At 43.1% G+C, this 136,994-nt stretch overlaps 10 protein-coding genes, 1 long non-coding RNA gene and 31 other non-coding genes across 50 annotated transcripts in view; 4 read left to right on the top strand and 38 right to left on the bottom strand.

The window, feature by feature from the left end:
* Positions 1-5,723, top strand: part of c1qtnf4 (C1q and TNF related 4) — a 23,090-nt gene extending 17,367 nt beyond the window's left edge. The window contains exons 2-3 of the mRNA XM_052063234.1: positions 1,896-2,259; positions 3,911-5,723. Coding sequence (XP_051919194.1) covers positions 1,896-2,259; positions 3,911-4,708 — 1,162 coding nt within the window. The 3' untranslated portion in view covers positions 4,709-5,723. The remainder of the gene's footprint in view (positions 1-1,895; positions 2,260-3,910) is intronic.
* A 5,590-nt stretch (positions 5,724-11,313) lies between these two features.
* hp (haptoglobin) lies at positions 11,314-16,773 on the bottom strand. Of its 2 annotated transcripts, none has more exons than XM_052063314.1 (3): positions 16,338-16,773; positions 14,128-14,444; positions 11,314-12,052 (listed from the first exon to the last, which is right to left on the bottom strand). In XM_052063314.1, exons 1-3 carry the CDS (start codon positions 16,396-16,398, stop codon positions 11,498-11,500), a joined length of 933 nt encoding a protein of 310 aa, XP_051919274.1. In that variant the 5' UTR covers positions 16,399-16,773; the 3' UTR covers positions 11,314-11,497. The 2 variants fall into 2 exon arrangements, with proteins under 2 accessions (XP_051919274.1, XP_051919275.1); XM_052063315.1 differs by having other exon boundaries at positions 14,128-14,411; positions 16,338-16,762.
* Positions 16,774-18,725: 1,952 nt separating this feature from the next.
* On the top strand, positions 18,726-41,255 carry pkd1l3 (polycystic kidney disease 1-like 3). 2 transcript variants are annotated; one of them, XM_052063060.1, is made up of 23 exons: positions 18,726-19,366; positions 25,956-26,069; positions 26,175-26,200; positions 26,278-26,299; positions 26,393-26,454; positions 26,550-26,612; positions 26,870-27,028; positions 27,212-27,324; positions 27,398-27,521; positions 27,603-27,725; positions 28,797-29,016; positions 29,217-29,398; positions 29,699-29,929; positions 30,087-30,188; positions 31,692-31,870; positions 32,704-32,850; positions 32,937-33,139; positions 36,772-36,959; positions 38,119-38,251; positions 38,335-38,530; positions 38,647-38,863; positions 40,036-40,120; positions 41,119-41,255. In XM_052063060.1, exons 1-23 carry the CDS (start codon positions 19,042-19,044, stop codon positions 41,160-41,162), a joined length of 3,258 nt encoding a protein of 1,085 aa, XP_051919020.1. In that variant the 5' UTR covers positions 18,726-19,041; the 3' UTR covers positions 41,163-41,255. The 2 variants fall into 2 exon arrangements, with proteins under 2 accessions (XP_051919020.1, XP_051919019.1); XM_052063059.1 differs by having other exon boundaries at positions 27,398-27,725.
* A 524-nt stretch (positions 41,256-41,779) lies between these two features.
* ist1 (IST1 factor associated with ESCRT-III) lies at positions 41,780-49,334 on the bottom strand. 3 transcript variants are annotated; one of them, XM_052063291.1, is made up of 10 exons: positions 49,169-49,334; positions 47,028-47,131; positions 46,750-46,930; positions 46,592-46,679; positions 46,431-46,514; positions 46,184-46,294; positions 45,922-46,110; positions 43,776-43,877; positions 43,267-43,306; positions 41,780-43,192 (listed from the first exon to the last, which is right to left on the bottom strand). In XM_052063291.1, the coding sequence occupies exons 2-10, from the start codon at positions 47,113-47,115 to the stop codon at positions 43,032-43,034; spliced, it is 1,044 nt and encodes a 347-aa protein (XP_051919251.1). In that variant the 5' UTR covers positions 47,116-47,131; positions 49,169-49,334; the 3' UTR covers positions 41,780-43,031. The 3 variants fall into 3 exon arrangements, with proteins under 3 accessions (XP_051919251.1, XP_051919252.1, XP_051919253.1); XM_052063292.1 differs by lacking the exon at positions 43,776-43,877; XM_052063293.1 differs by lacking the exon at positions 47,028-47,131 and having other exon boundaries at positions 49,169-49,280.
* A 2,084-nt stretch (positions 49,335-51,418) lies between these two features.
* On the bottom strand, positions 51,419-60,138 carry mphosph10 (M-phase phosphoprotein 10 (U3 small nucleolar ribonucleoprotein)). Of its 2 annotated transcripts, XM_052063136.1 has the most exons (11): positions 59,994-60,138; positions 58,711-59,368; positions 58,465-58,631; positions 58,199-58,364; positions 57,454-57,595; positions 53,578-53,645; positions 53,343-53,480; positions 53,145-53,255; positions 52,253-52,360; positions 51,930-52,160; positions 51,419-51,682 (listed from the first exon to the last, which is right to left on the bottom strand). In XM_052063136.1, the coding sequence occupies exons 1-11, from the start codon at positions 60,077-60,079 to the stop codon at positions 51,536-51,538; spliced, it is 2,022 nt and encodes a 673-aa protein (XP_051919096.1). In that variant the 5' UTR covers positions 60,080-60,138; the 3' UTR covers positions 51,419-51,535. The 2 variants fall into 2 exon arrangements, with proteins under 2 accessions (XP_051919096.1, XP_051919095.1); XM_052063135.1 differs by lacking the exon at positions 59,994-60,138 and having other exon boundaries at positions 58,711-59,412.
* mcee (methylmalonyl CoA epimerase) lies at positions 60,093-62,149 on the top strand. The gene is made up of 3 exons (XM_052063378.1): positions 60,093-60,202; positions 60,860-61,200; positions 61,436-62,149. Exons 1-3 carry the CDS (start codon positions 60,175-60,177, stop codon positions 61,586-61,588), a joined length of 522 nt encoding a protein of 173 aa, XP_051919338.1. The 5' UTR covers positions 60,093-60,174; the 3' UTR covers positions 61,589-62,149.
* A 1,617-nt stretch (positions 62,150-63,766) lies between these two features.
* Positions 63,767-66,167, bottom strand: LOC127599408 (ferritin, heavy subunit). The gene is made up of 5 exons (XM_052063375.1): positions 65,895-66,167; positions 65,263-65,368; positions 64,695-64,841; positions 64,311-64,436; positions 63,767-64,159 (listed from the first exon to the last, which is right to left on the bottom strand). The coding sequence occupies exons 2-5, from the start codon at positions 65,362-65,364 to the stop codon at positions 64,001-64,003; spliced, it is 534 nt and encodes a 177-aa protein (XP_051919335.1). The 5' UTR covers positions 65,365-65,368; positions 65,895-66,167; the 3' UTR covers positions 63,767-64,000.
* Positions 66,168-68,609: 2,442 nt separating this feature from the next.
* trnaw-cca (transfer RNA tryptophan (anticodon CCA)) lies at positions 68,610-68,681 on the bottom strand. Its single transcript has one exon. It is a non-coding gene; the product is annotated as a tRNA-Trp (tRNA).
* Positions 68,682-69,644: 963 nt separating this feature from the next.
* trnaw-cca (transfer RNA tryptophan (anticodon CCA)) lies at positions 69,645-69,716 on the bottom strand. Its single transcript has one exon. It is a non-coding gene; the product is annotated as a tRNA-Trp (tRNA).
* Positions 69,717-70,661: 945 nt separating this feature from the next.
* trnaw-cca (transfer RNA tryptophan (anticodon CCA)) lies at positions 70,662-70,733 on the bottom strand. The gene has a single exon. It is a non-coding gene; the product is annotated as a tRNA-Trp (tRNA).
* A 945-nt stretch (positions 70,734-71,678) lies between these two features.
* Positions 71,679-71,750, bottom strand: trnaw-cca (transfer RNA tryptophan (anticodon CCA)). Its single transcript has one exon. It is a non-coding gene; the product is annotated as a tRNA-Trp (tRNA).
* A 945-nt stretch (positions 71,751-72,695) lies between these two features.
* trnaw-cca (transfer RNA tryptophan (anticodon CCA)) lies at positions 72,696-72,767 on the bottom strand. The gene has a single exon. It is a non-coding gene; the product is annotated as a tRNA-Trp (tRNA).
* A 933-nt stretch (positions 72,768-73,700) lies between these two features.
* On the bottom strand, positions 73,701-73,772 carry trnaw-cca (transfer RNA tryptophan (anticodon CCA)). Its single transcript has one exon. It is a non-coding gene; the product is annotated as a tRNA-Trp (tRNA).
* A 933-nt stretch (positions 73,773-74,705) lies between these two features.
* Positions 74,706-74,777, bottom strand: trnaw-cca (transfer RNA tryptophan (anticodon CCA)). The gene has a single exon. It is a non-coding gene; the product is annotated as a tRNA-Trp (tRNA).
* Positions 74,778-75,710: 933 nt separating this feature from the next.
* Positions 75,711-75,782, bottom strand: trnaw-cca (transfer RNA tryptophan (anticodon CCA)). Its single transcript has one exon. It is a non-coding gene; the product is annotated as a tRNA-Trp (tRNA).
* Positions 75,783-76,715: 933 nt separating this feature from the next.
* Positions 76,716-76,786, bottom strand: trnaw-cca (transfer RNA tryptophan (anticodon CCA)). Its single transcript has one exon. It is a non-coding gene; the product is annotated as a tRNA-Trp (tRNA).
* A 541-nt stretch (positions 76,787-77,327) lies between these two features.
* Positions 77,328-77,399, bottom strand: trnaw-cca (transfer RNA tryptophan (anticodon CCA)). Its single transcript has one exon. It is a non-coding gene; the product is annotated as a tRNA-Trp (tRNA).
* A 933-nt stretch (positions 77,400-78,332) lies between these two features.
* trnaw-cca (transfer RNA tryptophan (anticodon CCA)) lies at positions 78,333-78,404 on the bottom strand. Its single transcript has one exon. It is a non-coding gene; the product is annotated as a tRNA-Trp (tRNA).
* A 933-nt stretch (positions 78,405-79,337) lies between these two features.
* Positions 79,338-79,409, bottom strand: trnaw-cca (transfer RNA tryptophan (anticodon CCA)). The gene has a single exon. It is a non-coding gene; the product is annotated as a tRNA-Trp (tRNA).
* A 932-nt stretch (positions 79,410-80,341) lies between these two features.
* On the bottom strand, positions 80,342-80,413 carry trnaw-cca (transfer RNA tryptophan (anticodon CCA)). The gene has a single exon. It is a non-coding gene; the product is annotated as a tRNA-Trp (tRNA).
* Positions 80,414-81,351: 938 nt separating this feature from the next.
* trnaw-cca (transfer RNA tryptophan (anticodon CCA)) lies at positions 81,352-81,423 on the bottom strand. Its single transcript has one exon. It is a non-coding gene; the product is annotated as a tRNA-Trp (tRNA).
* Positions 81,424-82,356: 933 nt separating this feature from the next.
* trnaw-cca (transfer RNA tryptophan (anticodon CCA)) lies at positions 82,357-82,428 on the bottom strand. The gene has a single exon. It is a non-coding gene; the product is annotated as a tRNA-Trp (tRNA).
* Positions 82,429-83,366: 938 nt separating this feature from the next.
* trnaw-cca (transfer RNA tryptophan (anticodon CCA)) lies at positions 83,367-83,438 on the bottom strand. The gene has a single exon. It is a non-coding gene; the product is annotated as a tRNA-Trp (tRNA).
* Positions 83,439-84,371: 933 nt separating this feature from the next.
* trnaw-cca (transfer RNA tryptophan (anticodon CCA)) lies at positions 84,372-84,443 on the bottom strand. Its single transcript has one exon. It is a non-coding gene; the product is annotated as a tRNA-Trp (tRNA).
* Positions 84,444-85,376: 933 nt separating this feature from the next.
* Positions 85,377-85,447, bottom strand: trnaw-cca (transfer RNA tryptophan (anticodon CCA)). The gene has a single exon. It is a non-coding gene; the product is annotated as a tRNA-Trp (tRNA).
* A 541-nt stretch (positions 85,448-85,988) lies between these two features.
* trnaw-cca (transfer RNA tryptophan (anticodon CCA)) lies at positions 85,989-86,060 on the bottom strand. The gene has a single exon. It is a non-coding gene; the product is annotated as a tRNA-Trp (tRNA).
* Positions 86,061-86,993: 933 nt separating this feature from the next.
* trnaw-cca (transfer RNA tryptophan (anticodon CCA)) lies at positions 86,994-87,065 on the bottom strand. The gene has a single exon. It is a non-coding gene; the product is annotated as a tRNA-Trp (tRNA).
* Positions 87,066-87,998: 933 nt separating this feature from the next.
* Positions 87,999-88,070, bottom strand: trnaw-cca (transfer RNA tryptophan (anticodon CCA)). The gene has a single exon. It is a non-coding gene; the product is annotated as a tRNA-Trp (tRNA).
* Positions 88,071-89,002: 932 nt separating this feature from the next.
* Positions 89,003-89,074, bottom strand: trnaw-cca (transfer RNA tryptophan (anticodon CCA)). Its single transcript has one exon. It is a non-coding gene; the product is annotated as a tRNA-Trp (tRNA).
* A 938-nt stretch (positions 89,075-90,012) lies between these two features.
* Positions 90,013-90,084, bottom strand: trnaw-cca (transfer RNA tryptophan (anticodon CCA)). Its single transcript has one exon. It is a non-coding gene; the product is annotated as a tRNA-Trp (tRNA).
* Positions 90,085-91,017: 933 nt separating this feature from the next.
* On the bottom strand, positions 91,018-91,089 carry trnaw-cca (transfer RNA tryptophan (anticodon CCA)). Its single transcript has one exon. It is a non-coding gene; the product is annotated as a tRNA-Trp (tRNA).
* A 927-nt stretch (positions 91,090-92,016) lies between these two features.
* trnaw-cca (transfer RNA tryptophan (anticodon CCA)) lies at positions 92,017-92,087 on the bottom strand. Its single transcript has one exon. It is a non-coding gene; the product is annotated as a tRNA-Trp (tRNA).
* A 541-nt stretch (positions 92,088-92,628) lies between these two features.
* On the bottom strand, positions 92,629-92,700 carry trnaw-cca (transfer RNA tryptophan (anticodon CCA)). Its single transcript has one exon. It is a non-coding gene; the product is annotated as a tRNA-Trp (tRNA).
* A 933-nt stretch (positions 92,701-93,633) lies between these two features.
* On the bottom strand, positions 93,634-93,705 carry trnaw-cca (transfer RNA tryptophan (anticodon CCA)). The gene has a single exon. It is a non-coding gene; the product is annotated as a tRNA-Trp (tRNA).
* A 4,570-nt stretch (positions 93,706-98,275) lies between these two features.
* trnaw-cca (transfer RNA tryptophan (anticodon CCA)) lies at positions 98,276-98,347 on the bottom strand. The gene has a single exon. It is a non-coding gene; the product is annotated as a tRNA-Trp (tRNA).
* Positions 98,348-99,292: 945 nt separating this feature from the next.
* On the bottom strand, positions 99,293-99,364 carry trnaw-cca (transfer RNA tryptophan (anticodon CCA)). The gene has a single exon. It is a non-coding gene; the product is annotated as a tRNA-Trp (tRNA).
* A 951-nt stretch (positions 99,365-100,315) lies between these two features.
* trnaw-cca (transfer RNA tryptophan (anticodon CCA)) lies at positions 100,316-100,387 on the bottom strand. The gene has a single exon. It is a non-coding gene; the product is annotated as a tRNA-Trp (tRNA).
* A 774-nt stretch (positions 100,388-101,161) lies between these two features.
* On the bottom strand, positions 101,162-101,233 carry trnaw-cca (transfer RNA tryptophan (anticodon CCA)). Its single transcript has one exon. It is a non-coding gene; the product is annotated as a tRNA-Trp (tRNA).
* A 2,424-nt stretch (positions 101,234-103,657) lies between these two features.
* On the bottom strand, positions 103,658-106,810 carry LOC127599418 (60S acidic ribosomal protein P2-like). Of its 2 annotated transcripts, XM_052063389.1 has the most exons (5): positions 106,710-106,810; positions 105,280-105,403; positions 105,149-105,197; positions 103,929-104,024; positions 103,658-103,776 (listed from the first exon to the last, which is right to left on the bottom strand). In XM_052063389.1, the coding sequence occupies exons 2-5, from the start codon at positions 105,400-105,402 to the stop codon at positions 103,697-103,699; spliced, it is 348 nt and encodes a 115-aa protein (XP_051919349.1). In that variant the 5' UTR covers position 105,403; positions 106,710-106,810; the 3' UTR covers positions 103,658-103,696. The 2 variants fall into 2 exon arrangements, with proteins under 2 accessions (XP_051919349.1, XP_051919348.1); XM_052063388.1 differs by lacking the exon at positions 106,710-106,810 and having other exon boundaries at positions 105,280-105,453.
* A 1,693-nt stretch (positions 106,811-108,503) lies between these two features.
* On the bottom strand, positions 108,504-118,181 carry lin7c (lin-7 homolog C (C. elegans)). The gene is made up of 5 exons (XM_052063371.1): positions 117,968-118,181; positions 116,858-116,976; positions 114,910-114,981; positions 114,633-114,842; positions 108,504-110,994 (listed from the first exon to the last, which is right to left on the bottom strand). Exons 1-5 carry the CDS (start codon positions 118,002-118,004, stop codon positions 110,827-110,829), a joined length of 606 nt encoding a protein of 201 aa, XP_051919331.1. The 5' UTR covers positions 118,005-118,181; the 3' UTR covers positions 108,504-110,826.
* LOC127599442 (uncharacterized) lies at positions 117,457-118,072 on the top strand. Its single transcript, XR_007962111.1, has 2 exons — positions 117,457-117,587; positions 117,620-118,072. It is a non-coding gene; the product is annotated as an uncharacterized LOC127599442 (long non-coding RNA).
* A 2,916-nt stretch (positions 118,182-121,097) lies between the features above and the next one.
* bdnf (brain-derived neurotrophic factor) lies at positions 121,098-133,194 on the bottom strand. 3 transcript variants are annotated; one of them, XM_052063336.1, is made up of 2 exons: positions 132,627-133,194; positions 121,098-122,163 (listed from the first exon to the last, which is right to left on the bottom strand). In XM_052063336.1, exon 2 carries the CDS (start codon positions 122,140-122,142, stop codon positions 121,324-121,326), a length of 819 nt encoding a protein of 272 aa, XP_051919296.1. In that variant the 5' UTR covers positions 122,143-122,163; positions 132,627-133,194; the 3' UTR covers positions 121,098-121,323. The 3 variants fall into 3 exon arrangements, with proteins under 3 accessions (XP_051919296.1, XP_051919295.1, XP_051919294.1); XM_052063335.1 differs by lacking the exon at positions 132,627-133,194 and adding an exon at positions 132,324-132,620; XM_052063334.1 differs by lacking the exon at positions 132,627-133,194 and adding an exon at positions 126,857-129,237.
* Positions 133,195-136,994: the final 3,800 nt, after the last annotated feature.

The following is a 136,994-nucleotide window of genomic DNA, read 5'->3' as shown; positions in this document are numbered from 1 at the left end:
GTTTTTCCTTTGGGGTTAGTAAGGGGACGTCGGTTCAGATTTGTCAACTATGGGAATGTGAATTGTGAAGACCTTTGAGGAGAGTCTTTTGTGATTAAGGGCTATTTAACTAACATTTGATTTGACTAGACAGGTACAAATCTCAAGTCAAAATGCATTCTGGTCATTCTACACTGAGTATACGCTACTAACTCTCCAACTTTCCAGCTTCATGACAGAAAGATTGCTCACACTATACTGTCCTGCACTAAATTGTATAGTGACATTTTTTGAACAAAAATTAAAACCTGCAACCAGAACTAAGTGCATTAATATTAATCTACTTGGGGTGCTTGAATTGCTCCCATCTGATTTTGAACCAGGTTTTGGTTGCCTGGCAACAGACATATTGCAGTCTATAGTTCACAGCTTTCACACTTATTGCATTGTAAACAGCAGCAACTGAGCTATATTAAGGGTCGCATGCCACATTTTTTTCCCATCATCTTTGATGTCCTTTTGCAAGATAATTTGGGTTGGAAATGCCCGCAGGGCCCTTTTTCAAGTTAGTTTTGTGGCTCTTAAATACCTGGTATGTAAGACAGTTGAATTTCGCATTTATATTCAATATGTAAATAAGCTTTGTTCTGATTGGGTTAATGTTCTCCCTAATTTGGGGTGGAAAACAGCTTGAAGTTGCCGATACTGTATGTCGCCATCTTGTGGCCACCATGCTTCTTCGTTATTTTGGCGCCATTGAAATTCAGAGGGTCGTCTACGAAATTGTGGCTGGCCATAGTGCACTCTTAGGGGCCACGGCACCGTGAGGCCTGAGCCAAATGTGTTCTCTTTTTTGTTTTTTAATTTGTCCTCCTTCATGGTGACGACTGCCAACGTTGTGGCAAACCACAGAGCACTTTTAGGCGGATTGACCAATATGTGTGTCCGTGTGGCTGTGTCACTTCTAATCTGAAGTGTGAAAGCTGACAAAGCCACTCAACATGAAATGTGCCAAGCACAGCACAAATCTTGTTCCGAAATGCTGAGGATGTTCTCCCACAACAAACTGAAGAACTCCTCTGAGGTTGGCAGCTGATGCAAAGCTAGCTTTGCACAAGAAGCAGGCGTGTTGGGTTTTTTTCCTGAGTTGGGTGGTTGTATAGCAGCAATGAAGTCGCCAGGCAGGTACTTGAATACTGAGTGTCGAATATTTATCACAGCGGTGCTGAATTCAAATTTGCTCGTTTTGCAAATAACGAGCAATAGCCTTTAAAGAAATTAATTTTTCTTTAAAAGGCTATTGCATTCAAACTGCATGAATATCAAACCATTTTCAGACTAATTTTTACCGATGTTACTGTTATGTATAAATCATCCATGCATCCATCCATTTTGTAATCTGTTTATTCTCACAAGGGTGGCGCGAGCTGGAGCCTATCCCAGCCGTCTTCGGGCAGTAGGCGGGGTACACGTCAAGTGGTTGCCAGCCAAAAAAAACCCACAGACGAACAACCATCCGCGCTCACACTCACACCTAAGGACAATTTAGAGTGTTCCAGTAACCTGCCATGCATGTTTTTGGAATGTGGGAGGAAACCCACACAGAGCTGGAATCTAACCTTGCACCTTTGCACTGTGAGGCCGACGTGCTAACCTGTCAACCACCGTGTTGCCATGTATAAAACAGTGATTTTTTTTGCCTTATGGCAAGAGACCTTTAAAAGCCACTGTCAAACGAGCCTGTACTGGGTTAGCGAGCATGAAGCGCCAATCAATCAAGCTGTAAAATTTTGAGTTATCTTGGTTGTTTTGTTTTGTTTTGCTGGCACAGTCAATATTAACATAACTACAATCTTAGTGTCAACTGAATTACTGTCTATTATCATTATACTTATTATAAATTTCCCTCTCTCCAGAGGTAAGATGCTGCTCCCAACAAGCATGCTAATTGGCCTGCTGTGCCTGAGCCACGCAGGCGCTGCGATGAGTTTCGCTTGGCTGCCGGACAACGATGAACTACGGTCAGCTTTCTCGGTGGCTCGGACCAACAGCATGGAAGGTGGACCCAAGATGACGGTGACCTTTGACACGGTCTATGTCAACATTGGTGGGGATTTTGACCCAAAGATTGGCTTGTTTCGCTGCCGCATCCCCGGGGCCTACTACTTCTCCTTCACAGTGGGAAAGTTCCCTCATAAAGACTTGTCCGTCATGCTGATGAAGAATAGAAATGAGGTCCAAGCCATTGTGTATGAAGAGAATGCTGGAGAGGAGAGGAAGGTAGGTCAGAGCTCTCTTATTAAGATATCCTTTATTTGTCCCGCAATGGGGACATTTACAGTCAGAGTTATTGCAGCAGTACTAAGCAGCGCATAAAAGCACACCACTGCATTGGGGAGAAATGGCAAATCCTGCCAAGTGGAAGGCAGATGAATGGCGTATGCCCACATGAAGAGCATGAGAAGGTGGATTTCACGCGTGTATTTTTAAACATCTTTCTTTCCTTCAGCAGCTTTAGGACAGAAAATATATTTTGTTGTTGCAGTTATAATCGACCGAAAAGTTTCTCTCATAAATCAATCGATTGATTATACAAATCAAAACTACTTTTTTTTTTTTTAACAAGCACATCGCCTTTCAGCATTTTGTCATTTAATTCTGTGCAGACTGTAACTGCACCTACAATTTTACAGTCCATTAGCCCTCCCAACTACAAGTACTTTTAGCTTGGGAGCATCAGAGGATCACGTTGCTTTATGAATAACCTTTATCGTGACTAAGCTCTGTTTCTCAATGTCTCACAAAAAAGGTCATTCTTTGCCAAATCAACCCAGAAATCTGAACATTAAAATACCAGTAACGTAAAATAATTTCCCCTTGAAATTCTTCTTCTTTCCGAACCACTTGATCCTCACGGGGGGTGCTGTAGCCTATCCCAGCCGTCTTCGGGCAGTAGGCGGGGGACACCCTGAATCAGTTGCCAGCCAATCGCAGGGCACACAGAGACGAACAACCATCCACGCCCACACTCACACCGAGGGACAATTTAGAGCGCCTAATCAGCCTGCCATGTATGTTTTTGGAATGTGGGAGGAAACCGGAGCACCCGGAGAAAACCCACGCTGGCCCGGGGAGAAAATGCAAACTCCACACAGGGAGGCCGGAGCTGGAATCGAACCCGGTACCTCTGCACTGTGAAGCCGACGTGCTAACCACTGGACTACCGGGCCGCCCCCCCTTGAAATTGACCTTGTGAATTATGTGACCCTAACAACTTTTTTTTTCATGAAATGTGATCTCGCACGTGTTCTTTAAAACACAAATACAATATTCATCATATTGAAAGGTGAATATTAAGTATTTATGAATTGAAGTTGAATACTCATTTAAAGTTTCAGATTTAATAAACATAAATAAAAGGTATGGATACTTTGACCCCTTATTAACACAAAAGAACCCCCCCCCCCCCCTCCACAACTCGGAAACCGTTATGTTTTAGAGAACATATAACATTTTGTTCAGGTCACGTGATCCACAAGCTCAATTTCAAGGTCAAATTATAGGTCAAAAGGTCAAGCAAAAAAAACTCAATCTTCTCAATGATTGCAGCTTTGTAATCCTTATTGAGTTGCCTTTCTAACAATATCTTTTTTTTAGATTGACACAGTAGTTCCTGAGCCAAAGGATGAAAATGAAGACCTTTTTGTCAAAAATTCTGCACGCCATAGCTACCAAACTGCTGTTCCGATAGACGTAAAATTTGAGAGTTAGTGTTTTGCCATCCCTATCAAGTACACCAAGTTTAATCAAAATCAAAATCTGCTTGGTGAAACTGAGTGGGTGATTTGGCATGGAATGACCCAAAAATCTCTGAACTGTGTTAAGATCTGTAAAGGAGACTTCCCATGCAAAGTGTGCTTCGATCCTTAAGGTACAGAGCCAGAGTGTCATGCTGCAGCTGGAGTTTGGTGACACCATCTGGCTCCGCCTCCACGGCGATCCTCGCTATGCCCTCTATAGCAACACTGGACACTACACCACCTTCAATGGCTTCCTCATCTACGCAGACACCTACGACTACCAGACAAACCAGCCGCAGCAGCAGCGCCCTGCACACAGCTCCCAGAAGCTTCAACAGGACAACGTGCCAATGTGGAATAGTAACCAGGCCACAGTGGACATTGGGTCTGATCTGAAGAACGCGGTGGGAGAGAAGGAGACACAACAGGATGACGAGGAGGAGCAGGAAGAGGAGGAAGATCCACGATCTGCTTTCTCAGTGGGTCGCACTCGGAGTATAATAGGAGTGAATCAGGCAGGCATGCCGCATCACCAGCCGGTCAGCTTTGACACAGCGTTCGTCAACATCGGGGAGGACTTCAACGTGACGGAGGGGATTTTCATGTGTCGCGTTCCCGGTACATACTATTTCTCCTTCAACGTGGGCAAGCTTCCTCAGAAGACTCTCTCTGTCAAGCTAATGAAGAACCACCTGGAGGTGCAGGCAATGATCTATGACGACAGCCACGGAGAAAAAGCTCTGCAGAGTCAGAGCTTGATGCTCTCGCTCAAACCCGGCGACACAGTTTGGCTCTACTCTCACCAGAGAGATGGCTTTGGAGCCTACAGCAACCACGCCAAATACATCACCTTCACGGGCTTCCTGGTGTACCCGCACTTAGCCGCCATCAATGCCACTGGTCAGTCACATGCAGATAAGAATCCCTAGCTGCAGCTTGGCTACAAACTAAATGTTGAGGTTGGAATTCATGTAAATTGGTGCGCATGAGTGATTCTTCACAGCTCTTCCATACTTCCTCTTCCTGTGAATTCATTCGTTGTGCTATCGAGAACTTGGATTGAGAGCAGATCTTGAATATGAGGATCTGCTGAACCTGCCACAAAAGGCCACCCAAAAGGAGACTTATTTACAACGCACCTCCCCCGTATTTGAGACCTTGATTGCTGATGAAAGGCTGAATATGTCACGATCACTGTCCAAACGACAGCACAGCTGAATTCACCCTCAAACTGTAGTTTAATGTCATTGAATGGTGTGGCACAAGTCCTGAAACTTCACTTTGGGCCATTGGGCATGTGCAATTGAAACAAATGTGAGGCAACTTCTTAAAGGGGAAGTCAAGTCAACAAGTTTCTTGACACTAGTGTGTTCCAAGCACCTCCAGTAGTCCAAACATGGTATTCTGGGGAATATTGCAGGATTCATTTCATTTTGTGGATTATGAATTAAACAGAAAACTCTACCTGTTTTTATCCATGTCAGGCGACTGCCATTTTGCCTCGTAGTGCCATTTGCTGTCACCTGAAATTGACATCAAAGTGCCTAAGAGCTCAGGTAACGACGCTAACAGCTCATCTGTATTCTGGGTCGGGTCATGTTACATTCGCAGTGATGGGATGAGATAAGACAGATACAAGCAGGTGGGGGTTTTCCTGCTTAAGTTATATTCCTCAAACACAAAATTAATTGGAATTCTGTGTTTAGACGAGTGGGGCCACAGAAAACAAATTGTGAAGACAATTTCTGATTTGACTTCTCCTTCAAGTTCTGAAACTGGTATTCAACACAAAGAAGGACAACATTTTTCTTCTACCTGAAAGAATTCCATTCTGACTCGTGTTTCTGCTTGTAAGTATTCTTTCTCATTGACCAAATTGTTAAAAACAAATACATGAACTGTTTTGGGGGATTTTTTAACATATTTGATCATTCTCATTTTAAATAATAAATAATCTCGCGCCACCTTACCTCTCTGAGCTCATCCGCCCCTACACACCTGCCCGGCGCCTCAGGTCTGTGGACCAGTCTTTGTTAGAAGTACCAAGAGCTAAACTGAGGCTCAGAGGGGATGGAGCCTTTTCTGTTGCTGGTCCCTCTCTCTGGAATGACTTCCCACTGAACATTCGGAAAGCCTCCTCGCTGCCCATCTTTAAAGCCCTCCTCAAAACCCACTTGTATTCTTTGGCGTTCGACTCAGCATGATTTTCCTGCTTGGTGCTTTCTACCGCCTTTATTACCATTTCGTCTTACTGTTTATTGTGTATGTTAAATCGCTCCATGTACAGCACTTTGTATGCAGCGATGGCTGTTTGAAAGTGCTCTATAAATACTGTTGACTTGACTTAAAGCATCACTCACACTGAAAAAGAGCCACAAGGGCAGCCGAGGACAAAACTTCGGAAAAACTTCGCTTTTGGAATCAGTACAAACTTCATATCTTCCCATATGTGCTGTTGACCACATGCCATCTTCTGTGCCTGCGGGAGTGGGCAGCATAATTTGATTTCTAATTTTGGCAGAGTGTAATTTATTTCTGATGATGAAGACCACTAAGGGGAAAATTACATTTACTCTTCAAGGCCACTTTCATATGCGTGTCAGTTTCATTTTACGCTGCGGCGAGAAACATGATGTGGTTGGAAATTGTGATTAACCCAGACATTATGAAATTGTACAGAGTATGCTGCCTGAGAAACGCAATCATCTTTTTGATTGATTTTTCCAATTTGTATCACAGGTAACAGGATTATGATAGGCGCCGCTTTTATCTGAGCTCTGGTTTTGTGGGGGTGTGTTGAATGACAAAAGTATCAAAAGTTACCAGTTGGAATAAAATATTGAAAGTGTAGCCATAAAAACAATATTACTAAACAAAAATGAAAACAAAATATTTATTTTCAAACTATTTCTAAATAATAAATTAAAGCACCTATACAAAGTAAAAATCATTTACTATATCAGAAGTCTCAGCAATTGACATGGTTTTGCCGGCTATAATTCGAAAAGCAAGATTCCATTATTAAGCAACATGAGGGGAAATTGGAATTCTGCATGATAATTTTCAGCAAATTATAACAAAATGGCTGTTTTATAAAAATGTATCTTCACCTCTTTAGGCTCTGAAGGTATTTATCCAAAATTTGGCAAAACAGCCCCATGACAAATAGAATAGAATACAAAGCAACATTCTAATCAAAGCATTTGTACTGCAATTAGTGAACAAAACACTGAGGAATGTATTTTTTTTTCTTTTTCATGAAACGCAAAACAAAAAAAATGACTGTACTATTGAATTTGTTTAGGGATTAATATCCTTGTGGCGTCATACACACAACTCACAAAAATTTAGGGATACTTGGCCTTCGGGTGAAATTTATGGGAAATGCAAAAAGTTCACGCTACAGTGATATCATGTCATGAAAGTAGGGCATTTAAGTAGAATGATGCACTGGTGATTTCCTCATCTCAAACAATTAATTGAAAGAAAAGTTAACAACAATGGTAGGGACACCACAACAAAAAATTTCGACATCTCAACGACTCGTCATGTGCCCTTGAGCGTCACTTTCAGCTTGACAACGATGTCTCATGCTCTTCACAAGTGGACTTATTGTCTGCTGAGGCATGGCATCCCACTCTTCTTAAAGGGCAGCCCTCAGGTCATTGAGGATCTGAGGTGCAGAGTATCGAGCCTTTACACAGCGATCCCTTAGTGGTGTTGTTTTCTAAAGGTTACTTTTACTCAAAGTACACTTTAAGCTTCAGCTCATTCCACTCGTTTCTGTGTTCTGTTTTTCTTTTCACTTTTTCCACCCCAAACACACAGAAACCCCCATTCACAGTGGATCTTTGTGAAACTCTCGATCACTCCCCAAACATGCTACTTGTTACATATTATGAAAAATTCTAATTAATCTGTGGTGCGTGAAGTAACTTGACCATTCTCATCTGAAACTTCCAGAAGCATGTGATGCATGCATGTAACTGAAAATTGCTTCAAGTGGAAAAAAAGAACACAGGCCTAGTCCATACCTGTGTATTATTATTATTATTCAAAATTAATGTATCTGTACAGTTCCTGCAACGTGCCATTGGTCTGTGTTTCCAAATATAATTGTTTACAATTTCTTAAGCTGACATTGATCCAAAAATACACAAAAAATAATTTTGAGACAAGAGTGCCCACTGCGTTCTATCGATTTGAACTGTTACTTAAAAAAAATCACAAAATACAAGTTGAACTTTGTCTTATTTTGATCAATCTGGCTTTTCTTGTAAGTGTCGAAAAGTTTGAAAATGAATTCACCAATTTTACCATTGAACAAAATAAAACGATTTAAAGGGTGTACTGGTTGTATGTGATTTTATGGAGAAAACAAAACAGATGGAACCAGTGACCTGTTCCAAATGATGCTGCGGCGCTATCTGCTGGACAGTTGCAGCAACAGCAAAAATATTTGGACGGGTGCTGAGAGTTGACATAACGTTCTAATTAGCTCTTTTTAGGCTTTTACCAGCACAGTTGTTTTCCTGACAGAATCCGAGTTTCTAGAGACTTTGCCATGCAGGGTTAGGACACTATTAGTCCAGTGCGCGTACCCCGCGAATTTTACAGATCTTGCGTGTTTTATAACACACTAGAAAAGTGTAAAAATCACGCAGTGCAAAAGTTTACACGTAATATTTTTACGTCTTATAGTACAGGCCCTTTTCCCTAAAAATGGTTACATCCACCTCACCCCTCCCACCTCTGCTTCGGAGCTCCGAAATGGCGAGCCGTCCAAAAATCTATCAGACTTTTTTTTTTTTTCACAGATCCGTGTTAAGGCATAAAAAAAGATATGATAAACCCCACACAGAACTGATACATTTCCACAACACTGACCCTAATGCCACAAAGTAAACTATAACCGATCTTTAGTTGTCATTGTCATTTTGTTGACTGATGCTACTCAGAGAAGAAATAATAATAAGACTACGACTACGACTGCTACTACTATTAATTTAAAGAAACAAAACAAAACAAACTCACGAAACAGGCCTTGACCCTAGATATAAATAAATGTATACAGTGCACTCCGCTTAATAGAACACCGGTTAATAGAGTAATCCGCTTAATAGAGCAAAAGGCTCTGGAACAGATTTGCCTAATGCAATTTCCTATAAAGATACTCCGCTTAGTAGAACAGGCCGTAAGCAATGAACATTGTAAACTAGTGGTTTTCGAAGTGTAGCTATCGCGATACTGTACCACTATCGCGAGAAAACGCGGTAGTTCTAGCCGTATACAGTAACAGGTAGCACGCGTCACTCCACACATAGACACACGCACGTCACAATGGCTTCAACTTCATTCAAGAGACGAGGGCTATCACCTGCGGATAAGAAGGACATACTCAGACGATACGATGCATTGCCGGATTCTCAGAAGGTACGCCCGCGGTTTCCAGCGCATTGAGAGGGAAGTCAACCGCAAAATTACGGACTCCTGTTTCCAGACAAAAGTAACGAAATTTTTCTCGTGATTTGAGATGTTTGACTGAAGTTGATTAAAGTTGTTGTTTGATTAAAGATATGGACGTCCACAGTCGAAATATCTCTTCTAACTCGTCAGCAGGGGGTTTTCTGCGTGCATAACTTTGTCGTCGACGTGTCTGAAGGTGTACCTAATAAAGTGTCTCCGGTTAATAGAAACCCCGCTTAGTAGAACAGAAGCGCTTCGGCCCAATGGTGTTCTATTAAGCAGAGTGCACTGTACTGTAATGGTAACGTTATCGAAATATTTTGTTGTACAACCTTTTGAAGCAATAACTGCTTTCAAACGATTTTGGTAACTTTAATGACACTTCTGCACCACTCAGAAGTTATTTTGTCCCACTCGTCATGAGCAAACTGCTCCAGTTGAACCAGGTTTGAAGGTTGCTTTGTGCAGACAGCATATTTCAGGTCCTTCCGCAGATTTAGATCAGGGTTCATCGAAAGGCCACGACGGAAAAGGCCATGGTTTTGCTCTCAGCCATTGTTGGGTGTTTTTAGCTGTGTGCTTTTGGATCATTATCGTCTCTCGTGACCTGAGACTGAGATCAAATCTTCTGATGCAGGACAGCACATTTGTCTACCATAGGGGTCCCCAACCACCGATATCGGGCCTTGGCCCCTTTGGGACCGGGCCGCACAGAGACGGACTTGCGAGCAAATTTGCTTCATCAGACGTGATGGAAATGTGAGCGACTCCAGCCAATCGGAGGGCCCATTCTAAACTTGGTTTGCTATCGTTGAAATAAACAGACACATCAATAAATGAAAGAAGAAGCAGTAAACAGAAAGTAAGAGTAACAAATTGACTAAACGTACATCGAAACATGGAGCTGCTGGGCAGCCACGACTTCAGCAAATGAAGCTATTTTGACAAGTTTGAGAAGTTCTTCCCCTGGCGGTATGGCCAGGGCGATGAGGAGAAGGAAGCTGTTGTGCACGCTATGTTGTCAAAAACAAGGCAATATAAGAACCCCGTTGAATCATTTCAACAAGTAGCAAAAAATGCAAGCAGAGTTTGATCAGCCTGCCCACGTAAACATGAGCAGTTTAGTCGCTAATAACTAGCCAGCGGATGGAAGCAGCAATCTGTAAAATTGTGTTTTCTTGGACTAAAATAAAGACTAAAATGCTCGACTTAGAGTCGACTTTAAACCTGACTAAATAAGAATGGGATGAAGATGACTAAATATGATTAAAAAAAATAATATCTCATGATCAAATAAAATAAGTAAAATGGTCCATCTATCCATTTTCCGATCTGCTTCATCCTCACAAGTGTCACGGGGGTTGCTGAGGCCTATCCCAGCTGTCTTCAGGCAGTTGGCGAGTGACACCCTGAAGCGGTTGCCAGCCAATCGCAGGGCACACACAGATGAATAACCATCTGCACTCACACGCACACCAAGGGACAATTTCGAGTGTTCCATTAACCTGCCACCCATGTTTTTCGAATGTGGGAGGAAACCGGAGTACCCGGAGAAAACCCACGCAGGCACGGGGAGAACATACATGGCCGAAGCCGGAATCGAACCCTGCACCTCTGCATTGTGAGACCAACGCGCTAACCACAGGACCGTGGGACTACCCTCAATAAAAGGGGAATGCATAATAATACAAACTCGATACATTTGACTGGATTACAGTGATGTTCTTTTTATTTTCCGTGTGTGTGGTTACTTGGTGCTCAAACTGACTTTTTCCATGTAACACCGGTCTGGGCTGGTAGCAGTCATCCATCATAAGTCAAGTTCAATGAACTGGCCGGCATCATTGAAACCTTTTCAAAGTAGTTCTGAACGTCTTGTAATTTTATCAAATTTCCTCGGCGGCTCAAGCAAGCGTCATGGGATGTTTCTTTTGACTAAGTGAATACAGATGGAAAATAAAGTACTTCTTGTTCTGTTGTTGGTGGAAAAACATCACGAAGATATTCTTGCAACCCAAACATTTTTGATTGCTATTGCTGAAAAAGGACGGCTCCAACTTTGAGAGGGTTGAGTCAACAAAATTGTCATTTATTCAAATTCAGCCTATTCAAATGATTTCAAAACATCCATGACCAGTCAAGAAATAAATAGAAACTGGTCGTATTTTTTACTTGCTTGTAAATTTCCCCAGTGTGGGACGAATAAAGGATTATCTTATCTTATCTTATCTTTCCCCGGAATGCTTGGAAATTCATGCCTGCCACGAGTACAACTTGGTCATTGCAATCTTGCGCAGAGCAGATGATTCTTGTTTATCCCCCCTAATGACCGAATTGATCCAGGGCATAAATTTGGAAAGTTCCATGTAGACACCATACTTGCGCTGTCCACAGGACCTATCATAAGAGAGTATTCCCACTGCCACAACATCTCTACTTTTAGGATCTTTGACAACCAGAGCACCCCCTGCATCACCCATGCACACATTTTCTCCATAAATGGTTGGTCCTGTGCACAACATGTTTTCATCCACAGTTGGCATGTACTGACTATTCTCATATTCAGCTTTACAATCGGCGCGGGGCACGAAAGGGAGCACCAGGTGTTTGAGCGATTCAGCGTATGTGAAGTAAATGCCGTAGCCCCATCCAGTGATCACTCCTGAAACTCCCGTGATGGCATGCTTGCTTTCCGGCAGAGGGATGGGGATCACCTTCGACCCCATAACCACGGGATGCTTCAGCTGTATCAATGCTAGATCATTGTCCCAGTCCGACTGGCTTTGGAAATTTGGGTGGAGAACAACCTGCGCAAGAAAACGATACGAGTTAGCTGGTTAGACAACAAAGTGTATGCAGAAAAGTGGTGAAGATTGCACGACTGTTTGTGTCCTGTGTGCTGTGTTGTGTTATTTTTGTTATTTTGACTTCAAAATGGCGCCACATGAGTGGCTGCCTTTCCAGCAGCTCCTATATTTTGTTGTTCTACTTCTCCCTCTCATAACTTTGCTGCTGTGAATTGGGAATTTCCCCAATGCGAGACTAATAAAGGGTTTCTTATCTTATCTTATCTTATAATATCTTAAAGGATGACCATCCGAGTCTGCTGCCTCCAAAACGGCGAACCTTGCCCTTCCCTCTGATGAGCACCTTTCTAATCCGATCCAGCCTGATCATTCTTTGAGAAAAATTCAACATTTTGATTTCCACCACCTCTGCTTGCTGCTGCCTCTTGAGCATTACCGTCTCTAATCCTTACATCACAGCCAGCCTCATTGAGCCTTCATTCTGGAAGAGACTTCGCCGTCACATAACTCGCCTGTCACATTCCTCCACTAATTCCAAACTGCTTCGATGCATTTTTTTTACACCTCGCTACCAGACTCACCATTGTTCCGCATTGTTGACCTTTAAGGCTTCTTTAATTCAACCCATGCAGGCAGCCCCCACAAATCTGTTGCAGTTTCACTCCAAGTCGGAGGGTGTCTCTAAGACTGGTATTGGCTAAGTCCATTTCTCAGGAATCTACTCTATAGCCACCTGTCCTTGGTGCTTTCATACCTCCGCAGTTATCAGGACCAACTAGAGGTAAGATCTTAAGGCCAAGCCTGAACCCAACCCGACCCGACCCGAAATTCGGGTCGTGCCTAAAATGTCAATCATTGCTTCGAGTCGGGTCAGGTCGGGCTTCTCTCTCGCTGACTTTTTTAAAATAAATATACAGTATGTTTAGAAAAATGAATTGTTTTGGCCATGAGAGAACACGGTTCGCAAAAAAACAGAAGTCTCCTCATCACAACACGTACTAAACTCTTGCAATGACAATTCAATCCTGTCTCTGTCTATTATCCACCCGTCATTGTTCTTCTTTGTCTCTCTGCTTCTCTCTCTTAAAGTGCCTTGCTAGAGTCTGCTGCTGTGGTTTATGGCCCAATTTTCAACCCGTCAAATGACTGATGGCCTTAAATTTTTCCCGTCAACTCTTAAAAAAAAATCGTCAATGATGGGAAATTGTCGGTTAATGTACACTCTGCAGAAACAGAAATATAAAAGATGTAAATGTTTATACAGTCTTGTTTAACTTAGATTTCGTTACAAAAGACGGGCTTTAATTAGTTATCATAAATCACCCCTCCTCCTCCTGAGTCCTCACAAATAAAATATGAAATTTCGGGTTTGCTTCGGGCTCGGGCCTGCAAATCAAGTCAATTGGTCGGGCTCGGGCCGGGTCGGGCTTTAATACCCGCGGCAGGGTCGGGTCGAGGTTGGATTTTTTAGGCCCGATCTTACCTCTAGGACCAACCACCTTTACATTGTTCATCCTCTTAAGTGCCTTTGTAACTTTTCCCTTACTGATCACTGCTACTTCCTGGTCCACCATAATTGCCTTTTCTATTCTCTCCTCTCTCATTTTTCTCATTCATCATCTCTTAAAAGTGTTCCTTCCATTGAAAGAGCACACAGGTGGCACCGCACAATTCGATTGCTAACATTAATCACCCTATTGTGAAGCAGGGTTTCCAAAAATGATGACACTCTCATTTGTCTCATCACATTATATCGAATCACTCTGAGAATCTGCATCAATGTGGTCTGCTTCTCTCTATGTTATAAAGCAAAATTATGCAGCGGAGTGGAAACTGAATAGAAATACAAATACAAATTTGTACACCATTAAAAATTGAAATTGAGTTTGTCTTTTTTCATTGGTGATGTAGAAATGTGTCTGTTGAGTTTGCCCCAACTTTTTGGGCGAGCAAATTTAAGAGAGATAAATAAGAAAATAAAAAAGTACCGGTACATGAAACCGAAGATACAAATGTACTTCCCTGAAGTAGTTTTGTCTTTAACATCCATTGCACTAAATATTTTTGATGCTCACCCTCTCAACAGCAACCTCCTTGGACGGCGTGGCTTCTGATCGATTTGAAATTCCCAGATACACTTTGGGAATGATGGGATCCTTTCTGTGAGTGCCCTGCCGCGTCTTATTGACAAACAGATTCCTGCCTGTTGTCAAAACCCACTGGCTGGATATCAGCGCGCCGCCAGCATAGCCTCCGTCCAGCAAACTGTCATTCAGGTAGACCATGGCTTGCCATGGGACATGAGGGGACCGAGTGCCACCGATCATCCGTCTTGATCGCACGCTGGGAAACTTTGAAGCTGGAAAATAAGCAGGGCAGTACGCAGTTAGGTCTGAAACAATGTGAAAAACATGACATAAGTATAAATTACAAAAATATCAACCACGTAGATGTGCACGAAGATGACAACTACAGTTTCCTGTACATGTGGACATTTAGGGCCATTTTCTCCAATGTGCATAAGTCAGAAAAGGTGTGCAGCCAGGCCCTTTTTCTAGTTGGTATGCATTCTGTCATCCACACAAATCTGTTGTTTATGCACACTCTTACGGGGTACGCGGTCCGAGTGGGGCAATCGCTAAAATGTGGGTGTTCCCTGACCAACTCGGCCCTGCGCACATTCTCCTGTATCCTCTTTCAAACTACCGAGGCTGCAGTAAGTCCAACACCCTGTTGAGGTGGAATATCATATTGCATGTTTTGAGCTGGAGCGTTATAAAAAAAGATTTATAAATGAAAATCAAGATTTTGATAGTAGGCTAATATACTCTAGCTCAAATAGATATAGATACATGTTGCAGGTCCGAAAAAGGAGATCTGTTGTGTTGGTTTTTAAAAAGTACACTTTATTTATCCTTTTAACAGTCTCGACAAAGACAGACACATCTGCGTCCAACTCGAGAGGCATTCAAAGACAGCCTCCAAAAAACGGAAATTAATGATTACTTCACTGACACTAAGAAAAGTGAAAATTATACACAAAAATCAAGCGAGGAAATTACAAAATAAATTCTATGGGGGCGTTTGTGAACACACAACAAAGGAATGAATAACATAAAGAATTCTGAGACAGTCCAGTCTCCTACATACTGTACATACAGCATGTGTTTCCTTCATTTTAAATTTTATAGAAGGCTTTTATTTTTTTGCGTCTCCAGACATATTTGGTTTTTTTTGTTCTATATGGCTCTTTCAACATTTTGGGTTGCCAACCCCTGCACTAACCAGATGACCCCCCCTCCCCCCTGCCCCCCTGCTACAACTAGTGAATGATAAATGAATAGCAAAGCACTAACGGCAAATGGAGAAAATGCTTGGAAATTGATTACAACATGAACACTTTAGAGTTACTTTTAACACACATAGAGGTGAACCTATTGCAACAGGTTCACCTTTAGCAACCTTGTAACAACTTTTTCTTGCTCTGGCCTCCTATTGGTGGCCTCCAAACCGCTTGGGCCTTTTCACACAATACTTAGCACAGCGCTGCGCGCCACCGATCGATAGCGTGTGTGTGCTGCAACGGTGCAGCGGAGTCTCTGCAAGAGGTGGGTGCTTAACACAAGGTCGACGCCATGAAAATCAGGTGTTTGTATTTCATTTGGTTGGGTCAACGTGTGTTTACCGAGAGCCGTCGACATGTGACTGCTACACAGACAAGTCTGTGGCTCGGGATGCTACTGCGAGTACAAATGGAAATCATTGCAATGTTTGTATAACTGTTGCTATAGCAATTTTCATGACTATCTCTTCATTCGGCTTAATATTTTTGCCATCCTATTTTGTGGCTTAGTCATGTTACAATACAATACAATACAATACATGCTGATTTATATAGCGCTTTCACAACAGCGGCAGCTGTAACAAAGCGCTTTACAAAACAGTTAACATAAAGTAAAATAATAAACACAACACATGTTGTGAAACAATGTTGGTTTCCAAAGGATACATCCACATAATTTTGTCAATGACTTGAACAGGACCTTATGGAGAACAAAAACAATGTTCGTTTCAAGATTAAAGATGTGTGGATTTTGCATTGGCATATTATTTTTTTATTTGTTTGTTCGTTTTTTAATAAACGATAATGGATCTTGCTGCTCGCATGACCTTACAATTAATTTTAAACCTAGAAACTGTTGACGTGGAGAGAACAGTATGAGTGTGCGCGTGCGTGTGTGTGTGTGAGTGAGTGTGTGTGTGTGTGCATGCGTGCGTGTGTTACCTGACAACGACGGTTTTATCCTTTCCTCGGTGTGCTTCACATCGACCAAATAAATACACATAGAAGAGAGGAGCGCAGCCAGAGAAAACCTTCAAACAATCCCATCGGGAACAAACATTCAATATCCCCTATAGCTAAAACAAGAGAATCATTCAAGAGTTTAAAAATAAGTGTTAATTAGTTTTGATTCTTTTCATTAGCGGATTGATCTCAATGGAAATCAGAAAGGGTGTTCAAGTGAATTTATATTCAGGTGAATGCATTTTAGCTTACCGCATTTTGTTGCAAATATTTCTCTTTTCCCGTCTGATGTCTACAGTCACTTGTTTACATTTGTGTGACGAGGGGCACGGCTTTATAGCATGCAGAGGCCACACACTCGGTCAACGTCAGCCATTTCTGGCACTCAACTATGACACTTTGATTCCTGACATCATAAGTAAATAGTTGCAAAATCGCAACTATTGCATCAGGAGACAGTCCGTCGTATGGCCTTTGGGGACAGAACATTTGACTTCAATCAATGACATTTCTATTTACACCGTATGTCCTCTTGCAACTATGATCTCAAACCATAACGGGAAACCATTTCACAAGTGAATGTTTTTTGTAGACATATTGTCCAAAGTCCCAACTTTTCAAGTTGATGAAATTTAAAGAAACAACAAATCATCAGCGACCTCAAACTTATTGATACGGATTTATACTCGGTGTGCATCTCCCATAAAATATAAAAATTTAAAAAATACACGGTTTGATGCATATCTCCACACACAGGTTGTGACACGATTCAAGGAGAGTACATTTTGAAATGTGATGATTTAATTTGGTTTGATTGAATCCAAACCAATTTTCCGATTCAAAACATTTTTCATTGCACCCCAATGGATAGTTTTATGGACTGAAGGGTTAACATTTTCCAAATTGATGGAAAGGCTAAAGTGTTGAAAAACAAAGGATCTTCTCATGATTCCCAACATACAGGGTCAGGCAAAATGATCTGACACATTTGAAGGTTAAATAAAAGGCAAATAAAATAAACAAAAGAGTGTTTTTATTTTCGTAGTACCGTACATATAATGCTATTTTGCATTGTTTCTTGATAATGCCATTGTTTGTCATTTCTTTTTCAGTTGCTGCAATGAATCGGACGAGACAATTGCGCTTTCATTGTGGAAACGTTTATCAAAACAAACAAATCTGTAACTTCAACACAACGATCGTTCCGTTTGCACTTCAATCTTGGTAGACATGATCCCGTACCAGCTCAAGACACGGTCTTGTTATAGGTTAACAACTTCAGACCTACTGGATTTGCATTGAAAGAAAATCTACCGGGCGACCTCGCGCCGCCAGAACTCCACTTAATTTTTAAAACATCATGACATTATATGTACCGGTACTTTTCGAAAACGAAAACACTTTTTGTTTCTTTACTTTATTTGCCTTTTATTTAAACTACCGGTACAAATGTGTCAGATCATTTTGCCTGACCCTGTACAAGCTCATCTGTTAACCTCGCAGGTAACACAACGTTACGTTCCTCTGTATGGTTCAATCGTCTTTTTTGATGAGCACATTCATTGCACTCGGAGTGGCGTTTTTGTTGTTGCATTTTTTTTTCCTTATAGAGAATAGTTATAAATGTATTCCTAAAATTAAAAAAAATATTTTTTAAAAATTGTACTCCCGACTTTTTTGTCGTTTAGTTTCTTCCTTTTCAATGTAAGGCACAAAATATATACATATGGTCACAAAATAATTGAGGACAGGGAGAAGCACTGATCTGGCTCTATGGATCCTATAGCTGTTGGTGGTGTTTAGGTCGCTCCTTCACACCAACTAGTGATGCTTACCTGGTTGCCATGTTGGCAGGAAAAAAAAAAAGGCCCTCTTTTTTTCTTTCTTTCAAGGTAACACTGTGAATCTTCATCTCCATTCGATCAGTTTGTTATTTTGCCATTTCGACGTCACAACTAACCAAAGCGTCAACATTATCTTTGAGCACGCAGCCAGAGAGAAAGTTAGGCAACATGTCCACTCTCTCGAGCATTGTCACTAGTATGTCATTTTGTTGGCACTCCATCATGAGACACAACTTCGCCCAGAAATTCCAAATGAAGCCTGGTGATACGACAGCATTGCACCTGTTAGCCACGTTAGCGTGTTGGCAGAGTATTCGTTGCTCTTGGGATACTTGTGACACCTCGTCATTCTTTAAATTAAATGTTGTTTCTGGAAATATTTGTCCATCTTTGCAATGCTACGTTTTAGCCACAGTTAATCACTGATGTTGATAGAGAGGCCAAATTAATGATTGAGAACATCTGCGAGGTAGACTCATATGGAAATGTAAAACATCCCGCTCCTGGAGTGGCTCTTCTACAATCCAATTGCTTGGTGAGATCCTAGCTTCTCAGTCCGTTAGGGTTGGCCGAAGACGTTGACTAAAAGCTGATCAAAGCCAGATATCCATCCATCAATCCGCTTATCCTGCTCGGAGTGTAAGTAAACTTTAGTTTTGCATCTTGTTTGGGTGTTTGAAGTGATTTTCCTAAAGTATTGACAACACATGCAGCATTTTCCTGGAGAAAGCGCTCTGCTTTACATGTGTCGACAGAAGTAACCCTGACCAGTTGCTGTTCCAGCCTGTCTTCCCGCACGATTGTGTGCCCGAGTTAACTAACATCTAAACAGAGCAAACATGTTCATTAAACTTGCTGTCTTTTCATGGGTTGCTTCTGGATATTTAACCGAACCAACGGAACTCTGTCAACCTGACAGAAGACCTCCACCCTGTGAACATGTTTTCCAACATATTTGTTATGAGATTTGGGCAGAATCTAAATCCTGGACACAAGCAAGGAGCAGCTGCGCACAGAGAGGAGGACGCCTCCTGAGAGAGTTTAATGATGCCATCAAAATGATTCTGAATGACTTCACCAGACAGAGAAACATCGGTAACCTCACCTGGTGGCTGGGGCAGAGAGATCGTGAGGACAACCTGGAAGCCCTGTTGGGTGACTACGGTACATTTCTGTTCTTTTGTCAGTCAATGAATTTTGCACAATAATTTCAACATGCATTCCTCCTTTTATTTCCTCCCTAACTGTGCAAAGGCAATCACTCGGTGTATTGTTTCAGAGATGTGACAATGCCATCCTCTGTGTCGTTGTGATTCAGTCAAAACACACACAAAGGAAATTTAAGAGTATCAACATGATAGCGGTTCATTTCGGATACACAAGAATAAGACTAATGAATTTTCGGATGAGGATTGATAAACTAAAAATTATTTTTTAATTACTAAATTAATAATTACTAAAAATAAATACATAAAGTGATTACATTGTTAAATATTTAAAGTACACCCAAACTCAGTTTTGCTTAGACTGCCTTTTTAAAAACATATGCTGTCATGTATGCATGCCACCGTATTTTTTAAATTAGCGTACGTTTTACCATGCCTGCGTCATACAATGTGTCTTGTGTATGTGTCCAACACAGAAATAGCATAGTTGAAATTTATTTAACATATCTTTTACAAAACATTTCATGAAGAACCTTAGATTTCCTTAGACATATGTGCAATTTACTTTTATCATTCACATTGATGCATTGCAACTGATCCCACTGATTGTAGAAAGGCACAAAACTTAAACAAGTATTGGTATTGAAAAATATAGTTTTGCACTTTAAGATTAAACAAGATTTATAAAGAAAGGAATTTTTAAACCATTTACATATCTGCATACAAAATGTATATTTAATCCCTGCCAACACCTTACAAACTAAGGAGAGTGCTAAGTGTAAAGAATAAAGTACCGGTACCCGTATTCACATTGTCACTTTGTGCCCGAAGCGATGGAATAATTGCTTCGTGCACAACAAAATAAGGAAGTGGTAGTGGATCCCCGAAATAGCAGACACAGAAAAGGTTTGTCAGAAAACAAAGAGGTTTAATACAAAAACACAAAATACCCGTCCGGGAGAAACAACAAAAAGCGCTGGTCAAAAATAAGGACCAGGAATGAATTAAGGAGGTAATAGAAAACGCTTGCGGGAAAAATAGCAAGGAGAATGAATTGGCAACTATGGAATTTCACACGAGCGGATAAGACTGCACGCTATAGCAGTCAATTGACTTTAAGATAATTTATTTGAGAAGGACTCGGCGAGAGTAATGGCACGGCGTGGAATACTCCGGCAGTAAGTCAACTGCCAGAGCACCCAAATAAAGCCTGTGTAATTAGTCCCCAATGGGTGACAGGTGTGCAGGTGGCAAACAGGGCCTGCCCCCTGCTGGCAAACACGGGACGTGACAGTACCCCCCCCTCAACGGACGCCTCCCGGCGGCCTACCCGGTTTGGTTGGATGAGCTGCGTGGAAGTCGTGCAGAAGGGACGGATCAAGGATCCAGGAGCGGGGCACCCATTGCCGATCCTCAGGCCCGTAGCCCTCCCAGTCGACCAGATACTGGAACCCCTTTTCCCTGCGCCGAGAGTCCAGGATGGCCCGAACCGTGTACACCGGGTCACCGTTGACGACCCGCGGAGGAGGGGGCGGAGTGGGAGACGGAGCCAAGGGACTGGAAGCCACCGGTTTGAGCAGGGAGACGTGGAACACGGGGTGAACCTTCATGGTGGCCGGTAGCCGGAGCTTGACCGTGACGGGGCTGACGATGGACTCGACCACGAACGGTCCGGGGAACGGCCCCAGTTTCGCGGATGTGCCGGCCAGGCGGAGGTCCTTCGTTGCCAGCCACACCTCCTGCCCCACCACGTAAGTAGGTGCCGGGCGACGGTCCGCGATCTGCCGGTTCCGGGTCGCCGTGCGGGACAATGCAGCTCCGGCCTCCTTCCACACGCGGTGGGCTCGCTTGAGGTGATGCTGCACAGACGGGACCTCCACCTGTCCCTCCTGGGACGGGAACAGCGGTGGTTGATACCCGTAGGCCGACATGAAGGGGGACCTACCAGTGGCTGAAGAGACGAGGGTGTTGTGCGCATACTCCACCCAAGGTAGGTGGTCGACCCAGGAGGAGGGACTGTGTAGACATACACAGCGGAGGGCCGCCCCCAGATCCTGGTTGGCACACTCGGCTTGTCCATTGGACTGTGGGTGGTATCCCGAAGTCAGACTGGCCGTGGCCCCGAGGGATCGGCAGAACCGCTTCCATACGCGGGACACGAACTGGGGCCCCCGGTCCGAGACGATGTCCATCGGGATGCCATGGAGACGGAAGACGTGTTGGACGAGGAGGTCGGCGGTCTCCAGTGCAGACGGCAACTTGGACAGAGGAACAAAATGGGCAGCCTTAGAGAATCGGTCCACGATTGTGAGGACAACTGACCGCCCACGGGATGGAGGAAGACCCGTGACGAAATCCAGGGCGATGTGGGACCAAGGTCGAGGAGGGATGGGCAATGGCTGGAGCAATCCCGCCAGAGGCCGACGTGAGGTCTTGCCGCAGGCGCAGGGGGAGCAGGCATTGATGTAGTCCACCACATCCCTCCGAAGCTCCGGCCACCAGAACCGCTGGGTGATGAGATGCGCAGTCCGGTTCACCCCAGGATGGCAGGCCACCTTGGACCCGCACAAACAGCTTCCCTGCGGGGCGTCCAGCCGGAACCTGGACTCCATCCAGAGCTTCCTGTATCTTCTGCTCGATCTCCCACCCCAACGCCCCCACGATGCACTGGGCCGGGAGAATGGCCTCTGGCGTCCGGTCCCTTTCCACGGGGTCGTGGAGACGGGAAAGGGCGTCGGGCTTGGTGTTCTTGGAACCTGGAGAGTATGTGAGGACGAAGTTGAACCGGGTCAATAATAGGGCCCACCGGGCCTGACGGGGGTTGAGTCTTTTGGCGGAGCGGAGATATTCCAGGTTCTTGAGGTCTGTGTAGACAGTGAATGGCTCCTTAGCCCCCTCGAGCCAGTGGCGCCATTCTTGTAAGGCGGCGATTACAGCCAGCAGTTAGCGATTGCCCACGTCATAGTTCGACTCGGCTGCACTGAGTCGACGAGAGAAAAAGGCGCAGGGGTGTAGCTTCTGATCGACCGGGGAACGCTGGGACAGCACCGCCCCCACCCCCAAATCCAAGACGTCCACTTCTACGACGAACGGGAAGTCAGGGTTAGGATGTTGCAACACTGGAGGATTAGTGAATGCTGCTTTTAAGCTTGCAAACGCCGAGTCCGCAGCCGAGTCCCATTTGAATGGGACTTTAGTGGACGTCAGTCGGGTCAACGGGAGTGCCTTTTGGCTGTAGCCGCGAATAAAACGACCGCAGAAGTTAGCGAACCCCAAGAAGCGCTGTAACTCCTTCCGGTTAGCCGGCGTTGGCCAGTTCGTCACCGCCTCCGTCTTGGTGGGGTCTGCTCTCAGTTTGCCCTGCTCAATAATAGACCCCAGAAAAGAGATGACGGGTACATGAAATTCACACTTCTCTGCTTTGACGAAGAGCCTGTTCTCTAATAAACGCTGTAACACCAGTCTGACGTGTTGCTTGTGTTCTTGTAACGACCGGGAGAAAATCAAAATATCGTCAAGATAGACGAAGCAGAAGATGTTCAGCATGTCCCTTAATACGTCGTTGATCAGGCTTTGGAATACTGCGGGAGCATTTGTCAACCCGAAGGGCATGACTAAATATTCAAAATGACCCAGCGGGGTCTTAAAAGCAGTCTTCCATTCGTCGCCTTCCCGGATGCGAACCAAATGGTAAGCACTGCGTAAGTCTAACTTCGAGAATATTATGGCTGTTTGCAAAGGAGCGAAAGCGGAGTCCAACAATGGCGGCGGATATTTATTTTTGATTGTGATGTCATTCAAACCACGATAATCCACACACGGTCGCAGGGTCTTGTCTTTCTTCCCCACAAAGAAAAATCCCGCACCTAACGGTGATCGCGATGGTCTAATTAGACCTGCAGCTAGCGAGCTGTTTATGTACTCTGTTAGTGCCTCTCGTTCGGGTTGGGACACCTGATATAGCCGTGAATTCGGCAACGGAGCGCCCACCTGCAGGTCTATGGCGCAGTCGTAGGGACGGTGCGGGGGCCTAGAGCGTGCGCGCTCCTTGCTGAACACTTGTCGTAGGTCATGATAGCAATCTGGCACTCGATCAAGGCAGATAGTTTCGGGGGAGTCGTCACCGGCAGGTTCGTGCTCCCCTACGGCTGATCCTAAACAATGCTCGTAACAGTGCCGGATCCAACTCTCTATTGCCGGGCGCTCCCAGGAAATCACGGGGTTGTGAGTCTTGAGCCAGGGCAAACCGAGAACAACCGGAGCGGCTCGAGACCGCATTAAATAAAACCGTCGATGCTCGACATAGTTTCCGGATAATTGGAGCCTTAGTGGTTCTGTTCTTTGCGTTACGACCGCCAGGAGGCGCCCATCGAGATCAAAAACCCGCTTCTAATCGGCCAACTTCTCGACATAACAACCTAAGTCAGAGGCGAAGTCGGTGTCCATAAAAGAACCATCAGCCCCCCGAGTCTATCAGAGCCCTAACCCGATGCGACCGGGACCCCCCCCCCCCCCCCCCCCATATATCTCGCCTTCGAGTTCCAGTCTCCTGGGGTGTCCCGGCCGGGAGTCGGCTCGCCGAGGCACGGGAGGCTCTGCGCGGGGTCGTGACTCACAACTCTCAGTGAACGAGGATGGTAAAGGTTCCGGCAGCATGAGGTCCTTGTTGACCGCTGTCAGACTGAGGCCGATCGTTGAACCGGCACCTTCTCCACTCCGATCCAGAGCTTTCACCACCCAGCTGCATCGGCTCCTCCTCGGTGGCAACATTCCGGAATCAGGGGTGATCTCCGGGTCCTGCTGCTCGAAGCATCCCACGGTCCTCCCCGCGGTACGTGGCACGCCGGGACGGGAAACGATCACCTCCCCGCTCCTGGTCTCTCTCTCTCAGGCGGTTGTCCAACCGTAGGGAGAGCTCGATTAACTCCTCCAAGTCGGAGCTGTGGTCGCGGGTCGCCAGTTCATCCTTGAGCTGAGTGTTTAATCCGCGGCGAAACAGTCCACACAGCGCCCGGTCATCGTAGCCACTCTGGGCGGCCAAAATCCGGAACTCGATCGAGTAGTCCGCCACCGATCGCCTCCCCTGGTGGAGTTCGAGTAACCGGCCCTCCGCCTCTCTGCCCCGCACGGGATGGTGGAACACCCGGCGAAACGCCGTAACAAAGTCGTGGAACGAAGACCGGAGGCTCAGCTTCGCGTCACTCGTCTCCATCGCCCATGACACCGCCGGACCTGTCAACAAGCTCATAACATATGCCACCTTCGCGGCGTCATTAGCATAGACGGAAGGTTGTTGGTCGAAGACGAGTGAGCACTGGTGGAGAAAGTACCCACACTGCCCGTGCTCACCCCCGTAACGTGGGGGGTGTGGAAGCGACGGCTCCCTCATCATTGTGGGGAATGATGCGGGTGCCTCAGTGGTGGTAGGACGAACTACGGAGGGAGGTGCTCGCCGTTCCTCCAACCGTACAAGACGGGGTTCGAAATCATCGAACCTGTGAGCCAGCATGGAAACCCCGCCGCTGATTTACGTAATGGCTTGGCCCTGCTGACTCAACTGTTGCTCTTGACAGGACAGAGCGGCCAAAATCTTTTCTAAGTCTGCGGGATCCATGGTGGCCGGAGTATTCTGTCACGTTGTGCCCGAAGCGATGGAATAATTGCTTCGTGCACAACAAAATAAGGAAGTGGTAGTGGATCCCCGAAATAGCAGACACAGAAAAGGTTTGTCAGAGAACAAAGAAGTTTAATACAAAAACACAAAATACCCGTCCGGGAGAAACAACAAAAAGCGCTGGTCAAAAATAAGGACCAGGAATGAATTAAGGAGGTAACAGAAAACGCTTGCGGGAAAAATAGCAAGGAGAATGAATTGGCAACTATCGAATTTCACATGAGCGGATAAGACTGCACGCTATCGCAGTCAATTGACTTTAAGATAATAATTTATTCGAGAAGGACTCGGCGAGAGTAATGGCACGGCGTGGAATACTCCGGCAGTAAGTCAACTGCCAGAGCGCCCAAATAAAGCCCATGTAATTAGTCCCCAATGGGTGACAGGTGCGCAGGTGGCAAACAGGGCCTGCCCCCTGCTGGCAAACACGGGACGTGACATACATGTCCTTGATAGATACTCCATGGATTGCACCTTATTAAAAATATTCATTCCATGTCTTTTATGCATTTTTTTACTTTTAAATTATCCTGCGGGCCTGGTAGAACCTTCTTGGGGGCTGGTTCCAGACAGTGGGCCGTATGTTTGACACCACTGCTCTACCCCTTTTAATGTTTCGTGAAAATACGGTCCATTGAACTCATTGAAAGATTTCTCTGTCCGAGCTCACAACTCGACAGACTAGTTGAGCAACTTTGAGAAATATATGAGTTTGTTGAGCCGTCTTCTAAAGCTCGAAAGGAGGCTCAATCGAGATGTGATTGCTCAGGACACAAAGACGAGCCACGGGAGCGATACACCTTTGTCTTAGGTTGGTATCTCCCAAAACTTGTTTTAGTATCGTAGATGAGTAAATGACCTGCCTGCTTGTGCAGTAAGTACTTGTGTGCATCTCTATGCACACATCCCACAGAAAATGTTGTTGCTTCCAAAGATGCGACCAGCTGCACGTACGTGAAGCACAATCCGTTTCAACTTGTTGTGTCATCCGACTGCAACCAGAAACGGGGCTTCCTCTGCACCCACAGTAGGTGTCACGAAACCTTGAGCAACCCGCCTTTGGATTCTACATATAGATGAACCTCCAAATCTCAATGTGTATTGTCTTTTTTTTTTTTAATCATCTGGAAAGGTTTGCAGTCATCACAAAACACACAGGTGAGCCACGCATTTTGCTGACAATAGGAAGCCAAGTCAGAATTTTAATAATGTGGTGCTTTTGCTTGTGGTTACAGGAAAATTTGGCATCTGGATCACGTAAGTGAGGCTACTCCAAAAGTCAAGATTGAAAAGCAAAATTTAAACTGTTTGTTTCTGTTGTGTGACACTGTCAAACACACCCTATTCTAGGGTTCAAAAGGAGTGAACACCCGATGGCTGCCCATATCTATAACATTGTAAACCTTCTTTTGGTATGCCCCCCCCCACTCCCCCATTCAGTGAATTTGACGAAATATAAAGTTGTCTAGAGCACAATGGACTCACATTTATGGTTTATCGGCCAAAGGAAGCTGACAATGAACTCATGCGAATGGAAACGGAGGCAGGAGAGCCAACGGATGGAAGTAGGGTGGGTTACTCGATGCACTGTATGCTGTGATGAACAGATGGTGCTGGGCTCTTGGAAACCTTCTCCAAAAACAGTACTATAAATATTGTGAGACACATATTACTGTCTACACATTTCTATGATCGAATCACTACTCTGTATCAAATACAAAGTGAATTGGAAAAGACCTCTTCTGTCAGTAAGAACAATATTGCTATTCTCTCCTTGCTACCGCTAATGCTTCAGTAACATCATAAGCTCTCTCTCACCCATTTCAGGATGGATTCATTCGGTATTTGTTGAAAGGCACTCAAAATCTGACACCTGAACTTGCCCTCGAAAACATTGACGTCATAAGTCACATCATTGGCTGCAGCATGAGCATCCTTGACATGTCCATGAACAAATGTGACATCCAGGCGAACCCTAACCCTACTGTAAGTTTACACAGAATACATAGAAGCTTTTGACACAAAAAAAGTCATAATAATTAACTCATTCACTCCCAACGACGTTTTTAAACGTCTTTTCAGACTTGGTCTAGAATTAGCTGGTACTGAATGAGTTAACTACTGTTGCTGCTGCAAAATAGTCAGTAACGTACCCCTACGTCCCTGCAGTCCCTATTTGAGGATATATTTGAAATTTTCCGGACCATTTCAGTGCTACTGGGTTCAGCGACATCAGAAAGAATCGTCATCAAGCACTCAACGGGCTCCATCTATCTGAGCAGGTTGGTCCTGACTTTCGTCATGGAACTCAGATGAGAGAAACTTTAAAATTATGATTTCCCCTTTTTCACTCAGTCACAACCCTGAAGACCTGAGCAATGTCATTCTGGGCTCAGTGGAAGATGGTGAGTTCATCATCATGCCCCCATATTCCGTTCTGCAAAGTCACATTGGCCGATACGAAAAAATCATTGCTCAGGTGTGTACGCGCGCCATTGGCCTGTTTATCCGTCTTTGTTGTTGTAAACGGCAATCTTTCAGCAGTTGTTTTGCTTGTCAGATGGCTACATTCTCGGTGAATCCCCATCCAACTGATGACAAGATCTCTGGAACTGTTTGCAGCCTTTTATTGAGTGATGGAGAGTCAGATGTTGAGTTGTCCAACCTCACAGAGATGATCGAGGTACAGCTGTGATAGTCCACAGCACCGGAGTATGCATGCATCTTTCGATTGGCTTTCGAAAAGGAGTGAAAGGAAAGCGACAAAGCTGTGTGATTTATCAAATGAAATGATTTCATTTCATACTATATGCTGTTTATTGTAATGTGAATTCAGTGTCAATTTCATCAATGAGTTTCCTGATGGAGCGAGCCATCTTCATACCAAACATCACATCAATTCCCATAAATTAACCAAATAAAGACATCAAGTAGGTAGATCATTTGGATTTGGTGATTTTAAAGTCGCTTGCATGTTGTTAAAGTGTGGGCAATGCTGCTTTACAAGAAGCAACCGAGGTATCCTTGGTTTAAGCTAGCTGACAACAACAGCATCAGGGTATTCCGTGCTTTCTTGATTTATGTGTACTTTTAATTGAAAAAGTACTTAGGCCATGACTGATGACATTTTGGGAGATCACAAGGACAGACAAGCACGTTTATTGAGAAATGGCCAGAGCCTTCTAAGAGGTGCAGATTGGTGAATCTAAAATCTGGTTGGTAAAAAGAAGAACGGAAAACTCTCAAAACCTGAATTTCCTGTTCTCTTCTTCTTCCAAATTGGCACAGTGTTGAACAATAGTATGCCTCCCCCAGTGGCGGAAAGTGAATTTACATCTCAAAACAATAATACTGAGATATAACCACTTTTTTTTTTACCCACGAAAGAGGAATTGTGAAGTGAGTGTGCATATATGTGGATGTGTTATGTATTTATTGATTTGCTTTGTGTGTTACTTTATGCTTAATTATGGATATTCATTTTTTTATTCTAATCGTACTCATTAAGGTCATGGGTCAGCTAGAAACTTAGTGACACTGACTTTTGAATGAAAGGAACACAACACCCTAGGATGGTCATGTTAAATTCTCTTTCGATTAAATGGATGGATGGATGGATGGATGGATAAATCAAAAGTAAGTGTGCTTCATATGTCAAAGAATCAAAGAATTTTACTTAATCCAAAACAATACGACTGCTATGAAAACACATTCTCCTTGGCAGAGGTAATGGTACCAATTTGTTTCTTCACAGATATTTATGCCTCGCCCAATCGTTTCAACAGTGATTAACCAAACAGTCGTACTTGAAGAAAATGCAAAGGTACTGACGAGAGTCAACGTCTCAGACCCTACGATGTCCGTTTGTGTCAGAGTGGAGCCCAGTGGGAATGTGTCCTTGATTCTTACACTGTCTGAAGGGTCACCTCCCAATTCCAGTTACTTTGCCAACATAACCATCCTAAACCAAATAGGTAACCATTACTTTGGACAATTTTTGAAAAAGAATTCCAATTTGACAACCTTATTGGTTCTTTGGTTCAAAGCAAATGTGCATGTTGCAGTTGCTTGTTAAGCTGAATATTTCACTAAAAAGAGTTGAGCCACTAATTCATTCTTTCATTCATGCACTTTCATATTTTGTTTTTTGTTTTTGTCTCCCTTCTCACCAAAGGAGGCTACCAATGGATCCTAACTCCGGAGATGTTACGGCAGACTCCGGGGGTATGGTACATTAGCAGTGAACTCTTCAACTCCACGTGGGAGCCAGGCATTGCGCTGAGCATCACCACTTTTATGACCAAGTGCATGCACTGGAGCATCGACCAACAAACATGGAGCACAGATGGCTGTCAGGTAAGTTTTATCAGGTAAATCTTTCCAAAATAAACATTGCCTACGCTCTGCATACACAGATCCAATAAAGAGGGCTATTCAAATGATCAAATGTTATTTTTTTTTTTCTGGAGGCAGCTAAGCTCATTTTGTTTGAGTGTTTCTTGTCTTTTTGCTGTCTTCCTTCGTCAGAAAGTTTGTTTTTCTTCAATATCACAGGGCACATAGTTGTCATTTAGGTGGAGGTGGGGGGATAAGGGTCACAAGTTAGAATTTCACACAGCTGCTTAAAATTTCACACAATGTTGTTTTTACCTCTAGGTTGGGAAGCAAAGCACTCCCAGACAAACTCATTGTCTCTGCAACCATCTCACTCTTTTTGGGGGTTCCTTCTTTGTGATGCCTAACTATGTGGACTTAACACGCACGGCGGAGTTGTTTGGCACTGTCTCTCAAAACTATGTGGTGCTCTCACTGCTTTGTGCTTTTTTTAGCCTCTACCTGGTCACTCTCTTGTGGGCGTGCTATGCTGACCGCAGATCACGCTCCAGAGTGAGTTCATTAAACACACGCGCACAAAAAAAATCTGTTTTTGTTTGTCACTGAAGACAGTAAGCTTGTCAATTACTGTATTATAACCTGTCATGTCTCTTCGCTAACAACTTCCTTCCAACACATTTGTATGATTATGGCAATAATCAAATGTCAGAGGAAGATGACTCTGCTGAAGGACAACCACCCGTGTGCGCAGTACAACTACTTGATCGGTGTCCAAACTGGACAGCGCAAGAATGCAGGGACGACTGCCAGCGTAAGTCTTGATAAATGACACACAAAGGGGTGTGAAATTGGATGAATGAAATTGGAATATAGAGTTACATCTTTGGAAAGTGGCTAAAACCTTCTGATTTTGTCTTTATACACCAACACAATGGATTAGAAATTAAACAATAAGAGTTTAGGTGAACAAATTGACTATTGAAGACCTTCAAAAAAATCTGGAATTACTTTGGCATTTGGCTAAATGCTAAAAGAATATAAGTTGATTCACCTCAGAAAACACTTTTAGCTTGACTATTGTTAAAACCTGTCATCTTTCGTGGATGTTGAAATCTGATTTAATGATCATAGGTTGACAAAAATGATTACACGATATCTAGCAAACAAAAGGGCACAAAAGGAAAAGGAACTTGTGTATTTGGTAGTTTCTCCAACAAACTAACTTTTAGGCAGCCGTTTCAAAATCAACACTTTCCCAGTGACACCAAAATACTCTGCTATATCTTGTATTATCCATCCATCCATCCATCCATTTTTTGATCCGCTTTATCCTCACAAGGGTTGCGGGGGTGGTGGAGCCTATCCCAGCTGTCTTCGGGCAGTAGAAGGGGGACACCCCGAACCGGTTGCCAGCCAATCGCAGGGCACACACAGACAAACAATCATCCGCGCTCTCACTCACACCGAGGGACAATTTAGAGTGTGCAATCAGCCTGCCACATGAATGTGGGAGGAAACCGGAGTACCCAGAGAAAACCCACGCGGGCCCGGGGAGAACATGCAAACTCCACACAGGGAGGCCGGAGCTGGAATTGAACCCGGTACCTCTGCACTGTGAGGTCGACCGGCTAACCACTGGCCCACCGGGCCGCCCATCTTGTAATATACAGGGTGTTCCAAAAGTCCTGGGCACATTTTGACATTGAATATCTCAGAAACTATTCAGGATATAAAAACGCATCTGGTAAATTCAGAGGTCTTGTAATCTAAATTTTTACATGAAATGTTCAATGTGAGGACCATTGGTCACACGACACACATCTTGCCAAACGCGTCCCAGCATTGCATTGTCAATGGTTGCAACAGTTTCTGTTCTTCGTGCCTTCAACTTAAAGCACAAGCAACCATCCGTTATGAATTTACCATGCCATCTCACTATGGACTTCCTCTCTGGTGGCTCCTTTCCGAATTTTCTGCGAAATGCACGTTGATCAACAGTCCATGATTCAGTTTTTGCAAATTTAAGCACACAACACGCCTTTTCTGGTTGAGTGAACGCCATTAATGGGTCTGAAAAGAAATTTAGAAAATCAATAGCCTTACAAAAAACTTAATGTAATTAGCTTTAAAATGGCACAACTTTTATCTTACTACCATTCATAGTTAATGAGATATGGGGACTTCAAATGTGCCCAATACTTTAGCAACATGCTGTAACATATAAATCCGAATAATAACTTGATGGTTGTGAAACATCGTCGACATTGTAGGGTCAAGCATGCTAAGTTTCTGAAGATGAATTGTCTCTCTCTAGGTTACAGTGACAATGATTGGCTCAGAGGGACAAAGTGATGCACACCATCTCGCGGATCCTGACAAGCTCGTGTTTGAGAGGGGAGCTGTCGATATGTTTCTGTTGGCCACACCTTTCCCACTGGGCCAAGTGCGAAACATTAGGCTGCAGCACGACAACTCTGGAGGTCACCCATCATGGTACGTAAGAAATCCAGAGCCCAATTTTAGTACCCAGCGCAAGTCTGGCGTATTTGTGCATATGGGAGGACTTTTCTTTCTTTTGGTATTTTCACAGACATTTAGAAAGGGGGGTTTTCGCCATTGAGGGCGTAAACACAGAGGACTGACTTGCTTCGCAGCCAATGGAAGTGGCTGCTCTCATTGCCTTTAAACTCGGCGCAGAAGCAGCGCATGGTCCATATGGCAGAAGCAGAAATTTAAAGCATGAAAATAAAAGAGGATGAGCAGGCTACAGTAGTGCAGACAGAGAGCGCCAGAGTGGGCAAGTGTTACAACAGCGGTAAAGGAGAGGGTGCTAAACCCTTTCACCAGTAAAGGTGTTGAATCCAATACCCCCCACAGGTGTGATGCCCATGGCTGTAGCATAGGACGCTTGCTAACTCTTCAGAGCTTACTGGATAAATAAAATCAATGGTGGGCGATGCATTTGGTATCTGGGCCTTCAGTGAGAAGGCACTTATCTTAGTACACATATAATATAATAATTGACATTGCAATTATAGAAACTATCAATACTGTACAAAAACACAACAGCATGCAATCACTGTAACATGACAAACAGAAGATTCTTAGAAAATCCATCACACTCACCACTGCGGATTAATAAATGCATTCATGTGCGCACACAATCTAATAAAGCAAATCTTTTCAAGAATTTAGGATGTGAATGTTGGTCAGTGCTTCTGTTTGTTGTCGAGGCCAGCAGAGAAGGCATTGCTGGCCCTGACGCCTCACCACTGGATGGCATATACACACTGATGAGTGCTTTAATGAATTGCTCTCGTGTTCAGGTATATCAACAAGGTGACCATACAGGATCTCCAAACTCAACATGTTTGGCACTTCTTTTGTGACTGTTGGATAAGCAGTAACCATGGCGATGGTATGGCGAAGAAAATTTTCAATGCTGCAAAGAGCAATGAGGTTTCCTGCTTCAGGTAAGGCATGCTATGCTGTCTTGAAAGCATGGGAACACGTCACGCAATACTCTGAGTCATGACATACTTTGTCTCTTTATTATCAGGAATATTTTCCAGAGCCGAACATCGACAGGTTTTAGGGATGAACATATATGGATGTCCATTGTGGATCCGCCATGGCGGAGCCCTTTCACTCGGGTTCAGAGGGTTTCTTGCTGTATGAGCCTGCTCCTATGCACCATGGCCATCAATATTGCCTTTTGGAACGTTCCAGAGAATGAGGATTCTCCAGTCGTCTTCTCCATTGGTAGATCAGTTTTTGAATCATTACTGTGCTTGGATTATGCCCATTTGTTCCGCATTTGACTGCCAATGGTTCATAATATCGAATAGAGCCATCTGTATTTATCATGCATACATGTACATGAAATATGACCTTTACATTTGGCCCGCAACAGTGGTGGGCACATTTGGGATGAAAAGAAAATCATGCTCTGGCAATTTATTTGTGGTGCTGATATTGTCAAGCATCGGAATAATCTGATTCTGTGTAAACTCCTGGGTTAAATGTAAAGCTTATTCATTAAAACTGTTTTGCTGGATCTCCGAGTAAAAGAGTCAGTCCTGTGGTTGTGATTGGCTGTTCCCCTAACTCAGCTCGGATAAACTCAACTCAACTTTGACCTCAAGCTTTTGCCTCATGTCAATTTTAAAGCACAATTGATTCCTGATGAGCTAAAAAGGAGATTTAAAAAAAAATATCTACCCCCCCCCTCCCCCGCTGATCAAAATGCCAGGTTTCTGTGATTAGAAAAACTAAACTTGAAACCATGAAACAGTAAATCATTTAAAGCTTTGTCCATCAGTAATGTGACCTCTAAGTTGTGCAGCTAAAATATCTTACAGAAGGAAAGTCTAAATAAACAACTGAGATTGTGTGCTCATCCTCTTAGAACTAGGAATGTGGCTGCGATCAAATTTAACCAATCACAATCCAGATGACAGCAATCCCTATATATTTTTTATATTTACTTTATTTCTGGGTTGTGAGCTAGGGTGTAAAGGCAACAGTCTTTTTTTTTCAACGAAAATAAATACTTCAAATCACACAAATGCATGTAGGAAAAGATACGGTCAGATGAAAACAATGTCGAAGTCCATCCATCCATCCATTTTCAACACCGCTTCTCCTGAACAGGGTAGCAGATGCACATCCCAGCTGAGTTTGGGCAGAAGGCAAACTACACCCTGAATTGTTTGCCAGTCAGTCACAGGGCATACATAGAGACACACGGCCGTTCACAACCACACCCACACCGTCACTGAAGTGGATCCCACGCTGCACACAAGTCATGCAAGTGAATGTGCTTGCTTGATACTGAACACAGCCAAATCTCAAATTATAAGAAGGTGTACATGTGCGGGGCCACAAATCAATTATTCCTTTGAACTTTAGCTCGAAAATATTCCTTTTTTTTTCCAATTGAGTTAAACATGTTGTAGGTCACAATGATGAAAAAATGGTTTGGAAAGCATTTGTCAATGTCTCATTTTTTAGTTCACAGAAACGTGGCAGTTGAGCACAGGTGTAGACTGTTATCATCCATTCTCCCATGCTGTTAAGAGATGTACAGGAGTGCAAGCCGATATCACGCATGACAAACCACAGCTAAAGTGGAGCATATCACTAGCAGAAAGCACAAGGGATGATTGACCAGAGTGAAACTGAAAGTGACACGTGATTGGGCTGAACATTGGCGCTTATAGAACAGGTGGTCTGTATGTAAAAAAAAAAAAAGAGGCCATCACTAAAATTCACTCCCCTGAAAAACGCTGAATTTGGTGATGATTACTTCATTGACATAGATAGACTATATCTTGAAACAGGAAGCACTGGAAACATTTTAATGACATTAATGCACGTTTGTGTTGATATGCTGAGGTGAGAGGAAAGCATACATATGACAAGATCGATCATAAACTTCAGTGTATTGGTTGTGCTGAAGTGTAGGCTTTTTAAAAATAATAATAATATTCATAGACTTTTCCATATGCATTTAAGTCACGTTCCTCCATTTGTGTTCAATGCAGAAATATAAGTCAAATGTTTATTTGCAGCCTATCCCAGCTGATTTGGGTGAGAGACGGGCTCTACACCCTGGACTGGTTAACAACCAAATAGGCAGTTTGTATGTTTGGTTAATTGAAGACTCAAAATTGCCAATAGTTGTGAATGTGAGGATGAACGGTTGTTTGCATGCAGTAAATCGTTGGCCACATATCATAATTGCCCGAATTACTTTTGGACCAAATTTTGGTAACTGCATAACTTTACACTCTTTCCACTGCTGCATCATCCTGCCTTTCTTACGATTTCCTTTCCCAAAAAAACACAATCTGTCAAAGTCATCTGCTTGACTTTGGCAGTTTTGAGTCCACAAACAAAATGCGCAATAAACGAATAAGATAGTGATGAGTGCTTTTGTGCTTGGTAAGACCATCAAAATTTGTGTGTTCTTTTTCGCAAACAGCGGATTCTCACAACAATTCCATTTTACAAAAAAAAAATCATCATCAACATTCTTTCTAGCAAATAAGAGGTAGATCCGGCTTTGAAGTCAAGATGGCGCCCGAGTAGGCAGCCGTCAGCAAGTGCTCTCATGAGCCTTGCTTTTTTTTGTTGTTCTTGTGTTTCTTTTGTCACTTTGTGTTTGTTGTTACGTCGTGTGGACTTGATGTGGACCTTTTTCAGCATTTTTTGGCCACGACATTCATCAAGGAGGAGACTCTGTGCTTGGTGGTTGCGCCTTCTCGGCAGCATGGGTATACCAGCACTGTTTTTGACTGGAGGAATGTCGGCGCCATTTGACTGTCGTTGCTGGACAGTCCCGGGGCGCTTGTGTCTTGCGCCTGTAATGGGCAGCATTTTTCACAGCCCCGCTTTGTTCAGCGGAGAGATCGGTGCTGTTGAACGGTCTGCGGCTGGATGGATGGAGGTCTTGAGGAGCCGACGATGAGAAGAAAGGAGCGTTGGCGCGGAGTGCCGATGCGGATTTGGAGCTGGGAGTCGCGGCTTGGAGTTTGAAGCGGATTATGTGGGACAGGAGAAGTGAACTAATCTCTTTTCGTCAATGGACGCTACAGCTTCGTGTTTGCTTTCAAAACTTTGCTTGTAGCAGACGTGTGCACATTTTTCAGCATGATGTCTCTGATCCACTGGTGAAAGGACACTTTGATCCTCTCCTCTTTCATCTATAACTGCTTCAGACAACAGACAAGTGTATGCAGAAAAGTGGTGAAGATTGCACGACTGTCTCTGTCCTATGTGTTGTCTTGTGTTATTTTTTGTTATTTTGACTTCAAAATGGCGCCGCGAGAGTGGCTGCCTTTCCAGCAGCTCCTATTTTTTTGTTGTTCTACTTCTTCCTTTCATAACTTTGCTGCTGTGAATCTGGAATTTCTCCATTGCGAGACTAATAAAGGTATTCTTAACCCGCTAGAAGAGAAACCATCAAAGATCAAAACATGTATTTCCTTTAGCCAGTAGATGGTGCTCCCACGACAATGAAAAATAAGTTTGTTAACGTTTTTTCAGGCCTTGACGATCATCAAATGTGTGACATTTTGAGACGATAGGATCATCTGGGTCAAATTACACCAGATGTTAATGGTCGGACATTCAGCGACACTAAAGTTTTGTAAGGCTCGATTGGCAGGCAGCCATTAGCCTCCCTCAGCTAACAGGCTAACGCCACTGCAGCTGCCAGCTGTGATAGGCCAGCTCACCCATGATCCTGAACACGATATGGATGCGTGGTTTCAATAAAAGTGAGTTGTGAAGGATGACTATGGGGCAACAGTGGAGTCGACGGCACCCCTTGAATAACTTACTCACTGGCACATCAACTCTACAATATCCTGTCAATGATCCCTGCCCAGGTTCACTGCGAATTACGTGGCAGGACGTCATGGTGGGCGTCGAGAGTGGTCTTCTCATGTTCCCAATCAACATCCTCATTATCACCATATTCCGAAGCATCAAACCACGCATTGTTTCGAAGTCTCCAAAAAACTGCTCAGAGGACAAAGTGAGACCCCAGTTGGTTACCATAACAACCATTCTAAAGGTGGGTTTAAAATTAGGTACGCTTTGTTTCACGTTACATGGCTTCATTACTGACCTTGTAAAATCACTCTGCCAGTGAAAAAGGAGCCCTGTATATCAGTTACTCTCAACTGGGTCATGTGTCGTCATTGTTTTAGTCAGCCGAATATGCATTGGTGACACAACCTCGCGCTGAACATGCTCAAGACTGTAGAGATGATCATGGACTTCAGGAAACATCCTTCTCTACAGTTGCCCCTCACACTATCCAACTGCCCTGTGTCAACCGTCGAGGCCTTCAAGTTCCTGGGAATCAGTCTCCCAGGACATGAAGTGGGAAGTCAACACCATCTCCATCCTGAAACGGGCCCAGCAGAGGATGTACTTCCTGAGGCTGCTGAGGAAGCATGGCCTGCCACAGGAGGTGCCACGTCATTTCTACACGGCAGTCATCGAATCGATCCTGTGTTCTTCCATCACGGTTTGGTTTGGGGCCGCCACAGAAAAGGACAAAATCCAACTTCAACGGACAGTTAGGACGGCGGGAAAAATAATTGGCACCACCCTACCCACTCTTGAGGACTTGCACACTGCAAGAATCAAGACAAGGGCACGGAAAATCCTCCTGGACCCCCCGCAACCTGCCCACCACCTTTTCCAGCTACTCCCCTCAGGCAGGCGCTACAGATCCATGTGCACCAAATACAGCAGACACTTAACTCATTCACTCCCAAAGACGTTTTTAAACGTCTTTTCAGACTTGGTCTAGATTTGGCTGGTACTAAATGAGTTAAACAGCTTCTTCCCTCGAGCCATTAAATCCCTAAACAGTCACTGACGTAGTCACTCTTCATGTACAACAAACAATGATCAATGATTTTCTGCACCAACTGTATAAACTGTCATTGTATTGTATTCTACCACAGATCACTTTAGCTCTGCTTGATACTTTGCACATTGTCTCACAGTTGTCACTGGGTGGTACCACCGCACTACGGTTCACTTACATTAGGAAATGTCCTCGCATACCTATTTGTCATGCCAATGTTTACAATGATACTAATGCAGCGTGTTATACCGGAGACAAATTACTTGTGTGTTCCACATACTTGGCCAATAAAGATGATTCTGATTCTGATTGATATTCTGTAATGTTGCTATTTGTTGTTACTCCTTCCCAGGAAACCGATGAGGTCCTTTCTCTGCTGAGCAGAAGTCTACGGAACAAAATGGCACAGATGTACAGATTGGAGTCCATCACTGATCTCTTTGCAGCCTTGAAAAGAGTGCATGAATTAATCCATCTGATGCAAGGTGCTCTAATTTTCATGCAAAAAAAAAAACGAGACATACGGAGAGATGCTGTAAAATTTTTCTTTGGGTCTTTGTCCGTCAAGGGGAAACTGAGAGCGACCTGCATTGGGTCTACTGCAGCAAGTTCCTCCTCGCCGCCCTTTGTCGTGTGCGTTTGTGTCTAGAAACGTTGGATGGAAAGAACTTCCCGAGTCCACAGGATTACGCACAAGCACTGGACATCACCAATCTGCTGGTTCGCAAGGCCGATATGGTTTTCAGCAGTCACTTAGCTTGCTGGTAGGCTCTTTCCCCGTCACACTCACACAAATACAAGTACCGGTATGTTACATTTAGAGTATTGCGTACATTTGGTGAGAACATGTTGTACTTTTGCTTCCTTGTCTGTGGCCCAGCCCACCTCCCGTGAAAAAGAAGAGTGTGTCATCCGGCTGCTGGTTGCCTTGGTGGTGTGTGTTCATCGGCTGGTTCCTGTTAATTTCTCTCAGTGGCGTGTCCACTTTTTTCACCTTGCTCTATGGCTTTTACTATGGCAAGGCAAAGTCCATTAAGTGGATCATGTCTCTGGGCCTCTCTCTCTTCCAGAGCATTGTCATATTACAGCCTCTCAAGGTGGGTCTGGATGAAAGCTGTCCAAATTCACACAGTCATCCCTAGTATGGGTATTTATTCAAAAGTATTCTCTTCATGCAGTATGTGGTGCCCCACACTTAAGATTGCAGGGCCTTATGCTGATTGTTAGTAATCGTAGTTGGTTCATATTAAATGTTTGCATCACTTTTCCAATTTTTGTTTTGTTAAAGCCTTATTCCAAATTTGATTGATTTTCATTTTCCATCCATCCATCCATCCATCCATCCATCCATTTTATGATCCGCTTATCCTCACAAGGACAGCAGGGCATGCTGAAGCCAATCCCAGCCGTCATCGGGCAGTAGGTGGGGAACACCCTGAACTGGTTGCCAGCCAATCGCAGGACACACAGAGATGAACAACCATCTGCGCTCACACACATACCTCAGGACAATTTAGAGTGGTCCATTAACCTTTGGTGCATGTTTTTGGAATGTGGGAGGAAACCGGAGTACCCGAAGAAAACCCACGCAGGCCCGGGGGAAACATGCAAACTCCACACAGGAAGGCCGTAGCCCGAATCGAACCCTGCACTTCGCAACTGTGAAGCCGACAAGCTAACCAGTCGCCCACCGGGCGGCGTATTGCTGAAGAATTGCCAAATGTGCTTCAACAAAGTCTTGAGCAAAGGCTGCGACTTACGCACATGTCATTTCAGTTTTTTTCCCTCAAGACATCTGTAAACAAAAAAAATATTAGTTGTGCAATTTCGAGGGGAATTATTTTCATTAAGTGGCGTGACAAAATGCAAATAAAAGATTTGCCGTCATAAACTAGAAAGGTTTATGACGACAAATCTTTTCTGAGGTGCCCATTTGCCAAATGCATATGCGAACGAGCCTTTTCAAAATTTGCCCCACTTCGACATCACAGTGAAAGCCTCTAAATTGGGTGAGTTTTCACGAGGCTGGAAAAAAAAGTCCAGTTTAAAGTGAGCTGTAATTTTTGGGGTAGTACCTATATGTAAAATCATTTTTGCTGTTGTTACTGCTATTCTGTCCGTTCATTTCTCCTACTGCTGTCTCCTCGTCCGTCTATCTGACTGACTGACTGATCTACTGCAGCTGTTGTAAAATGAATAAATGTTTCAAATGTCAAGACATATTTTACGGTTCTTGGGTGAAGAGGATTTGTTGTCTTAATTTTTCAAGGTGATTGGAGTTGCTGTCTTTTTCGCCCTGTTGCTTAAACCTGTAGCAGTGGAGGAAATTGAAGAAATTGAACAAGTGCTGTCAGGTAAGGGGTCAAAATGATTTCATATAATGCTCTTTGAGCCCTTGTTGCCTGTGATGACAATATGCTTTGACCTTCATTCGAGTTTTCCAAGCAGCAGTCTGCGGGTTCCAAATTAGTCACACTATGTGATTGTTTAAAAACATACTGAGGGAATTCAAAGAAGTCAGTAGAAATGATGCCGTCATTGAGGGCAGAAAGGTGAGCGTATTTGAACCTTGGCTCAGGTCTGACGGTTGCATATTCTTCCCATAAAGTGTATTTCCAGGATTATAAACACCCATTTGAGCTCACACTCACACCTAGGGACAATTTAAGGGTGTTTCATTTATCTACAGTGCATGTTTTTGGACTGTGGGAGGAAAAACAGAGTACCTAGAGAAAACCCACAGAGGTACGAGGAGAACATGCAAATTCCACACAGGAAGGCTGGAGCTGGGCTTCTGCACTGTTCGACCAGCGTGCTAACCAGTCGAGCACTGTGCCGCCCCAAAAACTTTTTAACAATACAACAGGAATGCTGGGAAGAAAAAAAAATCCAAGTTAAAATGCATCTTATGTTCCTATCTCTGTTCCTTCATTTTAAGGAAAATGTCCTTTGTTTTTGTCAATATGATACATTTCAGAGTTCATTTTCCAGATATTTCAGTATGAAAGACATCCGCACAGAAGGGACGTCAAACAGTTGTTGGAAAATTGCAGTTGACGACTTAATATTGTTTTTTTCTTTGTCTTTCACTGGACAAACTGAAACGAGGACTAAAAGAAAATTACAATGAAGGAATTTTGGGGTGGGGTAAAAGAAAAACTAATAAAAAATGAACAGACCTGCTCTACAAACTTAATTAAAACTGAAGACAAGCTGTTTTGATAATGAATTTGAAAAACAAGCCCTAACGAAACAAAAATATATCCAAAACTATTAGAACCCTAACAGGTACAGAAATTAAGCAAGGTTAAAGTGCCACAAGACTCATGATGCATCTTTTTCCATTTTCCAGAACAACAAGACAAATGCAGGCGTTATTCCAGGGGCGAACGCTGAGGATTCAGCCTCCCTTGCGCCGTCTTTTCCCGAGTCACCCCTTTGACTCCATTGAAATTAAAAAATCCAGATTCTATTCTGGTATTCGCTCCTTCAACCTCCCAACTACCTGGCAGTGGTGATTTTAATGATCTATATCAAATGATTGCTGTTATTTTTAAGTTATTTGCACTTTCTTTGAAGGTTTTATGTCATGAAGATGACTAAAATTAATCTGTCCCTTCAAAACCCTTTAAACTTTAAATTCCCTATCAGCATAATTGTTGATGATTCACAACATTTCTGTTCGAATCTATACTTAGCGCTAATAACCATTAAGTTCCTATTTGTGCAGTGTTAAGATGACTGGTTCGTGTAAAATTTTTAACAACCTGTACTGTATTTTTATGAGCTGTAAATCTAAATTATTTGTGCAAGAGCATTGTTTGCAGCTGCTTCGATGTTGTTCCAAAGAGGTGACAAACTATCATCAACCTGGTTTCGAATTGTGGAATTGAATAAACAGCTCTCATTTCAAACAATGTGTGACATTTAATGCAGTGAATTTTGTTTTTGTTCCACATTGAGTCCATGATAATAGAATGGAATTCAGTGTAACACAAAACATTTCAACTAGCTTCTCAGACTTTTACTAAATTGCCATTTTATTATATTTGATGGGGAAAACACACAATTGTCCAACATGGTGAAACGCAAGAGGGCAGTTCTGCAGTGTCATTATCCAAAGTTTTGTCAGAACCTTTCCAGAAACCGCTGAATCATTCCTTTGAGGCAACTGTCCTTTAGGGCTTAGAGTTAGGTGTGGTTAGGTTGAAGGACATGCGGTATGTGGACAACGACATTCCCGATGCTATCGAAGCATCACCTTCAACCAAATAGTTCGCGGGCAATGTTGACACCTCTACAAAACAAGATTCAGGAAATGGATCCAGTCTTAAGGGATAGCAAGTGCATGATGCGCGCCCCTTGTGCAGACTAGCAAGGCCTCGAGTGAGAGATGCGACAATAAGGCAAATGCAGCAGAGCGCATACAGTGAGAGACACGTGACAATATAAGGAACGATTTAAATTCACTATAGCTCTGTGGGGTGACAATTTACGTGTTAAAATTAAGTTGCGCGGGTCATCTTTTGATACACTGCAGATATTTGGCAGACCTGAAGGGGTTATTCTTTTATTTAGATATATATAAACAAACCCAATGACCACACCCAAGTTTCTTCATAAAACATGCATTCACCAGATGAATGTATAAGATACGGACTGCACGCGCGAAGCGGGTAACAGAAAACAGAAGACAAATGACTTCTAGGTGCCCTGAAACCTATTTAAAATTAACTACAGGAATCGAAACCTCATCCCACAAACCTGTAAACAGGCCGGGCTGGGCAGTCGAACTAGTTTAGCGGGTCTGAGATGAGTCAGAACAAGTCGGTAGGAAAGATTACAGCATCAGAGTGCATGCCAACAATGATGGCATGAACAGTTGGTATAAGACAGTCAGCAAACCTGGGAAAAGAGTATTCAACGATGATACATCTCACAGCAATAAAAGGGAAATTAGACAATTGTGAGGCCAAGCCAGATGAAGTGAAAATGACTCTATGGAGTTAGCTTCAGAACATCCCAGTAAATATAAACCCCCAGTTGACAGCACTCCTAATCAGGGGGAAAAGATAAAAATAAAATCATGACCATGTCCGAGTCAGCAAGCCCGCCCACACTGATGTCCAGATGAGGTCTGGATGAGGAAAGAGTAAAATGTTATCTCTTATATATGGATATAAATGCAGAGCCGTGAACATGTTCTACTTTCTGTTCTCACGTGTACCCAGGCAACAATGCCAGCCCGTGCACTTGTTAAGACACCTAAGTCTTCTTCTTCAGCATCTCAAAGCGTCGCGTGAGGTCATCAAAGTCGATGTCTTCCGAAGTTGTGTTATTCCCGCTGAAGGAGGTTGCCGGGAGCGTGTCCGGGACCGAGGGAAGTTCTGGGAGAGCGTTGTTGTCATATAACTGTGGCGAGGGACCTGCAGCAGAATAGGATGAACCTGTAGCATTAAGGCCAGTACTGTAACCGTATGGAATCGTTGATAGGACTTACCAATGGCCTGAGAAGGAAGAGAGTGTTTTAGGTCATCAATCTGAAAGAGAAGAAGGGTGTTTGTGACAGCATCTCCTCACATTAGAGTCGAGGTTACGTTGTGTTAGTGCTTCAAGTAAGAAAAGAAACAAAGGTCAAATGCTTGTGGGGCTCAATGAGGAAACCACCACCTTTTGTGTGCGTCAAGACTTATGAAGCTTGGGAGTTTCCGCTGCAGCATTCTGCTCAGTCCAATCTAATCACAGGTCAGTTAGTGGGACCACTGAGTTGTTAGTGCGCACAATACGTACAAGCCATGCGTGCTACCTATGTTTGCGCACACAAATGAAAAAAAAATTAAAATAAAATAAAAAAATTTAAGCCAACTTAGGGAAAGGGGCAGAAGTGCAGAGGTAAGAGCAGAAGCTAAGTGAACAACTCTTCCCTGAGTGATGCCCTGCCCTGCCCGTCTGTCTGTCCATCTGCAGGAGCAGGGAGGGGTCATGGATGGGAAGAGTTTGCTCACTTACGGACTCGTATGTGGGGGGAGAAGTGGGCAGTTGAGGGGGCTGCCCTCCGCCCACGGGGTGCGGGAAGCTGTTGTAAGACCCAACGGCTGGATTGAACGGTTCCTGGAGGGAAACATGGAACATCATTTCACTAATGAAAACACACTCCCCTTCCAACCACAACACGCCAAGTTGGGGTCAGAATCCAACCGGCATTATCGTGCCAATTTTCCAGAAGACGACGACAATTTTACAATAATCTTTTTTTTTTAATGTTTTACATTCATAATGATTGAGTATTTGGGGTGGGGGGGTTATAAAAAAACAATGATGATTTACTATCAGATGTGCAACAAAAAAATTTCGAACCTCACTATCATTCACAAATTCATTTCATGTATAAAAATAGCTTGGAAAGTCTTACTTGTTATCCATATAAATGCATTGCAATTATTCTTTTACATTTCAAAATAATTTCAACATAGATGGTGACTTTACCTACCCGATTATGACCTCATGAGAATTAATTACCGTAGGTTAGGTTTAGAAAAAGTGTAATAAAGCAAAAACTTCATCACTCAGTTCATTCAACTAATGCCAATCAGCTCCATTTGTGGCTGTGTCTGAATCCTCTGGGAAAAATAAAGTGATGGCGGCGCGGACACCCGCAGCAGTTCCTCTTGTTGTATGTTGAGAGGGAAGAAATTTCATACAGCACATTTGACAATAAAGTTGTATCCAATCCAATCCATGGTGGTGAAATTAACTTGCCTCGTGGATCTAGAAGTTATCGACGTTGACGTGTGCGTGGCTCATCCTCAGGCTACGGTGAGTGAGTGCATGTCTGTTTTCATAATTCCAATACAAGCAATTTCATCAGAATAGCGTGCTCATAACAGAATGCTTAGGTGGAAAAGTTTCCAAAACTCTAACTCACATCTTATTATAATGACGATGGTATGTAACCGATGCTTCAACTCCAAGCCCCCAATCAGCATGTGTAAAATGCTGGTGCCGGTCTTTTTTTCCCACCATCTAATATTGTAATATGATATAATGTCGGTGTTCAGTCACTGTTGTAATGTAGTAGGGGCACATATGCACTCATTGGGCATTTGGTGAGCGTATATGGGACAGGTGTGCCCCCCGCCCCCCGTCCGCACAAACAAGCCGAGTTGACTGGTGACAGTCATCACTTGCTGTCGACGAGGTGCAATGTGATGATTTGCCTTCGAGAGGCATGAGACATTTACGCAGCCTTCGGAGTTGGAAGACCAAAAGACACTGAGGTTCCTGTTCCTGGGAGAATGCACAACGCACTATGACAGATTTGTCCGTGTCTAGCCATGATGGTGTGTGACAGAGCTCCCCGCACAGCGACACCCCCGACGCGGCATTTTGGCGATTTGAGGCTCGGCCGTCAAGTAAGTGTTCCTGTTGGTGTTGTACATGAAACGGATAAAAGCCCATCTTCTTGACTAAAAGGTCGATTAAAACGCTTAACTAGCCTTCACTACCGAGACTACCATTGCTGACCATTTTAGGGGTTTGGCCCAAGGCTGATAACAAACCTGTTACACCCCCAGAAGGCTCGACCTCACCACCATATCCCTGTGCAGGGTCAAGCAAAGCCGTTGCACCTCCTGGGAGCCTTTAGTTTTTTTTTTTGTTTTTTGGTTTGTTTTTTGGGAGGGTTCGGGGGGTTGCTCCTATTTTTGTTGTACCTTTTATTTCATTTGCCTTTCTTGTTTTAGACTTTGATTTTATATATTTTTTTATTTTAGGTATTGCCATTTACCCGAGACACAGCCTACCCACCTGTCAGCATATCAGAGGCTGTGAGGACCTTCACCGCCGAGGTTGCCACCCGCAAGTCTAAGTGACGGTGCGCAAGTGGCACTTTTAAGTCAATGGGCGCGTCTGCGCAGTAGCCCACGTTTTCTGACTTCAGAGAATATGCCCCTAAGTGTGCAACCATACTTGACAGTCACAGTAGCACTATACGCAGCCATTTCAAATAGCAACTAAAAATTGCAAAAAGGAGTATTTCCCTGTCTTGTCATTTTATGTCACCGTGATGATGCTGTGGTCTGCGAAACACAACAGGACTGAAAATGTCATGCACATGATTTGTATGTAAACAAGGACGTGAAAATAAAAGGCTTACTCCTTTGGGAGTTGGATAGTTGAACGGTGTAGGCATAGGCATGGGCATGGGCATGGGCATTGGCATGGCGGGAGCTGTGAAACCACCTCCTCCTCCTCCTCCACCTCCGCCTCCTCTTCCTCCTCCCCCTCCTGACTTCTTGTCATTGTTCATGTCAATCAGGTCCGCTTCATCGCAACTCACCTCAGGCTGACAGGGGAAAACAATGTAATGACTGAGCAACACGACAACATACTGATTTGCACCTTGTTGTAATTCTTACCCGGACCATGGCGTCAGGTTCATACGGCACATTATAGTTCTTGGCTATCTCAATCAGGTAGCGTTCCACCAAGATCTTGGGGGGAGCCTCCACACTCAGCTTGTGCATCAGCTGCAAAAATAGCATACATTCGATCAGGCGGCAGTGCTGGCATATTTCTTGGCTGAACAGAGTGAGGGGTGTGTATGTGAGTGTATGTGAGTGTGTGTGAGTGTGTGTGGGTGGGTGGGGGTGGGGGGGTGCCAACCCTTTCATTGACTGTTCCAATCTGGTTTGTCCTGCACAACTTGCCATACTCCTTGCTATATTTGACACAGAGCTGTTCTGATACCTGTTAGAATTGAAAACGAATAATATCAAAGCTAAACATTTTTGGTGCCAATAGTGTTTCTTGAAATGAGTACGTACCATTTTTAATTCAACAACCTCTGACTGAAGTCGAGGAGCTGCCCAGATAAGAGTGGACACTGCCTCTTGTAATCCTGGATCCAACTCCCTGAAATGATTTGACACATCAAAACATACGCTTTGATTTGAAAAGTTCCTTGGCTAAATCGGTGCCTTACTTCATCGACTGAATGAGGCCAAATCGTGTCAGCAGCAAGTCACAGTAAAGCTCCAGGATCTCCATGGCTTCAACCATATAGTCCTCTCTGATGATGTGCTCCACACGGATACGCGCCCGCTCATCTTTTCCTGACGACAGGTATTCTGAGATCTCCTTTCGAGCCTTTTGAGCGAGCTCAGCTTCATTTTAAATTGTTGAAGGAAACACAAGCAGAATGTGACATGAGATTAAAGACCAAATTCAACATGCGTGTGGTTCTACTTTGTCAGGACTCACTTTTCTTTTTCTCAAGAAGCTTGAGTCGGTTGATGACAAGCCGAAGGTTGACTCTTAGTCTCTCAGATTTGAAGCCTCCTGGCATCATTGCTGGATTATTTTCTCTGCTGTTAAAAATTCCAAAAGAATATATTTGTGTGTGTCTGCCAAAAATAGGTCAACCCAACGTGCCACACTAATGATCGCGCATTTTGAGTGGCAACGTAACCGCTATTTTTCAATATTTGACTGTGTTTGCATTTTCCACCCTAGCACTCTAAACGATTCCTATTTAGGACACATTTGTACTTTTAACTACGACTTCTAAATTTCTCCAAAAAGGAATCATACAAGTTCTAAGACTTAGACAACATAGCCCAAATTTAGACAGAACTAATCAGTGCTTTTTAACAACAGCAATGAGTCATAAGGCCTGTTAATCTACTAGAACTGTACCTTTGACTAAAATGTGACGTGGGATTCTCTTTAAAGGAAAGTGTTTTAAGACAGACATTGACAGTTATTTGCCAGTGTTTTGTCGTCCTCCTTTGCTGCTAGAGGTAGAGCGTGCATACGCTCACAATTTCTGAATGAAGCAGTTTACAATCCAGCTTGTACTGCCTGCATTGGGCTCCGTTTTTTGGGCCACTCTGAATAACCGAATGGCACATTTGAACAACGTTTTGTGCTTGCCAATGGTCCGAGTGAAGTACAGAGTAAATTTTCAAATGCAACCATGATGAAGGAATGGGTTTTTTGCAGTAATAAATTAGTTTTTTATGTTTTCCGTTTCTTCGCAAGCTTTCCAATGATATTAGTCTTTTGAAATTAGGATAACATTTAAGAAAGCATGAACGGCGGAGTCACAACAAATGGTCACATCTCAAACTCGCTCCACACTGATTTTGCATTATCGCTGAAATCAGAGGAGGGAAATCAGATGACTCCCACTGGGATTGTCCCAATTCCGACCTCAAAGCGTTCGAGGTGAATGCAAACAACCAAAATGGCTGATTCTGAAAAATTGTGTTGTTGTTGTTGTTGTTCATCACAACAGATTTTGATCTACATCATAATTTCTTCCCGTTTATAGAAATAAATGAATTGTATCATCAAAGCATCTCTCTCAGTTCAGCAAATAACTTCATGCAGAGAGATAAGAAAAGAATAAGATATCCTTTTATCCTTTATTCGTACCACACTAGGGAAATTTACAGCCTCCAGCAGCAAGAATGTATGTAGAAAGAAGAAAGGAGAAAGAGAAAAACCTTTATTAGTCTCACAATGGAGAAATTCCCAATTCACAGCAGCTAAGTTATGAAAGGAAAAAGTAAAACAACATGCAACACCAGCAATCAAGAAGCCAGTTGGTAAAGTTGGTGTCTCTTAAAATTTTTTCCCGACTTCGCAACTCGGACCTCCCAGTTCAAAGGAGCGATCCAGTGGGGGGTTTTCCTCGTCAAAGATTATGAAAATTCCAACTTCCGCACCTTCCTCGAACGCAGCATAAATGTTGGCCGGAAATTGGGCCATTTCCACTGGTTTGACGGAATCGTACCTTTATTATTTGTCATAGGACAATAATGCTTATATGAATGGAATTGTCTTCAAAATATCTTTCTCGAAATGCGGCTCTGACGAAACCCTGTCAAACTTATTTTTACACACACAAGAAGTTACCGTCGTCCTCACCCTTCTACCTTTGCCAGTCTGAGTCACTCAATCATGTGACCATGACCAACTCATGGCAACACAACAGAACGCCCAATACAACTGAAAACCCACTCGGTGAAAGAAAAAAAAGCCAAGTTACGTAGGACTACACAAGCCGTTAGCGTTAGCACACACCGTGTCTAAACGACGGCGAGCTTCAACACACCAATACGATTTTGCGCACATTTTAAAAGTATTCCCTTCCTTTTCGAAAGAAATACAATAAAAACAAGTGTGGGTTCAAACAAATTTGGCTATGAGCAAATATTGGTTTGTTAGCAGTCTTCTTGTCTGGTATCTGGCTAGCCGAGCTACCTAGCTCTTGTTCTGTACTAAAGAGAACAGAACAAACTGTCTGGGATACGCTGTGGTGGTATCAAGGACACGAATAAGTCCGAAAGCTGTTAGCGGTTTAGTTAACTTCAAGTAAATCGGTGTCAATGACGTACCTGTAAGTGGCCGTCCAGGACGGGACAACTCCAATAGTGTTTGCGTCGGTGCTCTGCCGCCGACTTGACTTCCGCGTTTAGCTGTTGTGATGTCATGAGGTTTCTATTTGGGGAGGGCACCGTGGAACAACAAACCCGAATGCTGACATCAAACCCACTGAACGAGTATGCGAAGTGGATCATGCTGTTGATGAACGTGACGTAACAGAGTTGGGAAAAACAAAATATACCCTACCTATGACCAAAAGGAAAGCACTTTTCAAATGGGCGGCCAGTAATGGTGATGTAAGTCGCCAGCTTGCGGACTTTACATGCAGAATATTAGCGTAATAAAAAATGAAAAAGTTACAGATACTAATTGTTGTTTTTGTGATGGATCACTGATTGACTTTCATTGATTTTAGGGTTGCCTATCCTCTAATAATATATGAAAATGTGTTTAATGCAGAGGAAGCGTTCGAAAATACAGGTATATTCCATGTGCCAGACGCTTCCCAGACCAGACTAGTACAAATTCATTCCCTAACCCCTTAAACCGAGGGCACCTTTGCCAAAAACGCCTGTGGAAAGGCATGCCCAAAGTAAATTTGTAGCTGTTCTTGGACTATTTGGAGTGTCCGCATAGTTTGGGTCTTTTTTTGAAATATTCAAAATGTTATCATTATTCAATATTTTTCCCATACAATTAGAATCTGTCTCAAGTGCACCTGTCACTGAACTATGGATGTTAGAAAACAGGGGGAAAAAAGCAAATCTAATGTTCGTCTAATTTCTTTTCACACAATCCGCCTTGAAAACTGATTTAGAATGTTGATTAGGACTTGAAAACACTACAGGATCAAAGCTTGAGGTCACCCCAAGTTTCGGTTCAAATTCGACAATTATAACATGTAGGGTACCATTCAAATCTCCAGAAGCTCAGCTTTTAAAAGATGTATAACATGTTAACCCATGTACTCAGCTGACGACGTGCAACAACGATTTCTTTTGACAGATGAGGAGGGCCCTTCGGTGGGCCCTCCTAACTTTTAAGCGTTATCGATCAAGCCATTTTACCGCATCACACATTCTACACTCTTCGTGGCAGGTTAAATCCTGAATGTCTGAGTCTGGGTGTGTATTTGACTACTTTCACAGCCATCTAATTTATGTAATATTATTTGCTTTTAGGAAGGGGGCGGAGTGGCTGCTCCAGTTTCTTCCCACATTCCAAAAGCAATCGTGGCAGGCTGATTGAACATTCTGAATTGTCCCTAGTTGTGAGAGAGTGAGAGCATAGGTGATTGATCGCCTCTGTGTGCCCTGCGACTGGCTGGCAACCGATGGATGGGGACATTTTGAATCGGCTTCCTCGATCGTCTCCATTCACTGGCGTGCGCGTTTCACGTACCTGCTTGATGCATCTCGGCGATTTAATTCGCGCTTTTCCATTTCATCCACGTGTACAAATACTGTCATGTACTGTTGTAAAAAAAAATGTGTAAATGGCCGGTTGGGTCTCGAAACATTAAGCAAGCTTTGTGTGTGTGTGAATGTAAAAGCGGGTGGACCACCCTAGGCGCACTTGCCTCATGTAACAGGAAAATACTTGTACTTTAATATTTGTTTTATTGTTTGTCACACACTCAACCTTTGCGCTTCATTTATGAAAGGCAAATGATCATAAAGGGTGTAACAACTGATGTCACTGCGTCCTGTTATCATGACGTTATTTCGAACTATAGCTTCCCTACCATACACCGAAATATACAGGTGAGATCAAGTGTCATTCTTAGTTTGCTTATAGTCCTCTTGGTGGCAAAACAGCAACTTATTTGTTGAACTTGCCACTCTAGTTCATGAGTCACCAACATTTTTGAAAGTTTAATGAAAAAGGCGACCAGTTTCACATACTTCCATGTCCTTCTAAAACAACACATTTGTTCAAATTATTTGGTGTTAATCATCTCATTGTTGGAGCAATGGTACAGTACTAAAACATAGTTTTGAAATATTGTTTCCAAATGTATACCACAGCAAGTGTTATATAAAAAAAATATCAGAAAAACAGTTAGATGCAGCTCACTGCCCGGCGGGCTACTCTTGTGGTCTTTGGGGGCTACATGGTAGCTACTCACGAGCACTACATGCATGATCTCTGGATTAGATTGTACTAAGAAGTTTCGATATCAAGCACAATGCGTTTTCCGCTTCCTCCATAATAATATGGGGAAGACATGATATTAACAATTGCAAAAGAAAAACAGGCTATTTCAATAGTGTTTCGTTTTAATAAAACAAATAGATCTTAAAGAATTAGAAAATGGCAGTTTAATAATAAACATGGACTCTGTACAATAATTATCCACCAAAACACAGCATCATTCACTATAACTTGAGTTTGCTAGCAGAAACTTCTTTGTGTTTCTTTTTTGTAGGTTGCCCCTTTGCACTTTTGATCTGACTTCTCACTTGATCCTGCAGCTGAGAGAAGAAGGCTTGAGAAGAGCGCAGGGCTTTATCCTTTCCCTCATCCTAAAACAAGAACCAAAATATTATTAGCCATGTAAGTCACACATATGAAGTACCGTCCAATAACTCGCATTGCCATATTGACCACACATAGATACGTCATACACACAATTTATCTGGATGATAAAGTAAATGGAAACAATACATTTTTAAAATGTGCTGGCGATTTTTCTATTGTCATGTTTCATAGTGGAATGCCATTTGTGGGTCTCTTAAATTGTGTTTAAGTAGTCGTGCAAAGGCCACTCACCTTGAGTATAGTAGCTTTGCCTCCTTTAGTGAGTTTCTTCAGGTATTCTTTTGCTTGAGCCTTTGATGGCTTCTTGTTCTTGTCGGCTTTACTGGCTTCTTTGAGCTTCATTTTCTGTTCTTTTGCCTTGATTTTGAAATGTTTCACCTTCTTCTTATGTCGTCTCTCGCGCTTCTTGTCCGTTGACGTCTTCTCAGTGTCACCCACAATATCACCGGCTTTGTTTTTCTCCTTTGGTTGGAAGAGGGTATTCTTACACATTTTTTACCAGCCACGCAATTTTTGCTCAAAACAAAACAAACCAAAAAAAAAGCATTCCACACCTTGATTTCCTCTGGGGCTAGCAGTGTGGCATCACTGGCAGTGACTGGAGCCACTTCTTCCATTGTGATAGACGGCAGGTTAGAAACCACCTTCACCTCAGGCACACACTAGAGGAGCAAAGAAAACATGAGCAAGTGGTCACGCAGCAAACTTTGAGGCCCGCCTCACACTAAGAGTGACGTCTGAAACCAAATGTTCTGTTGCGGAGTGTTTGGGGTCACACTAATATAGTGTCAAGAGAAGCAGAGTGACACACTGTCCTTCTCTGACATTGATGAAAAAAAAAGCATGAACATGATCGCCAGTCATGTTCACGCATTTTTTGGGGGGCCTTTTGTTGAAACTATTGCTATCAATGTTCAACAGCTGTTAACAAGTTTTAACTCAGGAGTTATTCTTCATTTAAAGAGAGTGGGAACCATGTGTGCAGGGTCGTAACGACTTAATAGAGGCGCCCCCACCTCCCTCCATACACACACACACGCACAATATATAAAATCAACTACTAGTTGATGGAAATTCACCTGTTGCGGGGAAACTCTTGATTCTCCAAACCTGATTTATTTATTTATTTATTTTGGATGTGGTGCGTCAGTAGATATGCGGTGTTGTATCACTTGACGTGAAGTGCAGAGTCATTAACTGTAATTTTTTCGTGATGGTCCACTTCAGTTGCGTTCAGCCACCTTGTTTAGCTGCGAGGTGGGCCTAATAGCTATAATGCCTATTACTGTCCTTGTATGTTTAAATCTTATTTATAATTGTGGACATTTTAATCCTAAATTCAATCCTCCTGTCTCATGTTTTAACACTGCTGAGTGTGTCACGGACATAACATTTTTAATCACTCTTGCCTTTTAGTAACTACATCACAACATTACTTCAACTTACGGGTTTAGGTGTAAAGTGAAAATTGGAGAGCGCATCCAATTTTAAGAAGAGTGCGTCCATCAGTTTTTGGATTTCAACATGGGCTGGATTATCCACTTCCTCTGTCTTTGTCTGAAATTATGATGAAGATGTCAGAATTTGAAAGCAAAAAGACAGAAATGTTTATTTGCCAAAGTGAAAATGAGACAAAAGTGTAACCTGTGTCTGCTTGAGGTATTCCTGTTCATAAATTTCTGCTAAACTCAGCTTGCTCTTCTCGTGGTCTAACGTTAGTCTCTTCTTGTACTCAAACACTTCCTCTTTGGGCTTCTCCTTTCGTACCACGTCATCAAACGCCTTGGGAGATAAAAGTCAAAAAGCGCTGCATTAAATAAGGCGAGCACTTAAAATGGTCATGCCGTATAAAATAATTTATTGAGATGTGTACGCAAACCTGGTCTTTAATTCTCTGCTTAATGATGTCTTCCAGATGCAGTGTGGTTTCCTCCGTGATAGCAGGAGCTGACAGAGAAAAGAGCAAAGTTTGTGGTCAGAGTGAGGCATTTAAATTATTTATCAGAACATACAGAGAGGTTTTGTGCAAGAGGATTCACACCCCTTTCTTCTTTTACTTTCTTTTTGCAGTTGGCAAATACGTTTGGTGCAATCCCACCACTGTCTTTAGCATAGCATATGGTACTCATTGATCAGAAATAAAATTGAGGCGGTGAGAACAAGTGAGGGGCAAATGTTTGCAGAAATGAAACGATCGTTACCCGGATAACTTACTGGGGTTTTTTTTGTTTTTTAAACAAGGTGTCGCTTTTTTTAAATAGTTTGTCTGATCATGCGACTTATAATCAAGTACAACTTGCATATATTAAAATTAGAGCTTGGACACCCAATGTCACTGACACCTTATTATGCTGACTTTCTTTTCGAGATGCGATATTTGAAACTGAGACACTGGAGCCCGTGTGTCAGCCGAGTGACACAGACTACTCGGGAACAGTGCATCAAAAGCCCGGATCAAATCAGGGAGACTGACACATGATCAGGGAGATCATGTGCTGTGACGGCATGAGGCTCCATGCAGGCCAATGAAAAACCGGAAATGACTCAAGTGCTCAAAATACTTGCCGCTGTGTCATGCTGTCAACTGCAGAAAGTAGATGCCAATTGCCAAAAAATAATAATAAAATCCCCCATACGCTCGAAGGCAGGGGTGTCCAAAGTCGGTCCTCAACAGCCGCTGTCCAGCCTGTTTTCCAGCTCTCCAAGGAGCAACGCACCTGATTCAAGTCATCAGGATCGTTCTAATGCTGCTTCAGAGCTGGTTGATGAGCTCATCATCTGAAGCAGGTATGTTACAGCTGGGAGAGCTGGAAAACAGGCAGGACAGTGGCCCAGCAGGCCCGGAGCGGGACATGCCTGCTCTAAGGTGACATGGAAGGCTACCCCCCCCCCCAACCCCTCCACCCCTCCGGCCAAAAAATAAGTTTTTGCATTCCCCACAACTGCATTATCTTGCAATGATTGCAAAGGAACACAATTTTTTTTCTTTGTCTGTCACTTCATGGGCTCCTTATCCCCCATGCCCATACTTGAGAGAAAACCAATTTGGTGACATGTTGAAATTTTGTTATCTTGATTCACAGCACACTTGTGTTGCGTCATATCCAAATTGGATTGGATACAACTTTATTGTCAAATGTGCTGTGTAGCATACAGCACTGATGAAATTTCTTCCATCTCAAGACAACATAAAACAAGAGGAGCCGCTGCGGGCATGTTTATTAGAATAACAGGACATGACAGTGAACCATACTACTGGTGTAGTGTCAAAATGTTGCAACACTTACACAAGTGTAAGACTAAGTGCATTGGTATTCCCTGTATGTTGGAATAAAAATCAATTTAGTCAAGTCATTTTGAGGATTGTAGCTGCTAGGACTCCAGCTGATCTGATCTGTTTAATGCACAACATGTTTGTATGTTTGCACTGAGGATTGCGAGGAAAGAAATTTCATCTGTGCTGCATGTTATACATAAAGCTTATTTGAAAATAAAGATGACCTTGACCACCTAATGTCACCGGTGGTCTATTTTATAAGGCTTTGAGGCTTTAAATGATTTTCCAAATTAATCTGGCAAAGGCCAAAAAAGCTTACCGAGGCTTTATCAGCCCATCTTGACTTTTTGGCGGCTGGCATAATACTGTACTAATGGTGCATGACTGCCACCTCCTGGGCAGCCATGATAATGCACCAAAAGTATTTGCCAACCGCAAAAGGAAAGAAAACATTGAAGCAGAAGAAGAACCAGTAGTCATAGCAATGAATCACTGCGGCTCCCTTATGCCATTCAATAACAATGGCATTAACTGCAGCCTGAATGTCCAGATAGGAGTCGCATCGGAGACATATCTGATTCAAATCAACATACGAAAGAGGATTTTGGGGGGGGGGGGGGGGGGGACATCTGAATTGCTCTGATCACATCAGCATGAAAAAAAAGTCAGATACATTTCACTTGGGGGTGAGGCTAAATACAAATATGAATTGACCTGTAGCATGAATCTAGCCTTTAGAGCAGTGGTTCTTAACCTGGGTTCGATCGAACCCCAGAGGTTCAGTGAGTCGGCCTCAGGGGATCGACGGAGCCTCTGCCATTGAGGGTAAGACACATGCGACACAATATGTCAATTAGTTATGACACGCCCGCTTGGCGATCACAGGCTGCAAATGATCACATGACATTGCTTGTCCAATTGATGCTGTGGGATGATACTAGTGCAGCGTGTTATACCGGAGACAAATTCCTTGTGTGTTCTACATACTTGGCCAATAAAGATGATTCTGATTCTGAAATTTTGTTCGCTTCGTAGTCAATGTGTGACTGTCGTAATCGTAAGTTGTACATTTTTTTTAAAAGTATACTTATCTCTTCAAAGTGTATTTACTTTTTTCTGTTTTTAATAAATGCGTTTTTTTAATATCTTGAATTTGTAACAGAAAAGGAAGAGATTCAGACCACGGACGTTAGGACCCGAAAAGCTCCTAACCATGCTTGAAGGGTTCCATCCCAAATCCAGCACCCTGAGACTGTACGCAAGCCGAAAGGAAGGAGGCCGGGGACTAGTGAGTGTGAGAGCCACTGTCCAGGATGAAACATCCAAGCTCCATGAATACATCAAGGAGAAGGCTCCAACGGATGACGTACTCAGAGAATGTCTCAGACAATGGGGAACAGAGGATGAGACGCTGGAAGAGGGACCATCATGGGAGGACAAGCCCCTACACGGGATGTACCACCGGACCATAACTGAAGTGGCCGATCTCAAGAAGTCCTATCAGTGGCTAGAGAGGGCTGGCCTGAAGGACAGCACAGAGGCATTCATCCTGGCTGCTCAGGAGCAGGGCCTGAGCACCAGAGCCATTGAGGCCCAGATATACCACACCAGACAAGACCCAAGGTGTAGGTTGTGCAAAGAGGCACCTGAGACGATCCAACACATAACTGAGGGTGTAAGATGGTGGCAGGGAAAGCCTACATGGAACGCCATAACCAGGTGGCTGGCATAGTCTACCGAAACATCTGTGCGGAGTATGGACTGGAAACCCCAAGGTCAAAATGGGAAACGCCTCCGAAGGTGGTGGAGAATGAACGAGCGAAGATCCTGTGGGACTTCCAGATCCAGACTGACAAGATGGTAATGGCGAACCAACCAGATATCGTGATCATAGATAAAGGGCAGAGGAAAGCCATTGTAGTGGATGTAGCAGTCCCAAGTGATGGAAACATCAGGAAGAAGGAACATGAGAAACTCTGAGAGGAGCTGGAGAGAGCCTGGAAGGTAAAGGTGACAGTCGTGCCTGTGGTGGTCGGAGCACTCGGGACAGTGACCCCCAAACTAGATGAGTGGTTGCAACAGTGCAGTCCAGAAATGTGCAGTGCTGGGAACAGCAAGGATACTGCGCAGAACCCTCAAGCTTCCTGGCCTCTGGTAGAGGACCCGAGCTGAATGAGGGACGGACACCACCCGAGGGGAGGTGAGACGAGGAATTTTACATATATATTTATTTTTCACTCATGAAGGGTTTGGTAAATGTGCATATTAACTGGTTGGGTTCGGTACCTCTAAAAAGGTTCAGAACTGCTGCTTTAGAGTAAACAAATTGGGCAAAGTGCGTATCCAGTCGTAAACAATCCAACCGTTGGCTTCCGGCCAAGAAAATTTATTTTGGTACATCCCTCCAGTACCTGTTCGCATAGCAGATGCAGTTATTCCCATTCCACTCCTGCACCCATGTCTCAGAGTGCTACCTACCCTTCCTCGATGCCTGATCAAAGTCCAAGTCTTCCTCAAGCATGCTGTTCTCTGGGCGGGATTGCGCTGTAACCTCACCGGACAGCTGCCAGGATTTTGCAGCAAGGGAGGCTTTCTCCAACTCCTCAATCTTCTGTGACATCTGCACACAAAACAAGTGAAGAAATCATACAGATAGATCCGAGTTAAAAACAGTGCTGTGTTGAATTGCCTGACTCTGTCTGTTGGACATGGTCACCATACTGCTGAAGGAAATAATCCAATTTTACTTCACTGGCCTGAAAATGATTATTCATTGACTACAAATAATGCATTATTGTTCATCCATCTATGCTAGTGACGTGTAGAAACAGGCAGAACAATCAAATGGTTTTCATTAGATGAATGGTTTTGCGTTCAACTAAACGAGCACAGATTTCATACAAAATAAGTACATTTGGGACATTTTTGCTTGGCGCAATGCTGTGAGATTTATTTAATGTAAAATATGTGCCTTGGCTGAACGACGTTTGGAGAAACATCAGTCGATGAATGCTGGATGATAAACCTATTACAATTGGGCCCTTGAGATTCCATACTGTCATGTACTCATTTGAAATTTGGAAAACTGCAGTTTAAATGACACTAATGTTTAACATTCATTTTAATTGCCGCATAACAAATATAACCATGGTATATCATTTAATACAATAAAAATCATCACAGGGGTTTTTACGGCACTTTTATATATGACGACTACAATTACCTTTTCTTGAATTTTCTCATATGATGACTTAGATTGAGATTTTTTGGAGCTGGGGCTTTTCCCTCCCAAAATGTCCTCAAGGTCTTCCCCTTCACTCTCTTCATCTCCAGAAAGGTTAAAAGTCACCTTTTTGTGAGAGGCTTTTGCCTGGCGTATATGTCCATTCCTTGTAAAAAGCAGATAATAGATACAGTATGTTGTGACAATCTTTTGACACTTTCAATTTTAAACAGCCCAAATTTTTAAAAATGAATTATCAGTCTTACTCATTCTCAAAGTTGTCGCCAGAATCATCATCATCTACTTCTTCCTCTCCATCTTCCTCCTCATGCACACTGTCATCCTCACTATCCAACTGCTCGCCAGTATCAGCGGCAGCCCCTTCGGCAGAACTAAAATAGTCCTCGTACTTTAGGTCTCTGGAGCTCTTCTCCTGTTAATATAAAGCATAATTGAAACATTAATATTTCATGAGATTCTAGATCATAATGTAAAGATGCGACAATACGTACAGTGTTTTTCTTCGGCTTTCTGCTTGACATCATTTCAAGGTTAAAATCGTCATCCTCATCGGAGGGCAGGTCCTGAAAGTAATCCACATCATTCTCATCGTCAGCGTTCTCCTTGCCTTCTTGCTTGTCCATGCCATCAAGAAATGACTCCATCTCGGACAACTTGAAGAAATTATCATCAACTTCCGAGGGAAGGCCCTTCATTTTCGAACGTTTCTCCGTGGGCTCCCACTTTTGTTTCTCTTGCTTCTCCAGAGCATCCACGTCAAAATCGAAATCAGAATCCTCATCTGTGTAATCTTCTGCTTCACGGTCAGCAATTTTCTTAAACCTACTACGTGGATTCTCTTCAACTTCCTCCTCCATATTTTCATCAGGCTCTTCTTCTTCGTCCCCAGTTCCTTCATCCATCTCCTCTTCCTCCTCCAGTACTGCTAACATCACATCAGACACAGCCTCATCAACTGCATTTGTAAAATGTTTTAGCACAGCAGAGTTCTGCAGCTCCAGCTCCTGCCAGATTTGCTCTTCATCAAAGTTTTCCACCACCAACTGAACCAGTGGGCTGCCATTATATTTTGCCGGCTCCTGGGCTTTGTGGAGGTCATAAAGGGTTTTGGTCAAAGATGTAAAGTCTGCTGCCACTGCGTCTTGAAGGCTGCAAAAATAAAAACGGAGCCATTGCATGTTATTAGCAATGAACATTTTTTTGTTCCTCGTCAAGTTAACTTTTGTTCACAGTGTGAATCCTTCAGTGCATGAAAAGTAACACACATACAAACACCAGCACATTGATTCCAACCATCACATTGCTAGATACAAAACACCTACTTATCAGTGATCATGCTAAGAGTAACATTTGCCAGGTACTACAATATATGAGGTATTACACGGTGACGTTCATATCTTGTTAAAATATACACATACATAGCACAGAATGTGTTAAATTGTCTGACTCAATTCCTCCAGTATTTATTTGTTTTTTTATTATTTTTTCGTAATTTAAAGGCATGACCTCTGAATTGTTTTACTCTGCCACAACAACGTAACCGCATCAACAATCACTATCGGGAACTGGCAACTCATTCGTAAAGTTACGTGCTGCGTTGTATTGCTGTATATACTCAATTTACTCGATTTTTGAATCAACAGTTAAGCACACTATGAAGCCATTTACGTAGTTAGTTTAAGCTAAAAGTTAGCGAGATCGCGAGTCCACCAAAATGTAACGTTGAAACACGTTTTCCAATAAAAGTAAAACCATTCGTAGATATAACACTTGCCTCAGAAAACGATCTGGATGTTGTGTGTTGACGTTCAGTTTATTCAAACAGTCTTCCAATGTAATGCATTCGTCAGCTTTCGCCATCGTTGCTCATACATGTGGGAAGCTCCGTGTCGCATAGAAATACGCTCTGTCAGAAACTTTCCGGTTTATTTTTGTTCCGTCGCCGGCGTTGAGACATGGCGTCCGCATTTCTGAAGGTTGCAGGTTGGTTTTTATATGTATGACATATGACAAAGGGGATTTTTAACATTGGTATTTTTTTCTTTTATGTTAGGCCACATATGAACATGTGGTCATGCGATGTTCCGCAATAAACTGTTTGAGCAAAAATGCAATGTGCTGATAACCAATTGGCGAGCTACTGAAAACGTTGACGCTAAGTTTTGTTGTTGTTGAAGTTGTTTGTCGGTCCGAAATAGCACTTTAATCATTTAAACAGTTTTTACCTTGCGGGCCTATACTATTTTGCCATATTGTATTCAACATTTTCAGTAATCGATCATTCGATCATCGTAATTTGTTTTGTGCTAACTTGCAAAGCAATGAAGCCGCTGTCAAGAGAAGTCAATATGTATAAACAGCAGCAACTTTTTTATAGATATATTATTGGCTCGGTCACTTTGATACGGTTTTTGTTGAAACAAGCCCATTCCGCGAGAGTCATCATCCCCACAAATGATCCATGTGCCTCATCATTGACCTTGTTATCTAGGCTTAATGTCGTTATGCAAAATTCCATGACTTTTTCACACAAAAAAATGTAAGCGCTGGCCTGTTAATTTGTCTTTATAATCCTATACATAACAAAGTATACTTTAACTTAAGTATTCGGTTTAGCCTGTTCTCCTTGTCTTCTTTAAGTTTCCAGTCTTTCAAGACATTCTCATCTCGCACTCCGAAGAGCACGTTCGACCTCAGCACCCCTTCATCAGGGTATCCCCGGCTCACTGTGGAACCTGGGCAAGCTGAACCACATTGCCATTGCCGTCCCAGACATGGACAAGGCCACAGCCCTATATCGAGACATCCTCGGTGCCACAGTCAGTGAAAAAGTGCCTCTCCCAGAGCATGGCGTCTACACAGTCTTTGTGGAACTCGGCAACACAAAGCTGGAGCTTCTCCATCCTCTGGGTGACAAAAGCCCCATTTCTGGATTCTTGCAGAAGAACAAAGCTGGCGGAATGCACCACATTTGTATTGAGGTGAGCACAAGAAAAAGTGTGTTTTGTTTTACTTTCTTGTAGCTTAAAGCATGTCATCACTGCAGGACACTCTTGTTTGTATTATTCAAGTCAGACATGCTCATGATGGTGTTGATGAAGTTTACTACTCATTTTGGAATATTTGTGTTTTGTATGATTACTTTATAGATTGACTATTAGTAACCGTGAATCAACCAAAGATCATCATTTATACCATTGGAATAATCTGTTGCAGGTTGACAACATCAATGCTGCGATCAAAGACCTGAAGTTAAAGAACATCCGAACTCTTTCTGCAGAGCCACGAATCGGAGCTCATGGAAAACCAGTAATGTTTCTTCATCCCAAAGACTGTGATGGTGTACTCGTGGAGCTGGAAGAAGCATGAAGTGGATCAAGAACTTTGTATGTTGTTCCTTTAATTCCAGAGATACAAACGTGCATTGGTTATGTAGTTTTATCGTGGTTTGTTATGATACTTTCTTTAAAGTCATGTCGAATTAACTTCCTGTTGTGCGGGAGTACCTTGATATTCGGGATTTTGCATGTTTTTGTCTCTCATATATTGAAGCATTGCTTTCAATTTACTCAATGAACAAATGAATGTTTGCAGCTCTTGAAGAATTGTTGAAGCGGGCTGGGCATTTATTAAATGTGCATGTAAATATCGAGGTGAATTTATCACGATTGTTTTGGTCGTAATTGAAATCACACTTATTTGTAAAAGGTTCCTGGCATGCGTACTCACTGCCGTCACCCTGGCTGTAGCCAAGAAAAATCATGTACCAGCGTCACACAGTCACTGCTCTTGTGTACATTTGCATCTGCTCCCTGAGGTCTGTCCTTATAAATCAAATTGCAGTTACACAACTATTTTGTGAAGCGCTTTGTTACACTTGCGGCTGTTGTGAAAGCACAATATCAATAAAGATTTATTGTATTCTATTAATTATTTGTTTTGTGGGGTAGAAAACAAGATGTTTAAATGTAATAAGTATTAAGACAAACCAAATTCTTTGAAACACTATAAATAGATATATTATCCTTTTGGATCAAACTAAATGTATACAGCAATTTTAAAATTAAAAAGGTGTAAATGTATACATTCAAGAATGTTTTCCTTGTTTAATCCCTTACTTTCTGTACACTTAGAAACTACCAGAGAACTATTGCATCCATCCATGATCTGCTTATCCTCACAAGTGTCGCGGGCATGCTGGAGCTTATCCCAGCTGTCTTGTGACAGTCGGTGGGGTGCACCTCAACTGCTGGCCAGCCAATCGCAGGGCACCCAAAGAACCCCTGGTTGTTACCAATGGTGCGTCATCAGTTGCTAAATGAGGAAATGGTGTGCAGCGCTGTAATTACCAAAGGTAGAAAAAGTGCAATCTAAGTGCCGGCTCATTTAACAACCAAACATTTGCGCTCACAATCACACTTGGGGGCAATTTAGAGTGTTTTTGAGAGGTGGGAGTACCTGGAGAAAACTTACGCAGGCATTGGGGAGAGAACATGCAAACTCCACACAGGAAGGCCGGGCCCTGGAATTGAAACCTGCACTCTGTGGCGGATGTGGGGACGAGTTCCCACCATTCCACAACCATCGAACTATTGTACCATGTTAATACAAATTTCAACAGATCTCAAGTGCAAATTTTCAACTCAATTATCTAGACGTGTGTGTGTCTATATGTGCACAGAGTTCTGTGAAACGGTTTTGTTTTTTTCTCACAAAGGTTTTAGGTCATCAAGACCACCAATAACTTGAATTGATAATTTTGAGTTCTCTCAACACAGACTAAAAGATTGAACTGGAATGTTTTATTCAATGACGGCAGCATGTTGTCTGACTGGTTAGCTCATTCACCTAACAGGAGAGGTCTGGCATTCGAATCCAGGCGCCGCCCTTCCTGTGTGGTGTTTGCATGCTCTCCTCATGAATGCCTGAGTTTTCTCCAGGTACAGTATTACGTTTTACTCCTACATTCCAAAAATATGCATTGTCGGTTAATTGAAAACTAAGGCCGAGTCCTACAAATGAATTTGGACACAGCCACTGTTCCATGCTGTGAATGAATGGTTGCGTGCCCTGCAATTGGCTGGCAACATGTTCGCTGTGCACACTCACTGTCCTAAGACTGCTGTGAGAGGCTGCAGTGCAGCCGCTCGGAAAATTGATTTTATAAATGGGGATAAGTGTTCTTTATTTTCTTGAGCAGGATTTGATGATGCAACTCAAGACGATTCATGAGATGATTACCGGTAAGCAACTTTTGTTGGAACTCTATGAAATGCCAACCATTAAGGTGACAACCTTGATTGCTTCCTTAAAACGCCTATTTATGAAAGTTTAAATGTGGGCAAAACATTAGCATCTCCTTAACTACAGCACATGCAAATTGTTTATAAAGTCTTAGTAGTCTGGAATACTTACCAATTTAGCATCTGGTTTAGACCAATAAAGTGAAATGCTGTACCTGCACACCTCAACTGGCATGGTTTGCTGACCAACATGGATTTGTTCAGAACTTTTTTTTTTTTTTTACAGACAACACAAACTGACAAATCATCTTTCAGGTGGTTTATTTGGTCTGGTTGACAGCGTGTAGTGTTAATACCACAATAGCAAAGCGGGATGCAGATTACAACAAGCACCGTCACGGTGCATTGTTCTGAGAGTACAAGTTCGCTTCAGCAGGTCGAATGCGAGAGGATAAGTTAACATACTGGCTTGTAGCACGAAGATGAATTCACATTTTCAAACACAAAGCAAGATACAAAGAAAGCAATTTGGAGGGATTTAACCGCTTTCCTTGCCCAAAGTATGTTTGTCAAACAGGTACTCTGCCATGCCATTCTGCGGGGCGCCCATGCGACGCAGGTTGGACACCCAGTCTGCCAGCTCTTTGATGGACTTCACCTGTTCATCCAGGTAGTGGGTTTCGATGAAATCACACAACTGCAACATTAAATCATAGTTAGATACAATCGTTTCGCATCTTCAGTAGGACAATTTTGCCTTCTGACAACATCCAAACGAGAGAAATATGCAAGATTTGCAACAACAAGGTAAAATCATTTCGAAAGCGCCCGCTTAGTTTAAAACTCACATGTGGGTCATTGTGATCGGAGCACAGTTTATGCAAGTCCAGAAGGGATTGGTTCACACTTTTTTCAAGCTGCAGGGCAGATTCAAGGGCCTCAACACCACTGCCCCACTCATCCCGTTCAGGCTTCTGCAACAAAGCAGGAGAAGAAAACGAGTTTCATTTTAAAACAGGCCTCTGATCTGAGGCAAACAGCAAGTACGTTAATCTCAAGTTTGCAGTTTACGTCCGCCTCGTGGCTCGTTTGTGACCCTTACAAAAGATAAGCAGCACTGAACACCCACACCCTCAGTATCTTCATTCACACCGTGCTGCACTCCCTATTTGGTCCTTATGATAAGTGTTGAAGTAAAGGAGGGAAAACAAGACCAAAAATTGAGTCAATACCCTGACATCTTGAAGGAAGATCCTCCCACCCCGCTGGTTCTGAAGTTTCATGAGCTTCTCTGCATGCTCGCGCTCTTCGTGCGATTGGTCCCTGAAGAACTTGGCAAAGTTGTGCAAAGCCTGGTCATCCCGGTCAAAGTAGTAACCCTACAAAATAGGAAAATAGAGGTCTGGGTTACTAATTAACTTAAAGTTACACAATTTCCTGGAACAGGGCTGAAATGTTCTTTCGTACCACTATTAAACTAATCTAACAAAATAAGAGTGTAACAAGAGTCTCAAAAGTTAGTTTTACTTTGGAGGATTAATTACATCACATTGTATAGTAACTTCAAGTGATCTTGCCTATATGAAACATCTACTCTTGCCGGTTAGATACTGGCTGTGTTTTGAGGGCAAGCGACAAACACTAACCTTATCTCAATGCACTTCAACCTTTGTGAAACTGCAATGCCCCCCAAAGACCAAGGCCTCAGTTGCACATTCGTTGTGCTGGCAGATACCATGCAAGTTTTTTTTAAATCTCCCAAGAGGGTCCTTGAGGATGGAGAAGCAGCTACACACTCACCATGGACAGATAAACATAGGAAGCATACAGTTCCAGGTTGATCTGCCTGTTGATTGCCGCCTCGCAGTCCTGATGGAAGTTTTGTCTCACCTGGGAACTCATTGTTCTGAAAGACCCCAAAATATATGTATATGAATCCATGTCATTCAAATATACAGTAGCTGTAATACAGGAACTCTGTAGCCCGTGTAAAAGACTGGAATAAGAGACTGCAATATACATAAAGAAACAACTTTCACAATCAAGCCGTTTTTTTTTTGCGCGGGTGTATCTAATGATGTAACCGCGTGTGTTTTATAAGCTACACCGAACATGCGTAAGCCCACGATAAATGTAATGACACGCGGACGCACATGACAATAAAATCTCAAAATATATTCAACATTGTCATTTTGTTGAAAAACACGTTTCTACGATCTTGTTTTAATATTAAATAAGGGGTTCGGATAATTGATGGATTGGATTAAAGAAAAACGTCGTCAACAAGCGGCGGAAGCTATTGAAATATGAGAGCAGCAAGGCCGAAACCACGTCAAGGCCGTACTGACGACATATAAACAATCTCCTTGTCGAAGACGACGGTCGAAAAATTAATACATGCACATTCATTAGACATGTAGAAATGTTCTTACCTAGATTCAGAGCGGCCTTTGTTTGCGAAAAGGTCGAATTGGTTCAAAAGACGTGCGCAGTTAACAACCCGAACAGGTTAGCTTGCGAGAGAAAGCGATTTAGATCAAGTTTAAACACGACCACTGAAGGCTGTTTCTTTCTTTCTAAATCAAATCTTATTCTTTCGGTCTTAGTGACAAAACAGAGACAGTTAAGGTTGCCGTTCAAGCACTGTTGAAGCAGGTAACCTTTACTGTCCGCTACTGAAACGTTACTGAAGCGACTGAGCTTTTGTACTTGAGCGTCATTCAGAAGGGGCGCGAAATATGACGTCACTGTCCCTCCTCTTAAAGGGTGGAACCGAGGCGCAGCTGTGACGTACTGTCTTCCCTCCAAATGTTTTGATGTGATTCAATTTCCTCAACAACTAGTTTATTGACGTTTGTGTTTGCAGCGGGTTCCAAAGACACAGAATTTTCAGAGGTGGCAAACTAAAGTAAGAATTACTACAACAACAAAAGATTGGTAAAATAGGAATGGGAATTTCTCCATTGGGAGACAAATAAAGGTTTTCTTATCTTAAAAGTAGACGTAATGATTAAATTTATTTATTTCAGTAAAATTTATGAAAAAAGAAAGAAAAACATGAAATGTTCTGAATTACAAAAGTAATCCAGAACATTTACCTTTCGGCATTGTGCTTCTCCGAACTGGTTGCTGTCATTGTTAATGCTGCTTGGTTTACCTTCTTTGTTGCTGCATGTCCCTATTTTTCTGAGACCACAAAATCTTAGTGAATCAAGATCTCAGTTATGTCTACTTACTCTGTCTCTATCTACGAAAAGGAAGCAATAAGCCTATTTTGACGAAGTAGTAAATAGAATATTGCAGACAAAAAGCTAAAGTAAAGATACCTGAAAAGGCTACTTTAGTAACAAAGTCCTTGTACTTTAAATGCTGTTCAATGACAGACAGCCACTCATTGCTTCGAAAGTTCATTGGTACCCTTTGTACACTGCAAAGTGGCCAGTGTTAGAAGTCCAGGAAGAGTGTGAAAATGCAGCATCATTTGCTTCCCGAGTCAACATGGCAACGGGGAACAAACATGCCTGCGATTTTCACCCCACTAGAACTAGAAATATGAATATGCTCAGGCAGCGAGTTTGAACACTTTTTCAGGAAGAAGTGCAACATCGCTGCAGCTGCCAAAGAGAAGGAGACAACATGGGAGAACATTGCTGCTCGGGTCAAAGCATAACTTTCAATGTAGTCCTTTGTGATATAAAAGGTGAAAACTGTTGCCTATTAAATTAGGTCTTTTTTTTCAAGGCAAATTTCGCTGTGTTGCCGCCTGTTAAATCCGTTAGTTGGTAGCTAAGAGCTAATAGTAGGTTGTGTTAAAAAAAAAAGTAAAGTTCATAAAAACAAAGATTTTGTGTGATGTGAGACTGGTCCTTCATGCAAAAAGGTTGGGGACTAATCACAATATTTATTCTTGCTCAAGGAAAGTTGGTCTAATTAATTGTATATTGCAACTTAATATCATCAACGTCAGGCGACTAACAATTTGTCACAGTCCAAAACTCTTAAATCAATTGCTTTGTTCACCTTCATGAAGTAAATGTACAGCATTCAATGAGTATTTTTTTCTCAATCTATCAAGGGCGCACCTTAACCAGGTTGTAACTGACAAGGAAAAAAGCTGCACAATGTAGGGAGAACAAAAGAAGGATATACAGTATGCCCAAACCCTACTATTTCCCTCATTCTGTAAGGTGCTACTAAAACCTCATGTTGAAATAAGTCAAAATGAGCTCTCATTAAGTCATTGGATAAATGGTTACAGTTGATGTAAGTTCACAGAAGATGAGGTAAATAATGGACAGAGTTTTGCTGAAGAGGGGTTTACAACACTCGTCGATGTCTCCTGACTCAGCGCCGTGTGTTTTTCCTATGATGTCACAGTGCAGTTTGGCATGAAGAAACAGCATTTATGACTCACTTCCAGCATCTGACTATTTGTTGTTCACACCTCTTAGGAAATACAGTACAGTATGTTCAGTTTCTATCTATAAACAAAGTTTATTTGTGTTGTCCTGATAGCAGGGATGGAAAAACTATTATAAGGGGAAAAAAATAACGCAAATCTGTGGTGAAATGAATTCAATTTACGATCATTGAGGATATGTATGGGTCTACTTTAAAAGCATGAGGATCTGTAAAGGGGAGGGGAAAAAGAAAAAGAAGGAGGTAGTAAGGGAAAATACATGCACTCACATTACTCACTTTACATGCGTTTGGAATGCCTCTTTGCTTCACTTTGCCTTGTGTTAACCAGCAGCCCGGATGAGTTTGACAGCCACCAAAAGTTTGTTTGTAAATGTTATTTAAAATGAATGAATAAATCCTCCAGCGAATATGACTTCCAAACAGGCTTCCGACCTCAACACCGACCACAACAAGTGGCCCTCATCCAAAAATAAGTCAAAACCCGGAATTTACACATTGGTGGCCTCACAAATTGAAAGTATAGTAGACGTAACTGTCAGGGTACCATACTACTTATTTCCCTTTCAAACAAACTGGGCCAGATTGTATGAAATTTCGAGTGGGCCAGTTTTGACCGCAAGTCGTAAATTTGGCGTGTCTGCTAACCCGTCCGCTAAATTGACACAGTTGCATTCTTCAACATGTCGTTCTGCAAGTTTTACTTAGTACGGCCTACAAAATACACCTGACCCTGACGTGATTTGAACACGCAACCTTCTGATCTGGAGTCAGACACGCTACCGATGCGCTACAGAGTCACACAATCGATGGCTGATATGTGTAAGTTATATCGCAATTATTAGTACAAATTTTTGGCTACCGTGAAAATACTGCTCAGGACTCTGGAGGTTTCTTCGTGGATGGAAAGAAAATACAAAACAATCAAATCCATGATTATGATTTGAATAAAAATTATATACAATATATATTTTTTGTCCTCACCACCTCTGCTGTGGCCATAATTTCAATCCCTATCATTGAGGAGTGACAACTGTCATGCAGTTTTGTCTTTGGACGAGGGCCATCAGAATCAGAATCAGAATCAGAATCAGAATCAGAATCAGAATCAGAATCAGAGTCAGAATCATCTTTACTGGCCAAGTATGTCGAACACACAAGGAATTTGTCTCCGGTATAACACGCTGCACTAGTATCATCGTAAACAACAAAATCATTGAACCTTAAATGAACCATTTTAGAGTAACCAGTAGTTTTGTAGTACCATTTTGTGGTGCAAGAAGAGTGACTATGTCAGTGACTGTTTAAGGAGTTAATGGCTAGAGGGAAGAAGCTGTTTAAGTGTCTACTGGATTTGGTGCGCATGGATCTGTAGTGTCTGCCTGAGGGGAGTGGCTGAAAAAGGTGGTGGGCAGGGTGCGGGGGATCCAGGAGGATTTTCTGTGCCCTTGTCTTGATTCTTGCAGTGTGCAAGTACTCAAGAGTCAAGAGTGGCCTTCTTCCAAAAACAAGTCAAAACCTGGAATTTCCACATTGGTGGCCTCACAGTTTGGAAGTGCCGTCCGCTTAACCGTAAGGGTACCATACTACTTATTTCCCTTTCAAACAAACTGGGCCAGACTGGATGAAATTTCGAGTGGGCCAGTTTTGACCGCAAGTCGTACATTTGGCGTGTCTGCTAAACCGTCCGCTAAATTGACACAGTTGCATTCTTCAACATGTCGTTCTGCAAGTTTTACTTAGTACGGACTACAAAATACACTTGACCCTGACGTGATTTGAACACGTAACCTTCTGATCTGGAGTCAGACGCGCTACCGTTGCGCTACAGAGTCACACAATCGATGGCTGATATGTGTAAGTTATATCGCAATTATTAGTCCAAATTTTTGGCTACCGTGAAAATACTGCTCAGGACTCTGGAGGTTTCTTCGTGGATGGAAAGAAAATACAAAACAATCAAATCCATGATTATGATTTGAATAAAAATTATATACAATATATATTTTTTGTCCTCACCACCTCTGCTGTGGCCATAATTTCAATCCCTATCATTGAGGAGTGACAACTGTCATGCAGTTTTGTCTTTGGACGAGGGCCATCAGAATCAGAATCAGAATCAGAATCAGAATCAGAGTCAGAATCATCTTTACTGGCCAAGTATGTCGAACACACAAGGAATTTGTCTCCGGTATAACACGCTGCACTAGTATCATCGTAAACAACAAAATCATTGAACCTTAAATGAACCATTTTAGAGTAACCAGTAGTTTTGTAGTACCATTTTGTGGTGCAAGAAGAGTGACTATGTCAGTGACTGTTTAAGGAGTTAATGGCTAGAGGGAAGAAGCTGTTTAAGTGTCTACTGGATTTGGTGCGCATGGATCTGTAGTGTCTGCCTGAGGGGAGTGGCTGAAAAAGGTGGTGGGCAGGGTGCGGGGGATCCAGGAGGATTTTCTGTGCCCTTGTCTTGATTCTTGCAGTGTGCAAGTACTCAAGAGTCAAGAGTGGCCTTCTTCCAAAAACAAGTCAAAACCTGGAATTTCCACATTGGTGGCCTCACAGTTTGGAAGTGCCGTCCGCTTAACCGTAAGGGTACCATACTACTTATTTCCCTTTCAAACAAACTGGGCCAGACTGGATGAAATTTCGAGTGGGCCAGTTTTGACCGCAAGTCGTACATTTGGCGTGTCTGCTAAACCGTCCGCTAAATTGACACAGTTGCATTCTTCAACATGTCGTTCTGCAAGTTTTACTTAGTACGGACTACAAAATACACTTGACCCTGACGTGATTTGAACACGCAACCTTCTGATCTGGAGTCAGACGCGCTACCGTTGCGCTACAGAGTCACACAATCAATGGCTGATATGTGTAAGTTATATCGCAATTATTAGTCCAAATTTTTGGCTACCGTGAAAATACTGCTCAGGACTCTGGAGGTTTCTTCGTGGATGGAAAGAAAATACAAAACAATCAAATCCATGATTATGATTTGAATAAAAATTATATACAATATATATTTTTTGTACTCACTGCCTCTACTGGGGCCATATTTTCAATCCCTATCATTGAGGAGTGACAACTGTCATGCAGTTTTGTCTTTGGACGAGGGCCATCAGAATCAGAATCAGAATCAGAATCAGAATCAGAATCAGAATCATCTTTACTGGCCAAGTATGTCGAACACACAAGGAATTTGTCTCCGGTATAACACGCTGCACTAGTATCATCGTAAACAACAAAATCATTGAACCTTAAATGAACCATTTTAGAGTAACCAGTAGTTTTGTAGTACCATTTTGTGGTGCAAGAAGAGTGACTATGTCAGTGACTGTTTAAGGAGTTAATGGCTAGAGGGAAGAAGCTGTTTAAGAGTCTACTGGATTTGGTGCGCATGGATCTGTAGCGTCTGCCTGAGGGGAGTGGCTGAAAAAGGTGGTGGGCAGGGTGCGGGGGATCCAGGAGGATTTTCTGTGCCCTTGTCTTGATTCTTGCAGTGTGCAAGTACTCAAGAGTCAAGAGTGGCCTTCTTCCAAAAACAAGTCAAAACCCGGAATTTCCACATTGGTGGCCTCACAGTTTGGAAGTGCCGTCCACTTAACCGTAAGGGTACCATACTACTTATTTCCCTTTCAAACAAACTGGGCCAGACTGGATGAAATTTCGAGTGGGCCAGTTTTGACCGCAAGTCGTACATTTGGCGTGTCTGCTAAACCGTCCGCTAAATTGACACAGTTGCATTCTTCAACATGTCGTTCTGCAAGTTTTACTTAGTACGGCCTACAAAATACACTTGACCCTGACGTGATTTGAACACGCAACCTTCTGATCTGGAGTCAGACACGCTACCATTGCGCTACAGAGTCACACAATCAATGGCTGATATGTGTAAGTTATATCGCAATTATTAGTCCAAATTTTTGGCTACCGTGAAAATACTGCTCAGGACTCTGGAGGTTTCTTCGTGGATGGAAAGAAAATACAAAACATTCAAATCCATGATTATGATTTGAATAAAAATTATATACAATATATATTTTTTGTACCCACTGCCTCTACTGTGGCCATATTTTCAATCCATATCATTGAGGAGTGACAACTGTCATGCAGTTTTGTCTTTGGATGAGGGCCATCAGAATCAGAATCAGAATCAGAATCAGAATCAGAATCAGAATCATCTTTACTGGCCAAGTATGTCGAACACACAAGGAATTTGTCTCCGGTATAACACGCTGCACTAGTATCATCGTAAACAACAAAATCATTGAACCTTAAATGAACCATTTTAGAGTAACCAGTAGTTTTGTAGTACCATTTTGTGGTGCAAGAAGAGTGACTATGTCAGTGACTGTTTAAGGAGTTAATGGCTAGAGGGAAGAAGCTGTTTAAGTGTCTACTGGATTTGGTGCGCATGGATCTGTAGTGTCTGCCTGAGGGGAGTGGCTGAAAAAGGTGGTGGGCAGGGTGCGGGGGATCCAGGAGGATTTTCTGTGCCCTTGTCTTGATTCTTGCAGTGTGCAAGTACTCAAGAGTCAAGAGTGGCCTTCTTCCAAAAACAAGTCAAAACCCGGAATTTCCACATTGGTGGCCTCACAGTTTGGAAGTGCCGTCCGCTTAACCGTAAGGGTACCATACTACTTATTTCCCTTTCAAACAAACTGGGCCAGACTGGATGAAATTTCGAGTGGGCCAGTTTTGACCGCAAGTCGTACATTTGGCGTGTCTGCTAAACCGTCCGCTAAATTGACACAGTTGCATTCTTCAACATGTCGTTCTGCAAGTTTTACTTAGTACGGCCTACAAAATACACTTGACCCTGACGTGATTTGAACACGCAACCTTCTGATCTGGAGTCAGACGCGCTACCGTTGCGCTACAGAGTCACACAATCAATGGCTGATATGTGTAAGTTATATCGCAATTATTAGTCCAAATTTTTGGCTACCGTGAAAATACTGCTCAGGACTCTGGAGGTTTCTTCGTGGATGGAAAGAAAATACAAAACAATCAAATCCATGATTATGATTTGAATAAAAATTATATACAATATATATTTTTTGTCCTCACCACCTCTGCTGTGGCCATAATTTCAATCCCTATCATTGAGGAGTGACAACTGTCATGCAGTTTTGTCTTTGGACGAGGGCCATCAGAATCAGAATCAGAATCAGAATCAGAATCATCTTTACTGGCCAAGTATGTCGAACACACAAGGAATTTGTCTCCGGTATAACACGCTGCACTAGTATCATCGTAAACAACAAAATCATTGAACCTTAAATGAACCATTTTAGAGTAACCAGTAGTTTTGTAGTACCATTTTGTGGTGCAAGAAGAGTGACTATGTCAGTGACTGTTTAAGGAGTTAATGGCTAGAGGGAAGAAGCTGTTTAAGTGTCTACTGGATTTGGTGCGCATGGATCTGTAGCGTCTGCCTGAGGGGAGTGGCTGAAAAAGGTGGTGGGCAGGGTGCGGGGGATCCAGGAGGATTTTCTGTGCCCTTGTCTTGATTCTTGCAGTGTGCAAGTACTCAAGAGTCAAGAGTGGCCTTCTTCCAAAAACAAGTCAAAACCTGGAATTTCCACATTGGTGGCCTCACAGTTTGGAAGTGCCGTCCGCTTAACCGTAAGGGTACCATACTACTTATTTCCCTTTCAAACAAACTGGGCCAGACTGGATGAAATTTCGAGTGGGCCAGTTTTGACCGCAAGTCGTACATTTGGCGTGTCTGCTAAACCGTCCGCTAAATTGACACAGTTGCATTCTTCAACATGTCGTTCTGCAAGTTTTACTTAGTACGGCCTACAAAATACACTTGACCCTGACGTGATTTGAACACGCAACCTTCTGATCTGGAGTCAGACGCGCTACCGTTACGCTATAGAGTCACACAATCAATGGCTGATATGTGTAAGTTATATCGCAATTATTAGTCCAAATTTTTGGCTACCGTGAAAATACTGCTCAGGACTCTGGAGGTTTCTTCGTGGATGGAAAGAAAATACAAAACAATCAAATCCATGATTATGATTTGAATAAAAATTATATACAATATATATTTTTTGTACTCACTGCCTCTACTGTGGCCATATTTTCAATCCCTATCATTGAGGAGTGACAACTGTCATGCAGTTTTGTCTTTGGACGAGGGCCATCAGAATCAGAATCAGAATCAGAATCAGAATCATCTTTACTGGCCAAGTATGTCGAACACACAAGGAATTTGTCTCCGGTATAACACGCTGCACTAGTATCATCGTAAACAACAAAATCATTGAACCTTAAATGAACCATTTTAGAGTAACCAGTAGTTTTGTAGTACCATTTTGTGGTGCAAGAAGAGTGACTATGTCAGTGACTGTTTAAGGAGTTAATGGGTAGAGGGAAGAAGCTGTTTAAGTGTCTACTGGATTTGGTGCGCATGGATCTGTAGTGTCTGCCTGAGGGGAGTGGCTGAAAAAGGTGGTGGGCAGGGTGCGGGGGATCCAGGAGGATTTTCTGTGCCCTTGTCTTGATTCTTGCAGTGTGCAAGTACTCAAGAGTCAAGAGTGGCCTTCTTCCAAAAACAAGTCAAAACCCGGAATTTCCACATTGGTGGCCTCACAGTTTGGAAGTGCCGTCCGCTTAACCGTAAGGGTACCATACTACTTATTTCCCTTTCAAACAAACTGGGCCAGACTGGATGAAATTTCGAGTGGGCCAGTTTTGACCGCAAGTCGTACATTTGGCGTGTCTGCTAAACCGTCCGCTAAATTGACACAGTTGCATTCTTCAACATGTCGTTCTGCAAGTTTTACTTAGTACGGCCTACAAAATACACTTGACCCTGACGTGATTTGAACACGCAACCTTCTGATCTGGAGTCAGACGCGCTACCGTTGCGCTACAGAGTCACACAATCAATGGCTGATATGTGTAAGTTATATCGCAATTATTAGTCCAAATTTTTGGCTACCGTGAAAATACTGCTCAGGACTCTGGAGGTTTCTTCGTGGATGGAAAGAAAATACAAAACAATCAAATCCATGATTATGATTTGAATAAAAATTATATACAATATATATTTTTTGTACTCACTGCCTCTACTGTGGCCATATTTTCAATCCCTATCATTGAGGAGTGACAACTGTCATGCAGTTTTCTCTTTGGACGAGGGCCATCAGAATCAGAATCAGAATCAGAATCAGAATCATCTTTACTGGCCAAGTATGTCGAACACACAAGGAATTTGTCTCCGGTATAACACGCTGCACTAGTATCATCGTAAACAACAAAATCATTGAACCTTAAATGAACCATTTTAGAGTAACCAGTAGTTTTGTAGTCCCATTTTGTGGTGCAAGAAGAGTGACTATGTCAGTGACTGTTTAAGGAGTTAATGGCTAGAGGGAGGAAGCTGTTTAAGTGTCTACTGGATTTGTTGCGCATGGATCTGTAGTGTCTGCCTGAGGGGAGTGGCTGAAAAAGGTGGTGGGCAGGGTGCGGGGGATCCAGGAGGATTTTCTCTGCCCTTGTCTTGATTCTTGCAGTGTGCAAGTACTCAAGAGTCAAGAGTGGCCTTCTTCCAAAAACAAGTCAAAACCCGGAATTTCCACATTGGTGGCCTCACAGTTTGGAAGTGCCGTCCGCTTAACCGTAAGGGTACCATACTACTTATTTCCCTTTCAAACAAACTGGGCCAGACTGGATGAAATTTCGAGTGGGCCAGTTTTGACCGCAAGTCGTACATTTGGCGTGTCTGCTAAACCGTCCGCTAAATTGACACAGTTGCATTCTTCAACATGTCGTTCTGCAAGTTTTACTTAGTACGGCCTACAAAATACACTTGACCCTGACGTGATTTGAACACGCAACCTTCTGATCTGGAGTCAGACGCGCTACCGTTGCGCTACAGAGTCACACAATCAATGGCTGATATGTGTAAGTTATATCGCAATTATTAGTCCAAATTTTTGGCTACCGTGAAAATACTGCTCAGGACTCTGGAGGTTTCTTCGTGGATGGAAAGAAAATACAAAACAATCAAATCCATGATTATGATTTGAATAAAAATTATATACAATATATATTTTTTGTACTCACTGCCTCTACTGTGGCCATATTTTCAATCCCTATCATTGAGGAGTGACAACTGTCATGCAGTTTTGTCTTTGGACGAGGGCCATCAGAATCAGAATCAGAATCAGAATCAGAATCATCTTTACTGGCCAAGTATGTCGAACACACAAGGAATTTGTCTCCGGTATAATACGCTGCACTAGTATCATCGTAAACAACAAAATCATTGAATCTTAAATGAACCATTTTAGAGTAACCAGTAGTTTTGTAGTACCATTTTGTGGTGCAAGAAGAGTGACTATGTCAGTGACTGTTTAAGGAGTTAATGGCTAGAGGGAAGAAGCTGTTTAAGTGTCTACTGGATTTGGTGCGCATGGATCTGTAGCGTCTACCTGAGGGGAGTGGCTGAAAAAGGTGGTGGGCAGGGTGCGGGGGATCCAGGAGGATTTTCCGTGCCCTTGTCTTGATTCTTGCAGTGTGCAAGTGCTCAAGAGTCAAGAGTGGCCTTCTTCCAAAAACAAGTCAAAACCCGGAATTTCCACATTGGTGGGCTCACAGTTTGGAAGTGTCGTCCGCTTAACCGTAAGGGTACCATACTACATATTTCACTTTCAAACAAACTGGGCCGGACTGGATGAAATTTCAAGTGGGACAGTTTTTACCACAAGGAGTAAATTTGGCGTGTCTGCTAACCCGTCCGCTAAATTGACACAGTTGCATTCTTCAACATGTCGTTCTGCAAGTTTTACTTAGTACGGCCTACAAAATACACCTGACCCTGACGTGATTTGAACACGTAACCTTTGATCTGGAGTCAGACGCGCTTCCGTTGCGCCACAGAGTCACACACTCAACAGCCGATATGTGTATGTTATATTGCAATTATTAGTCCAAATTTTTGGCTACCGTGAAAATACTGCTCAGGACTCTGGAGGTTTCTTCGTGGATGGAAAGAAAATACAAAACAATCAAATCCATGATTATGATTTGAATAAAAATTATATACAGTATATATTTTTTGTCCTCACCACCTCTGTTGTGGCCATAATTTCAATCCCTATCATTGAGGAGTGACAACTGTCATGCAGTTTTGTCTTTGGACGAAGGCCACGAGTGGCCTTCTTCCAAAAACAAGTCAAAATCGGAATTTCCACATTGGTGGCCTCACAGTTTGGAAGTGTCGTCCGCTGAGCCATAAGGGTACCATACTACATATTTCACTTTCAAACAAACTGGACCAGACTGGATGAAATTTCGAGTGGGCCAATTTTTACCACAAGGAGTAAATTTGGCGTGTCTGCTAACCCGTCCGCTAAATTGACACAGTTGCAGTCTTCAACATGTCGTTCTGCAAGTTTTACTTAGTACAGCATACAAAATACACCTGACCCTGACGTGATTTGAACACGCAACCTTCTGATCTGGAGTCAGACGCGCTACCGTTGCGCTACAGAGTCACACAATCGATGGCTGATATGTGTAAGTTATATCGCAATTATTAGTCCAGATTTTTGGCTACCGTGAAAATACTGCTCAGGACTCTGGAGGTTTCTTCGTGGATGGAAAGAAAATACAAAAGAATCAAATCCATGATTATGATTTGAATAAAAATTATATACAGTATATATTTTTTGTCCTCACCACCTCTGCTGTGGCCATAATTTCAATCTCTATCATTGAGGAGTGACAACTGTCATGCAGTTTTGTCTTTGGACGAGGGCCATCAGAATCAGAATCAGAATTAGAATCAGAATCATCTTTACTGGCCAAGTATGTCGAACACACAAGGAATTTGTCTCCGGTATAACACGCTGCACTAGTATCATCGTAAACAACAAAATCATTGAACCTTAAATGAACCATTTTAGAGTAACCAGTAGTTTTGTAGTACCATTTTGTGGTGCAAGAAGAGTGACTATGTCAGTGACTGTTTAAGGAGTTAATGGGTAGAGGGAAGAAGCTGTTTAAGTGTCTACTGGATTTGGTGCGCATGGATCTGTAGTGTCTGCCTGAGGGGAGTGGCTGAAAAAGGTGGTGGGCAGGGTGCGGGGGATCCAGGAGGATTTTCTGTGCCCTTGTCTTGATTCTTGCAGTGTGCAAGTACTCAAGAGTCAAGAGTGGCCTTCTTCCAAAAACAAGTCAAAACCCGGAATTTCCACATTGGTGGCCTCACAGTTTGGAAGTGCCGTCCGCTTAACCGTAAGGGTACCATACTACTTATTTCCCTTTCAAACAAACTGGGCCAGACTGGATGAAATTTCGAGTGGGCCAATTTTGACCGCAAGTCGTACATTTGGCGTGTCTGCTAAACCGTCCGCTAAATTGACACAGTTGCATTCTTCAACATGTCGTTCTGCAAGTTTTACTTAGTACGGCCTACAAAATACACTTGACCCTGACGTGATTTGAACACGCAACCTTCTGATCTGGAGTCAGACGCGCTACCGTTACGCTACAGAGTCACACAATCAATGGCTGATATGTGTAAGTTATATCGCAATTATTAGTCCAAATTTTTGGCTACCGTGAAAATACTGCTCAGGACTCTGGAGGTTTCTTCGTGGATGGAAAGAAAATACAAAAGAATCAAATCCATGATTATGATTTGAATAAAAATTATATACAGTATATATTTTTTGTCCTCACCACCTCTGCTGTGGCCATAATTTCAATCTCTATCATTGAGGAGTGACAACTGTCATGCAGTTTTGTCTTTGGACGAGGGCCATCAGAATCAGAATCAGAATTAGAATCAGAATCATCTTTACTGGCCAAGTATGTCGAACACACAAGGAATTTGTCTCCGGTATAACACGCTGCACTAGTATCATCGTAAACAACAAAATCATTGAACCTTAAATGAACCATTTTAGAGTAACCAGTAGTTTTGTAGTACCATTTTGTGGTGCAAGAAGAGTGACTATGTCAGTGACTGTTTAAGGAGTTAATGGGTAGAGGGAAGAAGCTGTTTAAGTGTCTACTGGATTTGGTGCGCATGGATCTGTAGTGTCTGCCTGAGGGGAGTGGCTGAAAAAGGTGGTGGGCAGGGTGCGGGGGATCCAGGAGGATTTTCTGTGCCCTTGTCTTGATTCTTGCAGTGTGCAAGTACTCAAGAGTCAAGAGTGGCCTTCTTCCAAAAACAAGTCAAAACCCGGAATTTCCACATTGGTGGCCTCACAGTTTGGAAGTGTCGTCCGCTGAGCCATAAGGGTACCATACTACATATTTCACTTTCAAACAAACTGGACCAGACTGGATGAAATTTCGAGTGGGCCAGTTTTGACCGCAAGTCGTACATTTGGCGTGTCTGCTAAACCGTCCGCTAAATTGACACAGTTGCATTCTTCAACATGTCGTTCTGCAAGTTTTACTTAGTACGGCCTACAAAATACACTTGACCCTGACGTGATTTGAACACGCAACCTTCTGATCTGGAGTCAGACGCGCTACCGTTACGCTACAGAGTCACACAATCAATGGCTGATATGTGTAAGTTATATCGCAATTATTAGTCCAAATTTTTGGCTACCGTGAAAATACTGCTCAGGACTCTGGAGGTTTCTTCGTGGATGGAAAGAAAATACAAAACAATCAAATCCATGATTATGATTTGAATAAAAATTATATACAATATATATTTTTTGTACTCACTGCCTCTACTGTGGCCATATTTTCAATCCCTATCATTGAGGAGTGACAACTGTCATGCAGTTTTGTCTTTGGACGAGGGCCATCAGAATCAGAATCAGAATCAGAATCAGAATCATCTTTACTGGCCAAGTATGTCGAACACACAAGGAATTTGTCTCCGGTATAACACGCTGCACTAGTATCATCGTAAACAACAAAATCATTGAACCTTAAATGAACCATTTTAGAGTAACCAGTAGTTTTGTAGTACCATTTTGTGGTGCAAGAAGAGTGACTATGTCAGTGACTGTTTAAGGAGTTAATGGGTAGAGGGAAGAAGCTGTTTAAGTGTCTACTGGATTTGGTGCGCATGGATCTGTAGTGTCTGCCTGAGGGGAGTGGCTGAAAAAGGTGGTGGGCAGGGTGCGGGGGATCCAGGAGGATTTTCTGTGCCCTTGTCTTGATTCTTGCAGTGTGCAAGTACTCAAGAGTCAAGAGTGGCCTTCTTCCAAAAACAAGTCAAAACCCGGAATTTCCACATTGGTGGCCTCACAGTTTGGAAGTGCCGTCCGCTTAACCGTAAGGGTACCATACTACTTAATTCCCTTTCAAACAAACTGGGCCAGACTGGATGAAATTTCGAGTGGGCCAGTTTTGACCCAAGTCGTACATTTGGCGTGTCTGCTAAACCGTCCGCTAAATTGACACAGTTGCATTCTTCAACATGTCGTTCTGCAAGTTTTACTTAGTACGGCCTACAAAATACACTTGACCCTGACGTGATTTGAACACGCAACCTTCTGATCTGGAGTCAGACGCGCTACCGTTGCGCTACAGAGTCACACAATCAAAGGCTGATATGTGTAAGTTATATCGCAATTATTAGTCCAAATTTTTGGCTACCGTGAAAATACTGCTCAGGACTCTGGAGGTTTCTTCGTGGATGGAAAGAAAATACAAAACAATCAAATCCATGTTTATGATTTGAATAAAAATTATATACAATATATATTTTTTGTACTCACTGCCTCTACTGTGGCCATATTTTCAATCCCTATCATTGAGGAGTGACAACTGTCATGCAGTTTTGTCTTTGGATGAGGGCCATCAGAATCAGAATCAGAATCAGAATCAGAATCAGAATCATCTTTACTGGCCAAGTATGTCGAACACACAAGGAATTTGTCTCTGGTATAACACGCTGCACTAGTATCATCGTAAACAACAAAATCATTGAACCTCAAATGAACCATTTTAGAGTAACCAGTAGTTTTGTAGTACCATTTTGTGGTGCAAGAAGAGTGACTATGTCAGTGACTGTTTAAGGAGTTAATGGCTAGAGGGAAGAAGCTGTTTAAGTGTCTACTGGATTTGGTGCGCATGGATCTGTAGCGTCTGCCTGAGGGGAGTGGCTGAAAAAGGTGGTGGGCAGGGTGCGGGGGATCCAGGAGGATTTTCTGTGCCCTTGTCTTGATTCTTGCAGTGTGCAAGTACTCAAGACTCAAGAGTGGCCTCTTCCAAAAACAAGTCAAAACCCGGAATTTCCACATTGGTGGCCTCACAGTTTGGAAGTGCCGTCCGCTTAACCGTAAGGGTACCATACTACTTATTTCCCTTTCAAACAAACTGGGCCAGACTGGATGAAATTTCGAGTGGGCCAGTTTTGACCGCAAGTCGTACATTTGGCGTGTCTGCTAAACCGTCCGCTAAATTGACACAGTTGCATTCTTCAACATGTCGTTCTGCAAGTTTTACTTAGTACGGCCTACAAAATACACTTGACCCTGACGTGATTTGAACACGCAACCTTCTGATCTGGAGTCAGACGCGCTACCGTTGCGCTACAGAGTCACACAATCAATGGCTGATATGTGTAAGTTATATCGCAATTATTAGTCCAAATTTTTGGCTACCGTGAAAATACTGCTCAGGACTCTGGAGGTTTCTTCGTGGATGGAAAGAAAATACAAAACAATCAAATCCATGATTATGATTTGAATAAAAATTATATACAATATATATTTTTTGTACTCACTGCCTCTACTGTGGCCATATTTTCAATCCCTATCATTGAGGAGTGACAACTGTCATGCAGTTTTCTCTTTGGACGAGGGCCATCAGAATCAGAATCAGAATCAGAATCAGAATCATCTTTACTGGCCAAGTATGTCGAACACACAAGGAATTTGTCTCCGGTATAACACGCTGCACTAGTATCATCGTAAACAACAAAATCATTGAACCTTAAATGAACCATTTTAGAGTAACCAGTAGTTTTGTAGTCCCATTTTGTGGTGCAAGAAGAGTGACTATGTCAGTGACTGTTTAAGGAGTTAATGGCTAGAGGGAGGAAGCTGTTTAAGTGTCTACTGGATTTGTTGCGCATGGATCTGTAGTGTCTGCCTGAGGGGAGTGGCTGAAAAAGGTGGTGGGCAGGGTGCGGGGGATCCAGGAGGATTTTCTCTGCCCTTGTCTTGATTCTTGCAGTGAGCAAGTACTCAAGAGTCAAGAGTGGCCTTCTTCCAAAAACAAGTCAAAACCCGGAATTTCCACATTGGTGGCCTCACAGTTTGGAAGTGCCGTCCGCTTAACCGTAAGGGTACCATACTACTTATTTCCCTTTCAAACAAACTGGGCCAGACTGGATGAAATTTCGAGTGGGCCAGTTTTGACCGCAAGTCGTACATTTGGCGTGTCTGCTAAACCGTCCGCTAAATTGACACAGTTGCATTCTTCAACATGTCGTTCTGCAAGTTTTACTTAGTACGGCCTACAAAATACACTTGACCCTGACGTGATTTGAACACGCAACCTTCTGATCTGGAGTCAGACGCGCTACCGTTGCGCTACAGAGTCACACAATCAATGGCTGATATGTGTAAGTTATATCGCAATTATTAGTCCAAATTTTTGGCTACCGTGAAAATACTGCTCAGGACTCTGGAGGTTTCTTCGTGGATGGAAAGAAAATACAAAACAATCAAATCCATGTTTATGATTTGAATAAAAATTATATACAATATATATTTTTTGTACTCACTGCCTCTACTGTGGCCATATTTTCAATCCCTATCATTGAGGAGTGACAACTGTCATGCAGTTTTGTCTTTGGATGAGGGCCATCAGAATCAGAATCAGAATCAGAATCAGAATCAGAATCATCTTTACTGGCCAAGTATGTCGAACACACAAGGAATTTGTCTCTGGTATAACACGCTGCACTAGTATCATCGTAAACAACAAAATCATTGAACCTCAAATGAACCATTTTAGAGTAACCAGTAGTTTTGTAGTACCATTTTGTGGTGCAAGAAGAGTGACTATGTCAGTGACTGTTTAAGGAGTTAATGGCTAGAGGGAAGAAGCTGTTTAAGTGTCTACTGGATTTGGTGCGCATGGATCTGTAGCGTCTGCCTGAGGGGAGTGGCTGAAAAAGGTGGTGGGCAGGGTGCGGGGGATCCAGGAGGATTTTCTGTGCCCTTGTCTTGATTCTTGCAGTGTGCAAGTACTCAAGACTCAAGAGTGGCCTCTTCCAAAAACAAGTCAAAACCCGGAATTTCCACATTGGTGGCCTCACAGTTTGGAAGTGCCGTCCGCTTAACCGTAAGGGTACCATACTACTTATTTCCCTTTCAAACAAACTGGGCCAGACTGGATGAAATTTCGAGTGGGCCAGTTTTGACCGCAAGTCGTACATTTGGCGTGTCTGCTAAACCGTCCGCTAAATTGACACAGTTGCATTCTTCAACATGTCGTTCTGCAAGTTTTACTTAGTACGGCCTACAAAATACACTTGACCCTGACGTGATTTGAACACGCAACCTTCTGATCTGGAGTCAGACGCGCTACCGTTGCGCTACAGAGTCACACAATCAATGGCTGATATGTGTAAGTTATATCGCAATTATTAGTCCAAATTTTTGGCTACCGTGAAAATACTGCTCAGGACTCTGGAGGTTTCTTCGTGGATGGAAAGAAAATACAAAACAATCAAATCCATGATTATGATTTGAATAAAAATTATATACAATATATATTTTTTGTACTCACTGCCTCTACTGTGGCCATATTTTCAATCCCTATCATTGAGGAGTGACAACTGTCATGCAGTTTTCTCTTTGGACGAGGGCCATCAGAATCAGAATCAGAATCAGAATCAGAATCATCTTTACTGGCCAAGTATGTCGAACACACAAGGAATTTGTCTCCGGTATAACACGCTGCACTAGTATCATCGTAAACAACAAAATCATTGAACCTTAAATGAACCATTTTAGAGTAACCAGTAGTTTTGTAGTCCCATTTTGTGGTGCAAGAAGAGTGACTATGTCAGTGACTGTTTAAGGAGTTAATGGCTAGAGGGAGGAAGCTGTTTAAGTGTCTACTGGATTTGTTGCGCATGGATCTGTAGTGTCTGCCTGAGGGGAGTGGCTGAAAAAGGTGGTGGGCAGGGTGCGGGGGATCCAGGAGGATTTTCTCTGCCCTTGTCTTGATTCTTGCAGTGTGCAAGTACTCAAGAGTCAAGAGTGGCCTTCTTCCAAAAACAAGTCAAAACCCGGAATTTCCACATTGGTGGCCTCACAGTTTGGAAGTGCCGTCCGCTTAACCGTAAGGGTACCATACTACTTATTTCCCTTTCAAACAAACTGGGCCAGACTGGATGAAATTTCGAGTGGGCCAGTTTTGACCGCAAGTCGTACATTTGGCGTGTCTGCTAAACCGTCCGCTAAATTGACACAGTTGCATTCTTCAACATGTCGTTCTGCAAGTTTTACTTAGTACGGCCTACAAAATACACTTGAACCTGACGTGATTTGAACACGCAACCTTCTGATCTGGAGTCAGACGCGCTACCGTTGCGCTACAGAGTCACACAATCAATGGCTGATATGTGTAAGTTATATCGCAATTATTAGTCCAAATTTTTGGCTACCGTGAAAATACTGCTCAGGACTCTGGAGGTTTCTTCGTGGATGGAAAGAAAATACAAAACAATCAAATCCATGATTATGATTTGAATAAAAATTATATACAATATATATTTTTTGTACTCACTGCCTCTACTGTGGCCATATTTTCAATCCCTATCATTGAGGAGTGACAACTGTCATGCAGTTTTGTCTTTGGACGAGGGCCATCAGAATCAGAATCAGAATCAGAATCAGAATCATCTTTACTGGCCAAGTATGTCGAACACACAAGGAATTTGTCTCCGGTATAATACGCTGCACTAGTATCATCGTAAACAACAAAATCATTGAATCTTAAATGAACCATTTTAGAGTAACCAGTAGTTTTGTAGTACCATTTTGTGGTGCAAGAAGAGTGACTATGTCAGTGACTGTTTAAGGAGTTAATGGCTAGAGGGAAGAAGCTGTTTAAGTGTCTACTGGATTTGGTGCGCATGGATCTGTAGCGTCTACCTGAGGGGAGTGGCTGAAAAAGGTGGTGGGCAGGGTGCGGGGGATCCAGGAGGATTTTCCGTGCCCTTGTCTTGATTCTTGCAGTGTGCAAGTGCTCAAGAGTCAAGAGTGGCCTTCTTCCAAAAACAAGTCAAAACCCGGAATTTCCACATTGGTGGGCTCACAGTTTGGAAGTGTCGTCCGCTTAACCGTAAGGGTACCATACTACATATTTCACTTTCAAACAAACTGGGCCGGACTGGATGAAATTTCAAGTGGGACAGTTTTTACCACAAGGAGTAAATTTGGCGTGTCTGCTAACCCGTCCGCTAAATTGACACAGTTGCATTCTTCAACATGTCGTTCTGCAAGTTTTACTTAGTACGGCCTACAAAATACACCTGACCCTGACGTGATTTGAACACGTAACCTTTGATCTGGAGTCAGACGCGCTTCCGTTGCGCCACAGAGTCACACACTCAACAGCCGATATGTGTATGTTATATTGCAATTATTAGTCCAAATTTTTGGCTACCGTGAAAATACTGCTCAGGACTCTGGAGGTTTCTTCGTGGATGGAAAGAAAATACAAAACAATCAAATCCATGATTATGATTTGAATAAAAATTATATACAGTATATATTTTTTGTCCTCACCACCTCTGTTGTGGCCATAATTTAAATCCCTATCATTGAGGAGTGACAACTGTCATGCAGTTTTGTCTTTGGACGAAGGCCACGAGTGGCCTTCTTCCAAAAACAAGTCAAAATCGGAATTTCCACATTGGTGGCCTCACAGTTTGGAAGTGTCGTCCGCTGAGCCATAAGGGTACCATACTACATATTTCACTTTCAAACAAACTGGACCAGACTGGATGAAATTTCGAGTGGGCCAATTTTTACCACAAGGAGTAAATTTGGCGTGTCTGCTAACCCGTCCGCTAAATTGACACAGTTGCAGTCTTCAACATGTCGTTCTGCAAGTTTTACTTAGTACAGCATACAAAATACACCTGACCCTGACGTGATTTGAACACGCAACCTTCTGATCTGGAGTCAGACGCGCTACCGTTGCGCTACAGAGTCACACAATCGATGGCTGATATGTGTAAGTTATATCGCAATTATTAGTCCAGATTTTTGGCTACCGTGAAAATACTGCTCAGGACTCTGGAGGTTTCTTCGTGGATGGAAAGAAAATACAAAAGAATCAAATCCATGATTATGATTTGAATAAAAATTATATACAGTATATATTTTTTGTCCTCACCACCTCTGCTGTGGCCATAATTTCAATCTCTATCATTGAGGAGTGACAACTGTCATGCAGTTTTGTCTTTGGACGAGGGCCATCAGAATCAGAATCAGAATTAGAATCAGAATCATCTTTACTGGCCAAGTATGTCGAACACACAAGGAATTTGTCTCCGGTATAACACGCTGCACTAGTATCATCGTAAACAACAAAATCATTGAACCTTAAATGAACCATTTTAGAGTAACCAGTAGTTTTGTAGTACCATTTTGTGGTGCAAGAAGAGTGACTATGTCAGTGACTGTTTAAGGAGTTAATGGGTAGAGGGAAGAAGCTGTTTAAGTGTCTACTGGATTTGGTGCGCATGGATCTGTAGTGTCTGCCTGAGGGGAGTGGCTGAAAAAGGTGGTGGGCAGGGTGCGGGGGATCCAGGAGGATTTTCTGTGCCCTTGTCTTGATTCTTGCAGTGTGCAAGTACTCAAGAGTCAAGAGTGGCCTTCTTCCAAAAACAAGTCAAAACCCGGAATTTCCACATTGGTGGCCTCACAGTTTGGAAGTGCCGTCCGCTTAACCGTAAGGGTACCATACTACTTATTTCCCTTTCAAACAAACTGGGCCAGACTGGATGAAATTTCGAGTGGGCCAATTTTGACCGCAAGTCGTACATTTGGCGTGTCTGCTAAACCGTCCGCTAAATTGACACAGTTGCATTCTTCAACATGTCGTTCTGCAAGTTTTACTTAGTACGGCCTACAAAATACACTTGACCCTGACGTGATTTGAACACGCAACCTTCTGATCTGGAGTCAGACGCGCTACCGTTACGCTACAGAGTCACACAATCAATGGCTGATATGTGTAAGTTATATCGCAATTATTAGTCCAAATTTTTGGCTACCGTGAAAATACTGCTCAGGACTCTGGAGGTTTCTTCGTGGATGGAAAGAAAATACAAAAGAATCAAATCCATGATTATGATTTGAATAAAAATTATATACAGTATATATTTTTTGTCCTCACCACCTCTGCTGTGGCCATAATTTCAATCTCTATCATTGAGGAGTGACAACTGTCATGCAGTTTTGTCTTTGGACGAGGGCCATCAGAATCAGAATCAGAATTAGAATCAGAATCATCTTTACTGGCCAAGTATGTCGAACACACAAGGAATTTGTCTCCGGTATAACACGCTGCACTAGTATCATCGTAAACAACAAAATCATTGAACCTTAAATGAACCATTTTAGAGTAACCAGTAGTTTTGTAGTACCATTTTGTGGTGCAAGAAGAGTGACTATGTCAGTGACTGTTTAAGGAGTTAATGGGTAGAGGGAAGAAGCTGTTTAAGTGTCTACTGGATTTGGTGCGCATGGATCTGTAGTGTCTGCCTGAGGGGAGTGGCTGAAAAAGGTGGTGGGCAGGGTGCGGGGGATCCAGGAGGATTTTCTGTGCCCTTGTCTTGATTCTTGCAGTGTGCAAGTACTCAAGAGTCAAGAGTGGCCTTCTTCCAAAAACAAGTCAAAACCCGGAATTTCCACATTGGTGGCCTCACAGTTTGGAAGTGTCGTCCGCTGAGCCATAAGGGTACCATACTACATATTTCACTTTCAAACAAACTGGACCAGACTGGATGAAATTTCGAGTGGGCCAGTTTTGACCGCAAGTCGTACATTTGGCGTGTCTGCTAAACCGTCCGCTAAATTGACACAGTTGCATTCTTCAACATGTCGTTCTGCAAGTTTTACTTAGTACGGCCTACAAAATACACTTGACCCTGACGTGATTTGAACACGCAACCTTCTGATCTGGAGTCAGACGCGCTACCGTTACGCTACAGAGTCACACAATCAATGGCTGATATGTGTAAGTTATATCGCAATTATTAGTCCAAATTTTTGGCTACCGTGAAAATACTGCTCAGGACTCTGGAGGTTTCTTCGTGGATGGAAAGAAAATACAAAACAATCAAATCCATGATTATGATTTGAATAAAAATTATATACAATATATATTTTTTGTACTCACTGCCTCTACTGTGGCCATATTTTCAATCCCTATCATTGAGGAGTGACAACTGTCATGCAGTTTTGTCTTTGGACGAGGGCCATCAGAATCAGAATCAGAATCAGAATCAGAATCATCTTTACTGGCCAAGTATGTCGAACACACAAGGAATTTGTCTCCGGTATAACACGCTGCACTAGTATCATCGTAAACAACAAAATCATTGAACCTTAAATGAACCATTTTAGAGTAACCAGTAGTTTTGTAGTACCATTTTGTGGTGCAAGAAGAGTGACTATGTCAGTGACTGTTTAAGGAGTTAATGGGTAGAGGGAAGAAGCTGTTTAAGTGTCTACTGGATTTGGTGCGCATGGATCTGTAGTGTCTGCCTGAGGGGAGTGGCTGAAAAAGGTGGTGGGCAGGGTGCGGGGGATCCAGGAGGATTTTCTGTGCCCTTGTCTTGATTCTTGCAGTGTGCAAGTACTCAAGAGTCAAGAGTGGCCTTCTTCCAAAAACAAGTCAAAACCCGGAATTTCCACATTGGTGGCCTCACAGTTTGGAAGTGCCGTCCGCTTAACCGTAAGGGTACCATACTACTTAATTCCCTTTCAAACAAACTGGGCCAGACTGGATGAAATTTCGAGTGGGCCAGTTTTGACCCAAGTCGTACATTTGGCGTGTCTGCTAAACCGTCCGCTAAATTGACACAGTTGCATTCTTCAACATGTCGTTCTGCAAGTTTTACTTAGTACGGCCTACAAAATACACTTGACCCTGACGTGATTTGAACACGCAACCTTCTGATCTGGAGTCAGACGCGCTACCGTTGCGCTACAGAGTCACACAATCAAAGGCTGATATGTGTAAGTTATATCGCAATTATTAGTCCAAATTTTTGGCTACCGTGAAAATACTGCTCAGGACTCTGGAGGTTTCTTCGTGGATGGAAAGAAAATACAAAACAATCAAATCCATGTTTATGATTTGAATAAAAATTATATACAATATATATTTTTTGTACTCACTGCCTCTACTGTGGCCATATTTTCAATCCCTATCATTGAGGAGTGACAACTGTCATGCAGTTTTGTCTTTGGATGAGGGCCATCAGAATCAGAATCAGAATCAGAATCAGAATCAGAATCATCTTTACTGGCCAAGTATGTCGAACACACAAGGAATTTGTCTCTGGTATAACACGCTGCACTAGTATCATCGTAAACAACAAAATCATTGAACCTCAAATGAACCATTTTAGAGTAACCAGTAGTTTTGTAGTACCATTTTGTGGTGCAAGAAGAGTGACTATGTCAGTGACTGTTTAAGGAGTTAATGGCTAGAGGGAAGAAGCTGTTTAAGTGTCTACTGGATTTGGTGCGCATGGATCTGTAGCGTCTGCCTGAGGGGAGTGGCTGAAAAAGGTGGTGGGCAGGGTGCGGGGGATCCAGGAGGATTTTCTGTGCCCTTGTCTTGATTCTTGCAGTGTGCAAGTACTCAAGACTCAAGAGTGGCCTCTTCCAAAAACAAGTCAAAACCCGGAATTTCCACATTGGTGGCCTCACAGTTTGGAAGTGCCGTCCGCTTAACCGTAAGGGTACCATACTACTTATTTCCCTTTCAAACAAACTGGGCCAGACTGGATGAAATTTCGAGTGGGCCAGTTTTGACCGCAAGTCGTACATTTGGCGTGTCTGCTAAACCGTCCGCTAAATTGACACAGTTGCATTCTTCAACATGTCGTTCTGCAAGTTTTACTTAGTACGGCCTACAAAATACACTTGACCCTGACGTGATTTGAACACGCAACCTTCTGATCTGGAGTCAGACGCGCTACCGTTGCGCTACAGAGTCACACAATCAATGGCTGATATGTGTAAGTTATATCGCAATTATTAGTCCAAATTTTTGGCTACCGTGAAAATACTGCTCAGGACTCTGGAGGTTTCTTCGTGGATGGAAAGAAAATACAAAACAATCAAATCCATGATTATGATTTGAATAAAAATTATATACAATATATATTTTTTGTACTCACTGCCTCTACTGTGGCCATATTTTCAATCCCTATCATTGAGGAGTGACAACTGTCATGCAGTTTTCTCTTTGGACGAGGGCCATCAGAATCAGAATCAGAATCAGAATCAGAATCATCTTTACTGGCCAAGTATGTCGAACACACAAGGAATTTGTCTCCGGTATAACACGCTGCACTAGTATCATCGTAAACAACAAAATCATTGAACCTTAAATGAACCATTTTAGAGTAACCAGTAGTTTTGTAGTCCCATTTTGTGGTGCAAGAAGAGTGACTATGTCAGTGACTGTTTAAGGAGTTAATGGCTAGAGGGAGGAAGCTGTTTAAGTGTCTACTGGATTTGTTGCGCATGGATCTGTAGTGTCTGCCTGAGGGGAGTGGCTGAAAAAGGTGGTGGGCAGGGTGCGGGGGATCCAGGAGGATTTTCTCTGCCCTTGTCTTGATTCTTGCAGTGTGCAAGTACTCAAGAGTCAAGAGTGGCCTTCTTCCAAAAACAAGTCAAAACCCGGAATTTCCACATTGGTGGCCTCACAGTTTGGAAGTGCCGTCCGCTTAACCGTAAGGGTACCATACTACTTATTTCCCTTTCAAACAAACTGGGCCAGACTGGATGAAATTTCGAGTGGGCCAGTTTTGACCGCAAGTCGTACATTTGGCGTGTCTGCTAAACCGTCCGCTAAATTGACACAGTTGCATTCTTCAACATGTCGTTCTGCAAGTTTTACTTAGTACGGCCTACAAAATACACTTGACCCTGACGTGATTTGAACACGCAACCTTCTGATCTGGAGTCAGACGCGCTACCGTTGCGCTACAGAGTCACACAATCAATGGCTGATATGTGTAAGTTATATCGCAATTATTAGTCCAAATTTTTGGCTACCGTGAAAATACTGCTCAGGACTCTGGAGGTTTCTTCGTGGATGGAAAGAAAATACAAAACAATCAAATCCATGATTATGATTTGAATAAAAATTATATACAATATATATTTTTTGTACTCACTGCCTCTACTGTGGCCATATTTTCAATCCCTATCATTGAGGAGTGACAACTGTCATGCAGTTTTGTCTTTGGACGAGGGCCATCAGAATCAGAATCAGAATCAGAATCATCTTTACTGGCCAAGTATGTCGAACACACAAGGAATTTGTCTCCGGTATAATACGCTGCACTAGTATCATCGTAAACAACAAAATCATTGAATCTTAAATGAACCATTTTAGAGTAACCAGTAGTTTTGTAGTACCATTTTGTGGTGCAAGAAGAGTGACTATGTCAGTGACTGTTTAAGGAGTTAATGGCTAGAGGGAAGAAGCTGTTTAAGTGTCTACTGGATTTGGTGCGCATGGATCTGTAGCGTCTACCTGAGGGGAGTGGCTGAAAAAGGTGGTGGGCAGGGTGCGGGGGATCCAGGAGGATTTTCCGTGCCCTTGTCTTGATTCTTGCAGTGTGCAAGTGCTCAAGAGTCAAGAGTGGCCTTCTTCCAAAAACAAGTCAAAACCCGGAATTTCCACATTGGTGGGCTCACAGTTTGGAAGTGTCGTCCGCTTAACCGTAAGGGTACCATACTACATATTTCACTTTCAAACAAACTGGGCCGGACTGGATGAAATTTCAAGTGGGACAGTTTTTACCACAAGGAGTAAATTTGGCGTGTCTGCTAACCCGTCCGCTAAATTGACACAGTTGCATTCTTCAACATGTCGTTCTGCAAGTTTTACTTAGTACGGCCTACAAAATACACCTGACCCTGACGTGATTTGAACACGTAACCTTTGATCTGGAGTCAGACGCGCTTCCGTTGCGCCACAGAGTCACACACTCAACAGCCGATATGTGTATGTTATATTGCAATTATTAGTCCAAATTTTTGGCTACCGTGAAAATACTGCTCAGGACTCTGGAGGTTTCTTCGTGGATGGAAAGAAAATACAAAACAATCAAATCCATGATTATGATTTGAATAAAAATTATATACAGTATATATTTTTTGTCCTCACCACCTCTGTTGTGGCCATAATTTCAATCCCTATCATTGAGGAGTGACAACTGTCATGCAGTTTTGTCTTTGGACGAAGGCCACGAGTGGCCTTCTTCCAAAAACAAGTCAAAATCGGAATTTCCACATTGGTGGCCTCACAGTTTGGAAGTGTCGTCCGCTGAGCCATAAGGGTACCATACTACATATTTCACTTTCAAACAAACTGGACCAGACTGGATGAAATTTCGAGTGGGCCAATTTTTACCACAAGGAGTAAATTTGGCGTGTCTGCTAACCCGTCCGCTAAATTGACACAGTTGCAGTCTTCAACATGTCGTTCTGCAAGTTTTACTTAGTACAGCATACAAAATACACCTGACCCTGACGTGATTTGAACACGCAACCTTCTAATCTGGAGTCAGACGCGCTACCGTTGCGCTACAGAGTCACACAATCGATGGCTGATATGTGTAAGTTATATCGCAATTATTAGTCCAGATTTTTGGCTACCGTGAAAATACTGCTCAGGACTCTGGAGGTTTCTTCGTGGATGGAAAGAAAATACAAAAGAATCAAATCCATGATTATGATTTGAATAAAAATTATATACAGTATATATTTTTTGTCCTCACCACCTCTGCTGTGGCCATAATTTCAATCTCTATCATTGAGGAGTGACAACTGTCATGCAGTTTTGTCTTTGGACGAGGGCCATCAGAATCAGAATCAGAATTAGAATCAGAATCATCTTTACTGGCCAAGTATGTCGAACACACAAGGAATTTGTCTCCGGTATAACACGCTGCACTAGTATCATCGTAAACAACAAAATCATTGAACCTTAAATGAACCATTTTAGAGTAACCAGTAGTTTTGTAGTACCATTTTGTGGTGCAAGAAGAGTGACTATGTCAGTGACTGTTTAAGGAGTTAATGGGTAGAGGGAAGAAGCTGTTTAAGTGTCTACTGGATTTGGTGCGCAGGGATCTGTAGTGTCTGCCTGAGGGGAGTGGCTGAAAAAGGTGGTGGGCAGGGTGCGGGGGATCCAGGAGGATTTTCTGTGCCCTTGTCTTGATTCTTGCAGTGTGCAAGTACTCAAGAGTCAAGAGTGGCCTTCTTCCAAAAACAAGTCAAAACCCGGAATTTCCACATTGGTGGCCTCACAGTTTGGAAGTGCCGTCCGCTTAACCGTAAGGGTACCATACTACTTATTTCCCTTTCAAACAAACTGGGCCAGACTGGATGAAATTTCGAGTGGGCCAGTTTTGACCGCAAGTCGTACATTTGGCGTGTCTGCTAAACCGTCCGCTAAATTGACACAGTTGCATTCTTCAACATGTCGTTCTGCAAGTTTTACTTAGTACGGCCTACAAAATACACTTGACCCTGACGTGATTTGAACACGCAACCTTCTGATCTGGAGTCAGACGCGCTACCATTGCGCTACAGAGTCACACAATCAATGGCTGATATGTGTAAGTTATATCGCAATTATTAGTCCAAATTTTTGGCTACCGTGAAAATACTGCTCAGGACTCTGGAGGTTTCTTCGTGGATGGAAAGAAAATACAAAACATTCAAATCCATGATTATGATTTGAATAAAAATTATATACAATATATATTTTTTGTACCCACTGCCTCTACTGTGGCCATATTTTCAATCCATATCATTGAGGAGTGACAACTGTCATGCAGTTTTGTCTTTGGATGAGGGCCATCAGAATCAGAATCAGAATCAGAATCAGAATCAGAATCAGAATCATCTTTACTGGCCAAGTATGTCGAACACACAAGGAATTTGTCTCCGGTATAACACGCTGCACTAGTATCATCGTAAACAACAAAATCATTGAACCTTAAATGAATCATTTTAGAGTAACCAGTAGTTTTGTAGTACCATATTGTGGTGCAAGAAGAGTGACTATGTCAGTGACTGTTTAAGGAGTTAATGGCTAGAGGGAAGAAGCTGTTTAAGTGTCTACTGGATTTGGTGCGCATGGATCTGTAGCGTCTGCCTGAGGGGAGTGGCTGAAAAAGGTGGTGGACAGGGTGCGGGGGATCCAGGAGGATTTTCCGTGCCCTTGTCTTGATTCTTCCATCCATCCATCCATCCATCCATCCATCCATCCATCCATCCATCCATCCATCCATCCATCCATCATCTACCGCTTATCCGGGGCCGGGTCGCGGGGGCAACAGCTTTAGCAGGGAAGCCCAGACTTCCCTCTCCCTAGCTACTTCTTCCAGCTCTCCCCGGGGGATCCCGAGTCGTTCCCAGGCAAGCTGGGTGACATAGTCTCTCCAGCGTGTCCTAGGTCTTCCTCGGGGTCTCCTCCCGGTGGGACATGACCGGAACACCTCACCGGGGAGGCGCTCAGGAGGCATCCGAATCAGATGCCCAAGCCACCTCATCTGGCTCCTCTCGATGTGGAGGAGAAGCGGCTCGACTATGAGCCCCTCCCGGATGACTGAGCTTCTCACCTTATCTCTAAGGGAGAGCCCGGACACCCTGCGGAGAAAACTCATTTCAGCCGCTTGTATCCGGGATCTCGTTCTTTCGGTCACGACCCATAGCTCGTGACCATAGGTGAGGGTTGGGATGTAGATCGACCGGTAAATTGAGAGCTTCGCCCTTTGTCTCAGCTCCTTCTTCACCACGACCAATACAACGTCCGCATCACAGCAGACGCTGCACCGATCCGCCTGTCGATCTCCCGCTCCCTCCTACCCCCACTCGTGAACAAGACCCCAAGATACTTGAACTCCTCCACTTGGGGTAAGATCTCCTCCCCGACCCGGAGGGGGCACTCCACCCTTTTCCGACTGAGGACCATGGTTTCAGATTTGGAGGTGCTGATTTTCATCCCAACCGCTTCACACTCGGCTGCGAAACGCTCCAGTGAGAGTTGGAGAGCCCCGTTTGAAGGAGCCAACAGCACCACATCATCTGCAAAAAGCAGGGATGTAATACTGAGGCCCCCAAAACGGACCCCATCAACGCTTCGGCTGCGCCTAGAAATTCTGTCCATAAAGGTTATGAACAGAATCGGCGACAAAGGGCAGCCTTGGCGGAGTCCTACCCCCACTGGAAACGATTCCGACTTACTGCCGGCAATGCGAACCAAACTCTGACATCGGTGGTATAGTGACCGAACAGCCCGTATCAGGGGGTTCGGTACCCCATACCCACGAAGCACCCCCCACAGAACTCCCCGAGGGACACGGTCAAACGCCTTCTCCAAGTCCACAAAACACATGTAGACTGGTTGGGCGAATTCCCACATACCCTCGAGGACCCTGCCAAGGGTGTAGAGCTGGTCCACTGTTCCACGGCCGGGACGAAAACCACACTGCTCCTCCTCAATCTGAGGCTCGACTTCCTGACGGACCCTCCTCTCCAGCACCCCTGAATAGACCTTACCCGGGAGGCTGAGGAGTGTGATCCCTCTGTAGTTGGAACACACCCTCCGGTCCCCCTTTTTAAAAAGAGGGACTACCACCCCGGTCTGCCAATCCAGAGGCACTCTCCCTGTTGACCACGCGATGTTGCAGAGGCGTGTCAACCAGGACAGCCCCACAACATCCAGAGCCTTGAGGAACTCCGGGCGGATCTCATCCACCCCTGGGGCCTTGCCACCGAGGAGCTTTTTAACCACATCGGTGACTCCCACATACCCTCGAGGACCCTGCTAAGGGTGTAGAGCTGGTCCACTGTTCCACGGCCAGGACGAAAACCACACTGCTCCTCCTCAATCTGAGGCTCGACTTCCTGACGGACCCTCCTCTCCAGCACCCCTGAATAGACCTTACCAGGGAGGCTGAGGAGTGTGATCCCTCTGTAGTTGGAACACACCCTCCGGTCCCCCTTTTTAAAAAGAGGGACTACCACCCCGGTCTGCCAATCCAGAGGCACTCTCCCTGTTGACCACGCGATGTTGCAGAGGCGTGTCAACCAGGACAGCCCCACAACATCCAGAGCCTTGAGGAACTCCGGGCGGATCTCATCCACCCCTGGGGCCTTGCCACCGAGGAGCTTTTTAACCACATCGGTGACTTCAACCACAGAGATAGTAGAGCCCACCTCAGAGTCCCCAGGCTCTGCTTCCTCCAAGGAAGGCGTGTTGGTGGAGTTGAGGAGGTCTTCGAAGTACTCTGCCCACCGGTTCACAACGTCCCGAGTCGAAGTCAGCAGCGCCTCCTCCCCACTGTACACAGTGTTAGTGGTGCACTGCTTCCCCCTCCTGAGACGTCGGATGGTGGACCAGAATTTCCTCGAAGCCGTCCGGAAGTCGGCTTCCATGGCCTCACCGAACTCTTCCCACGCTCGGGTTTTTGCCTCGGCGACCACCGAAGTCGCGGTCCGCTTGGCCAGTCGATACCCGTCAGCTGCCTCTGGGGTCCCACAGGCCATAAAGGCTCGATAGGACTCCTTCTTCAGCTTGACGGCATCCCTTACTGCTGGTGTCCACCAGCGAGTACGGGGATTGCCACCACGACAGGCACCAACCACCTTACGGCCCCAACTCAGATTGGCCGCCTCAACAATAGAGGCACGGAACATGGTCCACTCGGACACAATGTCCCCCGTCTTCCCCGGAACATGGGAAAAGCTCTGTCGGAGGTGGGAGTTGAAACTCCTTCTGACAGGGGATTCCGCCAGACGCTCCCAACAAACCCTCACTATACGTTTGGGTCTGCCAGGACGGGCCGGCATCTTCCCCCACCATCGGAGCCTACTCACCACCAGGTGGTGATCAGTTGACAGCTCCGCCCCTCTCTTCACCCGAGTGTCCAGAACATGCGGCCGCAAATCCGATGATACAACTACAAAGTCGATCATCGAACTGCGGCCTAGGGTGTCCTGGTGCCAAGTGCACATATGGACACCCTTATGTTTGAACAAGGTGTTCGTTATGGACAATCCGTGACGAGCACAGAAGTCCAATAACAAAACACCACTCGGGTTTTGATCGGGGGGGGCCGTTCCTCCCAATCACGCCCCTCCAGGTATCACTGTCATTGCCCACGTGAGCATTGAAGTCCCCCAGCAGGAGTACTCTCCAGCACACCCTCCAAGGACTCCAAAAAGGGTGGGTATGCTGAGCTGCTGTTTGGTGCATATGCACAAACAACAGTCAGGACCCGTCCACCCACCCGAAGGCGGAGGGAGGCAACCCTCTCGTCTACCGATGTGAACCCCAATGTACAGGCACTGAGCCGGGGGGAAATGAGTATGCCCACACCTGCTCTGCGCCTCTCACCGTGAGCAACTCCAGAGTGGAAGAGAGTCCAACCCCTCTCGAGAGAACTGGTACTAGAACCCAGGCTGTGTGCAGAGGCAAGTCCGACTATATCCAGTCGGAAATTCTCTGCCTCACACACCAGCTCGGGCTCCTTCCCTGCCAGAGAGGTGACATTCCATGTCCCAAGAGCTAGCTTCTGCAGCCGCGGATCGGACCGCCAGGGTCCCCGCCTTTGGCTGCCGCCCAGCTCGCATTGCACCCGACCCCTTTGGCCCCTCTCATGGGTGGTGAGCCCATGGGAAGGGGGACCCACGTTGCCTCTTCGGGCTGTGCCCGGCCGGGCCCCATGGGTGTAAGCCCGGCCACCAGGCGCCTGCCAACGAGCCCCACCTCCAGGCCTGGCTCCAGAGGGGGGCCCCGGTGACCCGCGTCCGGGCAAGGGAAACCTAGATCCATTTATTTTTAGTCTTGATTCTTGCAGTGTGCAAGTCCTCAAGAGTCAAGAGTGGCCTTCTTCCAAAAACAAGTCAAAACCCGGAATTTACACATTGGTGGCCTCACAAATTGAAAGTATAGTAGACGTAACTGTCAGGCTACCATACAACTTACTTCCCGTTCAAACAAACTGGGCCAGATTGTATGAAATTTCGAGTGGGCCAGTTTTGACCGCAAGTCGCACATTTGGCGTGTCTGCTAAACCGTCCGCTAAATTGAGACAGTTGCATTCTTCAACATGTCGTTCTGCAAGTTTTACTTAGTACGGCCTACAAAATACACTTGACCCTGACGTGATTTGAACACGCAACCTTCTGATCTGGAGTCAGACGCGCTACCGTTGCGCTACAGAGTCACACAATCAATGGCTGATATGTGTAAGTTATATCGCAATTATTAGTCCAAATTTTTGGCTACCGTGAAAATACTGCTCAGGACTCTGGAGGTTTCTTCGTGGATGGAAAGAAAATACAAAACATTCAAATCCATGATTATGATTTGAATAAAAATTATATACAATATATATTTTTTGTACCCACTGCCTCTACTGTGGCCATATTTTCAATCCCTATCATTGAGGAGTGACAACTGTCATGCAGTTTTGTCTTTGGACGAGGGCCATCAGAATCAGAATCAGAATCAGAATCAGAATCAGAATCAGAATCATCTTTACTGGCCAAGTATGTCGAACACACAAGGAATTTGTCTCCGGTATAGCACGCTGCACTAGTATCATCGTAAACAACAAAATCATTGAACCTTAAATGAACCATTTTAGAGTAACCAGTAGTTTTGTAGTACCATTTTGTGGTGCAAGAAGAGTGACTATGTCAGTGACTGTTTAAGGAGTTAATGGCTAGAGGGAAGAAGCTGTTTAAGTGTCTACTGGATTTGGTGCGCATGGATCTGTAGCGTCTGCCTGAGGGGAGTGGCTGAAAAAGGTGGTGGGCAGGGTGCGGGGGATCCAGGAGGATTTTCTGTGCCCTTGTCTTGATTCTTGCAGTGTGCAAGTACTCAAGAGTCAAGAGTGGCCTTCTTCCAAAAACAAGTCAAAACCAGGAATTTCCACATTGGTGGCCTCACAGTTTGGAAGTGCCGTCCGCTTAACCGTAAGGGTACCATACTACTTATTTCCCTTTCAAACAAACTGGGCCAGACTGGATGAAATTTCGAGTGGGCCAGTTTTGACCGCAAGTCGTACATTTGGCGTGTCTGCTAAACCGTCCGCTAAATTGACACAGTTGCATTCTTCAACATGTCGTTCTGCAAGTTTTACTTAGTACGGCCTACAAAATACACTTGACCCTGACGTGATTTGAACACGCAACCTTCTGATCTGGAGTCAGACGCGCTACCGTTGCGCTACAGAGTCACACAATCAATGGCTGATATGTGTAAGTTATATCGCAATTATTAGTCCAAATTTTTGGCTACCGTGAAAATACTGCTCAGGACTCTGGAGGTTTCTTCGTGGATGGAAAGAAAATACAAAACAATCAAATCCATGATTATGATTTGAATAAAAATTATATACAATATATATTTTTTGTACTCACTGCCTCTACTGTGGCCATATTTTCAATCCCTATCATTGAGGAGTGACAACTGTCATGCAGTTTTGTCTTTGGACGAGGGCCATCAGAATCAGAATCAGAATCAGAATCAGAATCAGAATCAGAATCAGAATCATCTTTACTGGCCAAGTATGTCGAACACACAAGGAATTTGTCTCCGGTATAATACGCTGCACTAGTATCATCGTAAACAACAAAATCATTGAATCTTAAATGAACCATTTTAGAGTAACCAGTAGTTTTGTAGTACCATTTTGTGGTGCAAGAAGAGTGACTATGTCAGTGACTGTTTAAGGAGTTAATGGCTAGAGGGAAGAAGCTGTTTAAGTGTCTACTGGATTTGGTGCGCATGGATCTGTAGCGTCTGCCTGAGGGGAGTGGCTGAAAAAGGTGGTGGGCAGGGTGCGGGGGATCCAGGAGGATTTTCTGTGCCCTTGTCTTGATTCTTGCAGTGTGCAAGTACTCAAGAGTCAAGAGTGGCCTTCTTCCAAAAACAAGTCAAAACCCGGAATTTCCACATTGGTGGCCTCACAGTTTGGAAGTGCCGTCCGCTTAACCGTAAGGGTACCATACTACTTATTTCCCTTTCAAACAAACTGGGCCAGACTGGATGAAATTTCGAGTGGGCCAGTTTTGACCGCAAGTCGTACATTTGGCGTGTCTGCTAAACCGTCCGCTAAATTGACACAGTTGCATTCTTCAACATGTCGTTCTGCAAGTTTTACTTAGTACGGCCTACAAAATACACTTGACCCTGACGTGATTTGAACACGCAACCTTCTGATCTGGAGTCAGACGCGCTACCGTTGCGCTACAGAGTCACACAATCAATGGCTGATATGTGTAAGTTATATCGCAATTATTAGTCCAAATTTTTGGCTACCGTGAAAATACTGCTCAGGACTCTGGAGGTTTCTTCGTGGATGGAAAGAAAATACAAAACAATCAAATCCATGATTCTGATTTGAATAAAAATTATATACAGTATATATTTTTTGTCCTCACCACCTCTGCTGTGGCCATAATTTCAATCCTTATCTTTGAGGAGTGACAAATGTCATGCAGTTTTGTCTTTGGACGAAGGCCACGAGTGGCCTTCTTCCAAAAACAAGTCAAAACCCGGAATTTCCACATTGGTGGCCTCACAGATTGGAAGTGTCGTCCGCTTAACCATAAGGGTGCCATACTACTTATTTCACTTTCAAACAAACTGGGCCAGATTGTATGAAACTTCGAGTGGGCCAGTTTTGACCGTTGTCTGTATGTCGGAAGTGTCTGCTTTTGGGATGCGCTAAATTGACAGAGTTGCATTGTTAATTCCTCCTCTTTCATCTATAAGTGCTTCAAACAACAAAGTGTATGTAGAAAAAGGGGTTAAAATTGCACGACGGTCTGTGACTTACTGTATGTGTTGAGTTGTATTGTTTTGTCATTTTATATTAACTGTTCTTTTGATGGTGGAGCGGGTACCCGCAGCGTTTCCTCTCTCTCGTGAGGAAAGAACCTTCATCCGTCCGGTATGTTGCACATGTAGCAATAAAGTTGACTTGACATTAAATATGAAATTCCGCAAGTTTTGACTGACAAAATTTGTCTGACCCAGACGTGATTTGAACACGCAACCTTCTGATCTGGAGTCAGACGCGCTACCATTGCGCCACAGAGTCACACCAGCAGTGTAGAATCCGTCAAATATTATATAATACCATTCCAAACGCATAATACTGGAGCTTACCTAATGGGTAGAAAGAAATCCAAATAAATCAAATCGGTTATTTTTATTTGAATCAAACCCATTTATTTTTCTTGGGCGTCACCGCTTCTACGAGGGCTATAATTTCACTCCCTATCAATTCGCCGCGCACGACAGTCAACATTCGCCAAGCTGACCCGGAAGTAGATCAACGCGCATGAAAAGATTGCGAGATCTCGCAATCTTTCTATGCGAGATCTCGCAAAGTTTTTTTCCTTCCATGTCCCCTTAGGGCAGGGGTGTCCAAACTTTTTGCCAAGGGGGCCAGATTTTATGTGGTAAAATGTCGGGGGGCCGACCTTGGCTGACATTCTTTACATTGAACAACAATATTGTTCAACAAATTTTAGTAAGCCAGTCTGTTTCACATTTCCATTTTTATTTTAATTTCAACAATCTTAAGAATTTCTTTTGGTTCATTTGAAACAGGAATTTGAAATATGACATATCAGTCAATATAAACACGGAGTGATGTCTTGTTAACTCGTGAGTGATGCCCTCTAGTGTTTAAATGCTATTACTCATTTAGTGAATGCTATTACTCATTTAGCCACTAGAGGGAAGCAGTACTCTATGAAACATCACTCACCAGTCGACGAGACCTCAGTCAATGCAACACGTGTTCCATTGCGCCCAACCTGCGGGCCAGACGGCACTGATTTTATGACAGGGGGCCGAGGGCCGGATGAAATTCGACCGCGGGCCAAATCCGGCCCGCGGGCCGGACTTTGGACATGCCTGCTTTAGGGGCTCCGTAGTTTTGCAATGCTCTGTAGACGTCTATTGGATAGCACGGTCTTGCCCAAGGAAGTGAGCCAGCACCCCAAAATACGACATTGATGTCTTCTGAATTGTCGCGATGCAATCCTGTAGTTGCAAATCTCCGTCCGAACCTCTTATCCTGACTAAGGTCCCTGGCGCGCTGTAACCGATCCCAGGTGTCTTTCGGCAGCAGGTCCATACTGAAATGGTTACCATCCAATCACAGGGCAGAGTGACAAGTATTTGCCCTTGAAATAAGGCTCTCCAAGCAAAATTTAAAAACGTTGAAGTATGTTTTACACATTAAAGGATGTTTTACTACCATCTTCTGGACAAAGGTATAGGTGGAACTTGGAGTTCATAAAGTGACTTACACGACTAGAATAACCCCAAAACACAATACAATACATTCATTCATTCATCTTCCTAACCGCTTGATCCTCACTAGGGTCACGGGGGGTGCTGGAGCCTATCCCAGCTGTCTCCGGGCAGTAGGCGGGGGACACCCTGAATGGGTTGCCAGCCAATCGCAGGGCACACAGAGACGAACAACCAATACATGCTGATTTATATAGCGCTTTCACAACAGCGGCAGCTGTAACAAATGTACACTATAATAATGCTTTGCTTGCTCAAGAGCCACCTAACAAAAATAGTTCCCAATTAGTGTAATACTCCTTTAAGCGCTATCATGCAAGGAAAAAGAGGAGAGAAATATTTGTTTTAAATCGCTGTAGCTGGAGATTTTTATAACATCCTCCCTCTTACACGTTTTCTTTGAACATTTACAATACATGCTGATTTATATAGCGCTTTTACTGGTACATACCATACATATTTTCCAACCATTTTCTAAAACCCTTTTCCTCATTCGTCAGATCGTAGGCAAGCTAGAGTCTATCGCAGAGGAGTTTGAGCAGAGTACTCCCTGGACCGGTCACTAGCCATGGGGGACACACAGGGACCATTCACACACACCCCTGTAGAACCCAACAACGCCACAGTATGGATCGAGGCGATGTTTAAACCCACAAACTCTTCTACACAACCGCAGTGTTCATATACCTTTTTTGGGTAACCAAATCATTTTAAGGGTGGGCCCGATGGCCGACTGGTTAGCGCCTTGGCCTCATAGTGTAGCGGTATGGGTTTTATTCAGGTACTCCTCCGATTTTCCTCCCACATTCCCAAAACATCCATGGCAGGCTAATGGAACACTTTAAATTGCCCCTTGGTGTGAGTGTGAGCGCAGATGGTTGTTTGTTTATGTGTGCCCTGCAATTGGCTAGCAAACAGTTCAGGGTGTACCCTGCCTACTACCCGAAGACAACTGGGATAGGCTCCAGCACCCCCCTTGTGATGATAAAGTGGATCAGAAAATGGATAGATGGAAAATCAGTTACTCACAAATTATGATGCCAGATGGCTAGGAGTGAACCATTGAACTGCCCTCCCAGACAATTACATTATACATAAGATTCTTGACTTTGTACACTTACTGAATTAATATTTGATCCCACATTTTTGACACAAGGATCTTTTTGTTATGCAATTCCTAAACTATAAGAACAAGAGGTTTTGTTTTAAAACATTTTTTATTCCATACAGAGCTCTTTTAGTCAAAAAGACCGAATCCCATGTCATCATCGGATTCTTCAGACTCTTCCTTCTTCTCCTCCTTCTTCTTTTCTTCAGCTGGAAAAGTAAATCAAAGAAACAGTTGAGTCTCGTTATATTGTGATTATGCAGGCCATCAAAAACACGAAGAACTGTCCAGATAGCTAACATGCCAAGTAGAAAGCAAAAGTCCAGAGCGCCAAAAGATGTGGAAATATTTTGACGCTCACCTGCAGCAGGTGCGGAAGCTCCTCCTGAACCAGCAGCTGCAGAGGTGGCCACTGCTACAGCACCGCCTGCTGGCATGCTGGCGAGTTTGCACATACCTTGAAGAGACAAGACAAGAATTAAAACTGAGGGTGTCGATCATTTTAGCAGAGGGTGGTCAGTATCACGAGGCTGGGGGGGTCGGAGGGTAAATAAATAAATTGCCATTAGTTTAAGGTGACCATTCAACTTTGACTCCCTTTTGGTGTATGTGTCAATTGTACTATATAACTTCAATCGAGAGCGACGGTTGGGCTGCAGCGATCAAATATTGGATCGTTTCAGGCTTCCACAGAGCCTGCTGATGAGCTGATTGTTGAATCAGGTGTCTTGAAGTAGAGAAAGATCTAAAAAAGGCAGCATATGGCTTCTGAGGAACCGGCGTTCCATACCCCTGGTGTACAGTGCATGTAAAATTAGCAGGTACCCGAGGCAGAAAAAAGGCCCCATTACTCCAGCACCCGTTTCAGCCCCAAGTCACAGGTGTCAAAGTAAAGGCCCAGGGGCCAGATCTGGCCCGCCATATCATTTTATGTGGCCCGCAAAAGCAATTCAAGCAGGTCAACTTCCATGATGCTTGCTAAAGTCTGAACCAAAATTTCAAATTGTCATATAGAAAGTAACAATTACAATGTTCGAACAATCCATTATTCTTTACCCCTGATGTCAAAACTAGTTATCCATCTATTTGTTGTTCGCTGTGTAAATAATATGTGGAGGTGGTGAAACATTTATATGGTTTCACAAAATTCAGTCAGAACGGCTCTCCAAGGGAAACTGTAACTACAATGTGGTCCACGACAAAAGTGAGTTTGACACCCCTGCCCTAAGTAATAGACAGAAATGAAGCATGCATATTTTGGCTTTTAATTGGAGAACTCCGCAAACAAGTGCTAAGGACAGCTTTCAAAAGTGTGTTTTAATATGTTTTAACACATTTAAATGTGCTTTGTTAAGTTGTTCAAATCCTTAACAAGAGGTAAAACAAATTTTTAAAATGCATCTCACAATATTACATTTTCACTTCATGTGGGTGGGTCATGAATTCGCAATAACGAATTCACTGTACAATGGCTACCTTTAGCTAGTGAACTACATCACAATATTGCAATGTTTTCCCAGTTATCGCTGTATATCGTGCAATTTTTGACTTGCCACAGTGACATGAAACAGTGACACTCACCAGCAGCAATCACATCATTCACTTTCTTGCCTTTGAGCTCAGCGAGGACCTGTTGAAGGTAAATGGCATTTGTGAAAGTCACTCAAGTAAAAAAAGAGAGAAAAAGATGTTGATATGTGCAGAACAGGTACCTTTTCCAAACGGGTGTCATCAGCCTCAATGCCAACACTTTCCAGGATCTTCTTGATGTGTTTAGCATCTGGATTCTCATTGCCGCCAAGGGCAGATAGCAGGTAAGCAGCTACGTAACGCATTCTGTAACAAGTAATTTGAACAAATATTGGGATCATTGTAAAAGCAACTAGGATTGTAAGCATTCTTATTTTAACTTATGGTTATTATCACAGGAATGAGCTTTAACATAGTAGCAGTGGTTGTTTTGCCGTAACCAGCAACTCTCTTTTATTAGCAAGGTTTTATTTTAAAATGCATTTTTTATACCAGATGGAGCCCGTGTTTTGTGTTACTGGCTCTGATTATTTTTGCTGTGAATGGTGCTGATTGGTCAATTGCTGCAGGGAGAAATTGTGGGCCTGCCATAAATCGGCTATTTCAACAAGAGTACAGGTGTATAGCATTTTGTGTAGGCTGCTACATGATGGTTCTACTGGCTTCCAGATTCACTGGCTCCCGATTCCTGCTGTGGGGATTAGGGCAATGTCCAGTAACTTTGCGTTTCCTAATCATAACGTTACCTTGTTTTTGTAAATAAAATATATAATAATAACAATAATAATAATGGGTTACATTCTTGAACTTTTCTTAATTGTAACTCCAACCTAATTTTTTAAGATTATTTTTACCTGTTTTTATTGCGAACCCCTTCATTCTCTTTAGCCTAACTTTTTACTTTTGTGGGCCTTAATCATTCTACCACATATTTCAGTTTTACCAGCTATATCGAAATTGTTGAAGCGCTTAATTGTCCAATTCTTCAATTAATACATGAAACGAACCTGCTTACTTACAATTAACTGTCTGCAAGACATCGTAAAAATCAAATGTTACCGCGCGGGATTCGAATCCCTGACGCGAAGCAGTAAAAGAGCATCTTCAGGGAGACGCCTATAACCACACCACTACTAGCCGACACCGGGTGAAAGACGCAAAACGTGTATTTGTAGTTTTTACGGAAATCCCAGTAAAACGCGAGGTCACGAATTGCCGGTCGCGCCAATATAACCACTGAGAATATTGTAGTTCTTGGCTGCCAAGCACTTTCTGCGAGGTTGTTTGAAGTGAAGATTGTCGCTGCCAATCCTTTTTTTCTTCATCAAATCAGCAAAGCCAAGGCAATATTTATTTATTCGTAGTCGATATTTTTTGCACATAAAACTTGTTGAAATGAGTCAGTCAAAGTGGCTGTTCATAAGTCGTAGTCGGATACCATGTGGCGGTTCTCTTCGGTCCCGCTAATAGAGACCGCTAACAAGTTTTAAACCTTAATCTCAACAAGACACGTTCTAATCAGCCAGATATTTGTGAACGTATATTTAATGTGCCACGTGGTTCATTTGACCACCTACTAATGGAATAAAAACGTATTTAAAAGGCCACTCACTTGAGCAAGAAAGTCGAACGCGTGCTCACTTATGGTTAGCACAGAAGGAAAGGAAATTACGCCACACACCCAAAACGGACGTGCATTCATTTCTTCTTCGTTTTGTGTTTAGCTTCTGTTCAAGCGACATCTGCTGTCGTATCCTACCATGTGCACGATACATCCTTCCGTAAGGGTGTTTTGTGTTGTTATTGTGGTTGTTCTTGGATCAAACAATAAAGCCTACGTGGCAGATCTAACAATTTTCCCTGAGAGGGTGAACGGATGCCAGGAGCTTGAGTTTGGAGTGCGTAGGTTCGAAACCGTCCCCACAAAAGCACACAAACGCAAGCACGTCAGAGGTTTCATTATCTGCGTTCACTGGCAAGTTTCAAGCGCGTCACGTCAACGTGACTATAACATTAGTTTAATGTCGCGAACAAACTCAGTGTCTGTAGGCAAAGCCATCATTCTCATCAATTACAATCAGGGACTAGATTTTTCCGCCTTTTTTTCCAGTCAAAATGGACCAATTTTATATTGTTCCAAATCTATAAAATGAAGAGAAAATAAAGTTTTCTACCTCATGAAACTGTATATTGTTGTATATACTGTAAATACACATCCACTTTATATAATACATTCATAACCCAAATAGAGTCAACAGTGTGGGACTTCACTATCACTGTATGAGATAAGAAATCAACAGCTTTTTAAAAATCACATTTAGACAACACTTTATGAATACAAGTAATGAACAAATCTTAAATATGGCAGGGAATGTGTTTCCTTTTTTAGTTTTGATTTTGAGCAGCAAATTTGAAGTTACATGTTGGTGCTCACCAGGAATGCATAAGCAAAATTGCACAAATTGAAAAACTTGAAAAAATAGTGAACAATCTTAGGATTTTTTAATGTTAAAGTTTCGAATACTGTAAAAATTGAATACACTTCATCTTCAGGATGTTTAGAGCCACTTTTGTAAGTGGCCCCGCCCCCGTCCCGGCCAGGCCCTTTCCGCTTTTTTCATCACTAGCCACTCTCATCCCTGTACAATTCATTTTAAGTCTTTGACAGGCTACATGTAGTCACTCTTCTACACCCTCTACATTCAATCACATATATTTACAAATACCTTTTAACCACACCACGGATGTTAGTATGGTTGGTGGTCAGCAAAACGTTTAACAAAAAGTTCCAGCTCGACGGTGCCGTTCTCAATGCTGAGCAAAGTTTAACAGGATAACCGTTCACTTAGCAAGTTGACCCCACAAACCACCGTCTGAGATGGTAAAGGTAAATTGCACTTCATTTAGGATGCAACCACGTCTTTCATCGAAGGTGTGTGCGTGTTTGAATTCTAATCTGGTGATGAAAACCTTTTTTCACAAAGAACATTCGTAATAAAAATCGGAATTTCGTATTGATAGATTCTTTGCCAACAGTAGGGGTGACAAGGCATTTGGTTGCAGTGGCAGCCGCCCCCCCCCCTCCCGCGTGAAAACCCCTATGCCCAAACACAAGGCAAAAACATCGTTTTGCTCAGTTTTTCTGGTAGAAATACCCCGTCACTAAGTATGTGGCTAGAATAATGCTTCTTTCTCATCTCTTTTCTCATCTCTTTTTCTTTTAATCACTCTGCTATGCAAAACTGCATGTTTTTGATTTTATCTTTAGACAACACTTTGTCATGAGAGTTTAAAAAGTGTCAGTCACCTGGGATTGTAAGCAAATGGAATGAAAAAACCCCCACAGAAAAACTGTCAATTAAGCACAGAGACATTGTGTGTTGGAAGATGAGAACAAAACATGACATTCAAGATTACATCGGTTTTATTTATTTCACTTTCATTTTATTTCTACATTTCACATGAACACAACATAGTAAATAAGAAAAAAACCCCACAAATATAACACAATCTACAGGTAAACACCCTTTACAAGCACAACTAAAATGTTTCAAAACATTATCAAAAGCTTCACATGCTGCAAGTTTACTCTTAGAATTCGAGAGGGCACAAAGACCAGTTGAGATCTGAGAAGGGAACACTGACGTAGGCCAGTTTGTCTGCAGAGTACCGACATCCAATTTGCTGCCTGAACAATGCTGTGCTACACACACAGCACGGGCAGACTCACTTTGCCCCTAGATTTTATTTCTTTAGCAAAAACACTTACAAAAATTGAGAAAAATATCAAAAGAAAGCTATTATAAAAATACTCTATTGACCACCCCAAAAGGGAGATTGGGTAAAACGGGTAGAGTTGAGTTGTTTCACAACATTTTGCGACAACATCAGATGACAGTGACATTCAGTGTGTTAAAATGCGTGAGCAGGATATCCAACATGCTGCTGCGGGATAAAACTGTACAAGCGAAACTACTTTTTAATATTGCACCAACTACATTATGTACACAAATGGTGTGTCACCGAAAACAAACAAGGAGGCTACTGGGAAAGAAAGAAAGAGAGAAAGAAAAAAAAAAGGTAGCGGCGTAGCCCCTGAAATTCTCTAAATGTTTTGTTACTCAAATATATTTCACTGTGCCGGTTGAATGAATGCTTCATATTCAACTTTGCACAGCCTTAGACACATTCTCGATGGACATTCTCCATGAAAACAAACTCTTTTGCAGCAATTGAGGACAAGTGTCTCCCATTTAAGAAAAAAAAATACTTTGCATAGATTGATGTGTACATTTCAATTTTGTGTTCACTCGTGAGCCAGACTTTCAATCTTATTTTGACAGCTTTCCAAATAAGCGTCATGTTTATTTGCTTGACATTGGGGAAATCTGAATAACATGTAACATCATTCAAATAGTTCCAATCATTTTCCTTCACTCGACAAGCAAGGCAGTACTTTGAAATCATTAGCTTGTTTGGTATTCCCTATGTAAATAAGAAAAACAACTGTTGGTTGAACGGGTACATACACTCAGTCATCAAAGTAGCGCTGAGACCCCTTTTTGAAAACAATCACTAGTTAGCAACATTACATGTCATGAAGGTATTATCGGAGAATTCTATAAAAGGACAGTTGTTGCATTTTTACACAGTGTATTGCAGAGATGGATTATTCATTGGATGGCAAAATTCTCAAGGTCAAAATCAGAAATAATTCTTTGTGGGACTTGGTGTTGTGAAGCAAAGCTGTTTACAATTAGAGTAGGTTGAGCTACAAAATAAGTGAACATACATATACTGTTATTCCGCAGACACTGCAGTGGCTGTATACGGTGGGTTATCATGAGCGTGTTTGTCGTGCAGTCAATGGTCATTGTGTTTTCGCTGGAAAAAACGGGAACCACGTAGTTCAGATCAATAAGGAGACATTCAACGCAACTTTACATTGAGTTTGTTGTAGAACGGCACACCAAAGCTCAAGACGGCGAAACAACGCTATAAAACCTTTTCTAAGTCTTTACTCATAGATGACTGCTTCTTTCAATTTGCACATTTGCATTTCTTTTTAAACAGCTTTCTTGTATCGGAAGAACTATGCTGAACAATCAGTGGAAACAAACGAGGAAAAAATAGAGAACTCCTTTTCACTTGATAATATCTTAAGAGTTGCAAACTTTCCTCGCTAAAGGAGTTTTGTATAACGTAGGATTCAACCGGCAGTTCCAAAAGTAATGCACAAGATGTGAGTGAGCTATGCTGACAAATGTGAGCTGAAGTAAAAACTTTTCAAAATGAACTTGTCATCCACAAAACATCAAAACGTTCAATCATGAGGCCATGACGCGTTTCCGTCGCTTTTGCACACTCGCAGAACTTATTCAGGAAACCAAGTCAGACGTTTTCAATGGATGCGATTTTATCCATGCAGGTTTTCTATCACATGACCGTTGCAATACAAAATATAAGCCTGAATCTGTTGCCTTGGTTACGGAGATGGCTGACGAATGTCGATGCCTTGGCTGTGATGTTCAGCATAGTAACCATGAGCAATTTGAATATTTAATTGGTGCAGAAACTGAGTACAAAATGTATACTTTTGTGTGGATCAATTACAACTATGTGTGAGTAGGCTAGAATGTTTTTGAGTTGGAATACAAGAAAGACCAGAACAGATGGCCTGAAGGCTGGAGGAGGAGAGCCATAAGAACTGGCGTCGACATGAAACAACCCTACTGGGGATAGTTATTCTGCTGCCGACGCTTCGCCGACCTCATTTTCTCAAAACGTGACTCCATCTCTTCGAGGACTTTGGGGGTGTACCTCACTACCAGCTTCACTGTGCCCTGAGCTGCTTTAAGTAGTTCCACAGCTTTCTCATGGTGTTCACCTTCCACGCTCTAGGGGGGAGAAAAAAAAAAAAAAAAAAAAAGAACCACTCAAATGTTGGGCTGCACACTGTACAATGGACACCAATTTGGGGTCTCACATTTGAGAATCAGAATCAGGTTTCTGCAGGACAGCTTTACAAGCTATTCCATCACAAATTCATTGCCGTGAAAAGGTATTTGCCCCCTTCCTGATTCCCCCACCCCCCTTTTTTTTGCACATCTACCATCCATCCATTTTCTGATCCGCTTCATCCTCACAAGGGTCGCAGAGCGTGCTGGAGCCTGTCCCAGCCGTCTTCGGGCAGTAGGTGGCGGGACACCCTGTACCGGTTGCCAGCCAATAGCAGGGCACACACAGACGAGCAACCATCCACATTCAGACCTTGGGACAATTTAGAGTGTTCAATCAGCCTGCCAATGCATGTTTTTGGAATGTGGGAGGAAACCAGAGTACCCGGAGAAAACCCACGCAGGCCGGGGGGAGAAGATGCAAACTGCACACAGGGAGGCCGGAGCCAAACCCACGACTATCTGTACTGTGAGGTCAACGCGCTAACCACTGGATTACAGGGCCGCCAGATTTCAAATCATCCAACCAATTTTAATATCACTTAGAGACAACCCAAGGAAATACAACATCGGTTGTTTCGGTGTGATGATTTGAAACCTTTGTCTGGTTAAATATGAAAAAAAAAAAAAATGGAATGAATCAGGAAATGGGCAAATACTTTTTCACGGCACTGTATATAGGAAAAGCCAAATGTTGGCAAGGACACATCACCTATACGATTTATTGAGGTGTTGAAAAACATTTTGTAGCACAGAGCAAGAGAAAAGGAGCGATGAAAGATTGTACAATGTGCTTAATGAATGTATTTTTGTTTGGAAAAGTCACAGACGCTTTTGTGATTCACCTGCTTGACTTTTGCGCAGGGTGCGTGGGTTCAGTTCCCACTCGGTATGGTTATAATATGAATGTTGAATGGTTGTCTGTCTCTATATGTGCCCTGTGACTTACCGGTGACCACACATCAACTGAGATGGGTTCAAGGAACTCAGTTGTGGTTTGGTTCACTTCACCTAAAGTGTGAATGCTGCATAGGCGAAAACGCAGGCCAACATTGAAATGATAAGAGGAAAGCACTGGAAAATGCAATGATGGGGTGGATTACGGTCTCCTTTGGGCATATTTTTATGTTTGTGTAAGTAAGTGCCAAGAAAAAAAAAATATATATACTAGAGCTGTCAGTTTAGCGCGTTTTTATTGGCATTAATTTAAATGAATATTAACGGGATTAAATTTTTTCTCGCGATATTAACGCGGCACACGTCACAAGCGGATGGTACGTTGCTCTATAAATACACCAGAACAAAACAACAAGCGCGCTGCAGAAGTCCACACCCACGTCTGTTTTGCCAGCCACGGCAGCACGAGACACCGAAAACGGATACTTAAAGAGTTTATGAATGGAAAGTTTACTTTTAAAAAGTTGCCCGATTGCTTCACTGACAAGACCAAAGTTATCTGTTCTTCTGTATGTCTGTATCATACAGGTATACGATGTATGCCACTGACACGATTGTTACTTGTTTGGAACTATTTTGTGTGGAAGGTTACAGTATTCTGCGTCCATATAAATAGAGCGGGTGGAGCTTCTCTGTGTTTGTCTGACAGTGGTAGCGACCTAGCGAAAATAAAACGTCTCCAGTGTTGTCATTCGAAATGAGGTCTACACAAAAACTGTAGAGAGACTTCCGCACAAGAAGGACCAACACAATCAACATAGCCTGACTGTGTTAGGGGGAGTGACCCCCCCCCCCCCTCCCCTTTCAGAATGGTTTGCCCCAGCAGCACGGGGGAAGTGCGTGCGCTTTTTTTGTACGGCGGGCAGTTTTGAATACAGCGGCACATAATGAACACTGGTGTCCGGTGTCTCGTTATTCTTCAACAAACATACAAAAACAGACTGCTGTGTTCAAAGCAAACTTGAGAAAAACGAAGTATGCAACCATGGTTTAAATGCACTATAGGCCGAGTACTAGTTTACCTTAGATGTGCACTTTATAATGTTATATTGCTCTGTTTTGATTTTATAAAAAAAGCTGTTAAAGCAGCTGTTGTGTGACGAAATATTGTTTTCACTGTTGTTGATGGACAGTAATATTGTGTGATAGATTATGTGTGAATAACTGCTCCAAGTGAAAAATGTTCATGTAAAATTGAAAATCGAAATTGTTATTTCAGTAAATATTTGCATTTGGCACATAGAAAACTGATTCATGATTCCATGTTGATGAGAGCATTAAAATGGGGGAAAATAGGGCAAAAAATGTAAAAGGAAATTCAGAAACGATAAAAAATATGTGAGTAATCACGATTAATTTTTTTGTCCATTTGAGTTAATTATGACAGTTGCATTTTTAATTAGATTAAATATTTTAATCGTTTCACAGCTCTAATATATACTAAAGGATTTTGGTCACTCCATGCCAAATCACCCACCACTTCCCCTCCCAAAAAAGAGAACATATAAACCGAGATGATTTTCATTTTAATAAAACTTGGTCTACTTGTTGATGGTGATGACAAAATCAAAAATCCTCAAATTTTAAGTCAATTAGAGCAGGGGCTGCACCCTTCCGAATTTTGACATTTTTGGCAATAAAACGGCATGGCCACCTTCAATTGAACCCTTATATCTCTGGTTCAATATTTACAAAAGAGGAGTTGTTGGAATGGGAATTTAACAAGGATTCCAAATATGCAATCATTTAGAAGATTGGTACATATGTGAGCAACTTGAACCTTTGACATATAAAGTGACATTGTATTTCACATGACCGAAACATTTTCATGCATGGTAATCTCTCACATTTTCTACAGAACATATGCCAGTTGCAGAGATTTTTTTTCAGGTTTAGCAGCAAGAATGAGTCAAAAGATCTATTCCCTCAGATATTCCTTGAAAGTTGAATATTCATTGGAGGTCTGCAGGGCCAGATACTTTGACAATTTATTGTTAAAACTTTAAAAAAAAAAAAACCCTTCTCTGAAACTTTTGTTTTAGAGAAACCTGAGAGATTACATTCATGAAAAATTTTGTTGAGGTCATGTAATCCACAAGGTCAATCTCAAATTCAAAGTACAGGTTAAAAGGTCAAGTGCCCAAAAAAATATGGACCGATCGAAACGATTGCATATATGAATTCCATTTCCAACAATACCCGTCTTGTGAAAAGTGACCCAGCACTTCTTGCGTTAAAAGGTTCAAAAGGAAGGAGTCCATGCTCCCTTTTTGGCCAAAATGTCAAAATTTGGTCGGCCACAGCTACCAAACCCCTGCTCCCGTTGACCTAAAATTTGAGATTTTGTGTTATGCCATCATTATCAACAAGTACATCATTAAAATCAAAATCTGCTTGGTTAAGCATGGGTGCGATTTGGCTTGAAACGAGCCGTTCCTCGTTAACATAGATAGACAAGGCTACCTTTTGGAGTTCCAAAAATGTTTTACATTTAAGGACACATCACAGGCTAACTGCAGTAACGGCTAAAGAGTTGTTACATTAGAACAAATGTGACACATTGAATGAAAAAGCTGAGGAAAAAAGCGGAGACCTTTTGCCTGTTAAAGAAGAGGACTTACCACCCCGTTGACAGAGAGAAGTTGATCACCTCTCTTCAGGCCACCATGTCGGTCGGCGATGCCTCCTGGGATGATCCGCGAGATGTAAATTGGAGAGTTCTGCTCCTTCCCACCCATTATGTTGAACCCCAAGCCTTCTTCCGTTTTGGGAAGTTCCACCACACGTGGATGCGAGTGCCCCTCACTTGCTGCAAACGCCGCCACGGTCGCCTATACGATGAGAGTTTCTCTGTTAATACTTGAAATATCTTGTAACACTGTGACTGAATGATTGAACCTTTGCTGTAGCATTTGCTCTGACTTCAGGACTGCTGTTGATGTCCACTGTCTCGTACACATGCTCATAAACCTGTAGAAACAAATTAGCCAAAAGATCAAAACCTGCAGTGTCTATTTCAGCACGCATAGTGGAACCTCCTGTGAAATACGATACAAAGTTGGCGTTCCAACAATTTTTTTGTTGAAATCCTCATCATGCATGTCATACTTCGTACAAGACAAATCTTGTGAAAGGCACCTTCAATTAGTCGTTTCACTTTGACAAGTACTACTTAAATCATCGCCTGTATAATTAATAGAGGTTTCATGATGGAAACAGTTTGTGTGTGGAAACAAACATTTTTTAATTTGTTCCCATGGAAAATGTGTTCACTTAAACTAGTGTCACAAAAGAGATTATGTTCTTACTCAAGCAGTTAGACGATAATCAATACGACGAGGTGAACTGTCAGCGAGTGAACTGAAACCAAAGCAAATGAATGATTCAAAACAATCACATTGCAAGTAGGGATGCCCCAATCCCACTTTTTGAGTACCCAAGTTTTAGGCTATGGTTTTAATATCTGCCACTATCGCGTCCCGATCTGACAGCTTGGCCATACAGTAAAAATGAATGAATGGGGAGTGTGCATCCAAATGAATGTTTTCACATCGTTCTTCTCTCCCTTGTTGCTCCAAATAAAATGTATTTTCCACTGCAGGGTACAGGCGGATGTGTCTGCGTGTTATTAGGCCTCTCACCAGAACAGACTTATCACCGTTATCAGGTCTATCACCATAACAAATCTTTCCGGGCGATGTATTTTTCACAAAAACTATTGCAATAAATGATTGCATCAATAAGTCACTGGTTTAGTAATGATGTTAGAGCAAAAATAATTGAACTACATCCTTTTCAAGAGTTTTTTAAATACGATTGTGACTAAATTGAGAGTGGACAAGTTAATTATTTAAGTACATTATTTATAAATTTTTATACTTTGGTATACAGGTTATCTGTAAGATTTTTGTCATGAAAAATAGGTAAGTAGCCTTAACAAAGGTTGTTTTCCATCCTATCTTACTAATACTGTACTTGAATAAAAGCCCAAATAGATAAAATACACATTGACTAAGGTGTTTGTATTCATGTTTAGCTATTTCAAGCGAACTAAGCTCCCTCAAAATACACTAGCATTGGAGAGATCCAGACTCAGTAATTTTAGCACTCAAAATGGATATTTGATGACGGTCACCAAATCTCTTTAAGCTCCTGGCAAAAGTTCACAGAACCCATAGTGCATAAACAAGCAATGGGATTGTGCAAAAAGAGCACCGCAGAAGGCTGCTGTTAGCCAAAAGCATTGGTGCAGGGGTGTCAAAGTTGTTTTTGTCATGGGCCACATTGTAGTTACGGTTTCCCTTGGAGGACCGTTATGAATTTTGGGAATAACTACCGTAGTTTTACAATCAGAAGTCAAGAATAATGACTGTTATTGTGGATTACATATCACAATTTGAACTTTGGTTTAGACTTTAGCATGCATCGTGGAACTTGACATGATTATTTGCTTTTGCGGGCCACATAAAATGGTGTGGCAGGCCAGATCTGGCCCCCGGGCCTTGATTTTGAAACTGTGCATTAGAGCTACTTGGCTATTCGCGTTACTGACTCCTTCATCTCATTAATAAATTGAAGCAAATCTAGCATACACAGTCGAATCCAACTGTTTAGACGGGTTTCAAAAGCTGTTCCACCCCTAATGTGAACACATCCGTGTGAACGCCGACACTTGTTCGGCGGCTGACAGGAGAGGTAGAGAAGCAATGCGACTGAATGTTGATGATGTGTGTAAACAAACATGCATGTAAATTATTATGTATCGAGTCAAAAAAACCTATTGTTACAGTCCTAATCACTGTGATCCGCCCCAAATTCAGGACAGCCCTAACTACAGGTATCTTACTTCTCTGACAGCATTGCAAAATTCACTCTGTAAGACCCTTTGCAGGGCCTGCAGTTTCTGAGGAGGAACCTCCCCTGTCCTCTGAAGCTTGTCAAGCAGTTCAATGGCTCGGTTAATGTCTGTCAACAAACAAAACACCACAATCCAGTATCAAAATAAAGGCGCTGTTTGAAAAATACTGACACAAGGATCTCAAACATTTAGTGAAAATGAGTAAACTCTTAAAGTACAGAGGTTATTTGTTTTGCTTTTGAGAGTGCCCCCCCCCCACACACACAGTTTTTCCTGAGTATTTTTTTCCTGAGGAAAAAAAACCTCCTCCCAAGTGACTGCAATAGACCGACATAAGATGATATTTTCACCCGAGTTCTCAATAAAGGGAGGAATATTACATAAGGAAATAAGACCCAAAATTATATTTTTGTATGCTTTCTAATCTCATGATAAGAAATAAATAAATAATTCCAATAATAAACAGCTATATAAACTAAATAAACCACTCAGGGGGAAAAAGTGTTTTGTTTTGGCCTCCCAAGCTCACTCAATATGATCTGGGATTATAAATAACACGTTGATAATCATTTGACAAAACTGAATAATAACCTTTTTACTGAATTTGATCAAACGTCTCAAAAATGTATGTACTGTTGTACTTTTTTGCGAATGCACCGCAGGAGAGAATGCTAACGGCGGCTAATGTCTGCTTTTCATGGCCAGCAAAGCAGAGGAGGTGCGCTTTTCATGGCCAGCAAAGCAGAGGAGGTGCACTTCTTACAATCCATCCGAACCATCTTCTTTATTTTTAATACCGCAGCAAAATCGGGAATGTAAACGTCATGTCATTGCAACCAAACAGTAGTTTCCTGACTTGCTTGTTAGCAACGAATCATACAATCTAACATGGCAGATGGCGTTCATCTTAGAATTGAAGCAGCATTTTGGGCTTCCAAATCGAATGCAAACGAATTGCTAACATAGCCCTCGAAATGCTACAGAATCTCGGCATGCATTTAGCAATAGCAATTGCACTTGGCTAACGCTACTTTTAGGTAAGACGTTCCCATCGACACGAACATTTCAACGCCACACTACCTAGCCAATTAACTTTACCTCTCTCCAGACGTACAGGTTCCCCAAGCGACGCCATTTTCCTGCTGAGACGCAGTTTTGTGTCACGCGGATATTACGTCGAATGGCAGCTAAGGGAAACTCAAATTAGTAATCCTCGTTGACGTTACGTGCTCTCAACAAGGGTGATAAATCAGATTAGCTCAATTAGCAGGCTAGGCTAGCGGCCAGTGTCATGGTGCGTTCAGGTAGCGCTGGAAAATTTTGAATTCATGTATCAAAAAGGACACCGTTGTTTAAGTGACAGTAATTATGGTGATATTACATTACATTAAATGACGTGATGTGCCCGATCTGCCACTCGGGCCTTGAATTTGGGACTTGTGACCTATTGGACGGTGATGTGCATTTAAGGTTGCATTCAGTTGCAGTCATACATTGGATGTCCTTGGGATACGCATATTGCACGGGCCATGATCGAGATTACAAGGTTTGTTCTTGACAAACCACGCAGTGTCAAGCCTGCTACTCCCACCACTGTTCAAAACAAAACAAAATTTACGAGAGCAGGCAGTCAGTGCGGGTCTCTGCAGGGCTGCACTGGAACTCATCGCCAACAAAAACTTTATTCGGCGGATGCTCCGGAAAGTGAATCATTTTTCCCTTGTACAAACTTTAGGCTGTAAAGAATACTAATCTTTCATTTGCCTTTGAGCAACTTTAAGTCTCCAAAGAATTGAATCGATTTTTTTGTTGATGCTGAATTATTGTGAATTCTCACCATTTGTTATCGACTTTCCCTGGCTTTGCACAAACTTCTCTTCTAGAAGTTGGGTGATTTCACCGTTTGTGGGAGTAGCAAGGTCAACGACAGACCTTTTTCAAGACACTTGCCAAGGATAGTGTAAATTGTTACTGTATGCAGTTTGTGTTGAGGAGTGTGGCAGCCCTAAGTGTTCCTATCACTTGTATTGGAGACACTGTGCACGTACAACTTTTAATGAGAGTATAAGGGTAAAGATTTTCATACTTCATACCCGAAATATGAAATTATTCTATATTGATAATTTACTAATTGTTTTTATTTCATTTTTCTCACGTGTTCTTGAGTGGTGGGGTAGCTCCCCAGCACCATTTTATATACTAATCATATAGGAGGGTATTGTGCTCAGTCCTCAAAATGGGAATGGCTCCCCCTTAAATTACCTGCTGGATTATAAGGGGTTTTTATTGTTTTTATCTGTCTTGGTCTGTTTGACTTACACGTGAACGATTTCTTCCCCACCTCACTATAATTAATCAGAAAACTATCTTGGTAAGTTTTGATGGATTCATTCATTTCATTTAAAAGCTGTGCTGAGCCTCTTGGTGCTTTTGTTCAAGGGATTATTGGACCACATCCTGTCTGTGGGAGGGAGATCTGACGCTTTCATGGCTTTAGCTGACAAATCTGTAGTGTCTCGCGGGGATTTGAATCATTAGAGTTTTGCATTGTACTGTATAGTGATTACATTCACTGATATCTCTTCACGGGTCACTTTGAACAGCTGTTAAATTGCTGTTGCAGCAATATAATTAAGAGAATGTCATTACGATGACTGTACCTGTTGTTGGAAATTAATGAAAACGATTGACAATCATGTCCATGAACTGGTCATCCCTTTTTGAGCGGCAGTGTGATTCCTTCCTCACATTTGGCGTCTGAAAGGAAATCGCCGTAAATTCTTACCGTGGAGAGAGGAGTAAACATCAGTTCTCTGGTCGTGGAGTTTTCTTCAGCGGCTTCCCAAATTTCAAAAGGCGAGTTCCACTCTTCTTCAGGAACTCACTTGAATTCAAACAGGTTTTGGTGAAGCAAATTGATGTCCGAGTGCGGCATTGAACACAAACAGATGACCGAACATAAATTGGGTCGTTTTTGCGTCATGTATAAGAATCCTTTTGTCTAACTTGTGAGCAATGTTAGTCGGTGAAAAGAGGTGAAAGAAAACAGTGTTTCATAAGCTGTTGAAGGGAATGAAGCCATGTCAACCTTTCACCCCAGAAAGCAGACAAGTCGGTTTCCCTCAGATATCTTTGTGATTGTACAGCTCAATGAATGCACCGACGACTGATCTTTTGTTGAAGACATCACGATGGGATTCACTCACATGAAACTGTTGGTTTTAATGAGCATAGATGTATGGGTGGGTGAAGCCTTCAAGTATGTGTCAAGAGCACCCAGAGCTTACTTCCACAAATCGAAAGTTGAAGGCGCAGACACTTTTTCTCGTGAAAGTGAGGATGACTGTATTTCTCTGATTGTGCGATTACGGTGTAGCTCGGGTGACAGAAACGACTGCGCCTGTGAAATCTTTGTGAAGGAGCGCGGCAGTGCTGTTTTGTATTTCACCCCTTTCCCTTTGTCAGATGGACTAAACCCCAAAGCTGCAAGCACCATTCTGATCCTGACCTGCTTCATCAGTACACTTGTGTGCGTCGCATTTGAAATACTGGACGCAAAGTACAATATAATAACCTTTGTTTGTCTGGTGATGTTTTGGTCAATTTACCGACTGATTGATGCGTTTAATGTGTTTCGAGATTTGTGCAAATAACTAAAAGTGGAGGGTTGAAACTTTATCAACATTGGTTTTGTTTTTCAGTTGCCTATAGTCATTTTTATTTCTTCAAATATTTCAGTTTAATATTGCAAACAACTTCACAACATACAAAATGAATAATATTAACCCAGAAACATATCTCTTATATATACTATATATATACTATATATATATATATATATATATAATCTTTTCTAATATATATCTTTCTCTGGTGGGAATAAAAAAATAAACAGCAAAGCTTTGACAACAGCACCTTGACATAGTATGTAATCCCAACATTATACCTTGAGAAGTTTAGAACAGTAAACAGATAAATTACTTGAGAGGAAAGTTGTTTTCCACCGAGTATGTAAACGGAAGGTTTTTTTTGGTCAGCCTCTTACCATTTTTTTGTAAGTGGAGAATTTCTCAATTCACAATTGAAGCAGCATGCAAGCTTTTGAAGATGGAATTGTCCTGTCATTCCTTGCCTGTTTTTTTTTCCACTTCATTTTGTAAATCTTGGCAACATAAACAAATCACAATGTCTTGAGGAATGTGATATAGTAATTTAAAGTGGGAGCAAATGACTGATCAGATTTTTTTTAATCGTTTACAAGGTCATGAATATGTTCAATAAATAGACTGTTATATCACTTTTACTGTATAAACTTCATCCTTTTTTTTTTTACATGCAGTCCATAAAATGTTCATTTGACGGAATAATTTACCCTGTTATGTATATATACAAATAGATATTTTCTCTGTATTCTCTTTTTTAAACTCTTCAATAAAATCTATACATTTTATACACTATCTCCCTCTTTTAATGGTCAGTGTGCATACACAGGAAGTGTCTATTCTTATAAACCGCCAGCCAATCTTCTTTTTGTTATCCATGGTGAGAGCTCGCACGTAGGACTGGGTTGTCCTGCATTGGGAGTTATAGTGCCGCTTGTCTATTCCTCTGCAGCCGTCCTTTGTGTACCCCATGGGGTTGCATTTGGTCTCGTAAAAGTATTGCTTCAGTTGCCCATTGGGGACAGGAACCTTTTCCATGACGGTAACCGTCTGCCCCGACATGTCGATTGCCGTCTTTTTATCCACCGCCGTCACCCATTGGCTAATACTGTCACAAACGCTGAGCTCTCCACGTCGCGAGGGGTCAGAGTGTCGTCGCACTCTCATGGACATATTAGCAGCATCCAGATAGTTTTTGTATTCCTCCAGGAGAAAGAGAAAGGGCGGCTCCAAAGGCACTTGGTTGCTGATCATAACCCGCGAGTCGTACATGTCGACATCCTTGCGTTCTGTGGCCACGGCTGAAGCCAGACCCCCGCCTCCCTGGCTCTGATCTGCCCCCTGTCCCATCTGTGCTGCCTCTGCCTCCCCATCCACTTCCAGCAGCTCCTCTATCACCTGCTCAAAGGTGTCTGTGAGCGAAGGCATCCCACGCTGGCCTGGCCCGCCACCGCTCTGTGGACTCCCCCGGCCTCTCGCGACTGTGGCGGCCGCGGCGGCGCCCAAGTAGCCTTCCGTCCGATGGCCCTGCATGCCTGGGGCGTCTCTCAGGGGCGCAGCTCTCATGCAACTGAAGTATGAAATAACCATAGTAAGGAACAGGATGGTCATCACTCTTCTAACCTGGTGGAACTGGAGGGAGAAAGAAAAAGAGGAGGGAAGGGGACACGCAGCTTGTTAGCGGAGAGCATTTGGAATGAAGTTAGCTCATCGTTGTGAGTCACAATGCAGCACGCGCAAGCCTCCCCAGATAATTGTAGGTTCATAAAATGTTTGGAATCGCACTGATATCGCCGTTGTTCTGTCAGTGGCTTCCTAATAATTCTAAACTGGGATCATCTTTTCATATGTGAGGCTTGGCTTGGATTTGTTTGGCAATAACTCACCAACGTGGGCTCAACATCACACAGCCCCGTTATTTCAAAGATAGCGAGTGACTGCAGATAAGCTCTTTGTGTGTTGTATTTGTACTTTAGAACCCTCTGAGGCAATCACCGGTGGAAGCGGGCTTTGTTTTACCTTTTAGCGAAAAATAGCACGTTCAACACCTGTTGCTTTGTTTGTGATCAGGATTACCCCAAAACTGCACGTGTGTGTTTCTGAAGGTGTGGTGTATTGGCAAGTCACAAACCCATTCAATTTAGTTGCAAATTCAGAGGCTGTCTGGCATCTTGTTTCAGGAACCACAAAGTAGTCTAGGAAGTAAAATCGGGCCCGACAAACAAAAATGATGGCATATTTGCAAGAGGATTTATTTTTCCTTGAAGATGTTTGACTCATGATGGAAGTGTTCCCCCGGCACCAGAAGCAAAAACAGGTATGGCCCCATCATCTTGTCATCCTTTGTGTAAGATGATGTGTGTTGCTAAGATGTAAAAAAAAAAATACCGGTAAATAAAATCGCTGGCTTTTGCATTGGAGTGTGGCATCACGACTACCCTGTTATTGTCAGGGCACACTCCCCATTCCCCACACACTTTTGTCAGCAGTTGAACCTGCTTACGCTCAACAAACACAATTGTTGAGTGTGTTTTGTGTCTAAACCAACACTACTGAACCAGGGATTATGTTTGTTGTGGACTAACGTCATATTAATGATCACGTGTTGATGTAAGAGAGTACGGCTTTGTTCCTTTTGCATGTTTGTTGATGGGCCAACCAACACGGACACACCGAAGACTCCGGAGCGATGCGTTTAGCCAACTCTAAAAAAAAAAATCTGATCATAAGTGAGGTGGCTGAGAGCAGGTGGATGACTCCAGAACTCTCCGGGCTGAACCCAGCAGGACATGAATGATTCAAAACTGCGTCATCTTCGCTACCCTGGAAGGTGCCAATCTTTACACTGACATGATTAAACCCTGCTAGGTGTCACTCCAACACTCTGCACATGCCAAATGATCTGAGTACAGAAAAATCCTGACACTTTTAATAAAGACAGAAACAACAGGGTATCCAGTAATTAGCATTCCAAATGAGCAAACCAACAACCACACTGACCCTTACTGTGAGTGCACTGTGCATGTCGCAACGTTACTGAGGAGAATGTAAAGAACAAGGACAAACACAGCCCGGCCTCCTCTCAGAGTGGACACAAGGACCTTTTTCGTCAAGAACGAGAAAACCCTGCCTTGAACGCATTTGTTTCTTTCTTAATTGGTGTCTGGGGCTGCAATTAAACAACATCGGTGACTGCCATAGAGATATCTGCTCTAGGAATAGATGTGCTGGGAGTCTCCCAGTCTATTCAGAATATCACATCCTTCTTCTTAATGAGCCACTCATTCCCCAAGCTCAGGGATGCGCTCGTCCACGATGGGTGTTTGCTCCAACGAGGATGTACAGGGAGGGACCGGTTTATGAAGAGATTGGGGTTATTTCTCTCCCGCCCCCTTTGCCAATTAAAACAACAATAAGGGCAAAGAATGGCATCAAGAGCAAATCCATACTGGTGAAATGTAATTATATGCTAAACCATACAGATTAACCCCTCTTTCTTGTTTGGATTCGTATCAGGAGCAGTACGTGGGCCTTCCCAGCACAGAAAATAATGTCGGTTTACGGGATGGATGCCAGTGACTGATGCTTTACGTGGAGGATGCATTTAGGCTGATATTATTATCAGCACTGCACACAAATGGTTCCACTTCCACATCAAGGAAATGAAGGAAGAGGGCTGATTACTGTTAGGCGTCAAACTTCATGCTGGAATTGGTGCGGACAAAGTGCTGCATCTTCCGTAACCGACCACAGGGGTAATATTGCAGCAGCAGGGGGGTGGAGAGAGTGGCAGCGTCATTTCGCAGCATAACAACCGCATATGACGTCTCTTCCAGGTCTCCACAGGGAAGGGAATGGAGAGGAGGAGGTTGCTGGGGGTAATGCCACTCAACAGCATGCAATTGCACGCAATTCCCCCCGGTATCCTCACACCGGGAACAACAAATGATTGTATTTATATCTCTGTGATTTCCTGTTTCCATCAGGACGATCAATATGGCTTATGTTCTCAATCAACATCCTGTTAAAATGCAATAAAGCCAATGAATCATTTAATTGCTGTGGGACTGGCTGAGAATTATACAAGCGGAAGGAAGATGTTACGTGCACTGCGGGATTTTCGCAGTTTTCTTTGTGTGTTAAACACGATGAACGCGAACAAGTCAAGCAAGGAAGGATCCAAATATTCGATCTCCTTATTTTGATTTTTGTTTGATGTACCTTGACTCGAGGATATTGATTAGTGTCCAGTCATCAAGTCTCAGGGATCACGCGCTACGAGAAGGCATCATTTCCTTCCATTCGCCCATCCCTCCATCCAGACAGATGACAGACAGAGTGGAGGGACACAAAGGCCTCAATAACCACTGCTCAAACATGCTTTTATCCGCGGTGACACACCTCGAGCATGAAGCACACAGAACAATACGAGCAGGTGAGCGGGTGGCCTTTTGGACGTCCTCACGCACCAAATGACCACCTGTTTGTCTCCTTTGAGGGCACGGCCTGTAAGGCTGCCATATGTAACTTAGTCTCACATTTATTCTTTGCGCCAGGTGGGGATTACGGCGCTAAATACCTCATATGACAGATGATGAAAAGTTTCTAAAGCACAAGAAAGGAGTAGCATTCCTTGTGATTATTAACCGGCCGCTAATGTGCCTTCAACATACTTTATGGCCTCATCTTGCCCCATCGGAAAACTTCACTATGAGGTATAAACATTGGATTGGACTGTGCGGCAACATTTGTTATCTGTCATGCCTTGCTTGTGTTTTGCACTCTGTTCAATTCCTCAACAACCTTGCCCAGTGGAAGTGTTTACCAAGCAGCATGTTTGGTCACGTCCAACGCACACGGCATTCAATGCAAAATGTTCAGCTATAATAACAGTGGAAACTAAACAGCACACATAGTATTGGATTTAGGACACCCCCTGTGTTCCATAATACAGCACAGTAAAAAGCAAATCAAGCTGTCAATAGTAATGGCTGACACACGTGGAAGGTTACTGCCTGAAGATCTGTTTTTAATCTGACACCATTTCACAGCATATTTAGCAATATACCGCATAAGCACCAACAGGGGATTACACCTGGCCTCAGAGCCAACTCTCATCCATTGCCACATTGAAGCCAAGCATTCAAACAGCTGCTGTCTGAGCTGTGCTCTCCAAAGCAATTGCTTCCCTCCCACACAACATGCAGCAAGGCGGCGTTGATTCAGAGCAATCGACGCCATCTTCGGCGAGGAAAAAAAGCGGTCATCTGCTAACCAATGTCAAACCTGCTTCCAAGTACATCCAAAGTGTTCGAAATCACCAGATCAGAAGGAGATTGCCGCAACAATTTTGAAATTAGGGCACTGCAGTTTACAACTTGGACACTAGATGGCGCCCGAGACCGTAAAATATTGGCATTTTAAACGTTTACTCCATCTCGCGCCTCTGCCAGAGATCGATAGATAGATAGATAGATAGATAGATAGATAGATAGATAGATAGATAGATAGATAGATAGATAGATAGATAGATAGATAGATAGATAGATAGATAGATAGATAGATAGATAGATAGATAGATAGATAGATAGATAGATAGATAGATAGATAGATAGATAGATAGATAGATAGATAGATAGATAGATAGATAGATAGATAGATAGATAGATAGATAGATAGATCCGTCAGTAATTTGAAGACACCCAATGCAAACACAACACCAAGAAGTGAACCAAAGTTGCCGGTGTAGCTTTGGTCTCGGGTTTCCCATAGTCTTAATGAGTGATGAGTCCATCAAAGCCCCCCCCCCCCAACACACCGTCCGAAACTTGTTTGTTATTGTCCTTTTTTACATGAATGAGTACAAACTAACTAGTTGGGGAAAAGGCTAACGTCTCTGATTCTCCTTTTAAAAAACTTGTACAGTACTTACAGTGCATAAGGTGTTCGAATGCGATTGTTTTTAAAAGAGAAGGGCGCAGAATTGTTACCACACAAGATGAATAACCAACCCAATGCATACAGTGATGAAACACGCGTCTTACTTTTGTGTTAGATGACACAAGTGGGCATTCCTTTGAAAACCCAATCAAACATACTAAATCCGGGTTTTTGTTTTAATTAATGAACGGCAGGATAAGATTAAACATACCCCCTCTGGGGCCGCGGCGCTGCCTGTCCACAGGATAACCAGACTTGATGGGGGCTATTTTAGACCCACAACACACAAGCTAACAACTTTTTAAATTCTATTGAATACATGTGCATATATGTGTGGAGCGGCAACATCCAAGAAAACTAGAAAGAAGTTGCGAGAGAAACATACCTTGTGCTGCCCAGTCGTAAAACAGACCATTCAACAGGACAGTGTCATCTGGGCTGCCCTGGCCAACTCCTTGAGTAATTTAGACTTTCGCGATACTTTTCCTCTCCGTGCCCTCCTGACAAGCTTCAGGATAACTCTTCAGGTTTGGAGCAAATACATTAAATTATTGATGGTGGAAATTGCATGGGTGAGGTCATGCACTCCCATGGCTGGACGGCTCCGGTGGAGATGGTGTGTGAAAGCCGAGTTGTCGCCTGCATGCCGCCGCCGCAGCAGCAGCAGCCGAGGAAGAGGAGGGGGGAGGTGGACGAGGAGGACGAGGAGGAGGAGTAGGAGAAGGAGGAGGAGCGAGCCGGTGTCGGGATGAAGACAAGACAAGAGAAGCTTGGAATGGGGAGCCGAGCCTGCGTGGAAGTCGACCAACTTTACTACACGATGATGACGCTGCAACATGTGACCAGCGGCTGGCTGGCTCACTGCTCGCCTCCGACTCGCGTTGAAACAGCCCCGAGGCGGGACTATTAGTGCGCCCTCACTGCGCATCTTGTCTTTTTTTTTTTTGTTCGCGCGCATTCCGTGCACACCACACCCACGCCATCATGTCTGACTCTGTATATATTTTCTATAGTTTATATAGAGCACGCACACGCGAATCCTCCTTTCTTCCGTTGTTTTACCCACCAAACATGGTGGCATATTTCTGAGAGCGTCGTGACCCAACGAAGGAGACGGTGTGATCATCAACGTATAGCCCGCGTTTATCCGTTTATTCATGAGCAACACGATCCGTCGTCATATTTGCGTGGGCATGGAAAAATATACGTTTTCGCCCCACCGCATCTTCAGTTAGAATCCGAATCAAAGATTAGGAATGTGCCACCAGGCACTGGAGGCTAATAAAAATGTGAACGACCAGCTCTGCTTTTTAAAAATTATTACATCTCCACAAGAACTGGACAGTACATCAACAAAGCCAGCTCACTTTTAGAATGTCTTGAGCAGGTCAAGCCTTTAAGTGGATGTTGAACATTTTCAAACTGATGGATAGTTCTAATGGGGAAACTGCATCTCATTATAGGCCGTGACTGGTCCGGTGCAAAGATTGATAGTGATTTGTTTGCTCTATGACCAGCATAATTCTTCCCTGCATTGGTTTGTGTGCAGGGGAGCTCCTATTTGGCATGCAGCAATATAGGAGTGGATGCTCAAACCTGCCTAATGAGTCAGCCCCACCTCCAATACATCAGAGGACGTGCAAAGACAGATATAGCCCTCCCAGGAGGCCCACAGGTGAGGGCAAACTCTGGATGACAAAGAGTTGCACCAGCAATCACTGAGGGACTTGACTCCAGCGAGGACAAAAAAAAAGCACAATGTTCCAAAGAAGTCATTCATAAATAAATCACTTGGCATCTCATTAGAAGCAAAAACAACAACACAGACTCTCATTTGTGCAAATGCAGCAAAACTAAAGGCGGTGTAGCAAGTGGAGTCTTTTGGCTTGCAAGTAGCGCCAGAGGCCTAAGGGACTAGTTTTCTGAATGAATTCAAAATAGCGCGTGATAAATGGACGCACCGCAGAGAGAGCTCCACGCTCAGAGGGATGTTTGAGGCCTGTGTTAAAGCAACCTGGAGTCCTTCTGAAAACCAAGCCACTATTTCATCCGCGCTGTGGTGTTCGATTTCTGCAGGTTTAAGATTTCTCAGGAACAATGACTTCAAACTGTCTGGGCCGTATGGATGAACATCTTTTGTTTTGGGGGCTAGGGGGGCAGGGGGTGTACATGGCTCAGGTTTTAATCGAGCCATGTTACAAACATGTGATTTGCATTTACACTTCTCTCTTGCTTAACGTCTTCCCTGTTCGCGCAGCACAGAGAAGAGACAGGCGCTTATGTTTCTGCTGCCAAATGGAGAGAGAGAGAGACAGTCAGTCTGCACTGCCGATGGCTTCCTTCAGTCAGCGGCCCGCCTGCTTGTGCGAGACCGGAACTGCGTAACATGCGGGTAACAAGGGGGAAATGACATTTGAGAAATTGGCATTTTCACTGGAGATAAAAGAAGGAGATGAGGGCTCTTGGATCCAAGTAGTACATCCCTCCTCTTGCCGAGCTGAGAAAACACTGTATAAGGTTAGATGACGTCAAACATTGAGGGTGGGCTGCGGACCGCTTGGGATGCCTTTTAAGCAAATAAACTCGGGTCCTTCAATAAAATGAGACATTCGGATGAGGAGGTAGTGCAATCTCTCCTGTGATGACAATACCTTGATTTTAATTATGAGCAAGAGGCAACAGTCATTTATACTACTGCACTTCCTTGTGTTTAATGACAGTGACTGCAGTTCACCCTGAAATCCATTAAAACTCTCTGTCGTTGCTGGCAGATGCCATCCCATTTCTGGCATATGCCCCCCCGCGCCCCCCCGTCCCGTCTCCCCCCCACTCCCACAAAATCCAATATCTACCTTTGCGTTCACTGCTAAATGGAAGTGCATCATCATTATGCCAAGAAATCAACTACAAAACATTCCAGTGTGGGCTCAATATATAAATATGGAATCATGCGGCATCTATATGCAAGCCTATATAATTGCAACTGTACAAACTCTGCCTCCGAGTTGCCTGGGTGTCTGTCGCCTACTCAGGAAAGAAACAGTGATATGAAAATATTGTATCAAGTTGAGAGAATTGATGTGGTGGGGAGACTTGACTACATGAGGTCGAGCACGCGCGCGTTGCATCGTGAATCATCCACATCCCAGTGTCCGACACGAATGCCTCTTAATCCGTGTGTTTTTTTCCACCTCAAATATAATTGTTAAAAAAAAACTTGGATTCGTGTTGAAGAACGACCGAATCCCAGCCTCCCCTTTGAAGTAACTTGTTTAAACAAGCCTGTTAATTGGATGAAAGTGATGGTGATGAAGGTGATGACGAAAAGCGGCAGCGGTGGCGGGGCGATGGAGCATTCTTTGCCATCACGATTAAGATGATTATTCCTTGCTCTAAATACTGTATATCGTGACATCCGCCTGCTGCTGTGTGGAGATGTACGCCAGCTATAGCCTAAAATAATCGACTGCCCATTTCATATTTATATGGTGTGCAGGAGAGAACCGACCGTTTTTTTAAATAATTAATGAATAAGTAATGGACCGGAAAGGACGCAATATGCGGTGGGAAAAAAGAGGGGGTGGGGAGCTGTTGTAATTATAAATATAACAAGATAAAAACAATTGATTTTTAGAAATCCGCTTAAAGCTCACCGATTGATCGAAATAAGACAAAGGCCAACAAGAAAAGGCAGAAGCCAGCTATATTTGAATTAAAACCAAAACGTTAACGATGCTTTTTCGTTCAATGAATAAAACCAAGCGAAACAATTTCATGTGATTTTTGACGCCCACTACAACTCTGCAGCAGGAGAGAGAGAGAGAAAGAGAGAGAGAGAGAGAGAGAGAGAGAGAGAGAGAGAACGAGAGGAGATTCTCAGTCAAGATAACGCGTGCGTCCGCGTGCACACGTAGACGCACGCCCGCACACACACGCGTGCAGCCCCATTTATGGACTGATCCGCTGACGTACATTGCAGAAAAGTGCTATAAAAAAACCTTCATACATACAAAGTGTGTCGTGCCACCCCACAGACCCCTCCTAACCCGCCTCCGCTCATCCCTCCTCCTCTACCCAACACGCCCACACCCACATCATAATCCCCCGTCTCAGTCGGGAGAAGAAAAAAAATCTTATTTATATTTATATACGTATTTATATATCCATATATATGTAAATGTGTCCAGCAAAGCACGCATTTTGCTTATAATTTTTCTTTCTAAAATTAAATCATAGACATACAAAAAAGATGCAAAACTTCTATTTTCCTAATCGAAAAAAATGTTTAAAACAATTTGTTGCCCTAAGTAATTGTAAAATCACCTCACAGCTCGGTGTAATCATTTTTATTTATTTTTTTCCCCGAAACGTGACTACTGTGACGTGACATTTATTAGGGTTGTATTATGAATGTTAGAACAATTTACATTTTTCTGCTCGTATAAAATACACATTCATAAACAGAATATGATCGGCGCATGTTGGACCGGCGAATAAAACGAGCGAGGACGCCTGCGGAAAAGTTCCGCCGTTCAAACACAATTATAGACAAACGTGAGGACAAATTCGTTTGCAGACTATTTATTGGAACACATACTGCGTAAAAGATGAGTGTTGATTAAAACACGAATGTGGGCGTCGGGGCTTTTCTCTCCTCGCAAATGCTACGTCTTGGATCAGAACATCTTAAATCTTTGACCAGAGGAGGAGTAGGAGGAGAAAAAAAGACGCGACAGAGAGGGGTGAAGTGAAGATGGGGAGTGCAAATTGACAATATCCAACGCTTTTTGGGTGATTTTCATGAGAGCATGAGGAATTTAAAAGTGACCATCGTATAAATCTGCCATCTCATATCAATTCCTTATTTTTGAAAGGGGGTGGGCTGTGAATCCGTGATACCGCGTCCACACAAGACGTTGTCTCTACATCACATCTGTGGGTGAAGTGCTGGGGCCACGCCCATATTGAACATCATTTCACAAGACACATTTTCTTTGCAATCGATTGAAAGAAGTTCCACGAGAAGACAACGTTCACGATTGATATATTTTTAGAATGTTATTCCTGTGCAGTCTGCGGTTGTGGCATGCACGCCACCCCCCAAAAAGCGAGGGGGGTAGTAGGGGGAGCAGGTGAAGCGAAAAGCACCTTATGAATGAAACCGTGGAGCGGTCGTAGTAAAAACACAAGTGATTTGATGGCGATGACGGGAGGGGTAGGGGGGCGAGGGGAAAGGAGGGGGTAAAGCGTAGGGCTATATTTGGACCGATAACAGAATCCACAGACGTCAAGACAAAACATGAATGTAGCAGCACAAGCATGGCTAAATAAGCACGTAGAAAAAAAGGAAAGATGGCAGCTTTTGTCTCCCGCAGATCTTATCACGACTACTGCATGATTGTTGTCCGCACATCCAAGGATCAGTCCTCCGGTTATGGATCCATGATGACTGGATCAATGCTGCATCTAAGTTCCCACATCGGGAGCATGATTAGGCATAATGCAACCATTACGCACATTGTGTTGCAGCAAGGCAAATTCGCAAACTCCAAAGCTTAAAAAAAAGAAAAGCCCGTTTGGAATACATTATCATGGAGAAGTCTCAGTAGAGACGTTTCACAAGACTGTACGCTTAGACGCGAGCCTTTTATTCTTCCTTGATGCATTCATTCTCGTTAGCTACAAAGCAGATATTTGATCAGCTGGAGTTATTTCGGTGACTAATGCCGGCAATGCAGGCGAATGTGCAAGGCTGCATGATGTGCTTAAAAAAGCCCAAGTTTCTTAGAGAAAAGCCCGCAAAGACGACAGCAACAAAAGAGTGATATGGAAACAATGGATTGGGCTCTTACCTTTACACGGGCTGACAACCACAATGTGCGTGGTTAGATCTCCGTGACCAACGCTTGCATGTCCCAAAGTTTAAACGCAATGTGGGGGGGCTTAAAGGTACTGACAATGTGCAGCGCAAAAAAAAGGGGAAAAAAAGAAAAAGGGAAAAAACACCAGACAGCCTACGTTTCAACTTTGACAAAGCTCCACAAAAAGCACATGCGCTTTTCTTTATCCCCCACTCACTCCTCGCTCTCGCGTCTGCATTTTTTCCCTTTTAAATCTTGTTTAAAAGACAACACGCTCCCTAAGAATAATCTTACCAAAAGTTGGAAAAAACAATCCCAGGTTTGGCAAAGGGGGGAAAGAGTGTTGGCGTCCGCCCTGTGCGCGTTTAGTCCATGGACGGCTCCGGTGTCTCTGTCCAATGTGCTGAAAGCATCACACAGCCTAGGGAACTACGGTATGAGGGGCCACGGAAATATCTGGATACTTTTGTTGAGTGCCCACTAAAAAAAAAAAAAAAAAAAAAAAGCCCTCTGCTGCTGCTGCCTTCGTCACGTGTATTTCCTCTCTCTTGCAAAACCAACCGTGTTAATATTTGAGCACATGTCGGCTGGACATTTCCTTCCAGATAGCGGCTTCTATGGATGAAAACAAAACAAAACCAAAAAAAACCCCCAAAAAGCCGGTCGTGTCGCCCTGTTTATCCGCCTTGAAAAGATAGCATACCTACTTAGCCCGAGCTCCAAGTGTCTCAGTTAAGTGGCACGTGTTGCTTTAAAAGAACATACATGCATGTATAATAAAGCCCCTCACTGGCAGCAAACACGACCCTCCTGGAAGTCTTCGTAGCGCACGCACACCCATCGTCATGTATCCCACGGTTGCCTTACCTGCCTCGCCGTAGCCCCAAAACGCCACACAATCTTTTTTTTTCCCCACAACAGCTTTGAGAACATGAGCCTTCAGCACACTACGGAGTCTCTCTTCAATGTGGCGACTTTGACAAGTAGAAAGCCATCCAAGCTGTGGCAAGCAATGCAGCTTTAAACAGCAAACACGACAAAAGCCGTGTTTTCCAAACGCTTACTTACCATTTTACCCCTCCTTACGCTGTCCTGGCGATAGAAGTGTCTTAATATCCACTCACTCCAACAGATGCTGGTAGGTAATGTGTCTTGTTTGAAGTCATCATATGAGAAGTTCTGCTGTGCTCAGTAGATCGCCCACCACTTCGCTGACTTATGAATCTAATAACCCTTCGCAATATCGCCGTGCTTAAACACTCTTAGGCAAAAAAAAAAAAAAAGAACCTTGGCGGCTCTACGGGAAAAGATATATAATCAACAAGACCGACTTGTCAGAGAAAAGCTTGCACATAGACGCAACACACTCTCCCGGACAACGCCATTATAGGGGCTCTTACGTGATTGAAATAAGCCACAGAAAGCAGGCAACTTTATGACAAGGGGGGCAGGGGGGGCTAGTTCCTGACTGGGGAGGCTCCTTGGCTGTCGAACGCAATTGAGCAGTAAGCTCAGACGTACCCAAACTCTTCGGACAAATCTTCGTATCGGCCTATTGCGCTTTCACAATTAACATCAACATTCCATTTGGAGCGCCCCTTTTGCTTCCCGCAGAACTTGTTGCTTGCTCAGAGCCAAATCATACTTACTCTCACACAGATCTGATCGAAATTTTCCCCAAACCCCTACAGAAGAGCTCTACTCAGAGACTTTGAAAGCCCGGCACGATAACTTTGGATGAAGATTACGGGGAAGTTCAAAGGCGAAATCTGTTTTGAGTCAAATTCCATCAGTTGCGGTGCCAACGCCGAGCTGTCTGATTGTTATGCAGTGACGAGGCGCCGCGCTTGCAAGCCATGCCCCGAATGTACTAAGCAACATGAGTAAGACGTGAGAATCGCCTGTGTCGATGCCAACATGCCAAACTTTATTAAAGTGTCTGTGTCATTCTTTTTTTTTTTTTTTTGGGTGGAGGTGGTGGGCGGGGGGGGGGGGGTAGCGTCGTTTGGGCACCCTATTCGCAGGAAATCACACTGCATGGGTGGTGCATAGCTATGTATACTGGAACCTGTAGGCGTCTGGAAGAGACAATAGCGGCAACGTGACAACTCATCGGACACTTGTGTCACAAACAAGAAAGCTGTGAATCAAAGCAGAATGTCATTCCCGAGCTTCGCTGCCTCGACAACGACCACACGAATGGAGGAAAGCATCATAAAATCATCATGTGGTTAAAATGGTCATGACAGTGCTCATCCTTTTCAACACTACTTTGGGGCAGCCAATCGATGAAAAAAAGTAAAAAATGATCGATTGTAGGATTGTTTCCCATCTGACGATTCAAATGTAAATATTTGGCATTCGACTAAAACTAAATTATGAGTGTGACACGGGGCACTGTTGTTATTTATTTATTTTCAACTTGTCCTCATTAGGGTTGCAGATGAGCTCAACAGAGAGACGGGCGACACCCTGGACAACATTCGCAGAGAGAACACAACACTTTATGACAACAAACAATTAAAAAAGTCACATCAATGCAGGTTTTAAAAAAAAAAACCCAAAAACCTTAATGCTTAAAATCTACCCCGTGCCCTTTTAGTTTGGCCATTTGATGAAAGTTTGAGTCGCGGCAAGCAACAAGTGCTGTACCTCATAATCTCCTATAGCTGGTTAAGCATATTGCTCATTTAAAGCTGATCCCTGACTCCAGCGTGCGCAATGTAAAGGCTATAAACATGCGAGCAACAGGTTATGAAAATAAGAGAGTGATGTAAAGAGGGGGAGCGGTAACACATCAACTCGCTGGGGACTGCACGCTGAGAATGAACAATTCACCTTGTTGGCTGCACATGATTTAATGATAAGGATGTATGTGTCCCATCATCTCCGGGCGCTCCCACCGCCACCATCACCCTCCCCCTCCTCCTCCTCCTCCTCCTCCTGTCAGTCCTCTCTGCCTCCTGACGTGGTAACTTGAATGGCTCCTACTTGTGATGTTGTTAACACTTCCTCTGCTCCACAGCTCCTCGCAGACTCGCTGCCTGACTCACGCTCGTCCCTTTTCTCACTAGCCGAGCCTTCGCCGCCGCTCTTCACCGCCATATATCTTAATACTTGGCCCGAGGTCACGGATTAAACACTCACGCACCCTGCCGACTGTTCCGTTGCTCTGCGGTCAGCCGAGATGCTCCCTCTTTCAACTTTGAAGAGCTCACGTGAAATATAATTTGCTGCTTACTGTATATAGTTGAAGCCAACAGGCAGTGCACTTGGATAGATAAGGAGATGAACATGTTCATTTTTGTACTCTTTAAAGAACTCTATTGTGGAGCAGATATTTCGACATAAACTCAAGTATTATCACTATTTAATAGGAGGATCATTTTACCACTTCACTGTTACGTAGGGATTTCACATTCTCGGTTTAAGATGTGATCTCATTCTATTTAATCCAATCTTTGGTGAGGCGCGCAGGCAGCCGACGACAATATGAGCTCTAAAAGCGATCCTAGTTCCGCCTTCCATGAATGATACGAAATTAATTGTCATAAAGGTATTTTTGAAGCCCCATATTAACACGGCAAGTCATCAAACTTCCCTGTTTACATTTGCTAATTGCTTTAGGACATCATCTGGTCTCCAGAATCATTATGAAAATATCAAGTGCAAGCCTAAAATTCGCTGTCAATCAGCACTTTCTTATGCTTCGCCACAATGACAACTTAAAGTCTCGGCTGCACATACAATGACTTCAAATGTTGGCCGCATCAGTATTGAGAACAAGTGCCCTTTGTCATGTGTCCTTATAGGGCCGCCTGTAACAAATGAAAATGATGCCGTCAGTCTGTGGATGGCTCGATCAAACTCATTTTCATCACATGCCACGTTGTAGTTATGGTTTCCCTTGGGAGGGGTGTTATAAGAAGGTATTTAATGAAGGATTATTCTTGCATTGCCTGTTACAAGTGAAAATAAATGCAATGTTTGGAACAGATTTTCTGCCAAATTGAAAAGAATTACGCAAGAAACATGCTGACACACTGTTCGCTTTGAAAATGATGCGGTGGGCCAGATCTGGCCGCCAGGCCTTTGGTTTGACACCTGCACTCTTAGGGTTTGATGTTTGGGACTAAAAAAGAGGAGGAAGAAACGAACAAATAATCTGATAAACAAACTACTCAAGCCTCTGGTAGAAAACAATTGTGAGGTGTTGATTGCTTTAAAAGTAGTTGGGCCCAAATCAAAGTGAAAGCCTGTTGCTAATGTGCTTCCCATTGCTGTAAAGCATCCAAAAAGGGGGGGAATTAATTACCAGGCTCGGGCAGTGACTCAGAGCTCAGGTCGTGTGGAAGTAATTCGGCCTGTAAATGATCGCCCTGCTGCCACCATACTTCAAGCTGGTGCCAAGTGCTGCATTTGTGCTAATTTGGCCGTTCTGTGTACAGTGTGACGGACAGTGTCAGGATGGATGGTTGTTTGGCCTGCCTCAGTGTCGCCACAGCTTGATACGGGACCAAAGGAGATGGTTTCTATGTGGATTTGCGGGGTGATCATCCAGCTTTCAACTAGCAGCTCAGCACCAAGGGAGCATGTAAACTGAACTGACCACCTTCGGAGGGAAATGTGGAGCTTTGGGTGTGATATACTATATTAGAGCTT

This window comes from Hippocampus zosterae, chromosome 4 (genome assembly GCF_025434085.1).
Source record: "Hippocampus zosterae strain Florida chromosome 4, ASM2543408v3, whole genome shotgun sequence".
NCBI classification, from domain to species: Eukaryota; Metazoa; Chordata; class Actinopteri; order Syngnathiformes; family Syngnathidae; genus Hippocampus; species Hippocampus zosterae.
This window is presented reverse-complemented; position numbering and strand designations above follow the sequence as displayed.

Excerpts from the sequence above, each read along its gene's own strand:
- mcee (XM_052063378.1), top strand. The coding sequence starts at position 60,175 with ATGGCGTCCGCATTTCTGAAGGTTGCAG. Across the intron at positions 60,203-60,859 it reads CGCATTTCTGAAGGTTGCAG|TTTCCAGTCTTTCAAGACAT; the intron begins GTTGGTTTTTAT and ends GTCTTCTTTAAG. Across the intron at positions 61,201-61,435 it reads TGCACCACATTTGTATTGAG|GTTGACAACATCAATGCTGC; the intron begins GTGAGCACAAGA and ends AATCTGTTGCAG.
- pkd1l3 (XM_052063059.1), top strand. The coding sequence starts at position 19,042 with ATGTTCATTAAACTTGCTGTCTTTTCATGGGTTGCTTCTGGATATTTA. Across the intron at positions 27,325-27,397 it reads GGCTCCATCTATCTGAGCAG|TCACAACCCTGAAGACCTGA; the intron begins GTTGGTCCTGAC and ends TTTTTCACTCAG. Across the intron at positions 33,140-36,771 it reads TCCAGTCGTCTTCTCCATTG|GTTCACTGCGAATTACGTGG; the intron begins GTAGATCAGTTT and ends ATCCCTGCCCAG.
- mphosph10 (XM_052063136.1), bottom strand. The coding sequence starts at position 60,079 with ATGGCGAAAGCTGACGAATGCATTACATTGGAAGACTGTTTGAATAAA. Across the intron at positions 53,256-53,342 it reads AATACCTCAAGCAGACACAG|ACAAAGACAGAGGAAGTGGA; the intron begins GTTACACTTTTG and ends TCATAATTTCAG. Across the intron at positions 52,161-52,252 it reads TAGCCCCAGAGGAAATCAAG|GAGAAAAACAAAGCCGGTGA; the intron begins GTGTGGAATGCT and ends TTCCAACCAAAG.
- LOC127599418 (XM_052063388.1), bottom strand. The coding sequence starts at position 105,438 with ATGATCCCAATATTTGTTCAAATTACTTGTTACAGAATGCGTTACGTA. Across the intron at positions 104,025-105,148 it reads GAATGATGTGATTGCTGCTG|GTATGTGCAAACTCGCCAGC; the intron begins GTGAGTGTCACT and ends TGTCTCTTCAAG. Across the intron at positions 103,777-103,928 it reads AGCTTCCGCACCTGCTGCAG|CTGAAGAAAAGAAGAAGGAG; the intron begins GTGAGCGTCAAA and ends TTACTTTTCCAG.
- bdnf (XM_052063334.1), bottom strand. The coding sequence starts at position 126,886 with ATGGTCTGTTTTACGACTGGGCAGCACAAG. Across the intron at positions 122,164-126,856 it reads TTACGACTGGGCAGCACAAG|TTCCACCAGGTTAGAAGAGT; the intron begins GTATGTTTCTCT and ends TTCTCCCTCCAG.
- lin7c (XM_052063371.1), bottom strand. The coding sequence starts at position 118,004 with ATGGCGTCGCTTGGGGAACCTGTACGTCTGGAGAGAG. Across the intron at positions 114,843-114,909 it reads GAGCAAATGCTACAGCAAAG|GCGACCGTGGCGGCGTTTGC; the intron begins GTTCAATCATTC and ends CTCATCGTATAG. Across the intron at positions 110,995-114,632 it reads TTCTCTCTGTCAACGGGGTG|AGCGTGGAAGGTGAACACCA; the intron begins GTAAGTCCTCTT and ends TCTCCCCCCTAG.
- hp (XM_052063314.1), bottom strand. The coding sequence starts at position 16,398 with ATGTGTATTTATTTGGTCGATGTGAAGCACACCGAGGAAAGGATAAAA. Across the intron at positions 14,445-16,337 it reads GATAAAACCGTCGTTGTCAG|ACCTAACTGCGTACTGCCCT; the intron begins GTAACACACGCA and ends ACATTGTTTCAG. Across the intron at positions 12,053-14,127 it reads AGGAGGTTGCTGTTGAGAGG|GTTGTTCTCCACCCAAATTT; the intron begins GTGAGCATCAAA and ends TTTCTTGCGCAG.
- LOC127599408 (XM_052063375.1), bottom strand. The coding sequence starts at position 65,364 with ATGAGTTCCCAGGTGAGACAAAACTTCCATCAGGACTGCGAGGCGGCA. Across the intron at positions 64,842-65,262 it reads CCTATGTTTATCTGTCCATG|GGTTACTACTTTGACCGGGA; the intron begins GTGAGTGTGTAG and ends CCTATTTTGTAG. Across the intron at positions 64,160-64,310 it reads CCGATCACAATGACCCACAT|TTGTGTGATTTCATCGAAAC; the intron begins GTGAGTTTTAAA and ends TTAATGTTGCAG.
- ist1 (XM_052063291.1), bottom strand. The coding sequence starts at position 47,115 with ATGATGCCAGGAGGCTTCAAATCTGAGAGACTAAGAGTCAACCTTCGG. Across the intron at positions 46,931-47,027 it reads GCTTCTTGAGAAAAAGAAAA|CTGAGCTCGCTCAAAAGGCT; the intron begins GTGAGTCCTGAC and ends TTTAAAATGAAG. Across the intron at positions 46,111-46,183 it reads AACCTGACGCCATGGTCCGG|CCTGAGGTGAGTTGCGATGA; the intron begins GTAAGAATTACA and ends TTCCCCTGTCAG.